Source organism: Crotalus tigris, unplaced genomic scaffold (genome assembly GCF_016545835.1).
Source record: "Crotalus tigris isolate CLP2741 ecotype Arizona unplaced genomic scaffold, ASM1654583v1 scf7180000017999.2816498, whole genome shotgun sequence".
Classification (NCBI taxonomy): Eukaryota; Metazoa; Chordata; class Lepidosauria; order Squamata; family Viperidae; genus Crotalus; species Crotalus tigris.
Window position 1 is genome coordinate 845,557 of NW_024096765.1, and position 144,179 is coordinate 989,735.

The following is a 144,179-nucleotide window of genomic DNA, read 5'->3' on the forward strand; positions in this document are numbered from 1 at the left end:
GTACTCTGAGCTTGGCTTTTTCCCTATAGAACAGAGGTCCCCAACCTTTTGGGCGCCGGGGACCGGTTCCGTGGAGAGAGGTTTTTCCGCGGACCGGAGGGGGGCGTGGTTTCATGTACTGCCTGCATCCTGCAGATGGGGCTTTGCTTGTTTGTGCGGCCCAGTTGCTGGCATGCTTCGGCCCGGTGCCGATCCATGGACCGGGGATTGGGGACCCCTGCTATAGACATTTCATTACCCAACTAGGTAACATCATCAGTGCTGGAAGCGAGGCAAACCCCACCCCCTTCTAGCACTGATGAAGCTACCTCGTTGGGTAATGAAATGTCTGCAGGGAAACAGCTACACTCAGAGAGCATCAAGGACCCCACTGAGATGGAACTCTTTAAAATCCAAGTTTTCATTGTCCTAAGAGCGTTAGGCTTTATATTCAGGAATAGAATAATCCACACCCATTATGAAAGACATCATGGCAGATCAAGTTGTGCATTTAGCTTGTGCTTTATTTATATTGAAATACTGTGCAGAAGGACCCCAGGAAACGCATAGAGCAGCAATTTTATTTTTGCCTGCTGGTGCCGGTCATTAAATGCTGTCCAAATAACAAATAATGTACTGAGCTCCCTTATTATTTCAGTTTTACGAAAGCGTACAGGTAGTCTTCTACTTACGACTGCAGTTGAGCCCAAAGTTTCTGTTGCTAAGCAGGAGAGTTGTTAATTTTGTCCCGTTTTATGAACTTTCTTACCACGGTTGTTAAGTGAATCACTGCAGTTGTTAAGTTAGTAACACGGTTGCTAAGTGAATCTGGTTTCTTGATTGACTTTGCTTGTCAGAAGATCACAAAAGGGGATCACGTGACCCCAAACACCTGAATTTTGATCACGTGACTACAGGGATGCTGCAACATTCATGTGAAAAACAGTCATAAGTTACATTTTTCAGTGCCGTTGTAACTTTGAACAGCCACTAAAACGGACTGTCAGGACCACCTGCATTTATTCTACCCAATAGTAATAAATCTCTGCTTTGTTTTGTTTTTTAATAGCAAGCCTGTTTAAACCTAGAGCAGGCATAGCATTTAGATATTAGAAGATCTTTAACATCCCTTGCTGAGCTGCTTTTGGACGTTACCAAGGTGTGGAGGGATTAACGGGCTTAATATTTATGGACCGAAAATTGAAAAGCTTAAATCCAAGTCACGTTCCAATGGGAAAACCAATCATAAACCAAATCCTGGACTGTGAATTACAAATTATGTCTCTGCAGGTACCAAGCAAGGCAATGCTGAAAGACACAGATTGCCACCTGCTTAAAGAACCCAGAGCTGTTAAAGATGCCTTCCAGTTTGGCGGATCCCCTGTCAGCCACTTGGAGTTCAACAAAATACCAAGGATGTTCAGAGAAAGGTAAATATTGAAAAGTCAAATGTATTTTTCTTCTTGCTTGGAAAGTAAGTCCACTATACTTCAGACAACAACAACAACAACAACAACAAATAGGGAAGTGAAGAGTCTCGACTTACAACCACAATTGAGCCCGACTGTTTTGCTGCTAAGCAAGCCAGTTCCTTGCCTCATTTTACGACCTGTGTTTGCCACAGTCGTTATGCAAATCACTGCAGTTTGTTTGTGGGAAGCCAGCAGGGAAAGTCGCAAAAGATGATCACGTGAGTTGGGGACGGTGCAAAAGTCATCAATGCAAGCCATCTGCCAAGTGCCTGAATTTCGATCAGGTGCAAAATAGTTCTGCCATTTTTTTTTTCAGTCCCATTATAACTTTGAATAGTCATTAAATGAATGGTAGTATTGGCCCTTCTGAACTCCAGTCCAGATTAAGAAAGCTTGAATGACAAATCGATTCTTCTTCCAACAGGTTTCATTTCTCCGTGGAGTTTAGATTGAACTCCTCCAGCGGTCTGCTTTTCTACATGGCTAATGAATCTCTGGGCTCCTTCTTCGCCCTTTTTGTCTCCAACGGACGTGTGGTGCTTTTGGCTGATACAAATGGACATAAACTGAGACTCCGGAGCAAAGAAAAGTACCATGATGGAAGGTGGCACACGGTAAGAACAGGGAAAACAGGCACATTTTGTTAACCATACAGTATTAACTTTATGAACCTTCCTTCTTCTGTTATGTGTTCAAGATGGACAGTGATTATATCTTACTTATATGTAAGGGTGTAGGTTTATACATATGCTGTTTATAGTAGGTTTAAATGTGTGTTATGTATGTGTATACTTTGAGAGCAAGCAACTAAATTTCATTTTTAATGTGTGCTGTTATGCCCACAGTAAAAAACGACAATAAAGGTTTGTCTATCTATCTATCTATCTATCTATCTATCTATCTATCTATCTATCTATCTATCTATCTATCTATCTATCTATCTCCTCTTTTCTACGTCAGATGGCTTGGTTTTCTTCTAGATTAAGACTGAGCCAAGAGTGTGTTTCTATTGGTGAACAAGCGTCAGATAGGATGTGGCATAAACTCCTTGGCTAAATACAATGGCAATTTGAAAATAAACCTTTGTTTGCTTATCAAAGATAGACACTCGTAGATACAGAACTTTTATTATATACATTACAAAACTTCAACATTACATTACTTTTCGACATAATTGCCATTGAAATTGAAGCACTTGTCCTAACGTCTTACAAAGTTTGAAATTCCTTAGTAGTCGTCGCTTAGCACCAAATCTGGGCTATAAGAGGGTGTGTGTGTGATCAAAAACATCCCAACGGAACTGCTTCAAAAGTTCTTGAGTGCATCTAGCGGGCCAGCATTATCGTGCATCAACACCACACCGGAAGACAGCAGGCCCCGACGCTTGTTATGGATGGCTTGTCTGAGTTTTCATAATGTTTCACAGTAGACTTCTGAATTGATGGTCAGATCACACTCCATGAACTTCACTGCCATTACTCCTTCGGCATCTTCATATTTGGCAGGATTTTCTATGGCACCACCTCTGGTGTGTTCACAATAATGTTCGCCCGCACACCGCTAGATGCAGCGATATCATAAAATCAGATCCAGTCATATGGGTTCCTCAACTTATGACCATAACAACTTATGTATGGATATCTGGACCCAATTGCGGTTGTCAGTTGAGAACTATCTGTAGCTTGACGTGGGAGGGTCCTTGTTTGTGAAATCAGGAACAACATCAAGGAAAGCCAATATCTCTCCTTACTTCCACCTTGCTGATCTGCAGTCGATAAAAAAAATATATCTGCGGGTTCCAGGATTGAACAAGGATTGCTTTGCTGGTGACCATGGAAGAGCGACGGAACTGAAGCATCGCATGCCTTTCTTATCATTTTCAGGTCTTCTTCAGCAGAGACAGGAACAAAGTTCAGCTGGTCATTGATGGACTGAGATCCCTGGAGAAGTTGCTGCCGACCCCTGTTGACTTCGGGATCTCTGGCCCCCTTTATGTGGGGGGAGCACCACTGGCCAAAGCTAAGGCTCATATACCAGTAAGGAACCTAATGATCTACCTTGGAACCTGCTTCTTCATATACCTAGAACCACCCCTGACATGAAGAGGGAGAAAATTTTATGAACTGCGCCCGTTCCTGGAACGGGAAGAAGCCTACTCAGTCAGTCAGTCAGTCGTGCCTTGTCACTTCCCTGTTGGACTATTGCAATGCACTCTCCACGGAGCTGCCCTTGAAGACTATCCAGAAGCTGCAAAATGCAGCTGCTTGCACGCTTCTGGGTTCTTTGTAATTTTTCCTTGTTACAATTTTGTTACATGTACCTCACGTAATACTTATTTTCAGGGTACAATTTAAAATGCAGGTTATCTCTTTTTTTTAAAAAAAAAAAAGCCAGGGCCAGGTTATTTGGGGGGAGGGGCACCATCTCTGCATCATACTAGATCAGGGAGGGTGGAGGCGCTCCAGGTCCCATGCCCCAGACATTGTCATCTGGTGGGACTTTGAAGGGGAGTCTTCACTTTAGTTACCTTGGCACTTTGGAATGTATTTATTTGTCGAATTTTAAAGCCGCCAATCTCATGAACAAGTGATTGTAATTTGAGGAGTCCCTGTCCTTTTTAGTATTCTGGAAAGCCGCCAAGACCGGCTGCTCCTCAATCATTGGACTAGGATGGGACTGAATCAGAGTCAACATGTCTGTGGAGATTCTCTTGTCATCCAGGTCATGGTTGTCCCAAAGATACTTTTTCAAAAAGGCGGCTGGACTTTTGTTTTTCCTTGAAGGCGTTTCGCTTCTCACCCAAGAAGCTTCTTCAGTGAGAACTGAAGAAGTTTCTTGGATGAGAAGCGAAACGTCTTCAAGGAAAAACAAAGTCCACTTGCCTTTTGAAAAAGCACCTTTGGATCAGAGTCAACAGTTGGGTGGCCTGGTGCCTGGTGGAAAAGATTTGTTTTGTTTTTATATTGTTTTTATTAGCAATCATGAGCCCTCCCCCCCCCCCGGTTCTCTATGGGAGATAGGCAGCCATACGTTGTTTAAATAAGCCGAGGTGGCGCAGCAGTTAGAGTGCAGTACTGCAGGCCACTTTAGCTGACTGTGTTCAACAGGTCAGCGGTTCAAATCTCACCAGCTCAAGGTTGACTCAGCCTTCCATCCTTCCGGGGTAGGTAAAATGAGGACCCAGATTGTTGGGGGCAATGTAAATATATATATATATATATATATATATATATATATATATATATATATATATATATACATTGCTTATTGGTGTACACCGCTTAGAGAGTGCTTGCACTTAAAGCGGTATATAAGTCTCATAAATAAATAATAAATAAATAAATATAAAAAAAGCATGAAATTGCAAGTTTGGGGGAACTGTAGGCAGTGGAAATGTCCAGATGCCGTTATCTGATTCAAAAAGACCACCTTTTTTTTCCCTTCAGGATGCTTCTGCTTCTAGCTTTAAGGGTTGCCTCAGGCACCTAAAACTTGACAAAAAGCCTCTAAATTCACCCTCCCGTGTGTTCGCTGTGACCCCTTGTTATGTGGGCCCTTTGGAAACTGGCATCTTTTTCTCTGTTGAAGGAGGATATATCACACTAGGTACTTTTAAGTGTTGTCTGTCCTTTTACACTTGGTCATCCTTTGCGCTTCCTTTCAGGATGGCTTAGTTTTTAACTTTCTGTTCCCTCCACTAAACTTTCTGTAAAAGATTTGCTCTTCTCTCTCCAGATAGGTCGGTCGCTCTCAGTCAAGACTTTGAGATAGCACTGGAGATCCGGCCACGGAGTTCATCTAGCCTGATATTTCACGTAGGAAAGCAGACAGACTATCTCAGGCTATCCACTGGCAGCCAAAAGGTAAAATGATTTGAGTCATTCACCTTTGATTGATTGGGTAATGAGCTCTTAGAATTTTAAAAAAGAGTAGAGACAAATACCTTGAACATCCTTAGGATGGCATGGGTCTTTATGGTATGATAAAGTTAAAGTAAATGTTGATTTTTTCCTAACATGGATAAATGGTTACAAAAGCTGATGGAATTAGCAGAGATGGCCAAATTGACTGTGCCAATAAAAGGAAAGAACACAAGTACTTTTGTTTCTACTTGGAAACCGTTTCTGGACTTTGTGCTTGAGGTGGAAAAAAATGACACCATGATTTTGGGTTTTACCAATTAGACCAGGGGTAGTCAACCTTGGCTCTTTTATGACTCGTGGATTTCAACTCCCAGAATTCCTGAGCCAGCTAAGTTGGCTCAGGAATTCTGGGAATTGAAGTCCACGAGTCATAAAAGAGCCAAGGTTGACTGCCCCTGGATTAGACTGATTTGCCGATACATAAATGGCTAGTGCATACTACTATAGAAATGTAAAAAAGCCGAGATTTGATTTTAATGTCTGATTTTACTGCAACAGAGTCAGAAGTCAATGTCTTTTGTTTCTTCCCCTCCCTTTCTTCACACCTTTTTCGTTTTCCCTTTTTCTACTGTTGTCCCCTACTGTTTGCTTTTGTATTTTCACATTTTATGTTATAAATGAATAAAACTAATAAAAAAAATACCTTGAACATCCTTGGAGGGAAACCAGAACATTTGTCACGTATGTTCCTGGGCATGGACAGTAGAAAAATGCACCATCCATCGTCAAGGAAGAGCATGTTTCTAAATGTTGGCAATTTTTAAGATCTGTGGAGTTCAACTCCCAGAATTCCTAGCCTATCATGCCAGGCATTCAGACTAAGCAATATGGCTATGGAAGTTCTTTAGAACTACTTGTTTCAAAGTGAATCTACTCTTCCTGTAAGACCTGGAGGAGAAGACCTGTGAGGGAGCCCTTTCTGAAGGAATTAAGATTGCCGGGAGAAATATCAACAACCAAAGATATGCAGATGATACCACTCTAATGGCAGAAAGTGAAGACGAACTAAAGAGCCTCTTGATGCAGGTGAAGGAGAGTGCAAAAGTTGGCTTGAAACTCAACATTAAGAAAACCAAGATCATGGCATCTGGCCTTCTCAATTCCTGGCAAATAAATGGGGAAGAAATGGAGGTAGTGACAGATTTTATCTTCCTGGGCTCCAAGATCACCGCAGATGGGGACTGCAGCCAAGAAATTAAAAGACGCTTGCTCCTGGGAAGGAAAGCTATGGCAAATCTAGACAGCATACTAAAACGCAGAGACATCACCCTGCCAACAAAAGTGCGTATAGTCCAGGCCATGGTTTTCCCAGTTGCAATGTATGGCTGTGAAAGGTGGACCATAAGAAAGGCTGAGCGCCAAAGAATTGAAGCCTTTGAACTATGGTGCTGGAGAAGACTCCTGCGAGTCCCTTGGACTGCAAGGCGATCAAACCGGTCGGTCCTAGAGGAGATCAACCCCAACCGCTCTTTAGAAGGCCAGATCCTGAAATTAAAACTCAAATACTTTGGCCACCTAATGAGAAGGAAGGACTCACTGGAGAAGAGCCTGATGCTGGGAAAGATGGAGGGCAAGAGAAGAAGGGGACGACAGAGAAGGAGGTGGCTGGATGGAGTCATTGAAGCAGTAGGAGTGAGCTTAAATGGACTCCAGAAGATGGTAGAGGACAGGAAGGCCTGGAGGAACGTTGTCCATGGGATTGCTATGGGTCGAAGATGACTTTGCAACTAACAACAATTGGCCCTTCTGTGGAACAGCTTGCCTCCACATTTCAGAATCATTTTCTCTTTACTCGGTTTCTGAAAAGAGATGAAAAATAGATTGTGGAAGATGCTTTGGGGAAGACACTAAGCTTTCTTTTATGATCCACTCTCTAAAGCAGAGTCATAGAGAAATATCAGTAATAATTTTTTTACAAAATGAAGAGGCCACATTGTACTAATAGCCATGAGGAGAGATTGTGGATCAGGTGAAAGGCTCAGTTTTACACTTGTTTGTTTATATCCCACTATTATTTTTCCAAATAAGGTGGTGAACATATCCAACTCCTCCTGTTTTCCCTATAACAACCACCCTGTGAAATAAATTGGGTTGAGAGAAAATGGCCCAAGGCCATCCAGCTGGCTTTGATGGCTAAGGTTGGACTTGAACTCACGGGTTCTTGCTTTCTGACCTGGTGCCTTAACCACTAGACCAGGGGTAGGCAACCTTGGCTCTTTTATGATTCATGGACTTCAACTCCCAGAATTCCTGAGCCATTCTGGGAGTTGAAGTCCACGAGTCATAAAAGAGCCAAGGTTGCCTACCCCTGCACTAGATCAGGCTGGTTCTTGATTATAAATTTCATCGAGTGGAAATTGAAAATATAGTAGGGTGTAGATCTGTAATGATCTGATTTTTTTTTCTTTCTGAGGACTTCCTCGCTAGCATTGTTCTTCCCATCGAAGAACCCTCTGGTAGAAGAATAAGCCAGGTCTTTCAGGGGCTTCTTCCTAGTGCCATCTAAATCAGTGGTTCTCAACCTGTGGGTCGGGACCCCATTTGGGGTCAAACGACTGTTTCACAGGGGTGGCCAAACAACGTAGTCTGCCATTTTTTCCCCCTTTTCCTTAGCTGTCCTACTCCCTTTTATTCTATTGGCTTTTGAAAGCCAATAGAATAGTCTCTCTTGAATAGAGTCTAATTCTATTGGCTTTCAAAAGCCAATAGGAATTGTCCAGGCTGTCTCTGCCCTGCTGAGCCCGCCAAAAGTCCCATTCTGCAAACGGTGCTGCACCAGTTGAGTAGTCCTCGACTTACGACCAGTTGGGGGTCGCGGCATTAAAAAGGTTGAGAACCACTGATCTAAATGAAGTTCTCCAAATCATTTCTCTGTATTAGGTTACGGTGACCGCAAATGCAGGAACAGGGGAGTTCTCCACTTCCGTGTCCCAACCTTCCCTCTGCGATGGCCAATGGCATACAATCACAGGTGAGCCACTTTCCAACCCAAGGGATATCATCCTTTTTTCTCCTTTCTCTTTCGGAGGGAATCAACTGCATCAGAGATATTCCCTGGACTCTTTTATCTTCTGTAACAGTGGCCCTCCAGCCTTTTGGGCACCAGGGACTGGTTCCACGGAGAAAGGTTTTTCCATGGACTGGAGGGGGCGTGGTTTTGCCTGCATCCCACAGATGGGGCTTCGCTTGTTTGTGCGGCCCAGTTGCCGGCATGCTGCGGACCGGTGCTGATTCCACGGACCGGGAGATGGGGGCCCGTTCCATAACATTCTCCTTCCCCCTCATCTTATGTTCGTATTTACTGACCATCACAGAACGTGACAATACGCTGTGGAGCCTAATCACAAAATGGCGTCTTCGTAGAATGCAGTTATCAGTTCAGTTAAAGATTAATAAGATTTAATGTGAACACAGCCAGTAAATCAGTGCTGTGGTCTGGGTTTCATGAAGCATTTCTCATCAAACGGTTGTTGTTGGAGACTAAAATTAAACCGCCACGCTTCTTTACGGACTTTGGAGTCAATTCAGATCCCATAGAGATGTCAGCTTCTAACTAAAACATTGTAACATTTGCAAATTTTGCATGCCCATCTATCCCTATCTTTAAATAAAGACTATTTCTTTGTTGCTGGTCCAGCCCAGTATGATTTGCTAAGAGATCTCTCTTCTTGATAATTAGGGAGGGCTGGAATCCAAGAGTTATTGGGCAGTGGGTTGGAAAGAGCTATATCAATTAGCACTAAACTGATTTTATCTTCTTCCATATTCCTCTGGCAGAAGGGAGCAAGTGGTGCTGCATCAATTATGAAATACATGCATGCTAATTTGTTTTCTTTCTTAGTCATCAAAGGTAGCAACATGATCCAACTGAATGTGGACACCAAAGGAAATTACACAGTGGGTCCAAATGAAATCCATGATACTTCTGACAAAGAAAGCATTTATCTCGGTGGAATGCCAGGTGAGTGCATTAAGGAATTGGAGCATTCAAAGGCCCATTAAATGGACATATGTACAGATTATCATAGTTTTTAGACCTTCTAGACCTACAGACAACAAACATGGGGATTGGAGGCAAAAACATATGAGGAACAGTTGCAGGAATTGGGTGTGTCTAGTGTAGTAAAAAGGACTAGGGGTGATATGATAACAATGTTCCAAAATCTGAGGGACTGCCACAAAGAGGAGGGAGTCAACTTATTTTCCAAAGCACCAGAAGGCAGGGCAAGAAGCAATGGGATGGAAAATAAGGAGAGAAGCAACACCTAGAACTAAGGCAAAATTTCCTAAGAGAACAATCAACCAGTGGAATGGCTTGCCTTCAAAAGTTGTGGGTGCTCTTATCACTGGAGGTTTTTAAGAAGAGACTGGGCGGCCATTTGTCTGGAATGGCACAAGGTCTCCTGCTTGATCAGAGGGCTGGATTAGACCTCCAAGGTCCCTCCCAACTATGACGATGATCCTTTCTGTTCTAAATAGGAACCGAATGCTGTAAAACCAGATAAATTACAATTGTCCACTCAACAATCCTCTTTTCAATTCAACCAAGCAGCCATCCTGAGCAAAAGACCTACTACCCCTCTTCGCCTGATTGCAATAAAAAGTGTCTTTGCAATTCAGTACCGTACGGATGTGTCAAAAACTTTCAAATCGAGACACAAAATTGGAAATGTGCCATTTGGGCCTGACTTCAGAAGAAAATGTAGTAATTTGAAACTTCCTTCGGCCAAAAAAATATTTTAAGTGGAGCGGAATGACGGCTATGTTGGTTGGCCACCCAATTTGAGGAAAAAAAAAATAGCCAAAGGGATGACAATTGTTTTTGAAAAGGTCTTGAGGGTTGCTTGCACAGTTTCTAGTGGCCAAAACTGTTGGCAGGTTTTAGGTTCCAGTGGAAAGTAGTCAACAATACAGTTCAAGTGAGCTGTTGTGCTTTTTAACTGGATACAAAATATTTCCCGTTTTGTACTCAGGCAAACAATAACTTCAAACGTGATTAGAAGACCTGCAAGGTCCCTTCCTATTCTGTTAAATAGAAGCAAGCAAGCAAATGGTTTCTTATGGGCAAGGTCAAAGGATGGCAGAGGGGAATGAGGCAAAGCTGGCTTTTCCTGGACAAGCCACATTAACTTGGATAATTTGGACCTGGTTTAGAAAAGTAATCCTGAATGTAATGAGCAGCACGGATAAGGCTCAACTAGCTTAACATTACTTGATGGCAAAGTGATCGTAGCAAGACTTTCTTCTGTATCAAGTCCTGCTGGTTTCTGTGCATAAAAATACTTTTTTTCTCTCTCCTTTTGCAGAACTCACTTCACAATCCCATAGGCGTCATCCTCCCTCGTTTGTGGGTTGCATGAAGAATTTGGTGATCAATCAAAACCAAATTGACATCAGGCAAGCTGGGTCAACCAGGGGCTCCGTAGGGCTGGGAGGATGCCCAGCTGGGTAACTGAAGCTTCCTGGCATGTGTAAAATCAAAGCCACAGATGGGCCTCCCAAATGTCTTCGTGATGCATCTGCTTTCTAATGAAAACACAGGGTTGAATAAAAACAGTGTATATATGGCAGAGGGAGGGCTAGAGTGGGGTTCTCAGCAGTGGTCATTAGCTAATTTGTAATATATTTGCACATTTCTTCCAGTATATTGGCAGTAGCGTATTTCAAACGGTGCACATGGTGTGTTCTTTATAAAAAAATATTTATACTGGGCGGTAGAAGGCTAAGGTGCTCTTTTGCACAAGTGAGACAAGTCACAGTGATGCCTTAAGCAACTATTTCATCAAAATACACAAGAGCCAAGATATTTAAGTCTGTCTGTATATTGTGGAGCCCTGGGTGCTCTCTTAAGCTTGATGGTTTGCTTGGAGACGTTTTTGTTAAGTAACACAATTTCTGCAAGTTTGGAGAGCACCAAGGACTCCACAGTTCAACCCTGAGCTGCACACATTCTCTTCTGTTGATAGCTGCATAGATGTTTGACCACTGCAGTTGCAGTTCCTAGAGACTGTTGTCTACATTATTATATGGGGTGGTGACAAAAATGGCTGCAAGGGGAAAAGAACACAAGATACTACTACAAAGACATGTACGTTCCCTTTTCCCCGCAGATACAAATTACATTCGAAAAGCTGTTTTTGTCTTGGCCAACTTCCCTAAATTAATCAAGGAATGTATTAGACATTGCTTAATAATTGGGTTTGCACAGTAAGTATTAACATGGATCTGGTTGTGTTGTGAGAATCTAGCCAGTCCGTGATGATCAGCCATGCTGCGGTTTGCTTAATAGCAAAAGAGTCTAGATCTAGGACTTAAGTGGATTTTGTGACTCCAGGCAAAAACAGGGATGTTTCCCTTCCTATTGGATGCTATTGCTACACCTGCCTTTCAGTGACATTAAAGGAAAAGTCACTTTATTAAGGTGATGTCCTCAGCTCCTTCCAGAAAAAAACAACCGTTCACTCTTAATCCATTGTGTTATTGTTCTTCTGTTTCAGTATCACAACTTCCCTTTCAATCAGCTAACTTCACTTACTATCAATCTAGGTTCACTTGTGCACTTAGACACATCCTTGTATGTTTATGTGTGTATATATATGTGTGTGTGTGTATATCCCATCACATTGGGTAAGACAGTTCTAAAAATAATTTTATTACTCATCAATATATTGGTTATTTTAATGCTGGGGTACATATTGAAAAGTGGATTTTAACTCACCCTGACTTCCTTTCAGCAATTTATTTGGGGGGGGGCCTGAATAATTAAAGCAATATTCCTGTACATCATTGCTACATACTTCCAATAAAATTGTTCTTTTCTTGTAAAATTTGTACAAAGTGGCTTCAATACAGGAGGAGAATATATTTGAGTGAATGCATTCATAGGAGACCACGAAAGGGGACATTAGTCTTCCCTCTTTATACAATGTGAATTACATGCTTACAACCAATTAAATTGCTTGCAAGGGTTCAATTCTATAACACCCCCCCAAAAAAAAATAATTTTGCCAGTTATTTTTCAATTTCAAAGCCATAACCCTTCTTTTATCACCTTGTGTCATGCCCACCCTTGGAGAAGCCTCTTTGCAAATGAAGGTTAAGCCAGTTAAAAGTACTTGGGACGTGTGGTTCCTGTGAAAATACAGAATCCTGCTCAAATAATTCCCCGGGCCCCACATTATCCAACACGGAGGGAGGGGGGAAGATCAGACTTTCAGGAGCCCCTCAAATCTTTAATGAAGGCATGAAGTCAAAAATATTCCACCAGATATAGACACGCCCAGATACAATTAGCTAAATATAAATATATATATATATGTATGTATACAATATGTATGTATACAAACTAACAGGTGTAGGCTAACCCTTCAAACTTAAACGCTACAGTTTTACTGGATGCAAGATTCCATTTAGTCCAATCAAATCTTTCCTAGGGACAAGTGTGTCTTAAGGCTAAACAGCTGCCTGTTTGGGAAGAAATGGGGAAAAAAAGTTTTATTTCCAGAAAGAATTTTGGGAGCGAGATCCTTTACTTGTAGATTTGATACACGGAGTTAGCTAGGGATTCTACTTAATATCTAGGAGTATCATTCAGACACTATTAAGAAACCTAATCTAAACTCATGTCTTCCTCTTCGTCCTTCTTCTCCTTTGCTTCTCCTTCTTTCTGGTCAGATTTGACGTTGTTCTGCATGGCTTTTGCAAACGCCTCCACATCTACAGAAACAAGACACATTACACTGATAATTTAGCGAAAGAAAAGTTTGGAAGATAGCAGGCTGCCTTGTACACATTTGAAGTGTATAGTTGCAACATACAACTTGCAACAGCACGGAAGCTGCAGCAGGACAGCTACAATTTGCAAGATCTGTTTTTAAATGCTAGTCCAAATCATAAATCTTTTGCATAAATAATGCTGGCCTCGTTTTATTTCTCTTCTAAACCCATTTCCAAGAGCTGGATACCACACTTTCCATGTCACTATATTTTAATAGTAGAGATTTTATTTTTAATTTAGATCTATAAGTTGCTCCTCCATTCAGCACACATTCTTGACAGCATGCAATTAAAATTTTAATATTAAACAAAAGATGAGGGAAAACAGCATACAACAGCCAGGCAAATTACCTACCAATGTGAGTCTCATCAATCTATTTCAAACCTTTGGAGGGGGGGGGGGGAGAACATCTAAACATTTGTAGTGTCAGGATGATCCAACACTGGGGTTTTCAAGACAGAGTAACATTCTTGGTTGAAACACTCCTTATCAATTCAATAGTAAAGATTCAACTAATTCTCTATACGCATCTATAGCACAGATAAGACTGCCCAGACATAGGAAGACATATAAATGACCCCACACACACAAAAAAGGTGCCGGGCTTTGAACTACCACACCAGCAATGGACAATCCTGAATAGGATTCACACCTCACATGGTGTCTGCCAGGACTGTCTCTATATAAATGGGGCATAGCATCCTCTCCTCAGTGTGACTGCGGGATCCCACATCAAACTGTAGATCACATCATGACCGGCTGGAATCTGAGAGTATATACTGGGTCAGTATCTGATTTTTAAAATATTAATGATGCTGCGCTTCCATGGTTAGATCAGAGGTCTCCAACCTCAGTCTGGAGGGAAGGAGAGCAGTTTCAAAACTGCTGCACGTGCACGCAAACAAGGCCACACACACTGGCGCGGCACTGGCGGCCCTGTTCGCGCATGCGCAAATGGCCGTGAACCCCCCACGGCAAGACACTATTTTTGGAGAGTAGCTTTCATCCATGCCCAACTCTGCCCCAAAGCTGACTTTTTTTGCTCCTTTGGGCACTGCTTTATGTAGAATCATCCACTTGAAGTCTCTCTGTGGATATCCTCTGGGATAAACATTAACATTCAAGGGATGCTATTTGTAGAACTTACCATGAACACACTTTTTTTTTTTTTTACCAAATCATTATAGCAGTGTTTCTTAATTGTATCAACTTGAAGATGTGTGGACTTCAACGCCCAGAGTTCCACCCACCAGCATTGCTAGCTGGGGAATTCTGGGAGTTGAAGTCCACACATTGTAAAGTTAGCGTGGCTGAGAAACACTGGATTAGAGTGATCCCAAATGCCTTCCAGAAAAAATAAGAGCAGAATTCAAATCTCACTTCATCCTTAGAAAGATTCCCATTAGTGATTCAGCGGCTCCTACTTCGCTGTGCAAATGAACTTACCCCCTTTATTTGCGGCGTCTATGGCCTCAGCTGGTAAGCCAAATTGGCTCATCAGGGGTCCCAGTTGCCCAGAAGCCAAGGCAGCACTGAACATGCTCAGCGCCTGCAAAGTGAAAAAAAGACCAGCTCATTTAAGCTATAAAAGCACCAGATTCTGAGAAAATTAAGCTGCTTCTATCTTCAGACAATCCTGTTCCAAGAAGATTTAGTGATAGGAGAAATAAAAAATCCAGTTCCCATTGGCTACAGACCATAAAGATAGATGAGGGATCCTTCTCATGGATTGTTCCTATGATACAATCCAATCATATTTCATTCATTACATTTTCTTTCTATCCTAGAATATTATGCTCTAATTTCAAAACATAACCTCTGCCCTATAATTTCTTGATGTGTCAACTGGAGCTAAAAAAATTAGCTAGTGCCACTAGATTTGTTGTAAACTATCACAACACGGGGGGTAGTGTAACAACTATAATTCTTAGTTGAATTATGACTAGTCCTGTGGACTCATAGCTAAGCAGTGCTGAGATAAGTCACTGTAAATCAGCAATGAGTAAGCAACAAGGCCACCAAACAGTCCATACCGGTACTATCAAAAGCTTCAGACAGAACACCAGCAATGCTCTATTGGTTAAAATAACATGTAAATGTCTGAATGAACTGTCTCTCATCCTCCACATTACCTTTTCCTAACCTGACCGTTTAGGCCAGCGGTTCTCAATCTGTGGGTCACGACCCCATTTGGGGTCGAACGACCATTTCATGGGGGGGTCGCCAAACAACGCAGTCCACCATTTTTTTCCCCCTTTTCCTTAGCTGTGCTACTCCCTTTTATTCTATTGGCTTTTGAAACCCAATAGAATAGACTCTCTTGAATAGAGTCTAATTCTATTGGCTTTCAAAAGCCAATAGGAATTGTCCAGGCCGTCTCTGCCCTGCTGAGCCCGCCAAAAGTCCCATTCTGCAAACGGTGCTGCACAAGTTGAGTAGTCCTCGACTTACGACCGGTTGAGGGTCACGGCATTAAAAAGGTTGAGAACCACTGCTTTAGGCCACTTTGGTTCATAAGTTCTTGACTTATTGACGCATCATTTAGTGACAGTTCAAAGTTACAATGGATTTCCCCAGAGCTACCGTGTTTCCCTGAAAGTAAGACCTAACTTGATTTTGGGGGATGGGCCTAGTTTGGGGGTGAGGCAGACACCTAAAAAGTCAAGCAAGGGTAGGGTTAGGGTGTGGAGCTGCCCCACCCGCCCTGTACCCACTTGCCTTGCAGCCAGGCCTCTCCTTGACATCCCACTTCTTCTGAGGTCTCTTTTGCAGCCAGGTCTGTATTTCTCAGTCACAGGGCTTTCCAGAAGGCCTGTACAGCCAAGAACCCACTATGGATTCAATCCGTAGCTCGGTTCTGCAAGACCTGAGCAGCTGAGCACTGAGATTGAATCCATAGCTTGGTACTCGGCTGCTTAGGTCTTCTGGAAAGGCCTGACTGCAAAATGCAGGCCCGAATGCAGCTGAAGAACTTCAGCCCCAGAAGAAGTGGACCGGCTGGGTGGGGCTGTCGGTGCCAGAAGTGAAGTACCCCGAAAATAAGACCTGGTGCCTCTTTTGAAGGGGGGGAAAAATCCGGTCTTATTTTTGGGGAAACACGGTACTTAGGACTCATTTTCAAACTTACAACATTTGCCTGGCCCCTTTAGCAGTCACATAATCGCATTTTCAGTACTTAGCAAACAGCTCACCTTTGCAGCACCTGGAGTTACATAAACATGATTTGCCATATTTTTTTGCCAGTTTCCAGTGTTTACTTCCAATCTTTGGCAAAAAAAAAAAAAAAGGCTTTGGGGAAAATGGATTTGCTGAATGAGTGTGGCATTTGCTTAACCACCACCAAAAAAAATCTTCAAAAAGAGGGTCCAGACATCCGATGCTTTGACTTAACATCTGTAATGACTTACAGTTTTAACTCTGGGCTCAATTATGATTGAGAACTACCTGTACAAGTTAACTTAAGACCACCTTATTCAACCTGGAATCCAGTTCTGATCTTCTACTGACATGAAATTGGTTACCTGATGGAACTGCGGAGAGGTGAGCGTGTTCTGAATCTCCTCTGCAGTTTGCGGCAGAGATTCCCCTGAAGGAAGGTAAGGCAGCAAGCGCTCTTGAACTTCTGTGTTGGCCAGAATAGGTGCCATTATTTCTGGAGTAAGCACACTGGACAGGTCAACTGTGGAAGAACACAATTAAGGTGGCCTCTTGAGGTACAAGGAATTAGCAAAGATGCTACAGGGGATCACAAATTCCAAGAATAACCTGGGAATCCCCCCAATAAGTATAAAAATCATTACTACCACATCCTAAAGGCGCTAATCGATTCTAACTCTACAGCTACCTAACACTGGTTCATACTGTTGTTTCTGAAGTCCAGAACTTTATCTAACTCCAGGCTGGGGTAATAAAGACTGAATTGTTAGGATGGACGTTCAAGGAAAGAAGCCCGTTTAGAGCAGGGGCAGGCAACCTCGGCTCTTTTATGACTCATGAACTTCAACTCCCAGAATTCCTGAGTCAGTTGAAGTCCATGAGTCATAAAAGAGCCGAGGTTGCCTACCCCTGGTTTAGAGAGACGTATCAAAGTTGCAACCCTCGTTTACCTTGCTGTCCTCCTGTTCCGGCTGGTACATTCATAGTAGCTAAGATGGTCTGAAGATCACTCAGTTGGATAGGTTGTGTAGGGCTTGTTGCTGTGCTGGTCCCATTTCCTGAGCTGGGAGCAGGACTAGGACTAGTGGCTGTGGCAGTGGCTGTGGCAGCTGCAGGAGCAGCAGGAGCGGGCGTCACCCGTGTGGAGGAGGTACTGGAGGATGGTGTGACAGCTGCTGACTGGCTGCGAGAACTGAAAGATTTGGGGGAAAATTCTGCAACTGTTATTTCTCAGCTAAAGAGTAAGGGGTTAAGAAGTGAACTTTCTAATTTAGGCCGCCATCTATTCTTCATTTGACAACTCCTTATGACTCTTCTTCTCAGCTTCAAACTCTTACCTTTTTTTTTCCCATCAAAATCACAAAACCCAGAAAGGAAAATAGATTTGATGTTACAGAAATGGCTAGTTATATACCAGTGGTGGCGAACCTATGGCACGTGTTGTTACAGAAATGGCTAGTTATACACCAGTGGTGGCACTCTGAGCCCTCTCTGTAGGCACGCGTGCTGTGCCCTGGAGATGGTGAGACTGGCCCCACCCACCCAGTCTGCCTTGACCACCACAGCCACGTCCACGTGGCACCGGGTGATAAATAAGTGGGTTTTGGGTTGCAATTTGGACACTGGGTCTCTAAAAGGTTCGCCATCACTGTTATATACTAACGTGTAAAAGTAACAGTGAGAGACAGAATAACCAAAAAAAAAAAAAAACCCAGAAAAAAGCATTCCAAAAAAGTTATAAATTGATTTGCAGTGGGCAAACGTACAAAGTCAGCAGGGGATCCCCTCACTGTACCTCTCTGATTTGTTATAATCACCCTTAGATCTCCACTGACAAACTGACAATGTCTGTTCCCATCTCAGTTTTCTAAGTGTAAAACTGGTGCTGAAAGAGCCACTGTAAGTAATCTTCAACTTACAACAGCTCACACAGTGACCGCACTGAACAGCACTTATGATCGTTTTTCACACTTGTGACTGTTGCAGCATCCCCGTGGTCATGTGATCAAAATTCAGACATACAACTGGCATATATTTATGACGGTCGCCATGTCCCGGGAGCCTGTGATCCCCTTTTGCGACCTTATGACAAGCAAAGTCAATGGGGAAGCCAGATTCACTTAACAACAGTGTTACTAAATTAACTACTGCAGCAATTTATTTAACTGTGGTAAAAAAGGTCGTAAAATGGGGCACTAACATTTCACTTAGCAACAGAATTTTTGGGCTCAATTGTGGTTGTAAGCCGAGGACTACCGGTGCTTATTCAGACTGCCCTAGAACTGTGGTGAGACGCCACAATTGCAGATGCGGCTCATTTAGCTCAGGTACAGGAGAGCTGTTTTTGTGGCATAAAATTGTCCCACTGTGTGGCTGAGAGGCCTTAAAACTTCACAACAACATATAATGAAATTAACTTCTATCCCTACATTAATATTTAAAAGGACATTTAAACTTCTTACCTTGAAGAGGAGCTGCTAGTTGGAGGCCCCCCACTGCCCAACAGACTAGCCAGGCCAGGACCTGTCAGAGCACCGAGTCCACCTATCGGCACAATTAACAATAAGAATTTAAAAAAGAGGTCATTTCTTAGAAAAAAAGTTTATCCAAGAGTATTCTTATTCCAAACCTAATTTACTTTATAGGTCTCTCGTGAGAGGCTAAATTGTGCATTCCCACATCATAAAACTGCATCAGTGAGAGGATTCTCAAAAGGTATTGCTGAAATAATAGCTGTACACCATGTCTTCCAATTTCATGTATCAAACCAGTCTTGATTCAAATATGATCAAACAAAAATCCAAAAGTTCTAGAGCAGTGGTTCTCAACCTGTGGGTGGGACCCCATTTGGGGTCGAACGACCATTTCACGGGGGTCACCAAACAACGCAGTCCGCCATTTTTCCCCCTTTTCCTTAGCTATGCTACTCCCTTTTATTCTATTGGCTTTTGACTCTTTAGACTCTTGAATAGAGTCTAATTCTATTGGCTTTCAAAAGCCAATAGGAATTGTCCAGGCTGTCTCTGCCCTGCTGAGCCCACCAAAAATCCCATTCTGCAAACGGTGCTGCACCAGTTGAGTAGTCCTCGACTTACGACCGGTTGAGTAGTCCTCGACTTACGACCGGTTTGGGGGGTCGCGGCATTAAAAAGGTTGAGAACCACAGTTCTAGACCATACATTCAGAACCACAAATGATGGGAGATCAGTTGCAGCACTTTTGGGACAAAGGCTCACAATTGTTGCCACCTTCAGGAAACTATGTCCTACTGTGGAACCCTGAACAGCAGTAAATAAAAAGAAAGCACAATGACCATGTGATTATTCTATTAAAGGAACCTCTCACTTTATTACTTAACAGTCTGGGCACCAAGTCAAGGCCTCTGCAACCAGCCAAGAGTGGAGAAAAACCAATAGGGATTATAACACCAAATGATCTACCCCTTCCTAAAGCATCTCTAGGTACGCCTGCCCCAAAGTATCAGACTATCCAAGCATGGTTACTGAGCAGCCCATTAGCATCGCATGCCACACTGAGACATAAATTTTGGAAGGGAAGGGAAGGGAAGGGAAGGAAAGGGAAGGGAAGGGAAGGAAAGGAAAGGAAAGGAAAGGAAAGGAAAGGAAAGGAAAGGAAAGGAAAGGAAAGGAAAGGAAAGGAAAAGGAGGGAGGGTAAAGTAATGTAAAGGTGTTCTTCCTTGTCTTGTTCTCTTAGTTTTGATTAACATACAGATATTTAAAAGCACCATTCTTAGGTCTCTCATATACCAGGAAGCAACAGAACAATTTTGCCTGCAGTCATGCAATAAGAGGAATTTTGCATCAATTCAATGGCTGGCAAAAGGTCTTGCTAGATGACCAACCACCGAAGAAAAACAAAAGTTTAAACTAATGCTCCTGCATCCCATACTAACATTCACAAATCAGGGCACTTTGATCTAAGTATGGGCTCCTCAGTAGCATGATAGCTATTTACTAAAACCAAAAACTAAGGTAAAATTTAAATACCCTTTTACATAAATATCACGAAAGCATTTACCAAGTCCTCCTAAGCCCGTTGGTCCAATCAACTGCATCAGCTGGTTATGACTCATGTTTCCCAGAAGACTTTGCAAGCCACCCTCACCTAAAAAAAAGAGAAAAAGAAAAAGTACAATGTTTGTAACTGTGTAACTAAATGCCAAGCAATGCAAACTACTTAACAGAAGGAAAGCTTTGGTGCTACATTTAACAGATATAGGCAAAAAAAGCATTTTCACACCTTCCTTTCAGAACATTTTTCCACAATCCATCTTGTGCAGAGTAAAAGTGCAGGGAAGAGCAACTAAGATGATTAAAGGCCTGAAGACTAAAACATATGAAAAACGGTTGCAGGAATTGGATGTGGCCAGTCTAGAGAAAGGAAGGATTTGGGGGGGGGGGGAGAGAAAGAGGAGACACACACACGATAACAGTCTTCCAATATTTGAGGGGCTGCCACAAAGAGGAGGGGGTTAACTTATTTTCCAAAGCACCAGAAGGCAAGGGAAGAAACAATGGATGGAAACTAATCAAGGAGAGAAGCAACCTGGAATTAAGGAGAGCTGTTCCACTGGGTAATTGTCCTCACTGTTAGGGAGTTTCTCCTTAATTCCAGGTTGCTTCTCCCCTTAATTAGTTTCCATCCATTGTTTCTTGTCCTGCCCTTTGGTGCTTTGGAAAATAAGTTGACCCCCTCTTCTTTGTGGCAAATATTGGAAGACTGCTATCATGTTCCACCCCCCACCCCCTTCTTTTCTCTAGACTGGCCATACCCAGTTCCTGCAACCATTCTTCATATGTTTTTGTCTCCAGGGCTTTGTCTTAGTTGCTCTTCTCTGCACTCTTTCCAAAGTCTCAACATCTTTTCTGCAATGTGGTGACCAAAACTGGATGCATTATTCCAGGTGTGGTCTTACTAAGGCTTTATAAAGCGGTACTAATACTTCACATGATTTTGATTTGGCCTCTGTTTACTGCTACTGTCAAAGCACAGTTTTTTTTTTTTTTTACCATTTTATACGTGATTTTGATTTTCAGCCAGCACCAAAGATTTTATAACTGGATTTAAAAGAAACCCTTAAAGCACCAGAACTAAATGACTAAAAGCTTGGGCAGAAAGAGCTTCCTGGAAGAGGCCCAGACCTCCAAGGGCAGAAAGTTCATGGCCCCCACTTCCACTGCCGCCGAGAGCGCCAGGCATGGGTGGGTTGTTGAGGTACTCATTCACTTTACGACAGTGCTCTTCATCTTTCTCTGTCTTCGGTTCCTGGAAAGAAAAAGAAAAGAAAGAAAAAACAGAGAAGTAACAGAACAGATAAGTCACTCTTAACATCTTAGGCTTCACCATAAAAGAGATCCTCCATTTATGGCCAATTAGCGACCATTTGAGGTTAAAACAGACCCTCCCCTAAAGGTACATATGATCTTGATCCAAAGTTAGGATGGCTGACTCGTCTCTATCGATTTCATGATTGGTTATTGCTCAAAATCTTCTCTAGACGTACTGACGTTGCACTGTACAGCATCACATTGCAATTCTGGGAGAAACGCAGGACACTGAGAGACTGAGGCACTCACAAACCTGCATCCAGAAGAAAAGTCTCTTGGATCCAGCCTTGAATTTCAATACAAAGACACGGCCAGTAGTACACTGAGGTACCCTTTTAAATTCACAGTCATCAGGAAATATAATCAGGTCCTAAAAAAAAACCAAAGGTGGGACCTAAATATTTACATATCAATCAGTGCTGATCAATAACTGATTTTTCAATCTACCATAAGGGACAAGGAAAACTTCATGTTCAATTCCTCCCTGGAAAGTACCATTCCAATTATCTGGGGGCAATCATGCAGCTCTTTCTGGAAATCAATCTTCTAGATCAGGGGTAGGCAACCTTGGCTTTTTTATGACTCGTGGACGTCAATTCCCAGAATTCCTGAGCCAGCCATGCTGAGGGGAAAGGGAGATTTCCAAGCTGAGCCATGTTGGCTCAGGAATTCTGGGAGCTGAAGTCCACGAGTCATAAAAGAGCCAAGGTTGCCTACCCCCCAGGCTAGATCAAGTGTTCTGCCATTCCCATATATTGTCTAGCCCAGAAAGTTTTGGGATTAAAAGATGCCTGGAAAACCACAAACCAATTCCCTTTCTCGAAGGTTCATTTTCAAAAAAAAGAAAAAACTATCATTGGATAGTTGAGTCAGTGTGCTTCTTGAGGAAAAAAAAAAAAGCAGGATGTCCCAGGGAAAAGCAGAACACATGATTTGTACAAAGTATGAATTAGGCGTTTATCAGCACGGTTTTCTAGGAGCAGCTGCAGACGCTGGGTGCGAAATAAAAGTAAACATACGCCTCTGTGCAGAAAGAGGTAATTTTACATAGATTCATACATTCGATATTTATTCTTTTTCTGGCAAAATAGGAGGGGAGAAAAGGAGGCTAAACTATGTCACTCCAAAGCTTGTAACTCCGTTTGTTGTTATAAATGAGAGCCAGTTTGGTCTAGTCCAGGGGTAGGCAACCTTGGCTCTTTTATGACTGGTAGACTTCAACTCCCAGAATTCCTGAGCCAGCCATGCTGAGGGGAAAGGGAGAGTTTCCAAGCTGAGCCATGTTGGCTCAGGAATTCTGGGAGTTGAAGTCCACGAGTCATAAAAGAGCCAAGGTTGCCTACCCCTGGACTAGTGGTTAAAGTGCTGGCCTCAAAACCAGGAGATTGCGAGCAATAGTCTCACCTCAGGCATGAAAAGCTGGGTAGGTTTTTTGGGCCAGGCACTTCCCCTCACATGATGTTATGTTGGGGAAAACAGGAAGAGGAAGGAATATTATTACAGATAGGAAATTTGGAGAGCTGCTCGGACATTACCCCTGAGAATTGTATCTGAAGAGGGATGAAAGGAGAGGAGAGAGAAAAGAGTAAAAGAGGGGAGAAGGAAGTAGGAAGGTTGGAGGAGAAGAGGAGAAGTGGGAAGAAAGGGGAGGAGAGTGGTGAAAGAAAGAGGAGAGGAAGAAGAGGGAAGAGAAGAAAGGGAGAAAGAAGGTAGAGAAGAAGGAGTGTGGATACAGTGAAAGGGGACATGGGCGAGCAACACCAAAAGTCATGTGTATGTATTTATTTCATTTTATTAAAAAACATCTTATATATGAATGTAAAAAGAATGTATGTTAACATCTGATAAATATCACGGTATATGTATGGGGGAGAGTTTGGAAAAATAAAAAAAATATTTTTTTAAAAAAGGAAGGAGTATTATTTTATGTTTGCTGCCTTGAATTACTTAGAGGCGGGGTCAAAAAAATATAATAAACAAACATGTGTAGAAGCCTATTTTTTTCTTGCTATCAATGGGCAAACCCGCTCTAAATCTATGCAAGTACAATCCAGTGACTGGAGTATTCCACTTACATCCTCCACGTTCCCAGATGTCCTGTCTTTCCAACAGAAGTGAATGAGGGAGTCGTCCGTCTGCTGAATGTAGACAAGGCCCTTCCTCTTGTCAGGAGTGACAGTGCTGCCTTTCAGAGACATCTTTCCGGCACGGAACTCTACCAGGTATTTGCTTGACGAGCCCCGAGAGCCGGGCACCAAGGTTGGGAATAAAGCACCAGAAGACATCCTGGAAAGAGAGGAGAGTCTGTCGTGAATGCTTCTCTTCCAGTCGTGGCAAACGAGTTTCCAGAGCGGTAAAGGTAGATCACTCAATTTTGGCAGCTGCACAGCATCCAATCTGACCCCCTTCGATACGATGCGACGGTTCTTAAACCAATTCCCAATTGGGTCGCACCAATTATAGTATTTTTATCTGAATGTGGCGTACTCTGTTGCAAAACTATGAATAAGGAACAGAGATCCAAGTGCTGAAGCAGAAACATTACTGTAGCAGGGATCTTCAAACTCGGCCCTTTTATGACTTGTGGACTTCAACTCCCAGAATTCCTCAGCCAGGCTGAGGAATTCTGGGAGTTGAAGTCCACAAGTCATAAAAGGGCCAAGTTTGAAGACTCCTGCTGTAGTGGTTCTCAACCTTTTTAATGCCGCAACCCCCAACCGGTCCTAAGTCGAGGACTACTCAACTGGTCGTAAGTCGAGGACTACTCAACTGGTGCAGCACTGTTTGCAGAACGGGACTTTTGGCAGGCTCAGCAGGGCAGAGACAGCCTGGACAATTCCTATTGGCTTTCAAAAGCCAATAGAATAAAAGGGAGTAGCACAGCTAAGGAAAAGGGGAAAAAATGGCGGACTGCATTGTTTGGCGACCCCCGTGAAATGGTCGTTCGACCCCAAATGGGGTCCCAACCCATAGGTTGAGAACCACTGCTGTAGAGGATAGAGAGCAAATCTGATCTAGTGATTAAGGCACCAGGCTAGAAACCAGACAACTGTGAGTTCTACACCTGTCTTAGGCATGAAAACTGACTGGGTTTGTTTGGGTCAATCACCATGAAACCATGAGTTCTAGTGCTCCCTAGGCATGAAAACTGGCTGAGTGGTCTCCTGCCTGAGCAGGGAGTTGGTCTAGAACAGGGGTCTTCAAACTCAGTGGGCCTGACTAAGGAATTCTGGGAGTTAAAGCCCACAAGTCACAAAAGGGCCACGTTTGAAGACCCCTGCACTACAGATAATCCACAAATGAAACCCAAAGTTTTCATTGCTAACCAAGACAGTTGAGTGAGTTTTGTCCCTATTTATGAACTTTCTTGCCACAATTGTTAAGTTAGTAACACGGTTAAGTGAATCTGGTTTCGCCATTTGCGTCTAAGTGGATGCTCCAGTGGTTAAGTGTGAAAACCGGTCATGTTGCTTTTTTCAGTGACATTGTAACTTTGAATGGTCACTAAATGAATCATTGTAAGTTGAGGACTACCTGTACCATAACTTTCATTCTGTCTTACATGCCCCAAAGAATAGGATTCTTTTTTTCTCTTTATAACTGGTAACCAACCTCTTCACTTTCAACTCTAGTACCAATCCTTCAATGCAGAAAAACAATGTAGATAAATGATAGCTAAAGGAGCACCAGAGTCAGATGCTATTTCAGAGATGTTTGATGCAGATTTCATGAAAGAATTATATATGCCATTATTAAAACAGAGCAACTGCCAAATCAAACAGCACAAAAGCCCAACAATGTGCTTTTATTTTAGAAAAGAGCATTGAAACCACTGAAAGAATGGCTATCAGTCTCCTATCAGATAATCACACACCTCTGTGGGCAAAAATGAAAACCCAATTAACATAAAAAGTGAGGCCTATCTTTGGAAAAAAGCCCAAAGTTTTTGCTTTTTAAAAAAATGTATGAATTACTTCCAGAGCTAAAATATTTTTTTAAAAAATATATTTCCATGAAATATTAGCAACAATTTAGCAACTGTATAGGGAGTCCAGCAAAATAAAAACATTATTGCTAAAAGCACATTTCTTGGAAGGTCAAATCAAAGTGAATTTGATTTGAGAGAAGCAACTAGAACTAAGGACAAATTTCCTGACAGAACAATTAATCAGTGGAACAACCTGCCTCCAACACTGGAGGTTTTTAAGAAGAGATTGGACAGCCATTTGTCTGAAATGGTATAGGGCCGTGGTGGCGAACCTATGGCACGGGTGCCAGAGGTGGCACTCAGAGCCCTATCTGTGGGCACGTGTGCCATCGCCCCAGTCCTAGGCCTTCAGCTGGGTTTTATAAAATCTTTTCACTTTAGGCTTCCGCCGCCGTGTACAAAAAAAGAAAAGGTTCAATCAATCAATTTCAACTTCTCAGGGAAAAAAAAGATCTTGCAAAGTTGGAATTGATTGATTGAACTTTTTAATCCCACCCAGTCTGCCATTACTACTGCAGCCATCCCCACCCAATTAGCCATGCCCACCAAATTGGCCACACCCAGTCAATGGGCCACACCCACCCGGCACTCTTCGATGCATAAATGGGTTTTGGGTTGCAATTTGGGCACTCGGTCTCTAGAAGGTTCGCCATCACTGGTATACGGTTTCCTGCCTGAGCAGGGGGTTGGACTAGAAGACCTCAAAAGTCCCTTCCAACTCTGTTATTCTGTTAATTCATACACATATCCATTTAGATTTCTTGCCAACCTATGATTTGCCATTTCCTTCTTTCTGGAAAGTACGAATGTCATTTAGCTTTGAACTCCAGAAAAGATCAGTCAGGTGCTTAAATAAAAAGGAGTGAAATTGTTGGAAGCAGAATAATTGCATGTAAAATTGAACATCTATGGTGGAAATATCCATATTCCAAATATACAAAGCTTTTGGCATAACAGCAAGTAGAGAAATAGCAAAAAAAAAAAAAAAGTCCCCACTTCACTCCATGAAAAGATGGACCTTTCTCCCTTCCTTGGATCATATTCATAAACGGCTGTTCTGAAGTTCTCCAAAAGAAATAAAGGGTAAGCAAAAGCTTCTGAAGGAACCAACCTGTGTCCCATACAACAGGCATATATGCTTCTTGCTTTCACGCCTTATTTTTTTAAGCCTTCATCTATTGCTACATCAAGTTCTCAAATGATATCTACTCATGCTATCCCCTTCCAACTACATTCTTCTTTAAAAGCCAAGAAAGTCACTTGGGAGCCTTAGGCCATGACATAAGCGCTTTTTACACTTTGGTGCTTATATCAAATTATCTTTGCGTAAGATTATCAGAGACGAGGAAGATGACATAGCAGAATAAAGTTTGTCAAACAAATATCAGTTTTCCAATTGCTCCCCTTTAAGCTTCATGTTCAATTATTCAAGATAGGCCTATTTAAAGGGTACATCCGGTCTATTACTAATAATCAGCTGAGTGCTACAAATCTGCTTTGTTCAGTGGCTGTAATTTTGAAGAGAAAAAATAAGAATATTCATTTTTGTTCCTTCAAAATACACACTCCTCTATTACTTGCATTAGGTGGAATGTAATAATTTTACTAAGGTCTTCTCCAAATAGCAATCTACCTAGGAAAGGAAAACTAGAAAATAAGTAAAAAAAAAATTAAAATGCAATTTTATATGTTAGGCTACAATACAAGGTCATCTATGCCATATGGATCTGACTTTATCAAAACAGTGAACAGTGAAGGGGGCAAACCTAGCATTACGGCTAAAAATACAGAAATCACAAGTCCTGAGAGGCTACAGTACCAACTGCATCAAAATGCATAAATTTTTGCATCAACATATTCTGGTTTTGGTCCCAGCTGATGTGGTCCCTCATATAAACAAGTCTATTAATGTATATATGTCTTTCCAACAGAAGTGATAAATCTGTTAAGTTTCAACCAAACCAATGTACTTGGCCTATTTCTCGTTAGTTATTACTGTTTGATATTTAATTTTATGACAGTACAGCAGCACAATATGCTGCTACACTGAACTCAAATATCACCTCTGCTATAGTATTTTATATCCCTTTATTATTTTTTGCAAATAACTCAAGGCAGCAAACATACCTAATGATCCTTCCTTCTGTTTTTCCCACAATCCTAGGTTGAGAGAAGGTGATTGGCCTAAGGTCATCCAGCTGACTTTCATGGCTAAGGCAGGATTTAATCTAAATCTCCTGGTTTCTAGCCTGATACCTTAACCACTAGACCAGGGGGAGGCAACCTTGGCTTTTATGACTCGTGGACTTCAACTCCCAGAATTCCTGAGCCAGCACAGCTGGCTCAGGAATTCTGGGAGTTGAAGTCCACGAGTCATAAAAGAGCCAAGGTTGCCTACCCCTGCACTAGGCCAAACTGGCTTTCTGTATACAAGTCTGCCCCATCCACAATTTGGGGAAAATTGTAGTAAACCAATTATTCCATGAACTTTAATTAGCTGGCCTAGAAACCAGGAGACAGTGAGTTCCAGCCCTGCCTTAGTCATGAAAGCCAACAGAGTCAGCCACTCAGCTCAACCCATCTTACAGGGTTTGCTGTTGTGGGGAAAATAGAAGGCAAGAGTATTACGTATGTTTGCCACCTCAAGTTGAACATATATTCTCTATATTATACATTCACACAGGCTGGATAATAAACTAGTATATAATAAACTAGATAATAAAATAGCAACTAGCATTCCATATTTTAAATATTTCAAGAACATAGTATACAAATATTATTACATGCATATTAGTCTTATTTTCTTGAAAGACTTAACTGAATGAAAAAGATCCAGCATGTACAAGTAATCCTTGATTTGTAACAGTTCATTTAATGACTGTTCAAAATAACAGTTCTTAAAAAAAAGGTAACTTATGACCATTTTTCTCATTTGTGACCACTGCGGCACCTCCAGTCATGTGATCCAAATTCAGACACTTGGCAACTGACTCATATTTACAACGGTTGCAGTGTCCCAGAGTCATGTGATCAACTTTTGAGACCTGATGAGCAAAGTCAATGGGGAAGCCAGATTTACTTTTGAGACCTGATGAGCAAAGTCAATGGGGAAGCCAGATTTACTTAACAACCATGTTACTAACAACTTCAGCGATTCGCTTAACAAACGTGACCACAAAGATAGTAAAAATGGGGCAAAACTCAGTTAAATGTCACACCTAGCAATAGAAATTTTAGGCTGTTGTGGTTGTAAGTGGAGGACTACCTGTAGTGGGCTTTACAAAACAGAAGCAATTAAAATAAACTCAGATACAACAAGATGGCCAAAGCAACTGTGTCCTTCTCAACTACCACACTCCCTCAAGCCACAGACAGAAGCAGGCTCGGGAGAATAAAAGACTCTGGAAAAGCAAACAAATAAGGATTCCCAGTTCGGAGACAGTCCCAGGAGGACGAGTCCTGGCATTATTTGGGCCCTATGGAAAAGGGTAGGCTTGGTCGACATCCTAAGTAAGCATGAATCTCCCCACTGCAAGCCCCTTTCTTCAGTTGCACCCAAATAGGCAACTCTCTGCAATCAGAAAGTTAGCAAGCCAAGGAAGTTCTAGCTCCACACTCTTTCTGGGTAGGAGACCACGATGCCCCTTCCCCTTTGGTTTCCACCCGGGACCTTTTTTCAATCAGCCAATCAGAATAGAGCTGGAAGGGACCTTGGAGGCCTTCTAGTCCAACCCCCTGCTCAGGCAGGAGACCCTATACCAGGGGTAGGCAACCTTGGCCCTTTTATGACTTGCGGACTTCAACTCCCAGAATTCCTCAGCCAGGCACGCTTGGCTGAGGCATTCTGGGAGTTGAAGTCCGCAAGTCATAAAAGGGCCACGTTTGAAGACCCCCTGGTCTAGTCCAACCCCCTGCTCAAGCAGGAGACCCTGAATCCAGACAAACGACTGTCCAGTCTCTCCTTAAAAGCCTCCAGCGTTGGAGCACCCACAACTTCTGAAGGCAAGTCGTTCCACGGATGGTTTTCACTTAGTTTCTCCCTAGTTCTAGGTTGCTTCTCTCCTTGTTCGTTTCCATCCGTTGCTTCTGAGTGCTTTGGAGAATAGGTTGACACCCCCCCCCTCTTTGGCAGCCCCTCAAATACTGTAATACTTTTTCAGCTCAACCTTTATAAAATCGCCCCTCTGAGCCTCACCTGGGCGCATCCACCCCGCGCACGTTCTCAACATGGTGGTGATGGTGGGAGGGGGGGGGGGTTCTTTGACTACAGTTCCCATCCTGCCCAACCCCCGTTGGGACTTGAAGGATGCGACTGAGTCCCACTCACGTGGTTGAGAAAGGCTCCCCTCACCTACAATCTTTCCCAGGTTACCTGTCGCCTCAACTGGCTCTCCCGCCGCTCGCTTCTCTTCCCCTCAAAAGCTTCGACGGTCTCTTCCGGCTCCCCTCAGCTCCCCTTCCAGTCACGCCGGAAGACCGTCCTCCTTCTTGCCTTCTTCCCTCTTTAATTGGCTGGCCGTTTCCCCGCCCCTAGACGTCGCCTTGGCCGGAAGCCACGCCACTCAAAATACGTAGGCCCAGGCGCTCATTCTTCCCCTGTAACGAGCCTACAAGGGCCAGCATGCACCACGCCCAGAGTCGCTCCTGCCCCGCTTCCGCCTGCCTTCGGCTATTGTGCTGTGTCACGTCGGCCGGGCGGAAAGGAAAGGGAGGGGGAGGAGGGAGGAGCTGCGGAAACGTTGCGCTCTTAGAGAATCGCGCCCTACGACGGAAGCGTACTGTGTAGCCCGGAAGTTTGCAGAGATGCGTGCTTCGCTCCGGTAGATCTCTTCCTCTATATTGCAATTACACTAGATAGCCACTAATTAGCATACACGCTAATTATCCATTTTTAAAAAAGATTATTTCAATCCGCTTCGTCCTCAGCTTATTAGGGCGGCCAGTTGCCTCCTCCGATGAATTCGAGTCTCATTTTTGTGCAGGGAACGTGAGAACACGTGTTGCCCCCGCTTCGGGTCTCAGCCTGGTGCTGAGGCGGATGAAGGTTTTGTTGTCTTTTATTGACAACAAATCTCCAAGAAAAGGGATCCTGGCCAAAATGCCAAGGAGCCTCAAACCACAGAATTAATAAAGCTTTATATATTTTCTCTAAAGCAGAAGGCGGGATCAGGTGGGACATATAAGAAATGTCATCTAATAAACATTTCAACAATAACCTAACAATTATTGTATTGGTCTCTAGCCGTCCCTGTTCCTAAGCCTTGGCTAATGAATGCTGCAGGAGTTACCTAATACACATCCTACTTGCTCCAGGCCATCTCTATTCCTAACTTTTAGCTGAGTCTGCAAAATGCCTAACTCTTCATTACTTTTATCAACTCTCTTAACCACCCAGCATTGTTACAAGCTTTACACGTGCATATTTCTTGTGAATAAGCATTCTTTGTTTTTGCCAGACAAACTCCCCAATTACAGACTTCCTGGACTCTTTTGAAGTGTATGCCTAATCTTGGCTTTGTTTTGCCATCCAGCCCATCACACGTATACTGGGGTTGTGTGAATCAAGGTGGGATTTCCTCGCTGAGGAGTTTTGCAAGCTTGATTTCACTCCTAGGGCAGCTAGAGAGGGAAAGCTCGAACAATGCACCCCCGGATTAAGAGACTCAAAGTACTTGAAACTCGCCATAGCCTTTAATCCTAAATTGAAAAGCCAGAGTTTGCTATCAAGAGGGGAATGCAAAAAACCAAGGGAGCTGAATATGTTGAGAAAAAGATGTTTTGGTTGACAAGAATTTTTTTATTGGGGGGGGGGCAGGAGAGAGTATTATTTTTCCGGTCTGTTTGCTGGAAAAGGTAACAATGTAGGTGGCCCTTGACTTACAATCACAACTGAGCCAAAAATTTCCGTTGCTAAGTGAGACAAGTGAATTTTGCCCAGTTCACTATCATTCTTGCCACAGTTGTTAAGTGAATCACCGCAGTTGTTCAGTTAGTAACACGGTTGTAAAGTGACACTGGCTTCCCCATTGACTTTGCTTGTCAGAAAGTCACAAAAGGGGATCACATGACCCCAGGACACTGCAACCGTCATGAGTCAGTTAACAAGCAGCTAAATTTTGATCATGGGGATGCTGCAAGAGTAATAAGTGTGGAAAATAGCCATGTTCCTTTTTTTCAGTGCTGTTGTAACTTCTGCCACTAAACAAACTGTTGTTGAGGACTACTTGCAGATCTGTGTTCACACATGCTTAAACCCAGGCTGAAGAAAACTCCCTCCTTAACTGTTCATACAATCTGAGACATGTTGCAAAACATCCTTATTTGGTTGCCTAAGTTGCCTCCTTCCTTAAAATTCTTGACTTGCAAGGATTTGGGTTTCTCCCTCGATGGAGTATCCTGGGATAGGATTTCATGGTTACCGCTTATTGTGTTAGTTGTTACTCTCAAGGGGAAACCAGACAGAATCGAAGCGGGTATAATAAACCCGGGTCAGCGGATTCGAGGATGACCCGCTAGGAGAGCAGCTGATGCACCCATTTGCTGCAAGCGACAAAGCAAGGACCAAAACCTCGGGGTCTTCTCCAAAACAGCCTTTATTTGCATTGACACTTTTTTTTAACATTTATGTCCACAAACCTGTACAGACTTCTCTAAAAAGGTAAATATGAATTTATAATAGTTAATATAGATGAGTATTGACAGTCGTTAAATATTATAAAAATAAATCCATTTCACGAAAGCCTTTGATTTTTAATATCCTCCGACATATTCATGTAACATGGATAAGGCAAAAAACCACAGCCAGGAAGCGCTCATGTCTGGGACAAGCCCCATGGGAACTTACCTAAAAATGCAGAAGAGCACCACAGGATGCTTCTCCGCAAGCCCACAGATCCCAAACAGGGCTTAGCCCAAGAAATTCCAGGTGGATTGTGCCATGTACTTTTCTTATTATTATTAACAGGGATTATTAAGGGCAAAATAAAGAACACAAAACAGGACAGCAGTAGCAGCAACAACAGTGGAGAATAGAACGGGGAAATTAGAGCTGGTAACTGAGGCGTGTGCTTCCCCCCCCACATGCTATAAAGATCATAAAAATTATTTTTGTTAGAACCTTTTGCTTTATAGGTATTTAAATATTGCTTTACTTTACAATTAAACCCAAACCACTTAAGAATTTTAAAGAGGCAACATTACAGTAGATCATTAAGTGAGGAATTAAAAACACGACATAAAGAGAACGGCCACATTTGCAACATTAAAATACACGGAATACAACAAACATAGAAAAACTGAAGAACCACACAGGCACCTGAACTATTGGGATTATTACAATAATGTCTTTTTCAGGATTACAGGCTACCTGAGTGTCAACAGTTAGTAATCCGAAGCTTCTAAATTTTGGGTAAGCACTCTTGAGAATCAAAGAAAAACTTTCAGAAACTAATTCTAGATGGTACTGATTCACATATTTGTATACAGTATTAATTTGCTAAAATAGATCTCTTATGCTTTAAAATTTATATTTATGAAGCTTTTTGTCTAAGATCCTACTTTGAGGACCTAGGATTTTTAATGATGCCGAAGAGAAAGCGCTCATGTATTGTTCCACCCAAAACTATGCAAGGTGCAGTAGTAATAAACTTAAATTATGTTTATCAAACTCCTCAAAAAGGGCTGTTTCCACCCTTTTCTCTTTACATGTAAAGGCTAACAGTGTAAATCAAATCATTATTAAGCAGGAATTTATACCTTTCGTTCTTTTTTTTTGGAAAAAAAAAACACCCTATACCAGTGGTGGCAAACCTTTTAGAGACCGAGTGCCCAAACTGCAACCCAAAACCCACTTATGCATCGCCGGGTGCCGGGTGGGCGTGGCCACCGAGCTGTCGGCTCGTGCTCACTCAGTGTCCGCTCCGACTTGTGCTCGCTCTCTCACTATCTGCAGCAAATGCTGCTTCCGCTGAAAGTTGCTCCTTTTATAGCCTCTTGCTTATTCCCAGACTGTGCGTGTGCGGAGAGCTGCGCATGCGCGGAGAGAACAGCTCGGCCCAGCAATGGCTCGTGTGCCACCAGAGACGGCTCCGTGTGCCGCCTGTGGCACGCGTGCCATAGATTCGCCACCATGGCCCTATACTGTCCAGTTAACGTCCTCTTGTCAGAGAATTTAATGAATTAGTAGTGTTCCATTGATCAAGCATCTTGTTGAAGTGATCGAAAAATAATGCTCATCTGCAGGTTGCGTTGAGGACGAGAGCGAAGACTAGCAAAGTGGACATGTTAACGTTTCCGGTGGGATTTATTTCGGAATAGGAAGTTTCATCTTCATTTCCATAGCCTGCTGCTGTCTTGCTATTTTAGAAATGGACTAGTGTGAGTCTTTGTGGTTACTTCTTGTTACGATAAGACTGCTTTTATTGTGAAGTCAACCTAATAGCACAGCAAGAAAAGCTATTAATCCACCGTGTTTTATTTACTCCAGTGTCGCAATATAGCATAAGGCATGTGGGTATGGAATTCTTCCCGATGCTGTAGAGTAAGGGGAAAACACGACTATCTGCAAATTAAAAGTTTTGGGTGTCGACCCATAGTCCTGGAGTCAAGCTAATGTATGCACGAGCCTTAATTCAAAACAAGGTACCAAGGTAAACACAATGGAAATAAGCAGCCAATAACTATTTTTTCCACATAAAAAAATATCTGCTTTAAGTTAATACCTATCTTAATATTTAACATGATTATTTCTTTATTTTAAAAGTGCTTCCCCCCCCCCCATGGAATTGTCAAATGTAAGGCAGTGCTTAGGTTGTGAAGCTGGTGCTTATAATAAGTGCAGGTAAAAATGTAAACAAACTAAATGACTATCTTTTTCATAAGGAAAGAAACCCAATAATATAATTAAAGCTTTTAAGATCATCAAACTTTAGTGTGCGCTTTAATTCTAATCTGTTCTGAAGCATTATATTTAGTATAGTACCCTGGTTAGAAAGGAAATATACATATACAGTATGTGGGAGAATGGACTTGCAGCTTAAGAATTATTTTCCAGTACAATTAATCATATTCAGAGAAACAAATTAGCTAAGTTAATAGCCTCCCACTAATTTCTACTGGACAGCAGAGTTTCTGCAGTCTTAATTTCACACTATTTTTGAAATGCAAGGCTCAGCCGGTCACCAAATCATGAACATATAGTACAGTATATGCCTCAGTTGGTATAAAAGATAAGTCATGAAGCCTTAATGTAAATGTATTTTCAATAGAGAGTGATTATACAAAAGATGAAATGAAAAATATTCACCCTTCCTTTAAAACCAGTTTTAGTTTCAATTTAAAAGATTGCATTTTCCTCCAGCAGCAAATTGGAATTTAGAAAAATCCCTTGCCATTTCTTAAAAAAAAGTCCAACTGTTTAAAAAAAATTAATGTGATTCCTTCAAAATATTAATGCAACCCACCTGTATTTGACTCCCTGCTTAAATTAAGCATACAGACACCTGGCTTAACCCTTTCCAAAACTTTTACTAATAAAAAGAGATAGCAACTTAACCAAGGGAGAAAAAGTGAGTTTCTATTGTCCCCTATTTTCACGTTTCTGGGGTTAGAACTTGAAATACTATATCATAACAGCTGATCTTTGTATAGCCTTACTGTTCAGATGCTAAATTCAGTGGATTATAAGAGCAATATAAACAGCCAATTCTGTAGTGGATGTATAGTGTAAAAACTACCGCTGGAACTAATATTCACTGTTCCTACCAAAAAACAGAAGGACCCAAGAATTTTTGGACTGGGATACATAATAGATAAATCAATCTATTAACAATAAAATACACACTGATCTGTGGGTAATGTATTACGAAGGAAAGGACATTATACAGCGAGACTACTATGATGCAAGTCATTTCAAGAGAGGGAGCACTGAAGCATTTTGAGGCCCTAATGCAGTAAATGAACATGAAGCTGCAATATGTAGCAAATTTAGATAACCAACAACGTAAAATTTATAGTTAACTAGTGCTTGTCCAAATCAATTCTCTTAAAAGAGTATTTTATTGCCTCAAGTATTTTCATGGTTTTTTTTTTTGCTTGAAATGTAATGAAAAATACTCAAATATTCCTGTATCATAGGCAAATCTTCATGGGACAATAATCCAATCTTTTAATCTTTTCATTGTCCCTTTTAGATTATTATGCTCTTGCTGGTTTACCATTTAAAACAGCAAGGTACGTTATCTCCAATTTGGCAGATAATAATCTAGTAAATATTAACTTATCTATAACACCCACACATATTGTCAATAACTTGTGTTAGAAATAAAAAAACACTCTTTTCCCTCTCAATTCAACAGCTCCAGAGTGACACAGTTTTGACATGTTTAAAACTGCAAAGCCTACACTTATTCTCAAGGAAATTCTACCAAGTGGAGATTCATTAAAAGCTTCCATTGTATCATTCAGCATTGGACAGATTAAGAAATTGCTGTTCAAAAACCTGTTATCAGTTGTGATGCAAGCAAGTGATTCAGAAAAAAAGCCCAAAATAAATATGAACTTTTGCAGATGTATTCGAGGCAAATTGAAAGGGGAAGAAGGATGCTCATGTTATGAAATCAATGGGAAAATCAGTCTCCTAAAGCAGAGCTGCAAACAAACACATTTCTGAACAAAGCAAGAAGTATGATTTCTTACATGATATTTACATGACATCCAAGTTCCTATAAATATCTCCAAAGCCATCTCGGTTTTTTTAAAACAAAATATTTTCAAAACTTCAAACACACAAAAATTGGCTGTTATCCACACTTACAAACCAGCCCAACCTACGATGGAGTAGTTCCTTTTTTAAAAATAAAATCACAGATGCCTCATTGAATCAATAAACCACAGTGCCCGAAGACTGAGGCAAAATGGAGAAACTGATCCTGAAAAATTAAGTCTACCTCTACTGTACGTTGTCAAATTTTTAAAAGTTAAGAGCGTTCAAAGATTCCTGTGAATTTTAGTCATGCTGGATTCTTGCTAGAAACTTTTTCAATAGGGCCAGCTGCATATCTCTTATGCTTAATGTATTTCTGTGGCCTCCAAGTTATGAATACTTCAAAGATATCTTTTATTGTACAATTTTATTTTCAAAAAAAAAGTACCTATCTTTTTTTTTTAAGAAAGGAGCTATTTTCCCACCGGTTTTAGTGCGTTAATCCTGGACAAAAAAAATAAAATGAAATAAAATATGAAATGATAAATTGAAGGAAGCTAACAAAAACATGCAAGCATCTTTCCCCATTACATAATTTCATATTGCAGCTTCAGGAAAATGAGTAACAGCACTTCAGTATTTTGGCAAATGTACATGACAAAATCTTGATCAGTGATTGATGATTTTCATTGCTTTAGGAAAAATATATTATTTTCTTGTCATGACATAGCCCAAGAGCCGCTGGACTCACTTAAGTCTACCAATTCTGGGCAAAAGAGCAACTGCATTCAAGGCTTTCAATAGATATCCGGACAATCGAAGAAATTTCTATCAAAATATCCTCCCGAGTATAACCAGTCAGCAGTCCCAGTATATGGATTAGTGCCTTGGTAAAACCATCTGTTTGGGGGGGGGGGAAACAAAGGTAAAAGAAAGGTAGTTAAATTCAGGAAAATTCAGTCCTCAACTTATGAAGACAATTGACCCCAACATTTCTATTGCTAAGCAAGACAGTTAAGTGAGTTTTGCCTCTTTTTTTGCCACAATTAAGTGAATCACTGCAGTTGTTAAATGAATCATGTGGCCATTAAACAAATCTGGCTTTCCTCATTGACTTTGCTTGTCGGACGTCAGCGGGGAAGGTTACAAAACATGATAATATCCAACATACCTTCCTCCTCCAATTTTCCCCACAACAACCTGTGAGGTAGGCTGGGCTGAGAGTGTCACCCAGCCAGCTTTCATGTCTAAGGCGGGATTAGAACTCACAGTCTGCTGGTGATTGGCCCAAAGGCACTCAGCCAGCTTTCCTGCCTAAGGCGGGATTAGAACTCAGTCTGCTGGTGATTGGCCCAAAGGCACCCAGCTGGCTTTCCTGCCTAAGGCAGGATTAGAACTCACAGTCTGCTGGTGATTGGCCCAAAGGCACCCAGCCGGCTTTCCTGCCTAAGGCGGGATTAGAACTCACAGTCTGCTGGTGATTGGCCCAAAGGCACCCAGCCGGCTTTCCTGCCTAAGGTGGGATTAGAACTCACAGTCTCCTGACGATTAGCCCACAGTCACCCAGCTGGCTTTCAGGGCTGAGGCGGGATTTGAACTTGAATGGTTTTTAATGTTTATTTACTTTAAAGTTTAGTTTTAACTTTTCTGCATTTTCTTTAATAACTCCCTGAAGAATGGCCAAAATGCCAGAGGAGAATAACCATCCTCCTCGACAGGTAAATGAGATCCAGGGAACTATAGACTGTCAGATTGATAACAATATTAAGGAAGATTCTAAAGCATGAAGTACTCAGCCTGAAAGCAACTTAGAAGCAGTTATGAATTCAAGGCTGTAGGGACAAGATTCAGTCCTTCACATTTTTTTAATGAGCCCCTCCGAGGAAGGTATGAAGAGAATGCTTTCCAAATTTGAATACAAAACAAAATTGGGTAGGACAGGGATCCTGAGAGACCGAAATCCAAAGTGGTCCTGAAAGGTTAAAAAATTGGGCTGAAAATACGGAACGATATTTAGCAGCGCAGATGTGAAATTCTTCGGTGGGAAATTAAATTAAATGCAGGATGTGGGAGACTTTAGCTTGGCAACGGTAGTGGCAAAAAGCTTTATCTTGGTAATTGATTGCAAAATGTGTTCAGGCTAGCCATGCGATGTGGCTGTAAAAAGACAAATGCAATTTCCCTCAAACATAGTTTATAAATTATGGGAAGTAACTGTTCTGTTTTACACTTCTATCGATCACATCTCAACTCAAGTACTATGTTCAGCTCCAAGGCTTTTGGGGAAAATCCAGAGAGGAAGATTTAGGAAGGGCAATGAGAATTATTAAGGGACTAGAAATTTCACCTTACCAAAAGAAGACTGGGTTGAGTGAGGAGAGAAATGATTGCTTTTTTTTTTTTTAAGTATTTAAAAAGTGTCAAAGAAATGACCAGAGGCACAGGCGAGAAGAAGGAATAATAATTGGAATAATTAACAATAAAAGAAGGAATAAGCAGTCTGTGTTGCCTATTTGCCTCTTTAATCTTTAGAAGGGAAGATTTCTAGCTCCGGGTTGAACTGCTCCTGGTGCTCTCCGAGCTTGGTTGTTTTCTTGCAGATATTTCAGTACCCAACTAGTATATAAACAGAAAGGAAATCCCACTCTCTTCTAGCACTGAAAATGTTATCTAGTTGGGTAATGAAACGTATACAGAAAACAGCCAAATTTAGAGAGCACCAAGGACCCCATTCTTTAATCTTCATTTTGCACATTCTTCCTATTGTAAAACAAAAATTTAAGTTCACACACACAGAGAGAGGGGGGGGGAAGAGAGAGGGAGAGGAAAGAGAGGTAGGGAGAAAGAAAAAGAGAGAGAGGGAGAGGAGAGAGAAAGAAAGAGGGAGGAAAGAGAGAGAGAGAGGAAAGAGAGAAAGGGGAGAAAGGGAGAGGGAAGAGAGGGAGGGAGGGAGAGAGAGAAAGGGAGAGGGAGAGAGGAAAGAAAGAGAGAGAGGAAAGAGAAAGAGGGGGAGAAAGAAGAGGAATGAGGGAGGGAGGGAGAGGGAGAGGAGGAGAGAGAGAGGTAGGGAGAAAGAAAAAGAGAGAGGGAGAGGAAAGAGAGAGGGAGGAAAGAAAGAGGAAAGAGAGAAAGAGGGAGAGAGGGAGAGGGGAGGGAGGGAGAGAGAAAGAGAGGGAGAGGAGAGAAAGGGAGAGGGAGAGAGGAAAGAGAAAGCGAGAGAGAGAGAGAGGAAAGAGAAAGAGAGGGGGAGAGAGAAGAGGAAAGAGAGGAAGGGAGGGAGAGGGGGAGAGAGAGGGGGGGGGGAGAGAGAGATGCAAAACAATCGAGGAAATCAAATTTTACTTTATACAGCACATCATTCCTGACTGGGTCCAAAAAAAGGCTGCCTATCTCCTAATGGAAACGCGTGAACTTTAAAACTGAAAACATAATTTTTTTTAAAAAAAAAAAACCACTTATGTAAGATGAGGAAGAAGATTGCCATGTGACGAGATTCTATATAGTTCCTGGATCCAATCTGGGTCGGTCACCCAGGACCAAAAGGTTCTGGTCAGAGAGAAGTTCCCCGAGGATGGACTCCAGAACGAGTCCGAAAGCCTTGGAAGACTAAACCTCTGGTCCTGGTGACTGACCCAGATTGGATCCTGCAACGTTATCCTGACCTGGGGTATTTCCCTGCATTCATATATATATATATATATATATATATATATATATATATTATCTACTGCAGGCACCGAAAGTGATCAGCACCCTTCCCTATTTCCAGGGCAGTGAATTACCTTGTCCTCCAGTCAATTTCCTCTTTTGCACGATCCTTTCGAGCATCTCTTTGCTTTTCTTCTAGCCTCTCTTTTTCTTTGCTTGCCAGATCTAACAGATATTTCAAGATATTTTTTTTTTAACGAAAAAGGCAAAAAAAAAAAAAAAAAGGTAGAGGAAGACATTAAAAAGTACAAAAAAAAAGTATATTTGTATACTCTTTCTAATCATTATCCTGAACCTTCAGCTGTCCACTGATATTCAAGCCCGAGTTCTGACAAAATACTCAAGAGAAATAAAATCTGCAATTACGGTATATAAATTATATATAAAGAACGGTTGCTGGAATTAGTTACGTCTAGTTTAGTTGGAAAGAAGGACCAGGGGGGGACATGATAGCAGTGTTCCAATATCTCAGAGACTGCCCCAAAGAAGAGGGAGTCAAGCTATTCTCCAAAGTGCCTGAAGGCAGGACAAGAAGCAACGGATGAAAACTAATCAAGGAGAGAAGCAACCTAGAACCAAGGAGAAACTTCCTGACAGTGAGAACAATTAATCAGTGGAACGACTTGCCTCCAGAAGTTGTGGATGCTCCATTTGTCTGAAATGGCACAGGGCTTCCTGCTTGAGCAGGGATTGGACTAGAAGACCTCCAAGGTATGTGCAAAAGATCCATTTAACTTGAGGTATCTGAGAAGCTGTCTCTTCCCAATGGGACTAGCCCAGGGGTGGGCAACCTTGGCTCTTTTATGACTCGTGGACTTCAACTCCCAGATTTCCTGAGCCAGCCACGCTGAGGAGAAAGGGAGAGGTTCCAAGCTGAGCCATGCTGGCTCAGGAATTCTGGGAGTTGAAGTCCACGAGTCATAAAAGAGCCAAGGTTGCCTACCCCTGGACTAGCCCATCCCACGGAAGAGGTCTGCTACGGATCCTGTTTGCTAAGGAATTCAAATGGGCGGAGCCAAGGAGAAGAGTCCTTTTTGCTGTGGCTCCATCCCTGTGGAACACTCTACCACTGAAGGTGAGAACTTGGCCTTGGGGAAGGATATTAAAACTTGGTTGGCTTGAGGCCTTGGGGATGGGTATATACTGCTGGAGGTAGCTGACAGGGTAAGAAGACCTCATCCCTGTGCCATCTCTCTCTTAGTCTTCATGTTTTGTATAGTTTAAAAATGTTTTATTTACATAGTTTTAATGTTTTATTGTTTTATAATCTGTTAGCCACCCAGAGTCACATTATAGGGGGGATGGTTGGCATAAAAATATAATAAATAAATAATAGCCATTAAACCAGTGGTTCTCAACCTGTGGGTTGGGACCCCATTTGGGGTCGAACGACCATTTCATGGGGGTCACCAAACAAGGCTGTCCACCATTTTTTCCCCCTTTTCTTTGGCCACGCCCCTGGCACCCAGTGATGTATAAGTGGTTGGGAGTCACCGCAACATGGGGAACTGTATTATGGGGTCGCGGCATTAGAAAGGTTGAGAACCACTGCATTAAACTTTCCCATTTATGAAAACATCCCCACAAAGATAAGCTTCAAAACCATTAAAGAAGGAATTTGTTAGAGCAGATTAAAACAGAACACTCTGCACTCAATTGACAGATAACACTGGCAGAAAAAGGCTGACCTCAAGATAGGCAAGGCTTTGGTCTATCTCTATCCCGTTATTTTTATCAATGAGAGTTTTAATTATTAAGAGTTCGTACCTGGAACCTTAAAAAGGATTATACAATTTGTATATGAGAATTATAACAGAATAACAGAGTTGGAAGGGACCTTGGAGGTCTTCTAGTCCAACCCCCTGGTCAGGCAGGAGACCCTATACCATTCCACACAAATGGTTGTCCAATCTCCTCTTGAAAGCCTCTGGTGTTAAGAGCATCCACAACTTCTGAAGGCAAAGCCATTCCACTGATTAATTGTTCTCACTGTCAAGAAATTTCTCATTATTTCTAGTCTGGTTTTCTCCTTGATTAGCTCCCATCCACTGCTTCTTGTCCTGCCTTCAGGTGCTTTGCAATTTATACTGTTTTTCTAAATATCTAGAACATGTTTCTACCATTTACCCTTCAGTAAATTCCCTTGTCCTAAAATAGGTTCACAACTTCTACCAGACTCAGTGCATGCCAGGACTGCCCTTCAAACAGTAGTATCTTCAAACAGTACTGTGTTTCCCTAAAAATAAAACCCAACTGGAAAATAAGCCCTAGCATGATTTTTCAGTACGCTCATAATAGAAGCCCCACCCCCAAAATAAGCCTCAGTTAAGACGGGTGTATTTAGTATCGCATTTCCCTGAAAATAAGACCTAACAGGAAAATAAACCCCAATGTGTCTTTTGGAGCAAAAATTAATATAAGACCCGGTCTTATTTTTGGGCAAACTGGTAAATACTATGGCCATGACACCAACTACATTTGATGTGATTAGCCTCAAGTACAGTTCATATGATTCTCCTCCATCCATAAATGCATTTTTTTTTCATCTGTCACATTAAAAATTGTAATTTTATAACAAGGTCTACTGGTTTAGAGAGTGTACTCAACACTACGGGGGCATCAGGATGGACCCTTCAAATTCAAAGGGTCAAACCACCCTTGGAATACACAGAAGAGAATAAGATATAAGGGCATCAACTCGGTAAGAAAAACATAGCTTTGCTTGAGGTTTCTAATCTGTGAGGGCAATGCCCGCCTGCATATTACACGTACCTATCTCTCCATTTTCCATATGCCTTATGTCTGGTCTTAACCGACAGTCAGTAGGAGCCAATATATCTTCCATGCCCTTCTCCAATTCATTAAGAGTGACAGCAAAACTGGTGAAATTGTACATCTGAAAGCAGAAACAGGAATGTAAACACACAGCATGTAGTATATGTCATCTTCCTCTCTAAGAGCCCTGAGGGAGTTGGATGGCCATATACAGTTTCTTAATAAATAAATATTAACTATGCACATTTATTATTTGTTAATACATAGGATAAAAATATTGCGCTCACTGAATTTATGACATGTATTTTACGAGGATCTGGGATTGCATCATTTTTGTTTACTGGATTACAATCTGGTATCCCTACTGGGTGGTTAGACTTAATTACAAATACATGAATTTATCAACCTGTCAGCTTAACCTATCAACCTACTAACAACGTGGCAGTTAATAAAGATAGTCCCTTGTCTCCCTCAATCTTTAAATTGGTTTCTTCTGTTACATCATCTTTAAATTAATAAAGGCATAGCGGCCCTCAGCACTGCATATAAATTGTTCTAATATGCCAATGTTGTTATTATGGCTTTTCTTGATAACTATATAATTGTATGTTCAAACGACACAGCAATATTTTACATTCTGATTGTGCTATGAATTGCAGGAAGTTTAATTTGTTGCCTTTTCCATCTACTACAGGCATGTCAAACTGCCGGCCCGTGGGCCGGATGCATCATGACGAAACCGCGCCCACCCCATTGCCGGCAATGGGGAAAAAGTCGTGATACGTCGTGCGACGTCACATGACGTCATGAGTTTGACATGCCTGATCTACTATATCCATATATTTGGAAGGAAGGACCATATTAGCGACAGATTGCCGTGGAGCAATTCACATATCTTGGTGAATGCTGAAAAGTGACCCTAACCCGATGACACAAAATCGAAATATCTATAGATTACTATGGAAGAGATTCAACTTAATATCAATTCCATCCGAGTTGCAAGACAACCCATGGCTACTAAGCAATTTTACAGTATCAGAATTAACACTTTTTCAAGTATTTTACAACTTCCGATCCTTTATTTTATTCACAGAATTTTAACATTCTAAAAGGAAACACATAAAAGATTTTTTTCTAATCTACTGATATGCTTTCGGTCAAGTACATAATATGTAAAAATCCACTTCCAATATTCAGAGCAGCTCACCTGTGATGAATTTGATGGCCTTGAGCTTATCCTCCAAAGTAGCTTACTACCAGGTATAACTTGCACAGTTTCTTGAATCTCTGGCATATCATCGGCTTCATCATTTTCAGGGTCCTCTCTCTTAAAATGAAATAATTAGGCATATTCAATCAAAAGAGCATCAAGGAACTTCTGAACTACTGTCAAGCCATACATGGCTTCCATTTAGGCACACTGCTTCCTGGTTTCTTAAACCAAAGGTTCTGGAGACCTTAAACAGCAAGCTATGATTTAAGGCAGAATGTTTCCAAACTTGGCAACTTTAAGACTTGTGGACTTCAACTCCCAGAATTCCTCAGCCAGCCATGTTGGCTGGGAAATTCTGAGAATTGAAGTCCACAAGTCTTAAAGTTGCTAAGTTTGGAGACCTCTGATTTAAGGGCTCCCAACTCTTTCCAACATTATCCAATATGGATATCCTTGGGGGAGGATTTTAAAAACCACAAAGCCAATTTAGAAAAGGACATGGGAAGAAGAATGGGGAAAGATGGAGCATCCAAGTTCATTTATGGTGCAATGAACTGTTGAAGCAACAACATGTAGGCTCAATCTCCTTCTTGTTCCCTGCAGCACGAAAACTTCATTAAATACTTCCATACCTCCATACGCCTTACATTAATCTTCTCAGGCTAAGCTATGTTATTCAAAACAGAAAAAAAAACCAGTAACTAATATTAACCATAGTTAAAGGGAGGAAAGTAAAAAGAAGCAAAGGATAGCTGGTTCACATCATTTTACTTCTCCGTATTTTTCTATCCTTAAAATCCATCTTTGCTTCAGCCATGCCATAGACCATGTCATTCATTGCCTCTTATTCATTAAAATTCCCTCTCTCCTCCTTGCCAATGTCTGCTCCTACTTTACTCTCACTCTCGTACTATTTATTACAATCCCCCACACTCACAAGGGTCAAAATTATCTCTTCTTTCAATTTCATCCCTTTGCCTGCTCATTTTATCAACAACTGTTCTAAAAGCCTCCCATTGCAATGAATTGCAGAAGGGAGAACAATGTATATCATTTCTTGCCTTTGGTAACATGGGCAGCATATAAGGTTAATAAATAAATAAGGATTTCCATATACAGGCAAACCTCAACTTACAACCAGTCACTTAGCAACCATTCAAAGTTACAATGGACCTCCCAGAGCTAATTACGACCCCCATTCGAAGTTGCAAGGTCAGCCCCCTTGCCCTGCAGTCAACATATTAGGTGCTTAGCAACCACCTGCATTTATGGCCATTTGTAGCGCCCCAAGTCACATGACCACAATTTATGACCGGGGTTTACTTCTGATTTCTGGCAAAGGAAAACCCATTGTGGACAATGGATTTGTTTAATGACTGCAACACTGGCTTTGTGACTGCTGCAAAAATAGTTGTAAAATTGGTACAGTCAATGACAACTTGCTTAATGTTTGGCATATTAACGACAATAATTCTGGGCTCCAATCGGGCCATAAATTAAGGACTAACTGTAATCCCTGATTGCCTTGAACACCACATTGAATAATCCCAGAACTTATCAAGGTAAAGATGATACCCTTATCGCAGGGTTAGACAATCTTGGCTCTTTTATGACTCATGGACTTCATGCTGGCTCAGGAATTCTAGGAATTGAAGTCCACAAGTCATAAAAGAGTCAAGGTTGCCTACCCCTGCCTTATCGTAACCTAAGCAACAATCATCCCATTTGCACTGTATCCTGTTTAGAAAACAATTTTCTTAAAAAGAAGTGCAAGCTCCTTTATTTTCATAAAACTTACCGGCTTTGGTTTCTTCTGATCGCCTCCTTTTCTCTCGTTCTTCTTGTAGTTTTCGTAAGAGTAAGGATCAACGCACCACAAGCATTCTGTCCATTTCCCATAGATCACTGAGAGTTTTTTCTTACTGTTTTTAAAAGATATTTTAGCTTACTCAGATTCTGTAAATTTCCAGCCTAATTAACTTCTGATAGAATCTAATTCAGCCCTAACAGCACAAATGAAATATGTATGAGTCTGAACATGGGCTTATGAGATTAACCTTTCTAATATGAAGGAATGTCACTCTAACTACCGATACTGTAATGTTATTTTTCTTTCCCACAATCAGATGATCTGGAATAGGAGTGGCAAAAAAAAAAAAACCCAAACCCAAGGTGACATGAAAAGTTATCATATCTGCCATTTGCTGGAAAGAACCTCAAAACATAGAACACAACTTCTAGCAGCTTTCAACATACTCTCACCTTAAGTTCACACTTTCCACAAATTACTTTTTTTTTTTTTTTTTTGCAAAACTATAGTTAATTATAAATGAGAAAAAGTAGTCAACTTATTTCCAAGGCAATAGAAATCTACAAATTAAATTAGGTGAGGAAAAGAATAGTTATAGAAAAATGGATGGGATGGGTGGGATTGACAAATTATAAGGCAATCATATTTACTTCATATTCCAGACTGCAAGAACCGCTAATAAAATTCACGGCTGAGATTCTGTTTTTTCTTATTATGCGTTGAGGTAGTCCTCAACATAAGACCACAACTGAGCCCCAAAATTTCCACTGCTAAGCAAGACAGCTGTTAAGTGAGTGTGGCCCCATTTTGTGACCTGTCTTGCCACAGCTGTTAAGTGAATCACTGCAGTTGTTAAGTTAGCACCGAGGCTGCTAAATGAATCCTGCTTCCCCCATTGACTTTGTCAGAAGGTCGCATAAAAAAAATAAAAATTAATCACATGACCCTGAGACACTGCAGCTGTCATAAATACGAGCCAGTTGCCAAGTATCTAAATTTGATCACCTGACCATGGGGATGGTGCAATGGTCGTAAGTGTGAAAAACGGTCGTAATTTTTTCAGACCACGGAAACTGACTGTTTTAGAAAAAAAATTCCTGGAAGCTCTGATCAAGAGGGGTGGGATTTCTGAATGTTGGATGACAAGCTCAGCACTTTTCCCCCGAGTGACCAAGAATGAAAGAATTCTCCAGTTCAGTCCCTTATGGAAAGCGCTTTTTCCCTATTAGTACTGCAGAGCTCATGCAAGTCTTCATGGCACCCAGTTTGAAAAACCCCAAACTCTAGAATAGTATAGATAGACCTCAACTTATGACTGGGCTTTCCTTCGGGCTATTTATGACCCAGATTCAAAGTTCCAACAGTCAGGGACCCTCTGGGGTCACATGACCGCACTTCAATTCTTCTGTAGGTTCTGAGGTTTTTGCTTGATTAAAAAATACAGGAAACCAGAAGTTGCCTTTAAGCTTTATGTTTTTATTCAGCTGAACAAAGACGGGCTCCTCTAAATGAGAGAAGCCCCGAATGACAAGAAATCCTTGTATTTATTCTTTCTGATTACATAAGCAATCCACCCAGCAAAGCTGACACACATAAGATAAAGATTTCGCCCAGTTAAGTCTGGCACACTGTAAATAAGAAGAGAGAAAGCCAAAGTAGCTAAAAATGTTCCCTTTTGGGTGTTTCCCTAAAGACATCGTACGTTCCTGAGTGGGTTAGGACAATGAGTGTTTTCCTTGCTGTCCTTCCATGACCCTACATCCATGACTCTGCAAGGGCCCAAAGACAACAGGGCCAACTGCACATATTCACAATTGATACTTCCTATGCTGTCCCCTAATTCCAGGTCAACACAATCACTCAGCAGCACAGTCCCATTTATGACTCTTGGCAGCGTCCCACGGTCATGTCACCACATTTTACGAGTTTTGCCGAAATCTGGCACAACTGCCCCATCGCAAACAAACGGGTCACTTAATGACTGAAGCATTCACTTAACAAACATTAAGCGTTTGCTTAATGACCACAAGAAAAGTTGCAGTATCATGTCAGTCACAGGACTGACCTGTTTTACTACCCGTCGTGATTTATAACTTTAATGGGCAGGCTTCTTTACAGTCGTATGTCAAGGACTACCTGTCACGAAACTCAGCTATTGGAGAAATATGAAAGATTTTATACACTGCTATTTCCTCAGAAATCGGTACAGACTTCTGTATGTTTCTTTTCTGTAGAGCAAATTGGAAAGTTTTTCCATATGGGAAGATAGTGTATAACCACTTAGATCAGGGGTGTCAGACTCAATTTCATTGAGGGCCGCATCAGCATTGCGGTTGCCCTTGGGGGGCTGGGTGGGTGTGGCCAGCTCTATATCGTTCACATCAAGGGTGCCTGTGGGGGCCTGGGCAGGAGTGGGACAGATCTGAGGGTCTCTGGCAGAAGGGGGTGGGACCAGGACAAGCGCCAAGGCATGGTCCATTTCTTCATTCCTCATAAAGGGTGACACTTCCCCAGCATGCACCCAGGGGGCGGGCCCGACGCAGTAGGGGCTGGTTTCTCGCTGTTTCTAGATGGCCTTCTGGAGCTAAGACTGAATGCATTTCAGCATAGATGGCCACCACAAAATTATACATTGGCTCCTATCCGGCCTGGGCCAGGGCCAAGGCAGCGGGGGCCGTTCCCTCACTGTTTCCAGGATGGCTTCGCGGGCCACATGAAACCATTTTGTGGGCCACATCCGGGCCCCGGGCCTTGTCTTTGACATGTCTGACTTAGATCAAGGGTCTTCAAACATGGCCCTTTTATGACTTGTGGACTTCAACTCCCAGAATTCCACAGCCAGTGTGCCTGGCTAAGGAATTCTGGGAGTTGAAGTCCACAAGTCATAAAAGGGCCAAGTTTGAAGACCCCTGACTTAGATCCATTCACCCCTCCAAGGTCCTTTCCAGCCCTATGATTCTATGATTCAGAGAGATCACTTACTTTTTGTCCTGAATGTAGCCCTCTATTCTGTGAAGCTCTTTACCAAACAGCCCACATGGTTTAAAGTTAAGAATACATTTATCTCCAGTACTATAAAAAGAAAAGAAAAGAAGTTGCAAAGCGCTAAGATCTCATAGCAAAAAAAAGCTTCTCCCCAGTCAGTATCTGCATCATATTACTTATTTATTTATTTATTTATTTATTTATTTATTTATTTTTGTATCCCGCTTTATTATTTTTACAAATAAACTCCAGGCAGCGAACATATCGAAACCCAGCTTATTTTCCCCACCACAACCAACCCTGTGAGACAGATCTGGGATGAGAGAGAACGTCTGGACCAAAATCACCCAGCTGGCTTTTGTGGTTAAGGCAGGACTAGAACTCCCAGTCTCCCAGTCTCTAGCCTGATGCCTCAACCATTAGACCAGGGGTAAGCAACCTTGGCTCTTTTATGACTCGTGGACTTCAACTCCCAGAATTCCTCAGCCTGGCTGAGGAATTCTGGGAGTTGAAGTCCACGAGTCATGAAAGAGCCAAGGTTGCCTACCCTTCCATTAGACCAAACTGGCTCTCTGTCTGTCTCTCTCACAATGTTGCTAATCACTGTGCTCTTGATTATCGCAACCACTCATGGGCAGTTTTACCACAGTTTGGGAGAAAGGGCCAGTTCTTCCAGGGAAGGGGGAGGGAGAAGACAAAAATATAACAACAGACATGTAGAAGTCCATCTTCACACCTAGATGGATGCTCAACGCTGTGCTCACTGAGAAAGGACAGAACTTAAATTGGTTTCTTTTTTAACATGATTTCGAACCCCATTGAATTTAAAAATCAATATTGTAGCCTGCACTAGAAACACTTTTTTATTGTAAAGTGTTTGCACTCAACTCCTAAACAATTTATTGGAGTTGAGAAGCTTAAAAATTTCTATAGGAAGGTTGCAGAAAAACTTCAGCAGTAAAAGAGATTTCTTACATATTCTGCCCCTGCGTTAGAGAGAAATATAATAATTCTTTAACGCAGGCTCATCTCTTCCCACGCAAACAGAAGAGAGATATTAAAATTCCACAGAAACAAATCTTTATCCTTCAAGCTGCTTCTGCCAACAGGCAGAACCAGATAGACACAACTTCACAGTGATATATATTACATTTGACAGAACACGAAATGTCACATAAATGAAAATGTACCTGTGATTTATAATTTCTACTGTTCCGTACTGTTCTATCCAAAGCTTGCCAATAATTACATTATGTACACAACAGGTAGGGTTACTCCAAGTGTAAGCTTCACGGTGTCTGTAAATGAAGAAAAGGTTGATCAGATGCTTAGAAAATAATAAAATAAAATAAAATAAAATAAATAAGAAAATAAGAGACAGAAAACCTGATTACAGGCAGTCCTTGACTTATAGCCATTGAATAATTTAGTGATCATTCAAAGTTACAACGGATAGAAAAAAGTGATTTATGACAATGTTTCACACTTATGACCATCCCCACGGTCACATGATCAAAATTCCAGTGCTTGGCAACTGGCATGTATTTACGATACTTGTGGTTTCCTGAGGCGATATGACCACCATTTCTAACCTTCCCAGCTGGCTTCTGACAAACAAAGTCAACGGGGGAAGCCAGATTAATTTAACAACCACATGATTCACTGAACAACTGCAGTATTTCGCTTAACAACTATGGCAGAAAAGGTCTCAAAAATGGGGCAAAACTCACTTAACAACTGCCTTGCTTAGCAACAGAAATTTGGGGCTCAACTGTAGTCATAAGTTGAGGACAACCTGTACTGTCCCAGATCTTGAAGTAATATAGTGATAAACTATAAGATTCACTTATAGACAAGAATCACTTGTTGAGAGGGATGGCTATACAAACTGATCAAATAAATATATAAGATTTCATTCTGTTTGGCATTTTGCTTTCTGGATGCAAATTTCTGTGGGTATTTTTTTTTGTTTACTTTATTAATCACAATTTTACTAGTGTAAAGTGCCTAGACTAACCAGACTGTCTCTAAATTTATGTAAATATGTTTATTAAATAAAACTGAAAACAAACTAGTTTTTAAAACCATAATACAAACATTAACCACAAAGCAACAATGAAGAAGATGAAACTAATAAATGTCACTTTAAAAATTTATTTTGTAGCTGATTGGAGGGAAGGGTACCATGTCAAAAGTTTTTGTTTTGTTGCTTAATAACCTGAAAAGATTGGTAGTAATTTGTAACAGTTTCACACAGTAGGCAGGTTGGGCTAAAGCAATAGTTAGAAAAAGGAGATTTCACTGTAGCTTCTAAACCAAACTCCTTACATTCCTAACAGCACCAACACCTTGAAATTTTTGAAACTTACTCAAGGTATGAACTCAGCAAACATAAAATCCTAGAACTGACAACATCCACTTAATGTTTGGCAAAATATTTTCTTGTTCTACCACAGATCAGCAGCTACATGAAACAAAGCCTAAATTGCATATTAAAATGTTTCATTCTTTCCTCATCCATCATTTATAACCCATATAAACCTTCAATCACAAATGTTCCTTCACTGGAGGAAAAAAACATATAAACAAATTAACAAAGAAAATGCCACTTTAAGAAGACAGGGCATTTTTTAAAAAAAAAAACAGTCAAATATTCTTTTACTATTATGAAGAGGGCCAATTCATTGAAATATGGTACTTTTTTCTGTCTCTTTTATTGTGCAATAATGGACGATACGCAGAATTAATATTGTCTTCCAAATTCACAATTGATGAACAAAACAGTAAATGGCTTAGATTGTATGCCTGCTAATATTTATAATATGACCAGCAACATATTTTTTATTTTTCCCCACTGGAATAAGTGCAATCTGGATCAGAAAATCTTTCCTCTCCGTGTAAATACCGTGTTTCCCCAAAAGTAAGGCCTACACCAAAAATAAGCCCTAGCTTGATTTTTGGGGTGGGCCTAATATAAGCCCTACCCCAAAAATAAGCCCTAGTTTTGGGGTGAGACACATAGCTGAAAATCAAGCTAGGGCAGGGGTGTGGAGTGGAGCTGCCCCATCCGCCCTGCACCCACTTACCTTGCAGCCAGGCCTCTCCTCGCCAGCCCACTTCTTCTTCTGAGGCCTCTTCTGCAGCCAGGCCTGCATTTCTCAGTCACAGGGCTTTCTGGAAGGCCTGTGCAGCCAAGAACCAAACTATGGATTGAATCCTTAACTCGGTTCTGCAAGAACTCAGCAGCCGAGCACCAAGCTAGGGATTGAATCCATAGCTCGGTACTCGGCTATTTAGGCCTTTTGGAAAGGCTTGACTGCAAAATGCAGGCCTGAATGCAGCTGCAGAAATTTAGCCACAGAAGAAGTGGACCGACTGGGTGGGGCTGTCGGTGCCGGAGGTGAGGTAAGGCCTACCCTGAAAATAAGATCTCATGTAAATTTTTACAGATCACATTTAATCTCTGTAAATTCTAGGATAACTATGTGTTTCATGAAGAGATGAATTTCCATTGGCTATGAATCTCATTGCTTTTAATTTGAAAGGATAATCCTGACTTTCTTTGGCATTAAAGAAAAATGCACGCATTGGAACAGCTTCACTGCTGTTTATACAGATTATACTTGCTTGCTGATGAACTTACTGACTAACACATTACTTTGCATGATCAGTAATCACTTTCATTCCTGTTCTCACTGATCATGCAAAGTAATCTGTTAGTCAGCAAGTTTATCAGTAAGCTCTATGAATTTATGCTCTATGACAGAGGTGAGGAATGATGGCCCCTTTATGACTTGTGGACCTCAACTCCCAGAATTCCTGAGCCAGCCATGCTGGCTCAGGAATTCTGGGAATTGAGATCCACAAGTCATAAAAGGGCCATCATTCCCCACCCCGTTCTATGACATGTTAAAGCAAGCATGACTACTAATATAGTTTCTCTCTCCCCCCCTTTCTCTCTCTCTCTCTCTCTCTCTCACACACACACACACACACACACACACAAACATACAGAGTTACAGCAGAACAAAGCCACCAAGTAAAACATTAGGTCAGGGGTCTTCAGACCTGGCCTTTTTATGACTTGTGGACTTCAACTCCCAGAATTCCTCAGCCAGGCAGTTTGAAGACCCCTGCATTAGGTACAGATACTCCTTGACTTATGACAGTAATGGGACCCACACATCCCAATCGTAAATTGTGATGGGAGCATAAACATCAGAAATTCAAATCCAGGTTGGAAATAGCCCCTCCAGTAGCTATATTGTAACTTTGAATTGTGGCTAAGTGACTGGTTCATAAATTGAGGATTACTTGTATTGATGACAGTGATGCAACTACAGAGTAAATAATTTAAACTTTCCTAAAAAAAATTATGCAAAGCCACAGAGCAGGTGTAATTATTACTATGTGGCTCTCACCCAGTCTTACAGCAATAATTAGATTTCATTTTAAATAGACTGGCATTTATCAGCTAAAAATTAATTGATTAGTACATATAAACTAATAGCAGCTATATAAAGCGTCATTCATCAACAGGATGCAGTGCACTGATAATGTTGTCTAGTATGGTAATGAAAAATTGGTAAGAGAACCACCAGCTTTAGAGAATACCAAAGAACCCACAGTTTATCCCTGAGCTACAAATATTCTCTTCTATCAATATTGATATTTTTGCACTATAATTTGTATTTGTGCTTAATACCATATTTTGGGCATCTGAGTTATAGAAACTTTGAGTTATAGAAACTTAAGACCTCATATGCAAACACAATCCAGAAAAAGATCAATACATGAAAATTCCTTGGTAGAGATAGCTATTAAAAGGAAATACCCAGACAAGAAAGAAGAGATATACTTACTTTATCAATTCCAATGTTATGATTCCCCGGGGTTCTGCTTCTACGCTCTTCCCCCAAAACTTCAATTTAGGATAAATTGAGCCATGAAAAACGAAGTCCTGGTTTAAGCCTTCAGAGTAAAATGCGCTGATAGGTGGATGATGACTGACTTGTTCAGAAATCAATCTAAAACCTAAATCATCCCTAGAAACAAGAAAAAGTGATCAACAGTATAAATCAGTTACTGAAAAGAAAAACTTCAAATTACTGTAATCAAACATTTGTCTATCTCTTGTAACAGCTTCCTTAACCTTCTTATTTGTTTCATTACTATATTGCCAAACTCAATTATAATTACTGCCTTTGCTGCACTGATGATGCTACCTAGTTTGGTAATGAAAAGTCTGCAAGAAAACAACCAAACTCAGAGAGCAAAAAGGACCCCACAGTTCAATCTTGAGCTACAAATATTCTAACAATAGAAATATTGTTGCACTGGGCAACTTCAATGCTCAAAAACAGAACAAGTGCTTCTTGGCTGTTGACATCCAGTTTGAGAATCCCAAAAAAACTCCAGGTTCATTCCGTTTCTGAAAATCTTGTTGTTGTTAATTGCGAAGTCGTGTCTGACTCATCACAACCCCATGGACAATGTTCCTCCAGGTCTTCCTGTTCTCTACCATCTTCTGGAGTCCATTTAAGTTCACGCCTACTGCTTCAGTGACTCCATCCAGTCACCTCATTCTCTGTCGTCCCCTTCTTCTATTGTCCTCAATCTTTCTCAGCATTAGGCTCTTCTCCAGGGAGTCCTTCCTTCTCATTAGGTGGTCAAAGTCCTTGCGTTTCAACTTTAGGATCTGGCTTTCTAAAGAGCAGTCAGGGTTGATCTCTTCTAGGACTGACCGGTTTGAACGCTTTGCAGTCCAAGGGACTCGCAGGAGTCTTCTCCAGCACCATAGTTAAAGGCCTCAATTCTTTGGTGCTCAGCCTTTCCTAAAAAAACTTTCACATCCATACATTGCAACTGGGAAAAACATGGCCTTGACTATACGTACTTTTGTTGGCACGGTAGTATTATTAAATACTACTGCATGGAAACGCTGAAGCAAAAATAACTCTGAAGTTCCAGATACCAGTTCATCGAATTAAACAATAATTTCCCCAGCCAACCCCCCCGCACTCTCACGTAGTCCAGGTAAGCAATTTCACGTTGTTATGGGAACCATCTGCTTCCTCTCCACACCTGCTGCAGTGTCCTTGAAAATGTTTCAGGCTCTCACGGTCTTCAGCAAAATCATAGAGGTTTCGTTTCTCCATCTAACCCATTCTAAAGCAACACCTCCCCCCCCTTAGGCTAATGGCAAGTTGAAATGAAGAGGCACATAGCTGCCAAAGTTTCATTCTTGACATTGGCTTTATGAAAGGCCGCTTGTTACCAGTCAAAGCTTGGAGGTAGGTTACTCTATCAAGTGGGGACCACCCTAGACAACACTTCCAATCCTCCCTGGTTTTCATCCTTTGTAGGTCATTTCCCTTTTGCTTCTTCAGGTTCAAAACTTTTTATTTCTAACCTGGTCTGCCATAGAAGCAGCAGAGTGAAATTTACACAATATTTACCTTCCATGATGTGGCCATTCCCAGCTAGAAATTCTACAAGGGACGATCTCGAAAGATCTGGAAGGCATTATGTTGCATAGGCATTAGCCTATGCCAGGGGTAGGCAACCTTGGCTCTTTTATGACTCGTGGACTTCAAGTCCCAGAATTCCTGAGCCAGCATGGCTCAGCTTGGAAACCTCTCCCTTTCCCCTCAGCATGGCTGGCTCAGGCATTCTGGGAGTTGAAGTCCACGAGTCATAAAAGAGCCAAGGTTCCCTACCCCTGGCCTATGCCATTTTAAAACAGTCAGGCATCTGGCTAGTACCTTTATTCACAAAATCCAAACTGAAAACATTCTTTTGGACCAGGAACCGGGGACATATAAGGCACATTCCCAAATGAAATTAAGACTGTAGCCTCACCTGATTAATTCGTATGTTTCTCCAAGGAGAGGGTTAAACGGTTTGCCTGTTCTCTCCCACTGAGCGGCGACAGCAGACACGGCGAAAGCAGCAACAGCCTGCAAGATGCATGATGGGTAAGAGTTTCTCCCACAAAACAGAAAATAACCCAACTTGCATTCTTAATTATTAATGAAAAACATAATGAAACAGTACTGTTGACTTTCAAATGCTGCTATCCAGATTCCCCCCACAATTTGGGAGTGACCGGCACACACTGAAAATATTAATAAACACACTGTGGGCACACTTAGTGCTAAGTGATGAGCGCATTCACAAAATGATTGCTGGGGGAAGAGCTCCTCCATTCATAAAAAGGCCGATTTAGGCAGATTCCAACTGTCACTTCCTCTAGAATAATGATCATGTCGCTTTTTTCAGTGCCACTGTAACTTCAGTCACTAAACAAATGGTTGTAAGTTGAGAACTACCTATATAGGCATTTCCCCCATTCAGATCCATAAACAGGACCCTGCGGGTTTTTTTCCAAATTCCCTATCCCAGCCTTAATGTGCCTCCATCATTTTTTTTTCTTTCCTTCTATATCAAAAATCCAAAGCAGTTATTTCGTTCAGAGAAACCCTGACCGCGTATAATTTAATTGCCCTTTCTGATACTTTTTCCCAGCTCTTAAATATTTAGTTCATGAGAAGCATTCTCATTACTGTTCCAAGTGTGGCTGCATGATCAATTAATTCTCTTCTAATGATCTCCAACATGGACTTTGCATTTTTGATAACAGCATCTCAGTGGGTCAACGGTTTTCTTGTGAGTGATACCACAGTGTGGGAGAATGACCTAGGGCAGTGGTTCTCAACCTTTTTAATGCCGCGACCCCCAACCGGTCGTAAGTCGAGGACTAAACCGGTCGTAAGTTGAGGACTAAACCGGTCGTAAGTCAAGGACTTTCCCTGCCCAGGAGCGCCACGCATGCGTGGTGCCGCCCCCTGCACCAGCTGAGGCGTAGCTGGCAAGCGGCAGAGACGGAGCAGGCCAACCAGCGGCTGGGCCACCAGCTGGCCCAGCCCAAGGGAGGTAAGGCACCCGCCGGAAAAGGGGGAAAAAATGGCGGACAGCCTTGCTTGGCGACCCCCGTGAAATGGTCGATCGACCCCAAATGGGGTCACGACCTATAGGTTGAGAACCGCTGACCTAGGGAATGATCAGATAAGAGGAGAGCCCACAGTTGCTTAACGGTCAGAGGAAAAAACTTGGGAAGGGCCCACCCGAAATGATCAAGCTATAAAGTCAGGAGCTTTGTACTTTCAGACTTCCAAGATTCTGTTAATGTAGCCTTACAGTAAAGTAGAATTAGCTTATCTGGTTGTGTTACCTCTGATTTACCTGGGAGCTGACATCACAGAATATAATCCTACAGTTTTCTAGATTTATTGCCTCTGTAGGACATAAGAGTGGCTATCACAAATACATAAGATAAATCTGTTAAACCAATGGTGGGATTCAGCCAGTTGCACCACTTCGGCAGAACCGGTAGCTAATTTTTTTGTTGCCCAGGCCCAGAAATGGACTTCTGGAAGCGGCATCCACACAGAGAACCGGTTGTTCACATATTTGAATCCCACCACTGCGTTAAACCCCTTCTTTGGATCTCCATCTTCCCATTCCCTCTAACTGAGTTGCAAGTATCTGGATAGAAATACAGGTAGTCGTTGACTTAACAACAGTTCATTTAGTGATCTTTCAAAGTTACAACAGCACTGGAAAAAATGACTTCGGACCATTTTTTTACACTTACGACTGTTGCAGCAGCCCCATGGTCGCATGATCAAAATTCAGACACTTGACTAATATTTATGATGGTTGCCGTGTCCCGGGGTCACGTAATCACCTTTTGCCACCTTCTGGCAAGCAAAGTCAATGAGGAAGCCAGATTCACTTAACAACAATGTTACTAACAACTTGTAACAATTGTGGCAAGAAAGATCGTAAAATGGATGCAAAACTCACTTAAAAATTCTCTCACTTAGCAACAGAAATTTTAGGTTCAATCGCGGTTGTAAGTCAAAGACTACCTGTATCTCCCCCCCAGTGAAAGAATTCTCATCCAGGACAGATAGTTAAGCTATTATCTATTTTTGAGTGCACATTTCTCTGCAGGGGAGAGATCACCCCCCCTTCCCCTGATCTAAACTGTGACAAAATGGCTCCAGTTTCTCCACTGTAAGCAGGGTGACTAAACCTTAGTGGTTTTGGAATACGTGATGCCAGTAGAAATCCAACATTGCACTAAGAACAAGTACATGGTTTGTATTTTCATACATACAACAGTGTGGCCACATGGGAATTAAGCTAATTGAAGTAAGCTGTAGAGACCCACATCTATGTCCAAGAGGTAGGAATAATTAATCAATTCTCACAGGAACAGCAACGGTAAGGTTGCATGACTGAGCAAAACAGCACTGAAAACAAAGAAACAAATGGACACGTTCTGCTTCGTTTCATATGGTCTATCGCACTTATCATCTTTTAATGTTCTATTGATTGTATTGCAATTTCTTGGTTTGAGTGTTGGGAGTTGCCCAGAGGTATTGAGAGTCAGATGATATACAGGCTTTCAACAAATAACAAAGAACACCAATCTTGCCAGGCACGTTCAGCCTATTAGTGCCTGGGCTCTCTGAGGTCAGAGGATTTTAGTATCAAACCAGTCAGGAAATCTGTCCTATAGTCTTTGGTATTCTGAGGACCTGGAGCCAGGTACTGATTGCAGATAAGGAAACTTCTAACTGCCTCTCCTAACCTGAACCCTTCCTTTACACTGGAAGAGGCTTTATAGAGCTACAAAATAACTAGAGTCACCAGCTAGCCTGCAGTCTTGGTTGTGAGCTTTCCATGACCTAGCGCTCTCTCTCTCTCTCTCTCTCTCTCCCTCTCCCCCCTCTTTCTCTCCTCCCTTTCTCCTTCTCTCCCCCCTCCCTCTCCCTTTCTCGCCTTCCTTTACATGCACCCCTATCTTTACAAGATTCTTATTATATCAGTGGTTCTCAACTTTTCTAATGCCACAACCCCATAATACAGTTCCCCATGTTGTGGTGGCCCCCAACCACTTATACATCACCGGGTGCCAGGGGCATGGCCAAAGAAAAGGGGAAAAAAATGGCGGACAGCCTTGTTTGGCGACCCCCGTGAAATGGTCATTCGACCCAAAATGGGGTCCCGACCCACAGGTTGAGAACCACTGTATTATATGATATTAAGTATCCAGTATAAAGGAGGAGAAAGCCTTAGTGCAGCCATAAAAACACGAAAAATTTTACCTGCATTCTTTCTAGAGGGTTAGAATGACAGTTTGCTTTTTTAATGAGGTATGTGTGCTCCATATATTCTGTTATTCGCTGAAGGAAGCTCAGGGGTTCATTGAAGGCAATGGGCATGGTAATTTTTGACAGCTCCTAAATAGTAGGAAGGGGGAAAAAAAATACAAAACCGTGATTTCACAAGCAAATGTTAAACAACTGTCAATTAACAGACATCAGCTCTAGAGATCTGCCTTATGGCTTGCTGCTACTTAAAACATCAGACAAACAAAACATAATGCAAAGGGATGCTATTTCAGCTGCCACAACACATTATGCTGCCTTTTTTGTTGTTGTTGTTCAATATCAGTCTCTGAACAGTTAGCTATATTGCTGTTTGGTTATTTTTACTTCTTAATTTATCCATTCTGCTCAACGTATGCACCTATCCGCCTTACACACACTATATTTCAAATGTATTGTAGCCTGTTTCTCAACCTCAGCCAATTTTAAGATGGACTTCAATGCCCAGAAATCCTCAGCCAGCTATGCCATTCTAGAAGCTGAAATATATCCTTCTTAAAGTTGCTGAGGTTGAGAAACTCGGTAACAGATCATCAGCCAGCCATCAGGAAACAAAGGATTTGTCTTCTGTATGTATTCACCAGTATTTACATTACTCCGTCCACACTACATTTATCAAACATGCCAAGCAAACCATACTAGTATACCATAGTAACTTACCAATCCAATGCATTTTTTCAAGATACTCCAGACACTGAAATCACTCCTAGTAAACATTGGGGCAGGTAAGGATGTTCTGCGGGAAGAATAAATCAATATATTAATACTAGAGTCCCTTACCTTTCCATAAAATATTATTCTGCAAAGCCGTTTTCTGGATTTCTTCAATCATACAGGTGAACAGCTTTAAAATGAGTGGCATCACTATAAAGCCACCTGTAGCAATATTTTCGGTAATTTTTCCAAGATTCTTGCCTTGATCTTTGCAATATTATGAATGTATATGAGCATTATTCTGCCTCAATGAATGTGGCATGTGCAAACCTATGTGTATTTTTACACACAATATCTAAAATTTGAAAACATAAATATTGTTTGGTACAAACCTTATTCAGAACAATGAGATTCATCCCAACGAAAGGATGTGTAAGGTTTTTTTTTTTTTTTAAACAAAGTAAACCTTAAACAATAAGGTAAAATCACCTAGTGAACTGAACTGGCTCACTTTTTGAATAAAAACTAAATGGGAGAAAATCTAACATGACTCCTCCTACAAGGACCAAATAAAGTTAAACATTATTTTTAGATCAATGTTTTTCGACCTTGCCAAGTTTAAGATGGCTGGACTCCAGCCCCCTGAATCCCACAGTCAACATGGCTAGCTGGAGAATTCTGGGAATTGGAGGCAGTCATCTTAAAATTGCCAAAGTTGACAAACACTGTTCTAGATAATTCTGGAATGAAAAACTCCCTCATACAAGTAAGCAATTAAAATCAATACTTTATTTAACCCTAACCCTAGCCCTAAAGATGAAGGACTTACAGTCATACCTCGGTACTTGACTGCTTCAAAACTCATTGAATTCAGTGACCTGTAACTCGCTATTTCTTCCAGCTGAAATAGTGGGTCACGTGGAAAGTCTCATGATTTTCTAGGTACTGGTTGGTTTTAGAATTCATAACGTCTTCCAGAATGAATTACCAATGGGTACTGAGGTACCATTGTATTTTTCAGTTTGCTTGTGGAACATGATTGTCCAAGTGTAGCATTCCCTCTTCCCATTTTGACAATGAACTTCAAAATCAACAACTGCCGTTGGAAAAGCCTCTGAATTTCCCCCCACCCCCCGTTTCACTCACTGTAGTTTATATATCATTCTGATGATTTTTAAGGATTAAAAGAATTAAAAAGCAAAAAAAAAATAGTTCTTCGTACACAGGTACGGAATCTACATACTGCTCATTCTCAAAACAAATTCTTCTTAGTAAAAATCCCAACCGAAGCAATTGTTTTACTAGTGTGAGTACCACTTGATCAGTTCCAGAGAAAATACCTGTGTTTCTTGATTCCATTCTCTTGTACTGGCCCATCGCCATTGTGCTTTCCAGTCCTGTGACTCTGGTGATCATCCACATCAACTTTGTGAACTGCTTCTGAAAATTCTCCTGAAGAATTATCGGAATCAAAGCCTGTATAAATAAAGTGAGACCTACTGAAACATATTACAGGAACCTGGGGTTTCTCCTGTAATCAGTGCAATAATGGAAAGCATCAAGTACCTCTGTGCATATAGAATAGAATAGAATAGAATAGAATAGAATAGAATAGAATAGAATATAGAATAGAATATAGAATAGAATATAGAATAGAATAGGAATAGAATAGAATAGAATAGAATAGAATAGAATAGAATAGAATAGAATAGAATAGAATAGAATAGAATAGAATAGAATAGAATAGAATAAGAATAGAATCTGGAGGAGATCTTGGAGGTCTTCTAGTCCAGCCCCCTGCTCAAGCAGGAGAACCTAAACCATTTCAGATACATGACTGTCTAGCCTCTTCTTGAAAACCTCCAGTGATGGAGCGCCCACGATTTCTGAAGGCAAGCTGTTCCACTAGTTATTGGAACAGCTTGTGTTCAGAAATCATGGCATGTGTAAATGCCATAAACTGATTTTTTTGTGCCACTTCAATATGGAGAAAACTTACATCCCATTTTTTGTGTGTCCAATTACTCTTATTCCTTTATGCGACTGCTTACATACACCATCTAAAACAGATAAGTTATGTTCCTAGAGTAAGTAAGGACAATTTATATCGGGGTTTTCCACACTTGTCAACTTTTAAAATGTGTGGGTTTGAACTCTCGGAATTCCCCAGCCTGCACACAGCCTGTGCTATTCTCCAAATAGCGTGCACCCTTCCCTAAATAGCATGCTGTTCTTGCAAAGCTGTGCCAGGCTTCTCAGGCCTTTTAAAGACTCACCAGAAAGGCCCTGCCAGGGCAAAGCAATCTAGAGAACAGCGCATGCTATTTCAACAGTGCAAGAAGCCTTGGGAAGATGTGTAGGAAGTTAGCAAAAGTCAGTTGTGGGAGGGAGGGGGGTTTGGCAGGCCAGAGGGCCAGAAAGCAGAGTGTGGCAGGCTGGCAGGGCAGTAGAGCACAGGGTGGCAAGACCAGCAGGTTGTTAGTAGTAGTAGTAGTAGTACTAGTAGTAGTAGTAGTAGTAGTAGTAATAATAATAATAATAATAATAATAATAATAATAATAATAATGTTGGAAGGGACCTTGGAGGTCATCAACCCCTGCTCAGGCAGGTAATCCTATACCATCTCGGACAAATGGCTGTCCAGTTTCTTCTTAAAAACTTCCAGTGTTGGAGCATTCACCGCTTCTGGAGGCAGGTTGTTCCACTGGTTAATTGTGGAAGCAACCTAGAACTAAGGAGAAATTCTCTGACAGTTAGAACAATTAATCAGTGGAACAACCTGCCTCCAGAAGCGGTGAATGCTCCAACACTGGAAGTTTTTAAGAAGAGACTGGACAGCCATTTGTCCGAAATGGTATAGGGTTTCTTGCCTGAACAGGGGGTTGGACTAGATGACCTCCAAGGTCCCTTCCAACTACTACTACTACTACTACTACTACTACTACTACTACTACTATTATTATGATGATGATGATGATCATCGCACAGTCAGCCAGATGTTCAGACTGGATTTGGCATTTTGTCTACCTATCGAGTCCTTACCCAGGACCTGGGATAGGCAGATGTGGATGTTTGATGGTATTATTATTATTATTATTATTATTATTATTATTATTATTATTACTACTACCACCACCACCACCACCACCACCACCACCACCACCACCACCTCTTTCCTGGGAAACTGACTGATTCTTCCCATGGATCCTGACCTGATGTAACCTCTCCATCACAAGCCTCTCATTGATGACTCATACCTGGCCCATCACAAGAGCCTCACTTGACATACCCACACCTGAAGCCCTTATGAACAGAAGAACACTGACATTGACATCCCCTAAACTACGCTGAAGATGTTACCTAGCCTGGTAATGAAACGTTTGGAAATCAACCCATAAGCTCGGAGAACGGACCTCCACGCTTATCCTACACCCGAGCTGCAGATATTTGCCACTATTGCAAATTGACTCTTCACGATCATACCACTTTCCCCTTCAGAGACACAATCCGTCACCTTACTCTGGAGGAACCCGTGAAATAATATTCAGGAACTCAGGGATCCCAGGCATAAAAATTATAAAAATAAGAACATTTCACAACATTTCTGATCTTGCTTTACAACACTGACCACGACAGCAAAACAGTAGGTTTGGCAGCTGAGTTGTTGCTCATAAGAAGTCCCACCACAATGAGCACGAGGTTCAAAAAATGATGTGTTGTGAGTTTTTTTCCCAGTCACAATCTCTTATGTAACCTCTAGTGACCCCTACATGGAACCACAGCTGAGAAAGGCAGATCTGCAGAGCATGGGGTCAGGAAGAGCTGCCCTGAATCATGCTTTAAAAATCATCAAAAACACATAAAATTATTTGTGTTATGAAAGGCTTTCACTTTCTTCCCTATCTGCAGTAAGAGGTTCAGAGCACATTAGGCATATGGGTAAATATATACAATCAGCTGGTACTGTGTGTTTTCCTAAGAACTATTAGATCTTATCAGTGCAGCCTATGAACAAAAGTACATTTCAAGGCATAACCAGGAGTCTTCTAAGACTTAATGCAACAGGCAAAGATTTTAAAGAAATAATAAAATTCTCTTTTAGGGAAGCCTTCTCGTTGCGTCGAACCTTTTCATGGTAGATTCTAGCAGTCCAATTATGCCCCTATTCAGTTCTGATCCATGACCAAATATGAATATCACCCAGGTTTATCACATATATAGATCTCCTGACACAACCTACGCACAAAACTAGTGAGTATCTTGGGTTTAGATAATTTCTGATGCAATACAGGAGAAATATTAGCACATTTACTGTATAATAGCTGGATTTAATAAGGCTATGATCAGCTCCTACTATAGAAATATCACAACTGGTGTTCATGACATGTATGACCACACACATTTTCCTCTACAATAGGCTCAAACCAGAAAATCAGTTTCCGCTTCAGACTGCTTAGTTTTCAATAGTGAATAATATCAGTTTTTCACAATTTGAAGTTCTCCAGATTTATTGAATTATACTATGCAGTGTAAATCAGATGGGGGCATGTACAAATTCTTGTAAAATGTGTGATACACATGTAATTGTCTTTATTTTAAATAAAGACCATTACATGTGTGTATCACACATTTTACAAGTTTAAATATTTCTAATGTTAAAAAACAAAGCAGGCTATATAATATAGGGGTTTTCAAACTTGGCCCTTTTACGACTTGTGGACTTCAACTCCCAGAATTCCTCAGCCAGGCATGCTGGCTGAGGAAGTCTGGGAGTTGAAATCCACAAGTCGTAAAAGGGCCAAGTTTGAAGACTCCCTGCTATAATAAAATAGCAATAGCACTCTTTATACTGCTCCATAGTGCTTTATAGCACTCTCTAAGCAGTTTATAATGTTAGCCTATTGCCCCCAACAATCTGGGTCCTCATTTTACCAACCTCAAAAGAATGGAAGGTGGAGTCAACTCTGAACTGGTGAGAATCAAACTGCTGGCTGTGGGCAGAGTCAGGCTGCAATACTGCATTCTGACCACTGCACCATGACAGCCAGAACAAAACCTGCTAGAAATATCTGAACTAGAAAATTTTGGTCTATTGCAGTGGTTCTCAACCTGTGGGTCGGGACCCCATTTGGGGTCGAATGACCATTTCACGGGGGTCGCCAAACAAGGCTGTCCGCCATTTTTCCCCCTTTTCTTTGGCCACGTCCCTGGCACCCGGTGATGTATAAGTGGTTGGGGAGTCACCACAACATGGGGAACTGTGTTATGGGGTTGCGGCATTAGAAAGGTTGAGAACCACTGGTCTATTGTCTCTTGAAGACTCATGAGCTACCTGGCCTCATTTGTGAGACAGGGAGAGCAAGAAACAGAGTAATCTTCTGTTGAAACAAAATATGAACAAATCTCCGTGGTGCAATTCAACTACATTAGGATATATCCAGCATGTTTTCCTCATACCTGATGTCTATTCATCAATGGCCAACTGATCAATCAATTAATCAAACTGTAGGAAGAAAAGAATCAAGGTTTTTTTTGACTGAAGCACCAGCTCTGAAAAAGAGTTACAGGTTGCAAAATCCTGTTTTACTATTATTCCCCTTGGTAGTTTAAAGGATGATGTCACTCATTAATTTGTGCTCGCCACATCAGAGACATTCCTGCAACTGTAATTATCTGATGATAATCAGATCCCAAGGTATCATGATACCTAATTTTTGTACTGTAATGATAATGGCATTCATGGGAGGCAGTACAGGGGTTAAAAGCGCTGCTTCTAACCCAGTGTTTCTCAACCTTGACAATTTTAAGGCATGTGGACTTCAACTCCCAGAATTCCACAGCCAGCTGGCTGTGGAATTCTGGGAGTTGAAGTCCACATGCCTTAAAATTGTCAAGGTTGAGAAACACTGTTCTAACCTATGTATGGAACACATGGAAGGCATTTGAGAATGTTGCTATTATGCCATACACCATATGGGTACACAATTCAAACAAAACATTATTCAAAAGTTTAAGAATTATACAAATAGTTTATGTCTTTGGGGGTATGGAAATGCAACCTGGTGCTGTACTGGTATGTAGGAAAAACATCTCTCCAGCACATTGACAGATGAGAATGCTTGTAGCTCAGGGTTGAACTATGGCAGTGATGGCGAACCTATGGCACACGTGCCAGAGGCGACACTCGGAGCCCTCTCTGTGGAGACATGTGCCATTGCCCCAGCCCCACCTCCCCCCACAGCCCCCTCCTCACCAGCAGCCCCCCTGGAGGAGAGTCGCCCCTGAGTGTGGCCCACGCGGAGCAGCGCAATCAAGGACATGGCAGCCAGGCAGTGTAGACAAGACTCTGCCCTAACACCCCATCGCGCACAGTTGATGCTGCGGAGTGCGGGCAGAGGGCATGGCCGCCATGGCACTGCTGGGCTGCCTGGGCGATCTGTGGTGGGTCCTGGTGGCGGTGAGTGGCCCTGAGGGTAAGCGGGGTGGGGGTGGGGCAGGGGGTGGAGCAGGGGCAGGTTTGCCATCACTGAACTATGTGGTCTTTGGTGCTCTCTGAGTTTGGTGGTTTTATCATAGACATTTCATTATCAATGAAATGTCTGCATTAAAACCACTATGCTCAGAGACCACCAAAGACCCTACAGCACACTCTATATTGCAGACGTGGAGTCACATACCAGGAAAGGATCTGAAGGACTGGAAGACTTTCTACTACTAAACTTGAGAAAGTTCCCTATCATGGACAGCCTAAAGGTGTATGGCCCTATTTTCAGCAACTGTTTCAGTAAAAAAACTGAAAGGGGCTGTCCCCATCAGCCCTCTGCAAGTCTTGTTCAACCTTGAAAACTAAATAAATGAAGTCACTTCATTACTTATTTAATTATCATTATTTATATAATACAGACTTCAGGGGTGGGCGATTTATCAATATCCTGAGGCAAAGGGACCCAATGAGTAGGGCATCATGCAAACAAAACAGAGCTGGTATTTTCCAGATACGTGGGAGGACGTTTTTAGAATTGCGTCCATAGTAGGGCCTGCAATATATCGCTTATCCTCAAAACTATAGGAAACTATCACACCAATTTTCAGCAAACATCTCATTAAAATTCAGAAGGAGAGTTGAAAAGGACCTCAAAGCACTCAAAAAGGAGTTATATCTTGTTCTTCATATCAAATATTTAGGCCAAGTGTGGGGACTTTAAAACCTAAGTACTTTGGCAAGTGTTTTTATTAGCCTCTCTTTTAAACAACGCAAACTTAAGTTACCCCAAACTTCCATACAGCCAATAATAATAATACTATTTTTTTTCAGTTAATAGTCAGAGAGATAAATTTCCCAAGGTTTAATTTGCATATAAAATTGGTAGAAGTAATCTTCCGTATTATGGATATTTGTATTCCTAAAGTTAATCACAGAGCTTAATAAGGAAGAAACCCAATTAAAGTTCACAAATAAACAAAAAACACTGTTCCCCTCAAAAAACAACCAACTTCCTTTCACTTACATATGTCCCTTGCGCAGACCAAAACAGAGATAATGCTGGAGAGCCCATGACGGGATACTCTATTCTGTTTCTTATCATTTTAAAAGTAAAGACGATGTACGACATCTCAAGGAGCTGAGTCAAAAGATTACAGTTCCCTGTTCACACATCTCAGACTTCAAACAAAAAAGGGAAGACCTAAAGCAAAGTTTGCAGAAGAGACAGAAAATCTAACTGTAAACAACAAAAAAAAAAAGTACAATCAAGATTGGATTTTGCTTTCATGGACACCCAAGGATGGAATGACCACAGGCAAGAACTCATACTATTTCTTGAGATGTTTATCATCCATAGCAACAACAGCATTCCTTTTAACTCCTTAAACAGCAGCATAATCCCACTCAGAATTGAGTTGAATGTGCTTCGGTAGACTGTAAGGATGGTACCTTTGGTATTAAAAACGTGAGAAATGGTGACTTACGAGCAAGCTTGTTTTTAGAAGTCTTCTTCTTCTTCCACATCCTGAAAAGTAATAGCAGTCCTCATTGACTTAACTCCACCTCCAAGTGATTCAGGCAGGCGAGCAAGCCTGAGTCATCCTAGTATATTATAAAAGGAATGGGGCTGCTCTTTGAAATGAAGCAAACTTATATTTAAATGCCACCCAAAAGTCAATGGGCAAGGTGAGGACTTTAAAAAGAAAAATCCCAAATTTTTAGAGGAAGGGAACTACAGTAAGAAGTTCTGCTACACAGAACTAGGGGAGGAAAGATTTTTTCCTCCACGGGCTATGTATGTCTTTCATGGCTTTTATCCAAATTATATGTACTATGTACTGTAACAATAAGCGGTTAAAGATAATGTTAATCATAAACCAAACCAATAGCCCGTACTCTCCCCAAAGTAACAAGGCAGATGAGAATAGACTCCTGAAGATTTATAGTGCCGTATCTGTAACATTAAAATTTAATCAAAAATCATAGCCCAAGTGTATTTACAGACTCGTCTTTAATTTAAATGTTTTGTCAAACTTGACCCTCACCGTTGAACATACTTAAGGCAAATAATATATACCTTACCCACAAAGAGTACACTAATAATAATACTTTGCAATTACCTAAACTTTTAGTAAGTTTTGGTCCACAGCTAAATAAATAAAAGAAGTGAATACATTGTTTACAAATTAATCACAAATTCTCACAGTACGGTTATAGTTATTATAAACTGGGGTCCATAAAAAAGCAAAAGAAATGCTGAAATGATCAGAATAACAGAATTACAGAGCTGGAAGGGACCTTGAAGGTCTTCTAGTAGTCCAGCCCTTTGCTCAAGCAGGAAATGATCAAATGGAGCAGAGCAAGAAAAACAACCCTTCGTGTCGCTTCCAAAAAGCCGCTACTGGTAGTCCTCGAATTACAACAGTTCATTTAGTGACCATTCAAAGTTGCAACGGCACTGAAAAAAGTGACTTATCACCAGTTTTCACACTTATGACCATTGTACCATCCCGAGGGTCACGTGTACCAAAATTCAGATGCTTGGCAATTGGTTCACATTTATGACAGTTGCAATATCCCACAGTCATGTGTTCACTTTCTGTGACCTTCTGACAAGCAAAGTCAATGCGGAAGCCAGATTTACTTATCAATTTTGACACTAATTTAACAACTGTGGTGATTCACTTAACAATTGTGACAAGAAAAGCTGCAAACTGGGGCAAAACTCACCTAATTAATGTCTCACTTAGCAGCAGAAATTTTGGGCTCCATTAGTCGCTAAGTCGAGGACTATATGTATTACACTTGGAACTGCATCACCACACTAATTATCACAAAAACTGTACATAATACACACGCACACACACATGCACACACATCTTTAGATATGTGTTTTTATGGTGCATAAGGGGGGGGGGGAACACACTGTCAAAGCTGCAAATAGAAAATAAAGCCACTATCTTGCTTTCCCCACCAAAAGGATTTTCAACCTGAATGTCAATTGTCCATCAAGAATTCCTGAGCGAAAGGTCCAACCTCTTAGCAAAGCAAAGCTCACAGTTTGAGATCAACAATATGGGAGGAAAAAAAAAATCTCCACCTGGAAACTCAAGCACAGGAATTGTTCTCTAAGCAAGCAACCCTCCCTGGCCGTGTTTACACCGCCCCGTCAATTATTAGAGATGCAATGCAGCAAGGAAGGATTCCTTCATTAGTGCCTCTGAGTTAAATATGTCATTTTGAAAGCAGCCTTGACACATCATCACAAGGCGTTTCCACAAAGAGGCCTTGGCATGAAGGATGTTACAATGCCAACAGAGAGTCAAGACCTAGAAATCCTGACACACTGTACAGTTTCTTTCAGAGTCCAGAACGCCACAAACACATTCGTTTTTAGGTGACATTCAGTAAATATTATTATTATTATGTCTGGCTATTTCAGTAGTGTAAATTTGTTTTATTTTCAGTCAATGCAATCTCTACAGAAAGGGAGATACAATCAGCAACAAGCCAGAAAAAATTAAACCGAGGCGCTCCATCCTAAAAGCCAACTCTTTACCAATTTATCAGGGTGGCGAAACCTATCCCTAGGTTTTAAACCACTTCACACGGCAGATGCCAATTTCATTCCTTTCATGCTCTTCTGTAATTAAAACAAGATCTTCTCTATTTATAAAGACGCTAACACAACAAGTTTAATTCCAGATTTTTCCGGAATACGTTTTTTTTTTAAAATGTGTTGGAACTTAATGGTATTTTCTCCTATGTTTGTAATGGCATAGCCTCAATAAGGATGAAAACATGTTTTGAGAAACAAAGAAAAAAAAAAAAAACAGGATAAACCAGTGTGCTGATTCTCCCAAACTGGTCTTAACCCTTCAGAGGGATGGGGTCAATCTACTGGGTTTAAAAAAAAAAACCAAAACACCCAAGACACTCAAACTTATCATTCCAAAGGCTGCATAAATAATTGTTACCTATTTCATCTGTTCAGTTCTGTATATAAATAAATATGGTATCAGCTTAGGAACATCTGTTAATTCTTCCAAGACTTTAACAAATAAGGCGTTTTAGAAGCATCAGAGGAAGCCAAATAAGATAAATTGCTAAAAAAATACTCTCATAAAGTACTATGATAATTTTCTACTGCTTCAACAGAACTAAACTTTTGCAAAATAATAAGACTTGCAGTTTACTCTCAGAATATTTATCAGTAATTCTTCAGTCATATTACAACTTTCACATAGGTAAAATCATCCTACAATTTAAGAATCTCCATATGTAATGTAAATTATTGATGACTGTTCTCACCAATCATTCAAATAAACAGAATTTCAGTTCTGTCGAGATTTCAATTGGGTATAAATCTTAAACTGAGCACAAAGAGAAAACAAATACTTTTCCCAAACAGCAAATTATAATTCCTAGAATGAAAACTTTCCTAGAATGAAGGATGATCCTGCCAAAACAAAATCAACAGAAAGGGTTGTGGACTTACAAGGTAAAAAAATATATAATTTACTTTAAAAAATGAAGTTTTTATACAAAGCATACATAGAAAAAATTTGAATAACAGAATTGGAAGGGACCTTGAAGGCCTTCTGATCAAACAGGAGACCCTGTACTATTCTGGACAAATGGCTGTTCAATCTCTTCTTAAAAACCTCCAGTGTTGGAGCACCCACAACTTCTGGAAGCAAGCTGTTCCACTGGTTAATTGTTCTCACTGTCAGGAAATTCCTCCTTAGTTCTAGACTGAGCACAAGACTTTCCTTAGTAAATTTCCATCTGTTACTTCTTGTCCTGCCCCCAGGTGATTTGGAGAATAAATCGACCCTCTCTTCTCTGTGACAACCCCTCAAATATTGGAAGAGAGCTATCATTTCACCCCTAGTCCTTATCTTCATTAGACTAGACATACCCAGTTTCTGAAACAGTCAACGTATGTTTAGCCTTTAGCCCAGTGATGGCAAACCTATGGCACGCATGCCAGAGGCGGCACTCAGAGCCCTCTCTGTGGGCACGCGCACCATGTCCCGGAGATGGCAACTGTCCCTCTTCAACTTAATTTAGTGTGCCAATTGTAGCCTTACTCAGAACAGAAGAAAGTGATGGCGGTTGGGGAATTCTGAGAGTTTAGGCATACTAAAGTTGCCCAAATTTGAAAAACATTGATATAATTGTTGAAAGTCTTTTTTTTTTCATCATGGGAGGTAGGAGTCTAATACAGTGGTTCTCAACCTTTTTAATGCTGCGACCCCCAACCGGTCGTAAGTCGAGGACTAAACCGGTCATAAGTCAAGGACTTTCTCTGCCCGGGAGCATCGCGCATGCGTGGTGCCACCCCCTGCGCCAGCCGAGGCGTAGCTGGCAAGTGACAGAGACGGAGCAGGCTGACCACTGGCTGGGCGCACCAGCTGGCCCAGCCCAAGGGAGGTAAGGCACCCGCCGGAAAAGGAGAAAAAGATGGCGGACAGCCTTGCTTGGCGACCCCCGTGAAATGGTCCATCGACCCCAAATGGGGTCGCAACCCATAGGTTGAGAATCGCTGGTCTAATAAATGATGGCAAATGTTTAAAATTGTTCTGACATTTATATGGAACTGTTAATAGCTAGAATGCATTTTATGTATATACCATATATTCCGGCATATAAGACGACTTTCTAAACACTTAAAATCTTCGCAAAAGTCAGGGGTCGTCTTATACGCCGGAAAAAATATTACTCAGCAAGTTTTCTCTCCCCCCCCCCTCTTGCTCAAAAAGAGTCCTAGGGTTATTATTAAAACCAGCCGATCAACTAAAGATATCTCTTTCCAGCCTCTATACTGGGAATGTCGTGACGGTAAGATTTCCTGGAGGTTTATTCCCCATTCTATAATGCTACATTGCAAACCATCTCCTCTCTTCTTCCCTCCCTTTTGCATCCCAATTCCTTGCCCACCCCTCCAGAACTGCGGATTGGTAGTGGCCGTCCCATGATTAATTCATTCAAAGGAAGTAGAAAGGGATGGCCCATGTAATGGGGAAGGGAGGAAAAGAGTTGTAGGGTGTTTTTTTTATATATAATGAAAACAAACCTAAGCATCTGTGTCCATTCGAGGCACTTCTCAGTGCTTCTTCATGCAGGCTTTTCAGCGTTTACTTCTCACTGCCGGTGAGAGTAGCTTGGGGGAGGCGGAGCTTATGGGTCTGGAAGGGGAGGGGTGTCAGCTAAATTGCTCTCGGATTTACGAAGCAGGAATGGAGTGAGGACAGAAAACAGCTACACAATCCTTTCGCCTGTCGACTTCCACCAAGCTTGTGCAAGCAGTTTCCCCCCGCCCGCCTAAATAAACTTGCTTGGTGCATTTGTGGTGTTATTTATGACAGATCCTGGCTGGTCAATCTGGCTCCCATCTATAAGTACTGTAGTGCACTGAGTTTTAATAACAAATTAAAAGGAAAGCCTTTACTCCCCCCCCATTACTTGAAAAGGGGGCAACTTATCACATTTGTGGAAATGCAAGTTTTCGAAGGGCGATTGCCTTTCTTACTCGGTTTATTAACTGCTTCCTTTTCTTCTTCCCTAAACATTCTGGCTGTTGCCAATTTCATTCTTGGTAGTGTTGCTTTAAAAAAACTGCTGAGAAGTCCTTTTGCAGGCAGGGCAATTTTCATCAAGGTGTGTGTGCGATTGACAAGGCAGAGCCTTTGACAAACAGGCAGGCTTTCTGCTCACTCGGCTCTGGGAGGCTGTGGAGGATTCGCAGGGTGGAAGACTGAGAGGAGGAGATCCCTATGTGCAGCCTGCTTGCTCCAAGCCAAAGCTTGCTACTGGGGGGGGGGGCAATGGAAGGGACCCAGGGAGTCACACGCATGCCTACATGTTATCTTCCTCCTATCATCATCAGTTCCATGGTTGACAGCTTAGAAAACAAACAGCATGGCAGCTCCAATGGGTTTATTGTCTTATCCTTCCTTTCAGCTTTAGAGTGAATTAGGAAAAGTTTAATCACTTGCACTGTTTTATGTTTACATGTTTGATGACAAGCAGCCTTATGTTTATAAGTGACAGTTTTCCTGCTAAGTTCCTGTATGTCATAAGCATTTGAATTAAAATTACCGTATTGAAATCAAATCTGATGTTTTTTAATTTTTATTTGGTGTGCGTTGGAAGAGGGGTAGTCTTATACGGCGAGTATAGCCCAAACTCTATATTTTAACTGGAAAAGTTGGGGGTCGTCTTATACGCCCAGTCGTCTTATACGCCGGAATATACGGTACTTTGTTATTCACAGAACTAGTTTTATAGAGCTCAGAGAAAAAGCAGTGTAGCACACTTATTCTGTGGATGGTAATTCCCAATGTTTCCGGATATATATAATGTAATTATTTGCAATTAAGAGAGCATCCTCTGCTATATTTCCAAGACAATCAATTTGATAATTTTTTTCCTCTGAAGAAATCATCTGGCAAGCTGGAGTAATTGCTAAACAGCACCGTTTCTTTTGCTCAATTCTTGGCCTTCCCGGCCTCCCCTGTTAGTTTTGAAAACAGCAGTCACCTGTTTTTCTAATTTTTGTTTTCATCTCTACTCTCACAAAGCTCCGAGTCCACTTATCTCAAACCAAAATATGCCTTTTGCCTTTTCCCCTTAAGGAATAGCTACCATCATAGCTACTTAACTATCATTAGAATCTAGTTTTCAAGGTGGTAATAAGAAAAGGGCCATCTGGTTATGCCTTCCTGTAAGTTGTAAGTTTTAAGAAGTCAAATGAGCCAATTAATTCCTTATGTTTGCTTGTTGCTTTTCTAAAACAATATGGCAAGGCTCTGGATCAGTGGTTCTCAACCTTTTTAATACCACGACCCCCAACCGGTCGTAAGTCAAGGACTACTCAACTGGTGCAGCACCGTTTGCAGAATGGGACTTTTGGCGGGCTCAGCAGGGCAGAGACAGCCTGGACAATTCCTATTGGCTTTTGAAAGCCAATAGAATTGACTCTATTCAAGAGAGTCTATTCTATTGGCTTTCAAAAGCCAATAGAATAAAAGGGAGTAGCACAGCTAAGGAAAAGGGGGAAAAAATGGCGGACTGCGTTGTTTGGCGACCTCTGTGAAATGGTCGTTCGACCCGAAATGGGGTCCCAACCCACAGGTTGAGAACCACTGTTCTGGATGACTGTCAGATATGCTGGGCTGTGGGTCTTACTAAGTATGCATGACCATGTGTTCAAGAGTGCTAGTTTTTCTCTTTTGTTTTTCATAGCTCTTTTCTGGTTTATTTTTGTCAGCACAGGGGCATTTAACTCTGTTATTAGAGCATGTGAGAACGGAACAGTCATCTTCCTAATCTCACATGCAAGAGATTTCAATACACATACAGCAAGTGCGGAGCGTAGAGTGAACTGTATTATAATCAAACCTCATTTACAAAATAATAATGTTCCTCTGCATAGAAAATAATGCTGTGTGAAGTAGCCTGGGAGGACAAGGTTAGGAAGTTAACATACGATTAGAGCAGTGGTTCTCAACCTGTGGGTCGGGACCCCATTTGGGGTCAAATGACCATTTCACGGGGGTTGCCAAACCATGCTGTCCGCCATTTTTTTCCCTTTTCCCTAGCTGTCCTACTCCCTCTTATTGGTGGCCACACCCACTTGGGGGTCACCACAACATGGGGAACTGTATTATGGGGTCACGGCATTAGAAAGGTTGAGAATCACTGGATTAGAGTTTAGGGTACTAAGTTAAGGTACTTAAGAATAAGTGCCATGAGGTTCAGCGATCTTGCTTTTATCTCTCATTTGCCCAATTCAAGGAAGGAAGGAAGGAAGGAAGGAAGGAAGGAAGGAAGGAAGGAAGGAAGGAAGGAAGGAAGGAAGGAAGGAAATTTCCCAAGAAAAAATAATTGTCTAACAATCTGAGAAACAAACAGAATAAGAGTTGGGAGGGACCCAACTAGTCCAAACCCCTACTCATACCATTTCAGAACATGGAAATAACTGAAGGTCTATAAGAAAAGGAGTGGCAGAGTTAAAGTGGGGGTGGGGTTAAAAGAGGAATCAGCCTAGAAGGGGCGTTGTCTTACCTGAACGCCTTTTCTCAGCACGGAGATGGAGAATCCACCAATGGGTTTTCTCTGTCTGCCTGCTCTTGAGACCAAGTTAGCCAAATATGACATGCCCCCTGTTGCTAGGAGATCCCAGTCTTGACGAGGGCGATAGCGGCTGATGACAGTACGAGGTGTTGGCTCTCAGACCCCTAATTCCAGCCTGACCTTAAGGGTAGGTGTGGATTCTCCATCCCCGTGCTGAGAAAAGGTGTTCAGGTAAGACAACACCCCTTCTCCAGCACAGGAGATGGAGAATCCACCAATGGAACATACCAAATCCTCACTGTCCCAATGGGTGAGAAACAGACAAGGCCGGCTCCACGTCCCCGGAAACCACCTGCTGAAGGACCCTCCGACCAAAGGAGGCGTCCGCGGAAGCAAAGCGGTCAATCTTATAATGGCGCACAAACGGGGAGGGCGAAGACCATGTTGCAGCCCTGCAAATCTCCTTGATGGACGCCTGAGTGGTCCATGCTGCAGAGGTTGCAGCGCTGCGAGTGGAGTGGGCTGTGATATGACTTGGAGCTGGCAATGCAGAAGACTGGTACACTTCCGCGATACAAGACCTGACCCACCTACCTATGGTGGAAGCGGACACCTTCTGCCCCAGAGAAGCCAGGAGGAAGGAGACGAAGAGGGCCTCCAACTTGCGAGAAGACGCTATGCGCTTGATGTATCGTCGTAGCGCCCTGCGGACATCCAGTGTGTGCCACTGCCGCTCCAAGTCATGGGAAAGATTGGGACACAAATCTGGCAAAATAACTTCCTGGGCCCTATGGAAGAGCGAATTGACCTTGGGAATGAATGTGGGATCCAGCTGAAGGACCACCCGGTCCCGGTGGAAAATACAAAGATTATCCCTGATCAATAGAGCCGCCAGCTCGGAAATGCGCCTGGCTGACGTGATAGCGATCAGGAAGGCAAGCTTGTGGGATAAGGACCTCAAAGCTATAATATGACCAGCTCAAAAGGCGATCTAGTGAGTGCAAGTAGAACTCGGAGCAACTCCCAAGAGGGATACCTGTGTACCACAGGTGTCTTGGTGTTGCTGGCGCCCTTGAGAAAGGCGTGTATTCTGGGATGGTGAGCCAGAGGCATAGGTAAGTAGGGTTGATAGGGCCACCACCTGTCTACGGATGGTCGCAGGGGCTAGGCCTCTATCTAGACCATCAAGAATGTAGTCAATGATCTGAGGGATTGTCAATTCCGAGATGTCTAGCTGCCGCCTTCTGCACCAATGGCAAAAATTCCTCCATGTGGAGTCATAGATGCGATTGATCACTGGCCTGCGAGAGGCCTGAATCATGGAAATCGCTCTGGCTGAGAATGATTCCTGGGTCATGATTCTGCGCTCAAGTGCCAGACAGCTAACTGTAGCCACTGAGGTTCCGGGTGCCGGAGAACCCCCTGGTGAAGAGACACGTGATCTGAGGGAATCTTCCATGAGGGTGAATGGGAGAGATTCACCAGGTCGGCGAATCAGGGTCTCTGAGGCCAGTATGGAGCCACGAAGATTACCTCCGCTCGCTCCTGCAGCAGCTTGTGAATGATTGCCGGGATCAGTGGGAGAGGAGGGAAGGCATAGAGTAGCCCCTCTGGCTATGGTGTCTGCAGGGCATCCATCCCCTCCGCCCCTGGGGAGAGACAGCGGGAAAAGTACCTCGGGAGCTGAGCATTCTTTGGCAAAGCAAACAAATCGAGGACTGGTTGACCGAACCTGTATGACATCTCGGCAAAGAGATCCGGATGGAGACTCCATTCCGAGTGATCCATGGTGGATCAGCTCAGGAAGTCTGCTTGCCGGTTCTTCTCCCCCGAAATGTGTTCGGCCCTGAGAGAGGACAGGTTGGACTCTGCCCAGGAACCCAGTAACTGGGCCTTGGACATGAGGGACTTGGACCGGGTACCCCCTTGCCAGTTCACGTGGGCCTTTGCCGCCACGTTGTCCGTAAGGACTAATATGTGCCATCTCGCAACCTGGTTGTGGAAGTGGCAGAGAGCCAGGTGGATGGCTCTGAGTTCCAACCAGTTGATGCTGTGTCTCAAATCTGCACGAGACCAACAGCCCTGTGCAAATTGAGACCGGAGGTGAGCTCCCCAACTGAACAGACTGACGTCCGTCATAATTGTAAGACAGTCAGGCTCCCTGAACAGTGACCCCCTAGCTACCGCTGACGAGAACCACCAACGAAGGGAACTCAGGTTTTGGACAGGAAGCCTTACCTGTTGGTTGGATGAGCTGACGCCCAACCTCTGGAAGGGGAGTAGGAACCATTGAAGGCTTCGTAGATGGAGCCTGGCCCAGGGGACTATGGCTATGCAAGAGACCATTTTCCCCAGGAGCTGGGAAAGTAGGGCCAGTGAGACAGTGCAGTCTGTACACTCGGCCAGTCAGGTCTCTGATGATGTCTAGATGCTCCTGTGAGAGATAGACCATGCAATCTACTGTGTCTATGATGGCTTCCAGGTGTTAGGATTCGGGTCGAGGGAACCGTCTGGCTCTTTTGGAAGTTCACCGAGAACCCGTGCTGTTGGAGGACCTGGATCATTAAGTTCAGGTCCAACTGAGCCGTCCAGAGGGAGGACGATTGAATAAGGATGTCGTCCAGGTAGCACTGAACACGTACCGGTACCTTCCGTAAGTGTGCGGCCAGCACAGCCAGGATCTTGGTGAACACCCTGGGAGCAGATGAAAGACCGAACAGGAGGGCCCTGTACTGGAAGTGATGGCCCATGTAGCAGAACCTGAGGAACCGCCGGTGTTTGGGAAGGATGGGGATGTGGAGATACGCTTCCGTGAGGTCTATAGACTTCAGGAAGTCTCCTTTTTCTGACGCTTCCTAAGATGGACTGGAGCGTTTGCATTTTGAATCTTTTGTATGCAATGTGGTAATTCAGATACTTGAGGTCTAGAATTGCCCTCCATCCCCCTGAGGCTTTGGGGACCACGAAGAGGATGGAATAGAATCCCCTTCCCTTCTAATCCGGCGGCAATGGTTCTATGGCCTGTATGTCCAGAAGATGACAAATGGCCTCTTGCAGAAGACTCCATTTGATTGAGTCCCGAGAAAGGGGACAGGAGATGAAATGGCCCGGAGGGCTGGAGACAAATTCGAGGGACAGGCTGAATTGAAATGGTTTGTAAGACCCAGGTGTCTGTGGTGGTGAGTTTCCACTGGTGGAAGAAAAGGGATAGTCTGCTGTCTATGGGAGGGATGGTCCGAGAGTCACTTGGACCTTCTGAAGGGGCGACCTCCCCCTTGAAATGGCCGTTTGCTCTGATTTTATTTTTTGGGCATAAAGCCTGGTCGTATGGACAGTCTTGTTTGGGTGTGAAGGGGTGGGAGGGTTGGGCAGCTCTCGAGCCCAATGCTGGCCGAAAGGACTGCCTACGGCCATAAGGAATGGAGCGTCTATCAGATCTTTTGTTGAGATGGGCCATGACCTTCCGCTTGTCCTTATTCTCCACTAAATACGGATTCAGGGCCTCCCCAAATAGATGGCCTCCTTGGTTGGGAGCCGTTGCTAGACACCATTTGGACTTGGCATTGGCCTGCCATTGCTTGAGCCATAGCATCCGTCTTGCTGTGACACTGGCGGCTAAGGACCTGGAAGCAAAGTTGGCCAACTGCAGGGTTGCATCCGACACATATTCTGTTGCTGCAACCAGTTTGGTTAAACCTTGATGGGTCCGTACGTCTTCTGGAGGGAGCCTAGCCTGAAGCTGATGAAGCCATAGGAGGGAGATCCTGACAAAAAAGGAAGCGCACGTGGCCGTTTTAATCACCCACATGGCCACCTGATGAGTTTTGCGGAAGGTCAAGTCCCATTTCCTATCATCTGACTTAAGTGCCTCGGCCATGTCCCCAGAGACTGCGGACGAGGACACAAGAGGAGTCCAGGCTTCGTCCACCTTTGGTACTTCAAGAGTATCAGAAAGATCTGGTGAAGTACTAAACAGTTTTTTTATCTGTTCCTCCCATGGAGGGACCGGTGAAGCCCATTGTTTCTGAACACCGTTCAGGAAAATTGAAGGGCAAGGGATATGGTGTGGGGCCACCAGTCTCGAAGAACACCGGGTTCGGGTTCGAATTGGATGGAGTTTGTGGCTGAGGGAACTGATGGGACCCTATATTTGCCATGGTGGTGGCCTTGCATAGCAAAGGAAGAAAAAGGGCTGGATTGAAGAGGCCTCCAGGTGGAGAAGGGTCCGGGGGGGGGGGGGAGATCCTCCTCCTCCGACCAAGGAAAGTCCGGTGGTCATAATCAGTAGGAGAAGAGACGCCACTATGTGAGGAATTGGTGGGAGACGGGGGGGGGGTCATGATATGCTGTTGGAGGAACATAGGACAGAAGTACAGGTGGAAGAGCTTCCTGTCCAGATAAGTGGTATGACCGTGCCGCGAGTGCTCGATCTACAACCCTTGAGATCAGGGCTTCGAGGCGACCCTCTGAAAGAATATCTTCGGGTTCAGCCCCCCTGAGCCAGGCGGCTGTTAGGGTAAAGGTGGCCTCTGGGCCCGAATGTGACGCCTGCAAGGAAAATATTGATGGTTGGACAGCTGTGTCGTGAGTTGTGATGGAAGGGCAACCATGTGTGGTTGGGGCCTCCGCCATGGACCACACACCCTGAGCAGAAGTCGACGGCCCTAAAGGTAGGTCGAAGTCTGGGGCCACTGACTGATCCACCTCTACTCTGGCCTGTCTCTGCGCTCTGGAGAACTCCCTCTCCAGAGCCTGGTGCCTACGGCTGGCTTGTTTCTCTGCCAATTTGGAAGGCTTTTTGAGGATTTTATTAATTTATTTATTTATTAATAAAATTTATATGGCCTTCGCCTTGTCCTTGAGGATGGCCTTCGCCTTGTCCTTGAGCTTGCCTGCTGCCTCCTGTTTGGAGGTTTTGTGCCGTTCGTGGCTTGAGGATGAGGAGACGGTGCCGGTAGGCTGGGAAACTGTGGGATTCTCCATCCTGGGATGAGCTATCTCAGGGAAACTGAGGGGGAGCTCTGGCAGGCAAGCAATTGGCGGGAACAATGGTTAGAGTAGGGAATATGGGCTGCTTCCCTGACCACCTGACCGGGGAATCAGTTCTCTCTGAGATTCCAGTCAAGGCTTTGTTGTGGTTGTAGCCGAAGGCACGGTTGGGGCCTGCTATGAGACGCCACGCGGTGGTCTTAGGTGGCCAGGCCAAACTGCACCAGAATGCCCAAGGCTGGGCGCAGAGGGTCTAGAAAGAGAGCCTGGTAGTTGAGAAGATGGCCTTGGGAGACCTCACGTGTTCAAAATGGCAGCCTGGGTGAGCTACAGGCCGGGCCTGGTATCAGGCAGCTAATCTGCGGTTAGTGAGGCCTAAGCAGCACCCGCCCCGACGCAGGACAGAAGAAACCCCCTGATTGAGGCTGGTAGCCCTGAAAAGGTAGTCGTGCTGTAAAAGGACGATGTGGGGAAGCCTGAAGGCCTAATGATCCCCTCAGGCAGGCTGGCAGTGAGAGAAGGCCAAAGCCTAACGATCCTGTCAGAAAGGCCTGCGCGGCGCGGCCAAAATGGCGGCTGCTCCAAACGCTGCAAGGGAGAAGGAATTCGATCCCTGGAAGGAGTCCAAAGGCTTCGCGATGGGCGCGGGAGCTCTTCCCCCATGCTCAAATGAGCTAAGGCAGTGATTGGGACAGCAGGCTTGGGAAGGTTCCCCTTTCCTCTAAATGCTTCTGTTGGGACCGCGGTGTTTTCGGCGGCAGCCAAAATGGCGGCTGCGACTTTCTGGCAGTTAGAAATGCTGCCTGAGGCCTCATGGAGCTGTTCTGAGCAGCTTAGTGAGATCTGAACTGTAGCGCTGAGCGCTGCGCTGAGAAGGCTAATGAGGGGTGAGAGAAGATCAAAGGAAAAGTTCCCCAGAGCCCTGTGAAAGGAGAATGGGGGAATTTACACCCCCTCAGCCTCAAATCAGCCGATCTGAGGCAGCGCTGATCCCAGCGCTGCTGAGAGGCTGTGTAGGTGAGAGGAAAAAATCCACTATTATGAATGAGAAGGTGGATGAGGAAAGGAAAATTCACCAATGGAATAATCTAAACCTGTGAAACTAGAGAGTCAAACCTGACACGTCTTCTACAGCTGGAGACCAAGTCAAGACTGGGATCTCCTAGCAACAGGGGGTGTGTCAAATTTGGCTAACTTGGTCTCAAGAGCAGGCAGACAGAGAAAACCCATTGGTGGATTCTCCATCTCCTGTGCTGGAGAATCTCTACGTAGCCACACGCCCCCCTTGAATTCTGTGGACTCTTATCTGACTCCAAGTATGCAGTAACCATTAGCTGAGAAGATTCTTTTTAGCAAAAAATCAGTTTAATTGGACCTTCACATACGATCCTGGTCTTTTGCACTTGATAAGCTGGTTACCTCTTTCCCTGAGAATCTTGTTCATTCTGGTTCCTTCGCTAGCAGGAAGGAGGACAATTAAAAAGAGGAAGAGAGAGGACAGCAGACTACTAGGACCTCCAAGGGCTCTGCTTCCACTAAGGCTGCTGCTAAAGCAGTGGTTGACTCAGAAGCAGGAGGTATCGTGATGAGATCATGGTGGTTCTGCTCCTTTGCTAGGCTCCTATGGAGGCTTGATGTGATCACAGTTTTGTTGAAAGAAAAAGTCTGAAGGCTAAAGCATAGGGAAGGGGGTGTTATGGGCCCTAAGACAGCTGCCTCTCCCAGCAATATTATGTGTGTGCCACAAGACAGAAACACAGTATCCTGGTTTCTTACAAATTTAGACTTTATACTGTGCTAACTTACCTGTGACAGCATCATAGAATTCCTCTTCACTATTCATTCTTTTAGTTGGTTTTTCTCTCCCTTCAGTGTCTCATTAATGCATAGTTGTTACTGATGTGATCACGTTTTTTATAAAAGCAAAATAGTTCCAAGTGTCCTGTATAGAGAGGAGGAGAAATAAGAACAAATGATGTTCTTTATTTATGTGGGTTATCTCAAAGACCCGGCCCTAATTTGTATTATGCAGTTACCCAATGTAATTAGTATATATTAAATTTCTAAATTACATTGGGCAACTTCATAAAATAAATTGAGTAATTACAGTGCACAGACTACTTTAATTTGCAATATCTCTTGTCAGGTTTTGTTTAAACCAGCCTTCTCAAACCAAGGAATCTACCAAGAAACAATGAGCACAAAATTGAGAAATTAAAACTTAGCAAATTCTGTTCTACCGCCTGAGTCATGAAGGGAGATATGGGTTTTTAGATGACTGTTCTGAGAATTTAATAAAGTTAAAACATAAGGAAGTGATGTATTGAAAGATAAAATACAGCTAGGGTATTTTTAAAATCAACCTTGAGCAGAATCAGGTTGTAAACAAAATGGAACTTGTGATCATAATGTTATTTTAGCTGTCAAATCTTACTTTTTCTTATATCGGGAAAAAAGTGAGATTTCTAATGATTCTATTTACAGAATAATAGAATAAATCAACCACATGCAGTAAAACCCTAGTAAAACCACACCTGGAACACTGCAGCCAATTTTGGTCACCATATCACAAAAAAGATATTGAGAGTTTGAAAAAAAACTCAGAGAAGAACAACTCAGATGACCAAAGGCCTGGAGACTAAAACATACGAAGAACGGCTGCAGGACTTGGGTTTAGCTAGTCTAAAGAAAAGAAGAAATAGGGGAGACACGATAGCAATATTCCAGTATTTGAAGGGCTGCCACAAGGCCGAGGGGGTCAGGTTGTTCACCAGAGCACCAGAGGGAAGGACAAGAAACAATGGTTGGAAACTGATCAAAGAGAGAAGCAACCTGGAATTAAGGAGAAACTTCCTGACAGTGAGGACAATCAACCAGTGCAACAGCTTGCCTCCAGAAAACATGGGCGCTCCATTACTGGAGATTTTTAAGAAGAGGCTAGACAGTCACCTGTCTGAAAGGGTATAGGTCAGTGATGGCGAACCTTTTAGAGACCAAAAACTGGCCCTGCCCCCGCTCCAACCCCCTGCCCCGCCCTGCCTGCCCACAGGACCACTCATCGCCTCCACAGCCCACCGATCGCCCAGGCAGCCCATGGTGGCCACACCCTCTGCCCATGCCCTGCAAAATCAACTGGCAGAGTCTTGTCTATGCTGCCTGGTTGCCATGTCCTTGGCTGCGCTGCTCCGTGTGGGCCACGCTCGAGAGCGACTCTCCTTCAGGGGGGCTGCTGGAGAGGAGGGGGTCATAGGCAGAGGCAAAGCTGGGGCAATGGCATGTGTACCCACAGAGAGGGCTCCGAGTGCCGCCTCTGGCACCCGTGCCATAGGTTCTCCTGCTTGAGCAGGGGGCTGGACTAGAAGACCACCAAGGTCCCTTCCAGATTCTATTCTATTCTATTCTATTCTATTCTATTCTATTCTATTCTATTCTATAATCTGTTTATTCTATTCTATTCTATTCTATTCTATTCTATTCTATTCTATTCTATTCTATTCTATTCTATTCTATTCGGAATGCTTCAATACATCCATGTGACCCCAGTGTTGTGCAAACTCCAATGCTTGCACTTCATCCCTTATAATGGATGGAATAGGCTGGCTATTTGAGGGACCACCAGTCTCCAATTGTTTCTGCCCATATGGTAAGTTTGAGCAGCGGGTATGCGTTTCAGGTCCTCTCAATTAAACGATGCTATCTGTTGGGACTTAAGAAATATAGGTTGCCCTTGACTTACAACTTAAGTCTGCTCCGTAACTGATCGCAATTTACAACCTTTTCTTGTGACATTGATGCCAATAATCAAATCACCCTGATAGTTAAGCAAATAAAGTGGCTGACAAGCAAAGTCGCTCTTCGCTATGAGGCACTTTTGCTGAAAAACAGACTCAGATCTAGGAAAAGCTTTATGGCAAGAACAAACATTCTTGAGGGTACGCAAGAACAAAATTGAATTAAAAGATGGAGGAAGGAGACCATTGAGTAAAGAATAACATTAAAGGAGGCTATGGCTGAAGGATCTGACTTCCCTTGTACTATTTGGAGGGCCGTGAATAGGTTAAGGGTTGGAGAACCAATATGGTCAAGTGGAGACTCTTAGCGGAAAACCATTTTTTTTTCTTTTAATGACCCTGTAATCTCTTGCATTGGGATGGAGTTGGGGTGACTGAACGGAGCTCAAGCATTTACTGGCCGATGCCCTTCCTGATACCTACGCAGAGTTCGCAGCAGACATTGCGCCCAGAGAGAGAAATATCTGCTACTACCTAGGATCGAACTGACAGCCTCCTGATTGTGAGGTGAGACTCCACCTCTAGGCCACGTGTCGCTCTCTTAGCGGATAATGATACGCTATGTGAATGTGGAGAGACACAGAGCCTGGCCCATCTGCTGGTATGTCAGCTACTATCAGAAACATGTACCAAAAATAACTTATTTTTAGCGAATGATAAGGCCAAGAAGGTGGCTTTATTATGGCTATCTAAAGTTTGATCTAAACACAGAAGAAGAAGAAGTCGAAAAGTGGAAGTAAATGCTGGCTTTCTGCAAAAATGTCACAAATCAGTCACATAACCACAGGTTGTTGCAAACGGCCATAAATGCAGGTCACGTTGCCATAAGGGGCCATCACAATTTCAGAATTGGATCTTAAGTACCTTTGGGGGGGGTTCATGTGCTGCCCCACTCACACACACACACACACACCTCAGTCTTTATTAAGGCTTCTAAGATTGTAGTGATATTCCCTAGCACAGTGATGATGAACCTTTTAGAGACCGAGTGCCCAAAAACTGGCCCCGCCCCTGCTCCACCCCCCTGCCCCGCCCCGACTCTGCCCTCATCCCCCGCCTGCCCACAGGACCACTCACCGCCTCCAGGGCCAGCCACAGAACACCGAGGCAGCCCACCAGCGCTATGGCGGCCACACCCTTTGCCCGCGCCCTGCAGCATCAACTGCATGATGGGGTGTGAGGGCAGAGTCTTGTCTACACTGCCTGGCTGCCATGTCCTTGGCTGCGCTGCTCTGTGTGGGCCACGCTTGAGGGCGACTCTCCTTCAGAGGGGCTGCTGGAGAGGAGAGGGTCACAGGGGGAGGCAAGGCTGGGGCAATAGCACGTGTGCCCACAGAGAGGGCTCCGAGTGCCGCCTCTGGCACCTGTGCCATAGGTTCGCCACCACTGCCCTAGCAATTCCCTGTGCCGGCACCAGCTCAATCCCAATGACTTCCACAGGCTATTCAAATGAAGCCAACCCTAGTCCTCAAGGCAAAGGCAAGTCCAGTCCACTAGGCAAAAGCAACTTCCCAAGGCAAAGGCAAGTTCCAAGACAAGGGCAAATCCATAGGCAAAGGCAAGCAAAGGCAACAGCTGAAGAGATACGATCAAGGCGAGAACACACAGCAAGAAAACAAACACACTGTTCCCAACATAATCTCCATCTGTCTACTGTGCTAAATAGCCAACTTCTGGTGCAGCCCATCAAGAAAGGCGAGGCTGTCTCCTCATGAGTAATCTGGCTGACCTTCTCTGCTCCTGCTTTTTCTCTGCCCTGCATGTTCTTGGATCAGGTGCAGAAGGCAGTTCCTTTTCCTCATCGCTGACCGGCTGCAGCTGCGTGCTTTCCCCACCTGAAGCCTCAGGGCTGTCCTGCTGTAGCTGTGTTCTGGCCAAATCACTCAGCCGGTTGCACGGAGCCATTGACCAACTCCCCTTCTGTTGTGCCCAGTACTGGTTCATCTTTCTCTGAGCTGACATCTGGAGAAGTATCTGGGGAAGCAGCAGTCCATTGTAGCTTTGAATGGTCACTAAGGGATTAGGTCAGGGGAAGGCAACCATGGCTCTTTTATAACTCGTGGACTTCAACTCCCAGAATTCCTGAGCCAGCATAGCTGGCTCAGGAATTCTGGGAGTTGAAGTCCACAAGTCATAAAAGAGCCAAGGTTGCCTACCCCTGGACTAGGTGTAACTTGAGGATTGCCTGTATGCCTTTTCTGGATTTGCTCACAGATATAACATCTCCCCAGTGATCTATATGGCTCCCACCTTGATTTTCAGAAAAACTTTGAAAGGCACAAGACTAGAAAGCAAAAGACCATGAGTTCAACTCCCTCTTGATTCGTGAAATAAAGTGACTTTGGGCAAATTACTTTCTCTCAGCCCAACCCACGGTTGTGGGAAAATGAGGAGGCAAGTGAGTTGTTTGTAAAAATAAATAAATAAATATGGGATACAAAGAAATAAATATATAAATAAATAAATTTCTCCCAGACCCCGGTATAGGATGGGTTGTCAAGCTTCTGTCAGTTTTTTTTTGCTTTCTTTATGGTTCTTCTCCCCAGTGATGATCTGTTCCTTTATGTTTCTTGCTTTTAAAAAGTCTAAGTGGCCCAGAGTCTTTGGAAATGGGTGGCTTCTAAATTGTAGGAAACAACCCATAAAAACCTCTATAATGGGCTTTCTGCATTCTCATACGTGCAAGCTGTTAATAACAATCCAAAATACTAATTGCACAAATTGGTTTACTAGTAGGAATGTTTCTACTAGTAACTTAAAGCATTTATATAGCTGACGTCTTATAACAAACTCTCGGAGGCTCCTAATCAAAAATTAAAACAACATAAAAGCCCTATTAAAACTAAACTCATAAAAACAAAACCCTGGCACCAAGTCAAGCTTCTGATGTACAGTCATCGATCTTATCCTACCTAGGCACTTGGGAGAAAAGCCGGGTCCTCATGGCTTTATGGAAGACTAGGAAGGTAGAGGCCAGCCAAACTTTAGGGGACAGAGTGTTCCACAGGGCAGGGGCTGCCACAGAAAAGGCACTGCTTCCTAGTTCCCATCAGATGGCAATATTTAGGGGAAGGGACTCAGAGCATGCCCACCCCCATCTGACCTGGTAGGAGGGGAAGATGTCCTTAACGAAAAGTGGTCTGCAGATAAACCGACCCTGTACTTTAAGGATGATTGTTTATTAAGAAGCATTATGTAAATGTTTTGAAATCGTGGGCTGTGATAACTTTGGTCACTAAATGAACTGTGGTAAGTTGAGGACTACCTGTAAATTGTATACAATCAATATCAAAATAAATATATTGATTGAAATAATTATTATTGTTTGTGTTATAGGCCAACCATAGAGCTGGCATACAATATCTATTAATGCTAGCCCTCTCAATGACAGAAAAATTACAGAATTACAACATTTTCAGAAATTGGGTACAGCTAAGTTGCAAGTCGAAAGTTGACCAACCCATGAGACTCTAGAAAGAGTACAGAGAAGAGCAACAAAGATGATTAGGGGACTGGAGGTTAAAACATATAAGAAACAGTTGCTGGAATTGGGTGTGTCTAGTTTAATGAAGAGAAGGACGAGGGGGACATGATAGCAGTCTTCTAGTATCTCAGGGGCTGCTACAAAGAAGAGGGAGTCAAGCTATTCTCCAAAGCGCCTGAAGGCAGGACAAGAAGCAACAGGTGGAAACTAATCAAGGAGAGAAGGAGCCTAGAACTAAGGAGAAACTTCCTGACAGAACAATTAACCAGTGGAACAACCTGTCTCCAGAAGCAGTGAATGCTCCAACACTGGAAGTTTTTAAGAAGAAACTGGACAGCCATTTGTCCAAAATGGCATAGGGTTACCTGCCTGCACAGGGGGTTGGACTTGATGACCTCCAAGGTCCCTTCCAACTTTATATAATAATAATAATAATAATAATAATAATAATAATAATAATAATAATAATAATAATAATAATAATAATAATAGGAGGCAGCAGAATAGAAGAGAAAGAACTGGAGAAGATAACAAAATACAAAGACCTACAAATAGAAATAGAAAGACTGTGGCAAAAGCAAGCAAGGGTAGTACCAATAGTCATAGGCTCCTTGGGCGCAATCCCAAAACAACTGGAGCACCACTTGAACACCATTGGCATTGACAAATTTGCTATTAGTCAATTGCAAAAGGCGGCCTTATTAGGAACTGCTTCCATCCTGCGACGATACCTATAATACCATCAAACATCTACTTCTGCCTATCCCAGGTCCTGGGTAAGGACTCGATAGGTAGACAAAATGCCAAATCCAGTCTGAACATCTGGCTGACTGTGCGATGATTGATAATAATAATAATAATAATAATAAACTCCTAATAGACAAAATGATCTTGGAAAACTGCAAGAAAAGGAAGACCAAAAAGGCATTTGACTCTCTGTCACATGACTGGATAATCAAGTGCCTAGAAATAACAGGAGTCAGTAGAAACATTAGAAAATTTGTGCAAAGATCGATGGCACAATGGAAGACACAGTTGCAGATCAATGGTGAGAGGCTGGGAGAGGTTAATATCAAGAGAGGAATATTTCAAGGAGATTCATTATCACCATTACTATTTGTTATTGCACTGTTTCCTCTGTCAACAATACTGAATAACTCAGGACATGGCTATCAAACATCAAAAACATCTACCAGACTATCCCATCTCCTTTACATGGATGATCTGAAGCTGTATGGAAAAACATCATCTGAAATAGAATCACTGCTCAACACTGTCCGTATATATAGCCAAGATATTGTAATGGAGTTTGGCTTGGACAAATGTGCCACACTTACTATCAAACAAGGAAAAATAGTGAAAACTGAAGGAATCAAGATGCCCCACGAAAATAACATTAAGAGTCTGGATGAGGAAGAGTACTACAAATACTTGGGTATCCTTCAAGCTGACAACATCAAGCACACTGAAGTCAAGAAAAAGATTAGAGGTGAATACATCAAGAGAGTGAAGAAGATCTTAAAGTCCAAACTCAATGGAGGAAATACCATAAAGGCAATCAACACCTGGGCAATCCCAGTCATTAGGTACACAGCTGGAATAGTGGACTGGACTCAAGCAGAACTAAAAGCAATGGATAGGCAGACCAGAAAAATAATGACAATGAATCATGCCCTTCATCCACGCAGTGACATTGATAGACTTTATCTACCAAGGCAAATAGGTGGGCGTGGAATGCTACAAGTACATCAGATGGTTGAAGAAGAAAAAATGGCTTTGGAAGAATATCTGAAGAACAATGATGAAGATGCACTGAAATTAGTATATCAGGAAGGCTTACTAACTACTGGAGAGACCAAACTGGCCTTCAAGAAAGACCAAATGAAGAACAGAATAGAGGCATGGGAAGACAAAGCACTACATGGCCAATACATGAAAAAAAATAGCTGGGAAAGCAGATAACAATAAAACCTGGCGATGGCTAAGAGCAGGAAAATTGAAGAAAGAGACCGAGAGACTAATTCTGGCTGCACAAGACCAAATGCATACAAATGCATACAAAGTTAAAATTGAGAAGACAGCAACAGACAGTAAGTGCCGCCTATGCAAAGAAGCTGAAGAAACAGTGGACCATCTGTAAGCTGCTGCAAGAAGATTGCACAGACTGACTACAAGCAGCGGCATGACAAAGTAGCAACAATGGTGCATTGGAAGATCTGCAAAAAATATCATTTTCCTGTAAACAAAAACTGGTGGGATCATAAAATAGAGAAAGTCATAGAAAATGATAAAATTAAACTGCTCTGGGACTTCAGAATTCAAACAGACAAGCACCTGCAACATAACACCCCAGACTTAACAATTGTCGATAAGAAAGACAAAAAAGTCTGGATAGTGGACGTGGCAGTGCCTGGAGATAGCAGAATAGAAGAGAAAGAACTGGAGAAGATAACAAAATACAAAGACCTACAAATAGAAATAGAAAGACTGTGGCAAAAGCAAGCAAGGGTAGTACCAATAGTCATAGGCTCCTTGGGTGCAATCCCAAAACAACTGGAGCACCACTTGAACACCATTGGCATTGACAAATTCGCTATTAGTCAATTGCAAAAGGCGGCCTTACTAGGAACTGCTTCCATCCTGCGACGATATCTGTAATACCATCAAACATCCACATCTTCCTATCCCAGGTCCTGGGTAAGGACTCGATAGGTAGACAAAATGCCAAATCCAGTCTGAACATCTGGCTGACTGTGCGATGATCCGTAATAATAATAATATTTGTAGTATCATCTGCACCTTTCAGCGTGATTATTACCCATCTTCTTTTAATTTCTTCATGCCCATCTCTACCCTTACCTAACCCTATGCCTTATAAAAAGTTTCAAAATAGGTCCGTGGTTCTCCTACCCATAAGCACACCCATATTTTTTTAAAGAAGGCCACAGCTAAGGGTTCCATGGAGACTAAATCCTTTCCCAACAATAGATCATGAGGCAATCAGAGGCCTCACCCAAAAGATAACAGGCTGAGGTACATAAGTACAGCTAAAAAAGGGATAACCAGAGCATATGCCAGAAGGAGAGGCCAGAAGAACATTGGTTAGGAGCAGGAGAAATATTCAGCCTGTCATAGAGAAGAGGGGATCAACCAGAGGGCAGTAGAAGAAGTAATGGGTGCAAGCTGGTTAAAGAGATCTCCAACCTACAAATAAGGAGATATTTTCTGACAGGAAGAACAGTTGAGCAGTGGAATAGCTTGTCTCCCAGGATTTATGGGTGCTCCATCACCGGAAGTTTTCAAAAATAGACTGGATGATCATTTGACTGATTGCTGGGAAAGGATGGTATATGGACTCCTGCCTTAAGCAGAGGCTGGACTAGAAGACCTCTGAGGTTCCTCCCAGCCTTATGATTGTATATGCATCATGTCAGCCCTCTGAAGTCAGGTCAGGAAACAGATTCCACAAAGACTACTAGAACTCAACTTCAGTGCTGTAGTCTGTGGTCTGCGGGTGCTGATGGCGAAACCTTTTGGGCTCACTGTGTGAAAAATTTAGAAAGTGCCTCATTTTGACTCTGCGGGAGGATCTCTCACACACACAAACTCCCAGACAAAACAGAAGCAATTCATAACAAGAGCAAGGGATTAAATTATTTTAAATTTATTATTAAGTAAACAGAAACTTACAAACTAAGTCGTGTCTGGGAAACACAAGACCCAGCAGGAAGCATGGCTACTTTGTCAGACTTAGTCTAATTGGGAAGGAAGACAGTCTAAACCCATTCGTGGATTCTCCATCCATCATGCTGGAGAAACTTACATAATTGTAAATATTTTTCAATTTGTCTTTTTCTCCCAGAAAAAAAATATGCGTTATGTGAGGCAGCTTTGGGTCATACAAGGCCTGGAAACTTTGAAAGGAAGCTTTTGCGTGGCCTCGCAGCCTCTGAAAAGAGCAGGAATGCTTGCCCCATTCTCACATGCTTTCTGGAGGCTCCAGAGGCTGCATGAGAGCAGAGTCCTCCCTCTGGCACAAATATCCAGAGGGTCCTGAGGCCTGTTGTGTTACCAAAAATGTTGTATGTTCACCTTCACTCACATTCAATGGGCCATTTACACATTAGCTTCTCCCACCGGAGAGTCCTATTCATCACTTTTTAAAAAGCAATAGTTTTCGTGAAGTTCCAAATTTGCATTTGACAATGCTCCCTTTTAATGCCTCTTCGTATTTTAAGAATTCCAGCATTACATGGTCACATTTTCCCTAATGTTTCTAGTACAGGTAGTCCTTTACTTATGACCACAACTGAGCTCCAAATTTCTGTTGCTAAGCAAGACAGCTGTTAAGTGAATTTTGCCCCATTTTACAACCTTTCTTGACACAGTTGCTAAGTGAACCATTGCAGTTGTTGAGCTAGTAATGATTCAGTTTAACTGAATCTGGCTTCCCCGTTTGACATTGCTTGTCAGATGGTTGCAAAAGGGGATCACATGACCACGGGACAACCTGCAACCGTCATTAAATATGAGCCAGTTGCCAAGGGTCCGAATTCTCATCACTTGACCACGGGGCTGCTACAACAGTCATAAGTGTGAAAAACTATCATAAGTTACTTTTTTGGGGGTTGTAACTTTGAGGTGGCCTTCTGTCAGAGACCAACTTTCTATCCTGCTCTATGGAGTAGAGAGTTGGTCTCTGACAGAAGGCCACCTGAAGAGACTAGAAGCATTTGAAATGTGGATTTATAGGCGGCTGTTATGTATAAGCTGGGTTGACAAGATCAGAAATGAGGAGGTGATAAGCCGCCTGGGAAAGCCAAGGGAAATCATCAAAACAATTAAAAAACGAAAGTTAGAATATTTTGGACACGTGATGCGACACCCAGAAAAATACGGCATACTCCATTTAATCCTCGAGGGAAAGATTGAAGGCAAACGAGGTCCAGGCAGAAGAACATCGTGGCTTCAAAATCTAAGGGACTGGTTTGGACAAAAGTCAGCAGCTGATAAAAACAGGATCGCCAACATGATCATCAACATCCGATAACGGATATGGCACAAGAAGAACTTTGAATGATCACTAAACTAATGGTTGCAAACCAAGGACTACATATAGTTTAAGTCAAGGACAGCCGATCCTCTTCTAGGCACTTTGGTCATATTTGCTTTCAGAAAATTTCAGGATCCTGATTTTTATTTGAAACAAATGAATTCTGCAAAGCACCCGACACCACAAAGCCTAACCTCATGCATTTTTATTGGAGCAAACTACCATACAGGGTTATCTCCTTCAGCTCTACAGAATTTTTTAAAGTTTCCTTCATCCTGACTTGGGTTTACTGTGATTTGTGAAAGCAGACAAACGTTGCTGTGATTATCAGGTTTATGTGTGTCTCATTCTCCCTTTTAGGGCCATAAAGAGAAACTAAGAAGTGTCTGCATTGGGTTAACTATATGAGTGACATAATATTGATTGCAATTGATTTAAATAAGCCATTTCAAAACATGGCTTCGTAATTTACTGAATTTATTTTAAGCACAGTTCCAAAGTCTTAGTGAGTTATGCAATGGTTAACAAAAAGAAACAACTCTGGAACAATTCTTCCTGACCATTCAGAATGCTTAGTCTGGTGTGCAAAATAACGCCATTGACTTTGCCTGCACATGTAAAACTAGAATTCAGCGTCATGCAAATAATCCTCAAGCAGAGACAAGCCACCAAAATCTTTTGCTCCGTTTTTAACTAAGGTATATCATTAGTTTAATTACAGCTTATTGCCATAACTGATTTTTATGACTATGACAACATATTTCTGTAAACCACAATTAATCAACTACAATTTACATCTTGGATATAAAGCTCAACAGTGATAACTGAAGGAAGACTAAAAGAACTGGAGGTGACTTGATCCAAAGACTGGACGAGATTTATTCATTCAACATTAAATCCGTTTTAACATGCAGTATGTCAGACCACACTGACAAGTAATCATTATATTTAGTACTTCAGACAAGGCTTCTTAACCAAAATTTAAAAATTAAAACAGAACATCTTTCATATGGCAAAATAGTAAAAAAATGTTTTTAACTGATCTGCAGATATTAAATTGTTTCACTGCTTAGTTTTTTTTAACCTGTATCTGAAAGCAATGGGGATTGAAGGACCCAACCGCTACTTGTCATGCAGTTCACACCAACTACTGTACATCTTCCTAACTTCCAACTTGCACTCACTTCGCGCATTATAGTGCAGGTATTCTACCTAAAAACATAAAAGCTTGCTGGATCAGCTGAAAGACCATCTAATCCAGGGGTGTCAAACTGCCGGCCCACGGGCCGGATGCATCATACCAAAACCGCACCCACCCCATTGCCGGCAATGGGGAAAAAAGTCACGATACGTCACAACATGTCATGTGACATTGCGAGTCTGACACCCCTGATCTAATCCATGTTTTGATTATCATACTGTCCCTAAAGATTTAGTGAATGTCTTCACATAAGTGTGATATTTCCCCCTACATTAAAAGCACCTGTGTTTATAGACATTTTGATTTAGTTCAATTTCCTATCAATACATCTAGTCCCTAATTTCTAAATCACTATCCACCATCAAAGTGGATTATACTGAATTCAAAAGTTAGACCAGCAGCTCTTAACCTTTTCTATACCCACACCCTTAGAACGCTTTCGATATATTCTCACGCCCCTTACAAAAATTCGAAATAACGGCAACTAATTATGCATATATATACACTATAATTTTGAAAACCCAAGTTTTTGCACCCTCTGGAATATTGTCTCTTACCCCCAGGGGGTGTGAGCACCTTTGGTTGGGAACCCCGAGTTAAACGATATCAGAAGAATCAGCTAATTATAACATGCTCTTTCCTCACTTGTAAATTGCAGAGTAATAGAACTAATTTTTCTCACTGATAAGCTTTTGCTACTAATTGCAACAAGTTTTGCTTTTCTGTTGGGAAATATTTGCAAAGCAAAAAGCAAATCCTCTTTCTGGACAAGGTCATACAGGCCACATTTCAAGAGCAAAATATGAATATTTTTAATTTAAATTTGAAGTACTGTACCCTTTAAATTTGTGCAGCAATATAATGCATCCATTTTGAAGTAAGCATCAATGGACTCAAATGTTATGCAAGTGTACAAACATTACATGTATTGCATTCTAAATTGTATTGCCAGATGCCATATCCACATTCAGTGAAACATTTCAATAAACCATCCTTCTCAACAATGCACTTTTAGCTGTTATCCAACAAGTCAAAATCAAAGTCAGACTTATACTGTAGCTCCCACAACTTGCAGGCCAAACCAAGAATAAAATTGGGACTTCTAATTCAAATTTAATATATGCATAATCCAACTATTCATCTACTATACTGAAATAGGTTTTTTATATTTACATTTGGCCAACACTACATTTTGTAGAAGCTGTGGTGAACCAAGGAGCTCCAAAAGTCAGTAAATAATGAAGTTTCTAAACATACGAGGATGACAGAAAGATGAATACTTTGAAAGGAAATAAAATCTGTATTTTTCCAAACTGGTTTTAGTGTAACCCAAACCGAGAGGCAAGCACATGAAGTTTTTATTCACTTGTATCCAACCATGGCACACTTTGCAGGCACGCCTTGCAGCATTTTTTTTTTTTTTTGCTGTGACTCTATAAGGCTGCCTTCAATTTATCAAAAGCCATTATTCTATCTAGTGACACTGGCTTAAGCTGTCTTACCTGTACTCATCTTTTCCCTCTTAAATCACAACAGCAATGAGAGCTTCAAGGTGTATAAAATCTCTATTGTTATAAGCAAATTTCATGGAAGAGTATTTATGATCAGCTCATGGATATGGCTTCTGAGAATCACAACTTCAGGGAATACAAGCATTAGTCTCCCTAGGATGGGGAGGGGGGGGCATATTATGCAGGTTATACAGCTATAAAGTTATACAGGTAGTCCTTGACTTATTATCACAATTGAGCCCAAAATTTCCACAGTACAGTTGTTAAGTGAGTTTTGTCCCATTTTACCATCTTTCTTGCCACAGTGGTTAACTTAGTAACACGGTTGTTAAGTGAATCTGGCTTCCCCATTGACTTTGCTTGTTAGAAGGTTGCAAAAGTGATCACATGACCCCAGACCACTGCAACGATAATAAATACATGCTAGTTGCCAAGCATCCAAATTTTGATCACGTAACCATGGGAATGCTGCAACGGTCATTAAATGTGAAAACTTTGTTCAGTGCCCTTGTAACTTTGAACAGTCACGAAATGAATGATTGTAAGTCAAGGTCTACCTGTATTCTGACTGAATATTCTGGGTCAAATGGAGGGGCATGGACCTGGTATTTGAATCTCAGTGCGTTTCTATAGGATGGACTGCAATGCATAGTTAAATCTTTGTTGTTGCTGTTGGTTGTTGCGAAGTCGTGTCCGACCCATCGCAACCCCATGGACAACATTCCTCCAGGTCTTCCTGTCCTCTACCATCTTCTGGAGTCCATTTAAGCTCATGTCTACTGCTTCAGTGACTCCATCCAGCCACCTCATTCTCTGTCGTCCCCTTCTTCTCTTGCCCTCAATCTTTCCCAGCATCAGGCTCTTCTCCAGGGAGTCCTTCCTTCTCATTAGGTGGCCAAAGTATTTGAATTTCAACTTCAGGATCTGGCCTCCTAAAGAGCAGTCAGGGTTGATCTCCTCTAGGACTGACCGGTTTGATCGCCTTGCAGTCCAGGGGACTCGCAGGAGTCTTCTCCAGAACCATAGTTCAAGCTAGACATAGTTCTCCTATAAGCACTCCTTGATGGACCTCAGAGTATCCATCTGAAACTTGTCGTACTTGATATGGCAACGTATGGATTCAGGTCCACAATGATATGCTAAGGAAGAACATTGACCCAAGAAACTTCTCACCTTGTTGGACTTGCTTAATGACCTGTGCTTTTCAAAGATGGTTTATGCCTTACAGAGATAGGTGATCAACATAAGGCCGTGGTGGCAAACCTGTGGCACGCAGAGCCCTCTTTGTGAGCACACATGCCGTTGCCCCAGTCCTAGGCCTTCAGCTGGGTTTTATAAAACCTTTTCGCTTTAGGCCTACGCCACTGTGTGCAAAAAAAAAGGTTCAATCAATCAATCAATTTCAACTTCTCGCAGGCAAAAAAAAAGATCTCGCAAAGTTGGAATTGATTGATTGAACTTTTTAATTCCCACCCAGTCTGCCGTTACCACCACAGCCATGCCCACCCAATGGGCCACGCCCACCCAATGGGCCAGCCCACCCGGCACCTGAGGATACATAAGTGGGTTTTGAGTTGCAGTTTGGGCTCTCGGTCTCTAAAAGGTACGCCATCATTGACCTATGGCCTAATTCAACATCAGACGGTCTTTCCTCCCTAGAGGATTCTGGGGAAAAGGAGAATTATCTAGTAAAGCCAGTTTGGGAAATCAAAGCCTGCTGTTCTTTGGTGAAGTTGTGGAGCAATCAGGCATCCCGAGCCACCAGTTTCTATCACTTCCAGTGCTTGGGCTGTCCAGTACTCCAGTGGAGTGGCCATGGACCCTCCAGTTACCCTGAGGGTCACATAGCTTTCAGCCCGAGTTCCCTGGGAAAACCATGACAAAGAAAGAAAAGGGCATCTGGGTAGTGTCTGGCTTCACCTTAGCTGTTGGAGAAGGTGGCTGAATTAGGTACAGACAAAGAACTGTGAGCTGGCCGGCTGTGTCAGATTCGCTAGCTTCCACAAGAGTTCAAATAAAACATTCAAATAAAAAAAGGAAAGAAATATAAAAAGAGCAGAGATCTTCCAAGACTGGAGGTTGCCCTCTTGACCAAAGCTGGATCAGAGTGAGAAAGAAGGTATGTCCTCCTACTATAGGAAGCTACATCAGAACTTTTTCTAGACCGGCCTCCAGAAAAAGTGGAAAGGAGATATTCCCCTGTAAAATGCTCTGTGTCTGCCGTAGAAAATCAACAGAATGACAGGAACAATCACCACACACTGATCCCTAAACAAAGCATGAAAGAATCTGAAAGTCAGCAGAAAACAGAAAATCTAGGCCAGTGATGGCGAACCTTTTAGAGACCGAGTGCCCAAACTGCCACCCAAAACCCACTTATGTATCGTCGGGTGACAGGTGGGCATGGCCCGTTGGGTGGGCGCAGCCCATTGGGTGAGCATGGCTTCGGTGGTAACAGCAGACTGGGCGGGACAAAAAAATTAAATCAATCATTTCCAACTTTGCGAGATCTTTTTTTTCCCCATGAGAAGTTGAAATTGATTGATTGATTGAACCTTTTTTTTTTTTGCACATGGCGACGGAGGCTTAAAGCGAAAAGGTTTTATAAAACCCAGCTGAAGGCCTATGACTGAGGAAATGGTGCATGTGCTCACAGAAAGGGCTCAGCGTGCCACCTGTGGCACCTATGCCATAGGTTCGCCACCACGGATCTAGGCAAAAGAGTATTTCCTACCAGCTCATAAGCTTATTATTCAGTAATAAGAGCAGCAAATTTAGAAGAGTTTCTTGCCAAGTCAAGGTAAAAGGCGATATAGAAGAAGTTAGCAATAGAACAGAATAATAGCTTTATCGTCACTTTGAATGTACATTAATCGGCATACATTATCACAAAATAATTTGGACGGCCCAGCAACCCAAACGGTCTCATCTCTTAGACCAGTGTTTCCCAAACTTGACAATTTTAAGGCATGTGGGCTTCAACTCCCAGAATTCCACAGCCAGCGTTGCTGGCTGTGGAATTCTGGGAGTTGAAGTCCACATGCCTTAAAATTGTCAAGTTTGTGAAACACTGTCTTAGACAACCCTCCGCCCAGGAATATGAGCATCTTCCCTTTCTAACGACAAGAAACATCCCTCCATAGTATCCATATTAGGTTTCTATTTCCATATCACAAGAAAAAAATATTTTGATATTGTAGATCTTTCCATAGTATTATACTTTAAAAAAGCCCAACAAGTTGAACAAGACTGTTCAAAGTTACAACAGCACTGAAATAAATAATTTGTGACCGGCTTCCACTCTCAGAACCATTTCAGCATCCCCAAGGTTATATGAGCAAAATTTGGAAGCTCGACAAATTCGCCCTGAGATCATGTGATCACCTTAACAGCTGGCTTCCAACACAGAAAGTCAACAGAGGAAGCCAGATATGCTGAACGACTGCACGATTCACTTAACCAGCAATTTGCTTAATAACTGTTGCAAAAAAAAAAAAAAATCGTAAAATGGGGCGCAGCTCATTTAACAACTGCCTTGCTTAGCAATGGAAATTTTGGGGCTAAATTGATGACCTGTACTCAGCTAGGAAAGCAGCATTCTTTCTCTAGGAAACAATAAAATTTTCAGTTTAGTGCGATCATGGGGGCTTCCCCAAAAGAAAATAATTTTGTTTACAGTTCTGCTTCACAATCTCTATAAATGCTTTCACAGTGACTTGCTTCAACTGTTTTCAAATCCTTAATTATTCAGAGGCATAGGAAAAAAAATAAAAAATCCAATCTGATCAAAGTAGTCTAATGCCTTGCCACACTTGACTGCTATGAGGAAAAAGCAGGAGAAGTAGCTAATTACAGAATCCTTCCTGTTAGATGAAACAGTCCAAGAGAAAGAATAGCAAATGCTGCATTATGAAAGGAATTAGGGGGTACACTATCCCTGTTTTTTATCCAAGCAAAGACCTTGTGGTACAGGTTGTCCTTGACTTACAACCATTCATTTACTAGCTCTTCAAAGTTACAACAGCACTGAAAAATGTGACTTATGACACCTTTTCACACGTACGATCATCACAGCACCATGTGATCAAACTTCAGACGCTTGGCAGCTAGTTCATATTTATGACAATTGCAACGTTCCGGGCAGGTCATGTGGTCCCCTTTTGTAGCCTTCTGACAAGCAAAGTCAGATTCACTTCACAACCGTATTACTAACTTAACAACTTCAGTGATTCACTTATCAACTGCAGCAAGAAAGGTCATAAAATGGGCCAAAACTCACTTAACAACTGTCCCACTTAGCAATAGAAATTTTGAGCTCAATTGTGGTTGTAAGTCAAGGACTACTTGTACACGTTTCAGAAGACTAGGGTATGAGATGAACCCACCTTAAAATGTGACTCATTCCTTCACCAAATAGGAGAGCTCAGTTGCATTGGGACAGTAGCTCATCAAACCCTGCATTTTATGTCACATTATGGTCAACCAACTGCACCAACAAAAAAGAAGAGTTGTCCTCAACTGTTGTTTCTCAACTGTTGTTAATCAACTCACACCATCTTTGGAAGAGAGAGACAACAAGGCTATAACTATCAATGGCCATGGTTCCTTTCAAGCCTTCTAACCTAATGGCCTTCAGCAAGTCAAATTCAGTGTTAATCAGAATAATGAAAAACAAAGGCATCGTATACACAGGAAAACCGCCATTTTGTTCAACCCAGAATGAATTATCCCATTCTCGAGGCAGCTTCACACTAGTAAAATGTCATCTTCCTTGAACTGGACACGGTGCATGACCTTCTTCTAAAGAGGACAGCTTATGAATTCAAATACCAGCACTGAAGTGTCAGAGGGGGAGGGGGACAACTACAATCTATTGTAACTTACTACCAAGAAGGAACGGCTGCACAATCATGAAAAACTGTTCCAATCCAGGAACAGAGAATAAGAGGGAGTAGCATTTCAGCCTATCCCGGAGTACTTCATCTATTTTCAAAAATCACCAATTTGGTTCTCTTCACCTAAGGTTTTTTTTTAAAGACATAACTATGAGTAAAAAAATGAACAGAATTGCTATTTCTCTAATACAGGTCCCCGACTTACAACAGTTCATTTTGTGACCATTCAAAATTACAACAGCATTGAAAAATGTGCCTTATGACCATTTTTCGCACTTATGACCTTTGCCGCCTCCCCATGGTCACGGGATCAAAATTCAGACACTTCGCAAGTGTCTCGTATTTGTGATAGTTACAGTGTCCCAAGATCTTGTGAACCCCTTTTGCGACCTTCTGATAAGCAAAGTCAATGGGGAAGCCAGATTCACTTAACAGCCAGGTTATTAATTTTATCAACTGCAGTGATTCGCTTAACAACTGTGGCAAGAAAGGTCGTAAAATGGGGCAAAATTCGACCCATTTCTCACTGAGCAACATAAATTTTGGGCCCAATTGTGGTCGTTAAGTTGAGGACTACCTGTAGAAGGAACAGCGGACAAGGCCCAAAGAGGCTCTCTCTCATTGCCTCTTTAACCATGTACGGAACTGAGATCATCAGGCTGAAAGCGAAACCAGAATAATCTTATGATATAAACAGGCCGAACCGCAGCCATTCATTCTCACGTGAAGCTTGCCAGCCTGCAGCAATCAGCACTGCCAGCCAAGCTGCTCCATCAACCCCTAGAAGCAAGCAAGGTCGCTAAGAAAGTAAGTTGGGGACCTGACAGGCTTCTTCAGCTCAGAAGCAAGATGCCCCCCCCAACTACCACCCTCGGGTCAGGGACCCCAAAAGGAAGAGCAACCCAGTACAGGTAGCCCTCAACTTACAACCACCACTGAGCTTCAAGTTTATGTTGTTAAGCGAAGCATTTGTTAAGTGCATTTTGCCCTATTTTACATCACTCCTTGCCACACAGTTGTGAAGTGGATCTGTCTTCCCCACCGAGTTTGCTTCTTAAAAGGTCACAAAAGAGGATCACATGAGCAACTGTCATAAAGATGAGTCAGTTGACAAGCATCTGAATTTTGATCACGTGACCAGAAGGATGCTGCAACGGTCCTAAGTGTGAAAAGCCATCATAAGTCACTTAGTTCAGTGCTCTCGTAGCTTTGGACGGTCACTAAATGAACCGTTGTAAGTCGAGGACTAACTGTACTTTCCCAGAGCTCTTCCCAGAAACCGACTTAGGGAAGAACTCCCTAAAAATCTCTGCAGAGGCCAAGCCGCCCAGTCTGCTCTTTTCCTCCGGCAGGAAGATCCCCAAATGAGCCTAGAGGGGAAGAGACCACGGAAAAGGCAGATTCACGATCTCCGGCTTGGATCACCGCGGGGTCTCCCGTCCCCATGCCTCGACGTTCCCCAACGAGGGCAACGACAACTCCCATTTCCCCATCACCGGGGGGGGGGATTCTTCCCCTCTAGGAAACCCTCAGCCCGGCCTGTTCCGGCTCCCTAACCCCGGGAGATGGGTCGGGCAGCATCCCCAGCCAGCGCGGCCTTCTCTCCTCCGCTCCCCTCTCCCTCACTCAGCCAGGACGGCGAGACCATAGAGCTCCCTCGGCCAGACTGCCGGGCTCGAGCTGTGGAGCCCGGAGGGTTCGCGAGGGCCGGCCGCAGCTTCCATCCCCGCCGGCGGTGGATTACCTGTCGCCCGGCGCGTCCCCCGTCCTGCGGTGCGGACGTGCGCACGCGCACACGCCTCTCCGGCCGCAAGCCCCCTGGCGAGACTCGTTGACACTCCCCGAGGCGGAAGTGCGACCCACCGCCACCCCCTCCTCGCTCAACGTCCCCCGCTTGACAGACACGCCAGGCCGTCCAATCGTCAGCGACGGAGCGCCGTGACGTTCGAAGGACCCCACCCTCCGCTCCCCCGGGCGGGCCGTCTCGCTCTCCTCCCGCAAGCGGGCCAATGGACCGCGAGGGAAGGGAAAGGGCGGGGACTATGCTAATCAGAAGCCTGGGGCACCGGAGTTCCTCCCGGGCTTTCGCGCATTCTCGTTGGACTCGACCTCATGCAGGGCTGCTCGACCAATGGCGTTCTTCGAAAGGGGCGAGGCCATGCAAATGAGATGGAGAAAGTAATCCTGTCGAGCCACTCTTGGCGCGTCACAGCCTTCGGGCGTCCGATGGCAGAAACGGGTAGCCGGAATGCGGTTGTACAGCTTGCGATCCCCGAAGGCTTTTGGTGAAGAAAGCAGGCGCTGTGCTCCCTTGCAGGCGTTCACTTGATTGTTGATGTTCGATCTCCATGATCAGATAGGCATCTTGTGGTTTACAGAAGCGCTTCCTCCATCAGGAATGCGCCAAGTGTGTTAGTTAGGACCACAACTCCCAGAATCCCTTGCTGATATGTCTCAGTCATCCAGGTTATGGTTGTCCCAAAGGTGCGTTTTCAGGAGGCAACTGGACCTTCTTGGTTTTTCTTTCAAAACGTTTAACTCAGTGGTTCTCAACCTTTTTAATGCCGTGACCCCCAACTGGTTGTAAGTCGAGGACTACTTAACTGGTGCAGCACCATTTGCAGAATGGGACTTTTGGCGGGCTCAGCAGGGCAGAGACAGCCTGGACAATTCCTATTGGCTTTTGAAAGCCAATAGAATTAGACTCTATTCAAGAGAGTCTATTCTATTGGCTTTCAAAAGCCAATAGAATAAAAGGGAGTAGCACAGCTAAGGAAAAGGGGGAAAAAAATGGCAGACTGCGTTGGTTGGCGACCCTCGTGAAATGGTCGTTCAACCCCAAATGAGGTCCCGACCCACAGGTTGAGAACCACTGGTTTAGCTTGTCATTCAAGAAACTTCTTCAGTTCTGACTGGATTTGGGGGGGGGGGGAATAGAAGGATTTATATTCCTTTGCTAAGGTGACCAACTTTTTTACAATGAAAAGGAGGACACAAATAAATTGAAGAAAAAAAATATCGTAAATAAAAGAAACATTTTATTCATTACAACAATAATACAGAATACACTATAATATGATAAATGCATAATAAAAAACATTTCTAACAATAACATTTTATATTGTAATTATGCTTACATGCTGCGCCCCCGTCCGCATCCGTCGTGCCAGCACTGCTACCCTGCTGTGTAGAGTGGCCCTGTGGCTCCCAAAGCACCAGCTGCGCTGGCTCTGGCCCCGGGGGACAGCCTGCCGTTGACAGACCCCACCTGCAGCCACCCTGCCAGCACCACCACCCACCCTGCGCAGCCCCTTGTAGAGCAGGCACCATGGCTCCACAGCACGGGGGGGGGGCAGCCAGCCACCGCCACCCCTCACACCCCTGCCCGCAGCAGTCTCGCTGCCCCTGCCTCTTGCGCCCGTAGCCATTATTGCCCTAGCAGGGCTGAAGATCAAGAGAACGGTTACTGTGGCATCGCTGCTCCAGTCTCCTCCAGGTATCTTCAGGACTAACTAGGAAATGGTGTAGTTGGGTAGCAGGGAGGGGTGCAAAGTTCCTGCCAATTCGCCTTCGCTGCAGACAACTTACATGTGCAAAGTTTGCCAGATGGGTGTTTTGGCGCGCTCAGCAACAATTCCTATTGGCTTTCAAAAGCCAATAGGGGGAATAGCACAGCTCATGCAAAAGTTGAAAAAAAAACATCAAAAAAAGTTGCCGGAATGCCGTTCTGAGCGTTCTATGAGAAAAAAAACACTCTGCAGATTAGTCTTCAAATATCGAAAAGGAGGACATGTAAGAGGACACTTTTCAAGGGAGGACAGAACTCACAAAAGGAGGACTGTCCTCCCTAAAGGAGGACGGTTGGTCACCTTATCTTTGCAGTCATCTGCTCATTAGCACTCTCTCTGAGAGCCCTTGAGGGTGCTAATGACCCGATATCTGCAAAGGAATATAATCCCTTTCTCACCTACCCCCCCCCTCATCCAGTCAGAACTGAAGAAGCTTCTTGGATGAGAAGCAAAATGTCTTCAAAGAAAAGCAAGAAAGTCCAGTGGCCTCCTGAAAAAACACCTTTAGGACCTTGCTAGCATGGCTGTTGATTGTGAGAGCTATATTTCTGACACATTTGAAAGGTATCACATTGGAGGGGGGGAACTGAAAAGGACTGGGAAGCTGTCCTTGCTCCTTTGAATTTGCAGAAAGAAATACAATTCTCCAACTGTAGTTCATTGCCCTAGTGCAGTGGTGGCGAACCTTTTAGAGACCGAGGGCCTGAACTGCAACCCCAAATCCACTTATGTATCGCCAAGTGCCAGGTGGGCGTGGCCCACTGGGTGGGCGTGGCTGTGGTAGTCATGACAGACTGGGTAGGTGTGGCCAAGGTAGGCGTGGTCACCTCGATGTTGCTCGTGGGGAAGGATGCCTGTGGGGACCGGGCAGGATTGGGGGAGATCCAGGGGGTCTCTGGCAGGTGGGGCAGTGGGCAGGAGGCTCGTCCTGCGGGGTGAGGCGAGGCAAGCAAGGCAGGGTGGGGGTGCCATTGTTGCAAGGCAAGGCGAGGCAGAGGCCAGGGCAGCTGCTGCCTGACACCATCGGCCCCCACACACAGAGGCCAGCCAGCTCATGGGGGCTGACAGTGTCTGTCAGCAGTCACAGCCTGCCAGCCCCTCAACTGGCACACTCTGGGGCTCCACAGCCCACCACCAGCAATTCAGAGAAGCCGCTTCTGAGCTGGACGGCCAGCCGACAACAGAGGGGGTGATGCAGTGGGTCGTGCCCAGGAAAAGGAGAGCATGCAAGGCCAGGAGGGATGGGATGGGGGGGAGGGAAACCAGCCATGCTGGGATGCATCTGGCTACGTGGGACCTCGGTGAGTTAGTGGGCAGCGGATTGAAAAGGGATGGTTGCCATCTCCGGGGCATGGTGCATGTGCCCACAGAGAGGGCTCTGAGTGCCACCTCTAGCACGTGTGCCATAGGTTCGCCACCATTGCCCTAGTGAGTTTAGATTGAGCTACACAGCACTGTTTTGCAAATGTAACATTTGATTGCAAGAAAATTCTTATATATCCATAAAGGAGAATATTTGTAGGTCAGCGTTGAATTGTGGGGTCCTCAGTGCTCTCTGAGCCTGGTTATTTTCTTGCAGCTGGGTGCATACATAGTCCTCGATTTATGTCCACAATTGAGCCCAAAATTTATGTTGCTAAGTGAGACATCTGTTAAGTGAGTTTTTTCCTCTTTTTTCGACTTCTCTTGCCACAGTTGTTAAGTGAATCACTGCAATAAGTTAAGTTAGTAACACAGTTATTAAGCGAATCTGACTTCCCCACTGAGTTCACTTGTCAGAAGGTCGCAAAAGGAGATCACATGACCTGAAGGCACTGCAACCGTCATAAATCTGAACAAGTTGCCAAGCATCCAAATTTGGATCACGTGACTATGGGCATGCTGCAACAGAACGACTGTGTGAAAACAGTCATAAGTCACTTTTTCAGGGTAACTTTGAATGGTCACTAAATGAATGTCGAGGGCTACCTGTAATATGATCAATGCTTGTAAGGGAGTAGGATTTGCTCTCATTTTATGTACTGTATATATTGTTGCAGTCCTCAGTCACCAAATGGGACTTTGCATCGTGTGTAGGCCCAGCCATTCCACCTTACGTTTTAAATGATGATTGAAGATGTCCTTGGCTTACCGCAGTGTTTCAATGCAGCCATTGAGAAGCCTAGATGGGATTCCCTTCAGAGCAATTCCAGAGAATTGGTGCTTTTACTTACACTCACCTATTAACTCTGTCCAATGATAGGAGAAAAACAGCAGGTTTGATTGTTTGCTTGCAGACATTTTATTACCCAGCTAGGTAACATCAGCAGTGCATTTATTGAAAATTTTTAAATTTTACAAAACAATACAGTTCCCTTCCCCAAGCCCCCGCAACCCCCCCCCATACCCTCCCCCGACCCTCCCAGAGTTGAATACAGGCTTAATTAAATTTTTTCCAAAAAATCTTAAAAGATATAAACCATTAACAAGTCTAAATACATTAATTAAACCAATTTATGAAATAGTTAACAATAATATATATATAAAAAGACAAAAATACAAGAAAATACAAAAAAATAGGAAGAAAGGAAAAAGAAAAAAGAAAAGGAAAGTCTATAAAATCTATAAAATATCTTAAATTTTAAATATAAGTTATTGAAAAGCTAAATAATATTTTTTTATGTCCAACTTATGTTGTATAAAGTCTATCCATTTTTTCCATACCAAAAAATACTTCTCTTGCGGTTGGTGTTTTAAGAAAGCCGAAATCTTTGCCATTTCCGCCAAATAAGAAACTTTAAAAAACCACTCTTGCAAGGTAGGCAAAGATTCCTTCTTCCAACATTGCCCTACTAACAACCTTGCCGCTGTAAACATCAGCAGTGCATTTATCATCATTAGCACTGATAATATTATGTAGTTGGGTAATGAAATGTCTGCAAACAAACAGCCAAGTTCAGGGGTAGGCAACCTTGGCTCTTTTATGACTCGTGGACTTCAATTCCCAGAATTCCTGAGCCAGCTGGCTCAGGAATTCTGGGATTTGAAGTCCACGAGTCATAAAAGAGCCAAAGTTGCCTACCCCTGGCCAACTTCAAAGAGCACTGAAGACTCCATAGTTCAACCCTACAGATACTCACTTCTATTGGTAATCTTTAAAGAAAATATGTTTAGACTTTTAAAGGATTGCTATCATAATTTGGAAATAAAACATGCTATGGCTGCAGACAGCAGAAAAATACAGAAACTACAGTGATTTAACGATGGCCAAAACTTTTACAGCCCCATTTAAAGGTTGTTACCAGCATTTTTGTCTCACAATTAGAACTGTGAACAAATAACAAACTGGGACTCTTTATGATGTATCCAGCTCAAGTCAAAACACAGTCTGCAAATAGCATTTTAGAATAATTAGAATGTCTATCTAGACCACAGGTCGGCAACCTGCGGCTCCGGAGCCGCATGCGGCTCTTTGAGCCTCCCCCTGTGGCTCCCAGCCTCCTCTGCCTTTGCAGAGAGAGAGACAGAGACAGAGAGAGGCAATTGCACTTCCCTGCTTCTCTCTCTCTCTCTCTCTCTCTCTCTCTCTCTCTGTATGTGTTTGTTGTGTGTGTGTGTGTATGTGTGTATGTGTAAAAGAGAGTGCACTCACAGTGTTCCCCGCAGAGCTGAAAAGCTTACTGGGCAGAGCCCCTCCCTTTGCTGCATCTCTGCAGGAAGCAGGAAGGGCAGGAGAGAGCTAGCTAGCCCAGCTAGGCTGACTCAGGAATTCTGGGAGTTGAAGTCCATGAGTCATAAAAGAGACGAGGTTGCCTACCCCTGATCTTGCTGGACAACAGCTTGAAGCTTGCCAGGTGAGCAGCAGATAGGAGGGGGGGGAGAGAGAGGGAGGGAGAGAGAGAGAGAGAGAGAGAGAGAGAGAGAGAGAGAGAGAGAGAGAGAGAAAGAAAGAGAGTGGGGGAAGAGGAGTGGCAGACCAAGGGCAGATAGGGAGGGAGGGAGGGAGAGAGACAGAGAGAGAGAGGAGAGAGACCCTTTTGACATGTAAAATGAAGATAACACTGCATATATCCTTTTTTTAACCTGTGTGTGTATGTAATTTTATTCTCTTAAAGCATTCTCTTGGTGATCATTGTTTTAATAGTATGGATATTCCCAAGAGTGATATTTTTACTTTTATTTTTTATGTGTGTGTGTGTGTGTGTGTGTGTGTGTGTGTGTGTGTGTGTGTGTGTATACACACACACACATACATACACAAACACACACACCTATAATAAAGGTAAAAAAGGATATATGCAGTGTTATCTTCATTTTAGATATCAAAACGGTTTTGCGGCTCCCGGTGTTTTGTTTTTGGTGAGAAATGGGTCCAAGTGGCTCTTTGAGTGTTTTGGGTTGCCTACCCCTGATCTAGACACATTCAAGGACTATTTCAATGGGAATCCACTATGCTGAATTCAGGTGCCATTCTATGTTTGCATGAAGAAATTATCTGGGTTCTCTATGGAGCAGTGAAAATTTATCAGTCATTTTTCACAGGATGAACAAACCACATCTCTAACAGCTATTATTCTATGTTCTAAGCATCTGCCATTTTCCCTTGCTTTGGAGGTTATTCCCTTAAGTTGCTAGAAGATATCAGTATGCAAAATCAGTTGCATTCCTGAGCACAACGGAGATATTTTGACATTTCTCACTTATGCACATAAAATCCTTGCATTCTTTTTGTGAATGGTAAGGACATGACAAACTTGATTCATCTCAGTCCCAACTTTGGTCATTTGCTGGTGTTTCATCTCTGAGAAGACCAAATTATGTTGTTTGCCATCTTTGGGGTAGCCGAGAATAAATTTTAGGTTCTTATAAACCAGGGCTATCCCCCAAGTTTCTAGCATTGTTTGTATTTGGCTTCTAATTTGCCTAAAAAAATTGGTCTTCTTTTTTTCCTACATCCTAATTGTTGCCTCTCCCTGTTTTATATGGGAGGCATTAGATGTTCTTTGTATCTCATTTACTTTTTACTTGCCAGACTTTTTGATATGTTGCCAGTAAGAACGCTTTAACTTCGTCTTGAGAATATTAATGGTTCTAGAAATTGGCCCTGGATTTTTGGGAAGACATTAAAAAAAACCCAACCAGAGCAACTGAATTAAAGATGGTTGTAAGATCAATCATCCATCCAGATTTTTCTCTATATCTCTGAAGACAGAAATCCAAGGAGGTAGCTAATCCAGCACATAACCCAGCAAACTACTTTGAATGAATGTATTCTAAACAAGTATATAACAGACTTTATCCTATTAGGATTTCCTGATGACAAATAACCAGTAGTGGGATTCAGCCAGTTGCACCACTTCAGCAGAACCAGTAGCTAATTTTTTGTTGCCCAGGCCCAGAATGGACTTCCGGAAGTGGCATCCACACAAAGAACCGGTTGTTCACATATTTGAATCCCATCACTGCAAATAACCAATTATGTCATGAGGCAATCAGAGATAATACTCTGTTGAGTTCTACAGCATTTGTGAATGTATGTGTTGTAAACTTCCAAACAAAAGATAATGAACATAGGGTATAAAAGAACATAGGGTAATGTATGAGACAACATATCAGCTTGGGGTGTCTTATACAAGGACAAAAAGATATGAAGAACTGTAGTGAATGAAATAAGTATGTTTATGAATGGTTGTTTGGACAGAAAGAAGAACGATGGAATTTCAAAGCAAAGGAAAAGAGAGTATGTTTGAGTAAGGGGAAGAATGAGAATGTTATGAAAGTAGTCCTTGATTTACGATCACAACTGAGGCCCAAATATTCTTTGCTAAGCAAGACAGTTGTTACATGAGTTTTGTCCTGTGTAGGTTGGAGGCCCCCAGCTAGAAGATTAAGAAGACAAAGACACCTAAAATCTACATACCCTACTCAAACTCTTAAGACAGGACATAATAGGATTAACCCGCAGATGCCAAAGGGCACACTCAGACTCAGGTCAAAATACACGACACAGGAAATACAAAGCCTCAAACAGGAACAGGAAACAACTCCAAACAAAAGCCCCAGAGGGTATAAAAGCCCACTCCCTACATGTGCTCTCTCTCCTCTTTTCTTCCAGAGCCATCTTCCTGTCTGGCTCTCCTCTTCAATAAACTGCAACCTTCTTTCTAAAGCAGTCGCCATGTTGTTTATTCCCGGCTTAGACTGAACAATGATGAAGACTTTTCCTTCAACAGTCCCATTTTACAAACGTTCTTGTCATAGTTGTGAAGTTAATCATTGCAGTTGTTAAGTTAGTAACACGCTTGTTAAGTGAATCTGGCGTCCCCTGACTCTGCTTGTCAGAAAGTCACAAAAGGGGATCACATGACCCCAGGACACTGCAACCGTCATAAATATGAGTCAGTTGACAAGTGTCTGAATTTTGTTTACGTAACTGTGGGGATGCTGCAACAGTTGTAAGTGTGAAAAACAGTCATAAGTCACTTTTTTCAGTGCTGTTGTAACTTTGAATGGTCACTTTTCCTGTTATAAGTCAAGGGCTACCTATAGTTGGATGAAGCTGATAAAACTTTAAAAATAGGAAAGTGGGAAATTTAAAGAGCAGAAGACAATATATTGTATATTGTATATGAATATGACAGGAGCAACGATCCATCACTAGCAAGCAGAGGAATGTTGGAGAAATACTGAGATTATTTAATATTTAACAGAACAACAGAGTTGGAAGGGATCTTGGAGGTCTTCTAGTTCAACCCCTTGCTCAGGCAAGAAACCCTATACCACTTTGAACAAATGATTCTTCTTTAAAACCTCCTGTGCTTTAACTCTATGCTTTTTTTTCTAGTGTTCTTGCTTCCTGTCGTATGTTCCTTTGGCTTATTATTTCTCACTCTCTCTTTTCTTCCTATTTTTGCTTTGAATTTTATTCCTTCACAGTTTTGAAAAGAGACCTGTAGCACTCCCAGCTTTGGTTAGATTCTATGTTAGCCTCATTTAATTTCCTCTCCTTTGTTAATCAGTTACGATAAAGAAATTTGAAGCAAGGAAAGAAGTAAGGGCAGGGGAGGAGGCCTTTCATTAATATTCACGGGACCGTCTCACAGGGTCAGCCTTAGTTTTGTCTGTGTGAGTTACTTCTCCAACATGGGAGGAGAAAAAAAAAAGCTTTGAAACAGCACGATGGTTGTCAAGCGCAAAGGAGAATTTCTAGGAAGAAGAGGGGGCGTTAGCAGCATTAATTAAGCTGTTAAAAGCCAGGTCAGGTACCATGATCAAAAAAATAAAACTAAATTCAGCCAGCTCATCCATGGGGCTCGGAAAAGGAAACTTGATAGCTAGCATACAGCATTGGGAAACATTGGAATCTTCTTTGAATTTGCCCTCTTGGAATGAAGAGAGAGTCAAATGTGATTACACTTAATAAAGCCGGAATCAGGAGTCCAATTGCAGACTTGTTTGGCAGCACGTTCTGTAGCTGGAAATTTTAGCCTCATTTAAAAAAAAAAAAAATATGAAGCCCTGATCAACCAGAGTACAGCAGGATCTGAAAATACATGTGCAAACGCCACCTCGCCTCATCCCTTGTGCAAAATTGTGGATACCCTTTGAGGAATACAAGGAAATTGCTTTAAGAATGTTGTTTTCTGCCCCTCCTTTCCAAATCACAATGCAAATAGGTGTTCTTACCTGTAAAAGGTCAAGATATATCGATGAGAAGAAGTAAAAAAAAAAAAATCAGAATTTTAACACTTTTGCTCCAGGGCATGCTGAAATCTTGACAAAGAAGATAACGGGCAGTAAAGCAGAGGTTGCAACTCATTCATGGTGTAGGACAGGGGTAGGCAACCTTGGCTCTTTTATGACTCGTGGACTTCAACTCCCAGAATTCCTGAGCCAGCCATGCTGAGGGGAAAGGGAAAGGTTTCCATGCTGAGCCATGTTGGCTCAGAAATTCTGGGAGTTGAAGTCCACAAGTGATAAAAGAGTCAAGGTTGCCTATCCCTAGTGTAGGAGGTAACATCTAGCTTTTCAATCTTCTCAAGATGTAAGGAACGCCATCATAGTGATATCATTAAAAGGATCATGAGCTAATATTTCTCAATCTGTTTTATAAGTAGTCCTTGACTTACGACCACAATTGAACCCAAAATTTCTATTGCTAAGGGAGACAGTTGTTAAGTGAGTTTTGTTCCATTTTACGACCTATCTTGCCATAGTTGTTAAGTGGATTGCTACAGTTGTTAAATTAGCAACATGGTTGTTAAATGAATCTGACTTCTTATTGACTTTGCTTGTCAGAAGATTGCAAAAAGTGATCACATGACCCCTGCACATTGCAACCATCATTAACAGTGTGGAAAACATCCATAAGTCAGTTTTTTAGTGCTGTTGTAACTTTGAACAGTCACTAAACGAAATGTTGTAATTTGAGGACTACCTGTATTGGCATTTGGCACTATTTTAAAGGTCACAGTAGTAGCAAAGGGCCCCCAGAAGGCAAAGCATTCCTTTTCCCAACTTTAAAATTGCTCTAATTTTTTGTTTTTTAACTTGGCCTAAAAACAGCTGGGGAAGGCATCATTTTGATGGTTAAAGGTCTTAAAGGTATGAACTTAGAGCAGCTTGAAGAAGACATTAAGTTCAAAACATGGAGAACCAAGAATTTTTCACAAAGAAATACGATTTTTGGAAAAATGCCATTAGATCAGATTTCATCATGGTTTTGGCATTAGACTGTAGGTCAGTGTTTCTCAACCTTGACAATTTTAAGGCATGTGGACTTCAACTCCCAGAATTCCACAGCCAGCAATGCTGGCTGTGGAATTCTGGGAGTTGAAGTCCACATGCCTTAAAATTGTCAAGGTTGAGAAACACTGCTGTAGGTTAAAGAATGATGTGTTACTTTTAGAGTGGTGAGGCTGGTGTTGAAGGATCCTTGTTGCACTCAACAAAGCGCCTTGCGTTTTCTTTTTATGGTGGAATCCAGAAAACTGGTTCTGCTGCAGTTTTCAGATAGCTAGATCAATAGGATTAAAGCTTGGCTCTGAATATATCTCGGCTATCCAGTCCCTGGAGCAGGTTTTGTCACTGTTCAAAAAACAAACTGTATTTGCATCAACCTCATCGTCATGACCATAAATATTTCAAAAACAAAAAGAATATGCAATTCTACTTCAGAGATCATTAGGAATCGTAAGGTAGGCAGGCATCTATGCAAAAGATGGCTGGAAAGTTGTCTTCACACTGCGCTGAAGACCCTGCTGTGAATACTTTATAAATATTGCAAGTATTTTCATCTGGAATTTTCACTGGTAAGTTCTGAAATCATGAAGTTCTCAGCAGCTGGTGAATTTAACAAACTGAGTGGAGACAGGAAATTAAATCCTACATGATGATAACACAAGTTGAAAATCTAACTTGGTAGAAAAACGCAGTCAGTGCCAATTCCTCTGAATAACAGACTCTTTCTGATACAGTACAGGTGGTCCTCGATTTACAACTTACTTCATTTGGTGACTGTTCAAAGTTACAATGCCATGGAAAAAAGCGACTTGTGATTATTGTTCACACCTATGACCTTAGCTGCATCCCCGTAGTCACGTGATCCAAATTCAGACGCTTGGCAGCTGATTCATGTTTATGACCACTGCGGTGTCCTAAGGCCATTTTCTTGCGACCTTCGGACAAGCAAAGTCACTGGGGAAGCCAGATTCACTTCACAGCCATGTTGCTAACTTAACAACTCAGTGATTCACTTCACAGCTGTGGCAAGAAAGGTCGTAAAATGGGGCAAAGCTCACTTTACAAATGTCTCACTTAACAACAGAAATTATGGGCTCAGTAGTGTGGTTGTAAGCTGAGAACTACCTGTAATTTCTAACTCTGGTGGAACTGTTGATCTCACTTGGATTGATCATAGGAGGTCAATCTGCATATTTTCCTAAGCCCAAATGAGTGATTCATCCTATTTTTAAAGCAATGCTTGGGGAGGATGGAAACAAGTCCCACTTTAGACATGAAAGCTGGTAGGATGACTTCGGGCCAATTGTGAGGAGTGTCAGACCCCCTCAAATGTATTGTGCCTACATATTATTGCTTTGCTTGTGTAGTCCTTTTCAGGGCCTGCCATTCTGGGGAGAGAGGGGATGATTCTGGACCCAGTGCTCTTCAATATCTTCATCAACGATTTGGATGAGGGGATAGATGGGGAACTCATCAAATTTGCAGACGACACCAAGCTGGCAGGAATAGCCAACACTCCAGAAGACAGGCTTAAGATACAGGAGGATCTGGACAGAGTTGAACACTGGGCACTATCTAACAAAATGAAATTCAATGGTGAAAAAAATAAGGTTCTACATTTAGGCAAGAAAAATCAAATGTTATATAGTATAGGGGGTACCTTGCTCAATAGTAGTAACTGTGAGAGGGACCTTGGAGTCCTAGTGGACAATCATTTAAATATGAGCCAGCAGTATGCTGCAGCTGCCAAAAAGGCCAACAGTGCTAGGCTGCATTAACAGAGGGATAGAATCAAGATCATGTGAAGTGTTAATATCACTCTTCAATGCCTTGGTAAGGCCACACTTGGAATACTGCATCCAGTTTTGGTTACCACGATGTAAAAAAGATGCTGAGACTCTAGAAAGAGTACAGAGAAGAGCAACAAAGATGATTAGGGACTGGAGGCTAAAACATAAGGAACGGTTGGTGGAATTGGGTACCAGTATGTCTAGTTTAATGAAGAGAAGGACGAGGGGGGACATGATAGCAGGGTTCCAATATCTCAGGGGCTGCCCCAAAGAAGAGGGAGTCAAGCTATTCTCCAAAGCACCTGAAGGCAGGACAAGAAGCAACAGATGGAAACTAATCAAGGAGAGAAGCAACCTAGAACTAAGGAGAAACGTCCTGACAGTTAGAACAATTAACTAATGGAACAACCTGTTTCCAGAAACGGTGAATGCTCCAACACTGGAAGTTTTTAAGAAAAGACTGGACAGCCATTTGTCCGAAATGGTATAGGGTTTCCTGCCTGAGCAGGGGGTTGGATAAGATGACCTCCAAGGTCCCTTCCAACTTTATTATTATTATTATTATTATTATTATTATTATTATTATTATTATTATTATTATTATTATTGCTTGGGGACTGTTTTTGCCTCTGTCTGCTCTGAAGATCCCTCTGTCCCTGAGAAAGGAATGTGGCCTGCAGATCTCTCCAGACACCAGAGCCTGGGACAGTTGGGGATTGAAACTGAGAGAGACCTTGAGAAGGGCGCTAAATCACGAGGTTCTTAAAACAACCTAGCACCTATGGATTGGCTGGATTTCAACTGAACGGACTCTGGGGGGAGGAGACCTGAATGGGCAATATGATGTTACTTTTCGCATGCAATTCCTCAGACCTTGCTTTGCTTTCCTGCTATCATTAAGTCTCAGTAAAAGTTCCTTTTGAGACAATGCCTATTTCAAGAGTTCTGCTTTCTTGGGAGACCTAATTGAGGCAGGTCTTTTACATAGAGACAGTGTGTTCTAGTCCTGCTCCAGACATAAAAGCCAGCTGGGTGACTTTGGGCCAGTCCCCCACCCCTTTCTGTCTTAGCCCAACCCATCTCATTGGGCTGTTGCTATGGGGAAATTAGGAGGAGGAAGGAGTAGTAAGTATGTTCACCACCTTGAGCTATTTATAAAAGCAAATTAAGGTGGGATAAAAAAATAACTACAATAAAATAAAAAATAAAAATGGGATCTCTGGGGAATGTGACAGTCAAGGTGAAGTATTATCACCCTGCAGGAACTCTGCCTTGGTGTCTAGAGGTTGGACAGGTATGGGTGGGAAGAAGTTTGATGGTGGTAAAACGAGGACAACCTGTATGAGACAGTAGCCTAATTTCAAAGGCTTTCTGACTTCTCCAAACAGAATAACCTAAGTGAATGAAAGCAAATATAAGTCCCAGAATTATGTTGCAGGATACAATCTGGGTTGATCACCGGGACCAGAGGTTTAGGGTTTTGGACTCATTCTGGAGCCCAGCCTTAGGGAACTTCTCTCTCACCAGAACGTCATGTCCCTGAGGACGGGATCTAGCACCAGTCTGAAAGCTTGGAAGACTAAACCTCTGGTCCCAGTAACTGACCTAGATTGGATCAGAGACCTCGGGGGGGGGGGGGGTCATACCTGGACCAGGCTGAGACAGCCAGTCGATATTGAGTTGATCCTACTTTCTACGGTTACCTGACTGCCCTGTTGAAAGCAAATCAGATTTTGAACACTTTAAAACAACCCAACTGTAGATTTATATCTGCAGAAAGGATGGATGACTCAAAGCTGCCTGAGGCAAGGGTTAGATACAAGATGAAAGCAACAGCATGGGAACAATGAGATGACCAAGACATGCTTGTCCCGTGCTTAGGTGTAAGGAAGGATCCTGGCTGGGATTTCCATTCCTTATTTGAGTAGCACAGTCTCCATTTCATGCAATACATGAAAGAAAATTCGAAAAGACAGCTATATTATTATATTACGCCTTCTTAGGTAATTTATACCAATCCAGAGCTTCAATTATTCAGAGGGATACTCTGCAAGCCTGTTATTGTTAATGCTGCACCAGTTTAGTTCCATTTAGCAGAATCTATTTTTAACCATCTAAAATACAGCCTTTGAATATTGAGTGCTTCTGAGTTATTGCCAAGGTATTTTGACTTTAAAATTCATTAAGGTAACAGCATCCAAGGCTTGACTAGTAAAGGGAGAGGCAGTTGCCAAGCTGTGCTATCTAACCCTCCCACACAGATCAGAGGTAAGAGAAAAATCAAAGCCCTGGGCCCTAATTGGCAGTTGGGGAGGGAGGCAATAGGAATGTGGCAGTTCTTACATGTTCAAGAATCCCTTGCTCTGAAATTGAAGAAGAGGAACAATCGTGTGTCAGAATCCAGTTAATGGCACATGACTCCAGAATGGACACCCTTCCTCAGAGAAATAACCTAGATTAAATTAAGTATTGCCCACTTGTCTAAACACCAAGATGGATGGAAGGAAGGAAGGAAGGAAGGAAGGAAGGAAGGAAGGAAGGGAGGGAGGGAGGGAGGGAGGGAGGGAGGGAGGGAGGGAGGGAAGGAGAAAAAGAAAGAAAGAAAGAAAGAAGAAAGGAAAGAAAGAAAGAAAGAAAAAGGAAGAGGAAGGAAGGAAGGAAGGACAAGAAAGAAGGAAAATGAAAGACAGAAAGAAAACAAAAAAGACAAAAAAAGAAAAAAGTGAGAAAGAAAAAATTAAACAGAATGAAAGAAAAAGGGAGAAAGAAAAATTATAAAGTCTAAAAAACAGTGTATAACTGTATCATAGAAATAGAGCTATATTTTGTTTCTTTTTTTATAGTCCTACACTTACGCTATCAAAAAAAAAAAAAAAAGCCCAACCCTGCACAGAAATATCTATAAAGTTGCTAGAAGTTGATTTTGGTTAAAAAGAGATGTTATCCCAGGGCATGTGTAGACTAGGGATGAATGGATGTCAGAAACAAGATCATGGTTGTGACTGCTGAACCTCCAGCCATTTTTAAAATGTTGATGCCTGTGCAATTGTAGGATTGTGGTTATTATCTTGACTTATTTAACACCCCCTGAAGACATCCTTTATAGCTTGTGCTATTAAAAGCAGCAATATGTAGACATTGTGTATCCATCAGTTTTTAGGTTACCCGACTCAAGAATGGCTCTGAATGGTTTACATTTGAAAAAAAGTAAAACAAAAACAAAGCAGACAAAAATGTTCAGTGCTGTGCAAAAGTGTAAATTAAGGATGCTTTCAGAAACAGAAGTGTTAATAGTTTATTTTTATCAATTAATAAAATGCACACAACAGGAAAACAAACAATAAACCAGGAAAAAGGCAAACACAGCCAGTCCTCGAGTAAATAAAGCTTGAGTCAATAGCAATAGCGCTTGGACTTATATACCGCTTCATAGTGTTTTACAGCTCTCTCTAAGCGGTTTACAGAGTCAGTCTATTTCCCTCAACAATCTGGGTCCTCATTTTACTGATCTTGAAAGGATGGAAAGCTGAGTCAACCTTGAGCCGGTCAGGATCGAACTGCTGAACTGCTGGCAGCTGGCAGTCAGCAGAAATAGCCTGCAGTACTGCATTCTAACCACTGCACCACCCTCTCTGGGGGCATGCTTTACCACCTCTACTCGAGCTCGCTAGCTGGCCGCTTTGCCTCCTTTGTGCTGGGTGTGGCTGCCGCCCTGGGTGGTAGCAGCAGCCTAATGGACCTGAACAAGCTGCTGGCAGTGGCGGCATGCATGCCCACAGAGAGGGCTCCGAGTGCCGCCTCTGGCACGCGTGCCATAGATTCGCCACCAATGAAGTAAGGGGTAGAAGCTTGTTAAGGAGAGATCCAACCTAGAACTAAGGAGAAATTTCCTGACAGTGAGAACAATTAACCAATGGAACGGCTTGCCACCAGAAATTGTGGTGCCCCATCATTGGAGGTTTTCAAAAATAGACTGGACAACTATTTGACCAGGATAGTATAAGGCTCCTGTCTTGAGCAGAGGGGTTGGACTAGAAGATCTCCAAAATCCCATCTAGCCCTAGGATTCTATGTTCTAACTGCAGTACTTTGGGTTCAATTTTCCAGTAATTTTGCCTGTTTCTACTAAGGCTCTGAAGGGATGAAGAATGATGGGGTACAGAAGATGAACCAGAATTAAAATGCAATTAAAGAAGAAGAAAAAAAAAGAGGAGCCGAATTTCCATCCAGGAACAATATCAAACATGCCATACTTTAAAGAAGATCAAAGGCAAAGCAAAATTGATTTGGGGACAGTAATGCAAAGATAAAGGGAGAGCTTGAGTAATTTTCCAATAAATATAATGTCTATATTTTACTATAACTTCCTCCCATATCAACCTGGAACAACTATAATGATACACGGCATTACCCTGGTTTAATACTCTTATGAAACTTGATCTAAGGCCATGGCAAAAAAAAAAAAAAAGCTTTTCAAAGCCTGCTCTTCATCTTACATCTAATGCACTTATTGGGGTACAGGGGAACCAGAAGCTTTTAAAGCGTATCTATTTAGAGCAGAGGCCCCTAGCCTTTTGGACACCAGGGAATGGGCATGTAAATCAATGCATGATTCAGTAGGCAAGGAATCTTGGATATAATGTCATGCTTGAACAATGGGAGAATATGTGGATGAAAGGTTTAAAATGTACATTAAATTGTAACTGAAAAGAAAATTTTTATAAGATGATGTATCATTGGTATTTAACACGAGATAAATTGTCAAGAATGTATAAAGCAATGGTGGTGAACCTACGGCACAGGTGTCAGAGGCGGCACTCAGAGCCCTCTCTGTGGGCACGCACGCCGTTGCCCCAGCCCCACCACCCCCCTTGGCCCCGTCCTCACCAGCAATTCCCCCCCCCCCAGAGAGTTGCCCCAGCTGCAGCCTGTGCAGAGCAGTGCAGCTAAGGACATGGCAGCCAGGCAGCGGGGATAAGACTCCGCCCTTGTGCCCCATTGCGTGCAGTTAATGTTGCTGGGTGCAGACAGAGGGCGTGGCCACCATGACGCTGTTGGGCCACCTGGGCAATCTGCTGTAGCAGGCCGTGGAGGTGGTGGGTGACCCTGCTGGGAGGAGACACAGGGACGGAGCAGGGGCGAGGCAGTTTTTGGGCACTCAGTCTCTAAAAGGTTTGCCATCAGTGGTATAAAGGTATTTCAAACGAATGTTGGAAATGTAAAAGTAAAGAAGGGACCTTTTATAACTTATGGTGGGCATGCGACAAAGCAAAGAAATATTGGAGTAGGATTCATGTCTTAATACATGATTCTCAAAGTGAATATAAAATAAAAACAGAAACTTTTCTTCGGGGTTTAACGGAAAAAGACGTGGGGGAAAAAACTGGAACTTTGATACTATACATGTTGACGGCAGCAAGATTACTTTATGCCCAAAAATGGAAGGACACTTTGATTCCAACAATGGATGAAGGGCTGCAGAAATTGGTGGAGTTAGTAGCAGAGATGGCTAAACGGATTGTTTTGATTAAAGACAAAAAGACAGCTACTTTTATTTCTACTTGAAAAACCACTTGCTCGAGGTGGGAGAAAAAATGAAACTTTGATTTGGGTTTTACCAATTAAATAGGCTTGTTGTTATAGAAATGGCTAGTTTATACTATTACGTAAAAAGTTGAGGTTGATGTTATTATGTTATTTTACTGCACCAAAGGGAGTCAGAAGTCAACGCCTTTTCTTTCTTTTTCCTTTTTTCCCCCACACTTTTTCCTTCCCTTTTCCCTCCCCCATCTTTCCTTGATCAACCAAAGTCAGAGTGCACCAAGGAGCCCACATTCAACACTGAGCTACATATATTCTCCTTTATTGGTACATGTATGATGACACTTTTTCTCAGTTGTCCTATACTAGTAGTCCTTGTCTTACAATCAATAATTTAGTGACCAACATTAGAATGGAATTGAAAAAAAACTGACTTGCGACTGGTTTTTACACTTAACAACCATTGCAGCAGCCTCCTGGGCATGTGATCAGAATTCAAGCACTTGGCAATGGGCATGTATTTATGACACTTGTACTGTCCCAAGGACATGGGATCACCATTTGTATCATTCCCAGCTGGCTTCTGACAAGCAAAGTCAATGAGATTCACTTAACAACCGCATGATTCCCTTAACTGCAGTGATTTGCTTAGCAACTGTAGCAAAAAATGTCATAAAATAGGGCACGGCTCACTTAACATCTGTCCTGCTTAGCCATGGAAATGTTGGGTTCAGTCGTGGCCATAAGCCAAGGACTACTTGTATATTTAATTTTGTACTCTTTTGTAACTGAATACAGAATAACAGAGTTGGAAGGGATCTTGGAGGCCTTCTAGTACAACCCCCCACTCAGGCAGGGAACTCTACACCAGGGCTTTTCAACCAGTGGTACGGGTACCACCTGTGGTACATTGGCACCTGGCAGGTGGTACGCGACCATCCTAGAAAAGTGGTAGCGGGGGAGGGGAATGAGCTGAACCAGTGGCAGCACCGCACAAGCCTGAGCGAGAGATTGTTGGAGCTACAGGGCTGTCAGGGCTCAGCAGAAGTGCCAAGATCAGTGCCAGGCTCCAGTTGGAGCTCAGCGCTGATCCTGGTGCTTCTGCTGAGCCCAGAAGAAGCGCCGATCAGCTGGAATGTTGCAGCATCTCCAGGATCTTGTGATTTACATTCAGATGCTTGGCAACTGATTCATATTTATGACGGTCACAGTGTCCCAGGGTCATGTGAAGTGACCAAAACCTGCTGCAACCACCCAGCAGATGGGGGGAATAAAAACTAAACACCCCCCACCCCATCCCCGCTGCCAATCCTCAACAGAAATGCTCACAACAATGAAAACCTCAGACAGGAGGAAGAGCACCGCTGGGTGGGCAGGCAGGTGTCTTGCTTGGCTGTGGCTTGGGGGGCACTTTTTTCAGTGCCATTGTAACTTTGAACAGTCACTAAGTGAACTGTTGTAAGTTGAGGACTACCTGTACTTCATCACTTTTTTCCTTTTGGGGGGGGGGTTATCAAGTTTTTTACACCTTGCTAGGCAACTGGTGGTACTCGGATGTTGCCATATCCTAGAAGTGGTACAATGGGTGAAAAGGTTGAAAAGCCCTGCTTTATGCCATTTCAGACAAATAGTTGTCCAATCTCTTCTTAAAAACCTCCAGTGATGGAGCACCCACGACTTCTGGAGGCAAGTTGTTCCACTGGTTAATTGTTCTAACTGTCAGGAAATTTCTTCTTATATCTAGGTTGCTTCTCTCCCTGATTAGTTTCCATCCATTGCTTCTTGTTCTGCCTTCAGGTGCTTTGGAGAATAGGTTGACCCCCTCTTGTTTATGGTAGCCCCTCAAATATTGGAACACTGTTATCATGTTGCCCCTGGTCCTTCTTTCCATTAAACTAGACATACCCAATTCCTGCAGCCATTCTTCATCTGTTTTAGCCTCCAGTCCCCCAATCATCTTTGTTGCGTTTCTCTGCACTCTTTCTAAAATCTTACTCTAGAACTGCTTTTAATTGCTTCCTGATTGTTCACTGCCCAGAGTCACTTGTTGCAGATGGGCAGCTATGGAAATTGAATAAATAAACCAATAGTTTTGTTTGTTTTCTGATGGTTGATGGCTGGTTGTCTTCCAGCTTTCCAGATGTCATGCTTCCAATTAGACATGCAAAAAATGTTTTCGTCTGTTCAGCAGGAGGGGAAGATGCACACATCCATGGAGAACTTCTGTATCAAGATTTTGCTGCTTTCACAATGATTGCAACCACTTGCAGGTCACCTGGGAATCCAAGAGTCGGTTGGCGAGACAAGCGTAACTTGGTATTGGGATAATCCATTTTTCCCGAGAGAATCAGTCATGTCTGTTGACAATCTTTTATGTCTTTTGTATTTCCTGGAGACAAAGGTATTCTGTTTCGACACACCGTCGAGAGACAGTGGGGAAAAATAGATGCGTCTGATGTGTCTCACAAAGCTGTAAAATCCAATTTGCAAGGTCGATAAATTCCTCCAATATGAAATTGATCCAAACTTAATTCATTGTGTGGAGTGTTTTGTTTCCAAACACAAGTGATCTTTTGAGATGTCAATCAGTTAATAATATGTTTATTTAGATATTTCTGCTTCATTTTTTATAGCCAGGGTAAAGGTACTCCTCGATTTACAACCGTTGGTTTACTGACTGTTCAGAATTACAATGACACTGAAAAAAAAATGACTCATGACCATTTTTTATACTCACGACCGTTGCAGCATCTCCGTGGTCACGTAATCAAAATTCAGACATTTGGCAACTGGCATGTACTTATGACGGTTGCAGTGTCCCAGAATCATGTGATCACCTTTTGTGACCTTCCGACAAGCAAAGTCAACGGAGAAGCCAGATTCACTTAACAACCGTGTTCCTAACTTAACCACTGCAGTTATTCACTTAACAACTGTGGCAAGAAAGATCATAAAATGGCACAAAACTCATTTAATAATTGTCTTGCTTAGCAACAGAAATCTGGGGCTCAGTTGTAGTTCATAAGTGAGGTCCTGGCTGGGGCCTAGCTCTATGTAAAATTTGATTCTTTGCTTGAAAAAAAATCTCCTGTATGAAGTATTGTCCCATCTAGTCTAGGGTAAGAAGGGAAAGCCCAGAAATTTTAAAGTTAGCATCAACAAATAAGCACCTGTCTTGTGGAAAACGAAAGGACTCTTATGAATGCCAGAGGGTTTTTAGCAGAGAGATTTATTGCACAGTTTCAGAAGCTATAGCAACAAGCAATTCTGAACCCCGAGGGCAGGTTCAGACTTCAGTTTTATACTTTCCTTTTTTCTCAGGAACAAAGGAATACACATTGTAATACATTAGGTTCGTTTCTCACGGGCATACAATGGAGAGTTTGCTACATACATTGTATCCAAGTGCAATGCGCATTAGATTAGTCACATACTACTAACACAGCATTATTCCAGTAATTATGCAGACACATCATTATTCTAGTGATTGTTCATCATTCCACATTACCTGGACAATGTCTTCTTTACAGTGTAGTGAGCGAGACAATTGTTAAAGCAAATTTGCTGACTGACAATTACAATAAAAAGCCAATAGTGGTAAGAAGATAAGGCAAGGATTATAATTACATTCAAAGAAATGGAAGTCTCCAAAACAAAATCCAGGATCAGTCCAAGAATCAAGAACCAATTTTCCAGGGAACAGAAAACCAGGACCATAATGAAGATTGATGTAGGAGGTGACCAGGCTGAGCTCTCTGTAAGAAACCTAAGGTTAGCCTCACTGAAGTCCATTGATTCTTGTCGGTCACCTATTGTCCTTGACCGTTCGTAGTGCAGATTCTTGTGTGTAAGTAGCATGAAACTTGTAGTACTTTTGAACTCTGTCCTGGTTCCTGACTTCTTGCACCTGGCAGTTCTTTTCAGAACTGGTTGTTTAAGGCTGAGTTGCCAGTTTTTAAGCTATTTAAACAAAACATCTCTGTATGAAGAAGCCATTATTCCACTTAAGTTCTTTTTGTTGAGGATGCCAGTTCTTCAGAAATGTATAGAATCGTTGATCAAGGCCAAACCTATCTCTTGTTCCAATGCCAATATCCTAGGACAGGTACAACCCCAACAAGATCAATCACTGGTGTAGAAAAACAAGGTGAGGATCTTCAAGAAACTGCTCAACTCCCAAACTCTTCCAGGATCACAGTATTGGGCATTAATCTTGCAATTAATCATTCTATCTTGCCACTTCCAAGATAAACAGAGTCTCTGGATTGTTGTTGAAGTGGAATTAATGTGGAATAATAAACAATCACTAGAATAGCAGTTCTCAACCTATGGGTCGCGATCCCATTTGGGGTCGATCGACCATTTCATGGGGGTTGCCAAGCAAGGCTGTCCGCCATTTTTTCCCCCTTTTCCAGTGGGTGCCTTACCTCCCTTGGGCTGGGCCAGCTGGTGGCTCAGTCGGTGGTCGGCCTGCTCCGTCTCTGCCGCTTGCCAGCTACGCCTCGGCTGGCGCAGGGGGCGGCACCACACATGTGCGGCGCTCCCGGGCAGGGAAAGTCCTCGACTTACAACCGGTTGGGTAGTCCTCGACTTACAACTGGTTTAGTCCTCGACTTATGACCGGTTTAGTCCTCGACTTATGACCAGTTAGGGGTCGTGGCATTAAAAAGGTTGAGAACCACTGCACTAGAATAATGATGTGTCTGCATAATTACTGGAATAATGCTGTGTTAGTAGTATGTGACTAACCTAATGCGCATTGCACTTGGATACAATGTATGTAGCAAACTCTCTCCATTGTATACTCTTGAGAAACGAACTTAATGTATTACAATGTGTATTTCAATGTGTATTCCTTTGTTCCTGAGAAAAGGAAAGTATAAAACTGAAGTCTGAACCCACCCACAGGGTTCAGAATTGCTAGTTGCTATTGCTTCTGAACCTGCGCAATAAATCTCTCTGCTAAAACCCTCTGGAATTCGTAAGAGTCCTTTCGTTTTCCACAAGAGAATGGCCTCATCTGTTCAGAGCTGTATCTTCTTCTGAATTACCTTCATAACTTTGAAGTACGGGTAGCCCTTGACTTTCCACAGTTCATCAGAGTTACAAGGACAATGAAAATGAAAAAAAGTGACTTTTGACCATTTTTCACACTTACAACCATCTCAGCATCTCCTTGGTTATGCGATCAAAATTCAGACACATACAAATGATTTATATTTGTGACGGTTGCAATGTCCAGGATTATGTGATCATCTTTTGCTATCTTCTGACAAGCAAAGTCAGACTAACAACTGTGGCAAGAAAGGTTGCAAAATGGGGCAAAATTCACCTAACATCTGTCTCACTTAACAACAGAAATGTTAGGCTCAATTGTGGTCGTATGTTGAAGATTACCTATAGAGCTTGCTTGAGGAATCCCTAAGTAAATTGTTAGCTAGTATGGAATGTAGTTAGGCTGGGAAAGTATCAAGAGATATTTAAGGTTGGCTGGAAACTTCCACTTTATTTCCCCACAATGTTCTACCTACTTTGCTGTCTTTCTCTTTCCTTTTAAGTCAGCGGTTCTCAATCTTTGTGTGACAGCGACCCCCGTCACACGGACGCGCCGTGCATGCGCGGTGCCACCCCATGTGCGGCCCCCATGCACGGCGGCGCCCCCATGTGTGGCGGCGCCCCCATGTGTGGCGGCACCCCCATGCGCGGCGGCGGCCCATGCGTGGGGCCGCCCCATGCGGGGGGGCCATGCGTGGGGCTGCCCCATGCGGGGGGGCCATGCGCGGGGCCGCTCCATGCGCAGGGCGCATGCGCGGGGCCACCCCCTGAGGGGGAAAAATGGCAGATCGCGTTGTTTGGCGACCCCCGTAAAATGGTCGTTCGACCCCAAATGGGGTCGCGACCGATAGGTTGAGAACCGCTATTTTAAGTTGACCTAGTAAGGGTTTAATTCCTGATTCTGCTGCTATATAATTATTTTAATCATGAGTGGTTTAACATATATCCATGGTATTTAGACTTTGGTATATTCATTTTTTCTCCTCTTTTTGTTAAGCGTTATTCTACGTATTTGCTGGTGGACAAGATATAAATAATAATACACATAGATAATAGTTACATAACACCACTAATTGCCTATTGGGATAGAACATCTGGCCTCTGGCCTTGGTGTAATGGTGAATAAGATTCATTGCTTATGTCCTTGAAACAATAATTCACATGTGTCCTTGTGATGAAGCAATACAGTTTTTCCCAAGAGAAATTTCAGAGGAAAAGAGATAAATCACTTGCACAAACAGTTCTCAGATATTTGGAGAGATATCACCGATGATAAAACAAATTTGTTTTCTGCTTCAGAAGGCTATGACCAAATTACAGGGAATTCCAAGAAATATTGTTTCTATCAAATGTCAAGAAGAATGACTGAAATACATAGGCTGGCTTATTAGCTGTTCAGTAGCAAAACAAAGTGATGAACAATAATTTGCTTAATCCTGATTATTGAACAAGTCACAGTATGGGTCCCAAATCATGCTAAGCCACAAACCATGTTTTATAAATCACAATGGTTAAGTTTGTACAATGCTTTTGTCAAACCAAAGAAACCATGTTGTTAATGAATTCTATGAACTCTGTGAACTAGGCTATATTTTAAGCCATGATTTCTTTGTTTGGGTTTAATTATCAGTTGGTTGAGCTCTTCCTTTCTATAAGCCATAGTTTATGGTCTAAAATGTAGGCACTGAATTTCTTGTGATTTAGTAAAAAATAATGGCTGATGTTTAAAAATACAATCCCATACAATATAACTTGAAATATGAGGGAATTTAATTCTGATTGGAAGTCTGCCTGTCAATCAGGGGTGGGGGAGTATGGCCCCTTTATGACCTGTGGACTTCAATTCCTAGAATTCCTGAGCCAGCATGGCTGGCTCAGAAATTCTGGGAATTGAAGTCCACAGGTCATAAAGGGGCCATATTTCCCTACCCATGCTCTAATGCTTAGCCTAATGATACAAATATGTTAAATGGATTCCAATTCCCATTTTCTTTTTCATTTTAAAATATTAAACATTGCACAAAGCCAAGCATTTTACTTACCAAAGCTGGATGTTAGTTCATTATCAAAGGACTACAGTGTTATTTTTTTTTACTTATATGGAGATGAGATATGATATCAAACAGACTTCACTTTATCTCCAGATGGCGCTGTATGTATCTATACCTCTCCTATGTAGAAAGATAAAATAAAGTCCAGTTGAATGACACATTTGCAATTTCAGTTTGACAAGGCATCTTCTGTGATGCAAAATATTAATACTCTGGTTTAGATGTAGACATAGCTTCCTTTTAACCTGTATGCTAATTCTTAGTGTAATAGAATATGTTATTCTAAATAAAATTATACCTGACAGTAGGGAAAACAGGAACCTGATATATATTTGCAAATGAAGATTTCACATGTCGCAAGATATCTATCGTCCGTCCATCCGTCTGTCCGTGTCTGTCTGCCTGTCTCTCTCTCTCTCTCTCTCTCTCTCTCTCTCTCTCTCTCTCTTTCTCTCTCTCTCTCTCTCTCTCTGTGTGTGTGTGTGTGTGTGTGTCAAATACATTGTAAAGATCACTTGGAGGTGGGAGATATTTCTAATGTAATCTACTGAATCCCCTGCATGGATTGTCCCTGTGACTATGTAGGGCAGATGGGGAGGAAGCTAACCACCAGGTTTCAAGAAGACAAGCGAGCAGTCAGGCAAGGAGACCCAAATTCATTGATAGTCTCACACTGCAATGAACAAGGACACATATTCAATTTTGCAAGCTACTAAGATTGTTGGACGAGCAGGCACAAAAACAGCCAGGCAAAGTGACTGAAGCCTGGGAAACACCCTCATCATTCAATAGGAGTGCTGATTTGCCCCCAGCCTAACAAGTACTTGGAAGGCAAGGGCTGGGCAGCACAAGCAAACAACAGCTAATGACTTAAAAGCCAACCATCGACACAGCCAATCAACACTAAAAAGCCACTTACAACAGGCACTATAAATACCACACATAGAACAGCACAAATTCAAAAGTTCGGAAAACAAAACCTTTGGTCCCGGTGACCAGCCTAGATTGGATCCTGCAACTACTGTCTTTGATACTAGTCTCAAGAAAAAACAACTATAAAAATTCTCAGCTGTTCATGAAAAAGCATTTTTTTTCCCCAAAATGTCTGTTTTCTTAATGATTTTTCTACTATTTTGCTTTGGGATGTGATGTGCTGACCTAAAACTAAAACAATGAAATGAAAATGGAACCAGAAACATCTCATTCTAAGTTAATTTATCACATTCTTTGCAAATGATTAAACTAAGGAATTTATCTAGTTTGTAGGGAAAGCAGTGGCATAATCTGGGGGTGGAGTTAAAAAAGGGATCAATCTAGAATCCTTACTAAACTAAGTCCAAAGTCCCTTGAATTCCATTAACCCTTATCTAATTCAAAGCAGATGCTAACCATTAGTTGAGAATATTCTTGTATATCGGTATAACTATAGGTGCAAAGAATCAGGACCATAAGTTAAATTCCAGTTAAAAGAATTTACTGTCCTTGATTTACAACAGTTCATTTAAAACCGTTCAAAGTTACAATGGCATTGAAAAAAAAATGATTTATGATCATTTTTCACACTTACAACCGTTGAAGTATCCCCATGATCGCATGATCAAAATTCAGATGTTTGGCAACTGACTCATATTTATGATGGTTACCGTGTCCTTGGGTCATCGATCCCCTTTTGTGACCTTCTGACAAGCAAAATCAACGGCGAAGCCAGAGTCACTTAACATCCGTGCTACTAACTTGACAGCAGCAGTGATTCACTTAACAACTGTGAAATAAATATTGATCGTAAGTCGAGGACTAGCTGTAAACGAAGATTCTACTCAACTAATGGTCAGTACTAAATTATTGCTAGATAAAAGTCAAAGGAATTCAAAGGATGCTGGATTTGGATTGTTTGTGGACACATAACGATTCTAGACTACGTCCTCTCTTAACTCTACCCCCAGACTCTGCCTTTTTTTTCTCCTACAGAGTAGGAATAAATCAGTTTAATAGGACCTTGACATGTGGACCTGATCTTAAGCACCTGACAAGTTTGATATTTCTGTGGCTTCCATTTGGAGCTGGCAGATGAATACACTGAACACACCACACAAGTTCAGGTGTTCTTTTTGTAAATTCTAAAGATATGCTTCATGTTCAGACTAAGAAAAGAGAACAGAAGAGGGAAGAAGAAATTTTAACCGATGGCACTGTCCATCTTACATTCTGCAATGCTGATTGATAGGACAATGAATAGAAGTAAAGTGACAAAATGAATGAGATTTTTATTAAGGAATTTTGCCTGCAGTTTCAGACCATTACTGGTTATGCTTAACACTGTGCTATAGCACATATTTTCCCATGTGGATGAATACAAAGGAAAGCATAAAAGTGTGTAATTTGAAAACAATTTGGGGAGGAAAATAGTGACACAATCAGGGTTTATGGCATATCTAACTTAGGGAGCTTTAGATGGTGCTTCAATTTGTGACATGGTCACGAAGTCTGACTTGATCCAAGGCAGCTTCTCAAATACAGCAATAGCAATAGCACTTAGACTTATATACCGCTTCATAGCGTTGTCTCCAGTTCGGGTCTGAGCCTGGTGCTGAAGCTAATGAAGAACACCAGACACAAAGTGTGGGTTTTGTTTCCTTTTATTGAAGCGCTTCAGCAAAAGGGGTCCCAGCCAGCAAAATGCCAGGATCCAGAACAAAGGGTTCTAAAAGCATTTATAGAGTTTTTCAAGGCAGGATAAAGAAACATTGTCTGGTGGGCAATTCTGAAAGAGAGGGCCCTCTATTGTCTCCATGTCATCTCTATTTCTAAGTCTTAACTAATAAACACTTCAAAAGTTATCTAACAAGTTATTCTATTGGCTCTATTTCAACCCTATTCCTAAAAGTTAACTAATAGGCAACCTAGAAGACTTTTAGCAGGTCTTCTATTGACTCTGTCTTAGTCCTATTCCTTATCTTAGCAATATGTCTTGTATGATACAATATGTAAAATTGCAAAACTGCATCTCAGTTATTTTGGCCATGTCACGCAGGGCAATTCACTGCAGAAAGTAATTATGCTGGGAAGAGTTAGTGGTAAAAGGAAACCAGGCCATCAAAGAACGTGGTGGCTGGACACCATCAAAGTGACACCAGCCAGAGCATGGAACAATTCAAAGAAGTAGTGCAACATTGGAAGAGGTGAAGAGACCTGGCCCATACAATTGCCAAAAGTCGGACATGACTGAATGGATAACATCATCATTGTTGTCATCAAACAAGATGAATGTGAATTTTATCAGAGTCTCAGTATTGTTTATTGTTTAGAATAGAATAGAATAGAATAGAATAGAATAGAATAGAATAGAATAGAATAGAATAGAATAGAATAGAATAGAATAACAGAGTTGGAAGGGACCTTGAGGGTCTTCTAGTCCAATCCCCTGCTCAGGCAGGAAATCCTATACCAGTGATGGCGAACCTTTTAGAGACCGAGTGCCCAAAAACTGCCCCTGCTCTGCCTGCCCTGCCCTGCCCTTCCCCATCCCTGCCTCCGCCTGCCCGCAGGGCCACCCACTGCCTCCACAGCCCACTGCAGCACCATGGCGGCCACACTCTCCACCCATGGCCCGCATCATCTGCATGCGACAGGGAGGGCAGAGACTTGTCCCCCCTGCCTGGCTGCTATGTTCTTGGCTGCGCTGCTCCGCGTGGACTGTGCCCAGAGCAATTTTCCTCTGGGGGGCTGCTGGTGAGGAAGGGGCCGTGGGTGAAGCCGGGACTGGGGAGACAGCAGGTGTGCCCACCGAGAGGGCTCTGAGTGCCACCTCTGGCACATATGCCATAGGTTCAGCACTACTGCCCTATACCATTTCAGAGAAATGGTTGTCCAATCTCTTTTTTAAAACTTCCAGTGCTGGAGCATTCACAGCTTCTGGAGACAAATTATTCCATTGATTAATTGTTCTAACTATCAGGAAATTTCTCCTTAGTTCTCGGTTGCTTCTCTCCTCGATTAATTTCCATCAGTTACTTCTTGTCCTGCTCTCAGGTGCTTTGGAGAATAACTTTTTTAGTGCATTATGTTTTAATTTTGTTGGCCACCCAGAGTTCCTTCTAGTACAGGGGTCCCCAATCTGCGGGCCATAGACCATTACCAGTCTACAGCGTGCCAGGAACCATTCTGTGCAAGCAAGTAAAGCCCCATCTATGCACATGTGGGATCCAGGCAATGTGTGAAACCATGCACTCCGGTCCATGGGAAAACCACCCTTCACACATCTGGGGCCCAAACTTTTAGGGGCTGTTCTTCTAGGATGGACAGCTATATGTTTAATCATAATCCTAATCACTGGGAGACAGCAGAATAATTTACATTTCTCTTCCTGCCTGGACAGACCAGAATGTTTTTCAATATACCTCTAAAGGTTTCCATATGAAATTCTTCTCCCTTCTTTAAATGTTCATCTATGCCAGACATGTCAAACACAAAGCCCGGGGGCTGGATGCGGCCCGCGAAGTGGTTTCATGTGGCCCATGAAGCCATCCTGGAAAGAGTGAAGGAACGGCCCCCTCTGCCTTGGCAATGGCCAGGCCAGCTGGGAGCCAATGTACAATTTTGTGGTGGCCATCTATGCTGAAACGCATTCAGTCTTCGCTCCATAAGCCCCCGCCCCCCCGCATGTCCTGAGAGGAACAGTGAGGCTCCTCCAGTGGACCATGCCTTGGCACTTGCCCTGGTCCCACTCCCTTCTGCCAGAGACCCTTAGATCTGTCCCACTCCTGCCCAGGCCCCCACGAACGATGTAGAGCTTGACACGAACGATGTAGAGCTGGCCACACCCTTGACACAAACGATGTAGAGCTGGCCACACCCACCCAGTAGGCCACACCCACTCCATCCACGCCCACCCACCCTGGCCACATCCACCCTGGCCACAGCCACCTAGCCCCCTGAGGGCAACTGCAATGCTGATGCGGCCCTCAATGAAATTGAGTTTGACACCTCTGGTCTATACCCTATCAACTGCTAACTTTTCTGCTCTCTCCATTCCTCCCCCCAGCTTTGACCCGGCATATTTACAGTACGCTTTCTTCCCTGTCTCCCCTTCAGACTTAGCCCTTAGTCTTACTTTAAGGGCTTAATTTTTCCCCTCCTTTGATGTGTGTCAAACATCAAAAGAGAACCTGAATAGATGAGGAATCAAAGATAGCAATCAAAAAAAAAAAAAAAAAAGCCAGAGCTTTTGTGTAGGTAGGGAGTGGATGAGACCTTTGCATTAACAAAAAATACCAAGGACCTCATTCCAAATAATTATGGCCTCCTGCCTCATTGGATAGACAGATCCGAAGCTGGACATCTTGATCATTAGCTGTCAGACAAGTGGCTTCAGCTAAGAATTTGTTAGGGAAATCAGGGTGAGGAATAGCAAAATCCTCGCCTACTAAAAATGTTTGCTCTGTTCCTCCAGTTGCCCCGATTCTATCCTGAATAAAGGGATTATAGGGTCATAAAAGGGGAAGGTTTTTGTGTGTGGGGGGGATTAAAGATGCTGAGCTTTTTAGCTGGAAAACTGATAGCCCAGGTTCAAGACCTGAGCACCATGCAACAGGGTATGTTCCCTTTACAGGTCCCAGCTCCTGCCCACCTCGCAGTTCTATCTATCTATCTATCTATCTATCTATCTATCTATCTATCTATCTATCTATCTATCTATCTATCTATCTATCTATCTTTATTTCTCTGTATATCTATCTATCTTATCTATCTATCTATCTTTATTTCTCTGTATATCTATCTATCTATCTATCTATCTATCTATCTATCTATCTATCTATCTATCTATCTATCTTTTTGAGAATAATTATCTAAGGAGAACCCTTGGGATGTTTGTTTGTTTGTTATCTAACATCCCAACATTTTAATAACTGACTCAAGGATGTGAGCATACCTCTTTCCCCCTCCTAGTTTCCTCACAACAACAACCCTGTGAGGTGGGCTGGGCTGAGAGTGATTGGCCCAAAGTCACCCAACTGGCTTTCATACCTAAAGCCCCGTGAGACTTGAATTCAATCACTTGGTGATTGGCTCAAAGTCACCTGCTGGGTCTCCTGCCTAAGACGGGACTACAACTCATGCTCTCCTGGTGATTGGCCCAAAGTTAGTCTGCCAGTTTTCTTGCCTAAGGCGGGGCTAGAACTCACGATCTCCTGGTGATTGGCCCAAAGTTAGTCTGCCAGTTTTCTTGCCTAAGGTGGGGCTAGAACTCACGGTCTCCTGGTGATTGGCCCAAAGTTACCCAATCGGCTTATAACTCCCTTTTGTAAACTACTTTGAAGGTCTGCAAACACTGATGTTTAAGACAACCATCTACTATTAAAATATAAAATTAAAGGGGACATGATTCCCGAGCCTTAATAAGTATAAATGCTGAAATGAAATATTCTAATACTATGTTATAAAAAAAATACTTTACTGCCATATTTATTGTTCTGCATCCATACCATGCTTACTGCAAGCAATAAGAGTGTAAAAAGTGTGTCTTACACATTGCACTCATCCTGGTCCTGAAGGCTGAGAGACAAAAGGATGGGGGAAGAATATAAAGTAAGAAAAAAGTAAGTTCCTTGTGGGGGCAGAGATTTGTTCTCTGAAAACCCACATGCCCTCTGTGCTGGAGTCACTATCTAAATATAAATTCATCAGCAACAGCAAATGGACTTTGATCATCATTTCCTGCTTTGTTTATGGAGTCTTTTTACCCAGATATCTCTTATCATTGATTATGTATAATAATTTATGGAAGCTCTGCCTTTGTTCAGTTCTCTCAAGGAGTTTCACTTAAGGACAGATCACCTGCTCTATCTGCAGCAAAACCACCAATTCTGAGGCCATTAAAACATGATCTTCTTAGCATGATGAAAGAGGCAGCTGAACTTTCTATATCAGTGGTTCTCAACCTTTTTAATGCCGCGACCCCCAACTGGTTGTAAGTCGAGGACTACTCAACCGGTCGTAAGTCGAGGACTACTCAACTGGTGCAGCACCGTTTGCAGAATGGGACTTTTGGTGGGCTCAGCAGGGAAGAGACAGCCTGGACAATTCCTATTGGCTTTTGAAAGCCAATAGAATTAGACTCTATTCAAGAGAGTCTATTCTATTGGCTTTCAAAAGCCAACAGAATAAAAGAAAGTAGCACAGCTAAGGAAAAGAGGAAAAAAATGGCGGACTGCGTTGTTTGGCGACTCCCATGAAATGATCGTTTGACCCCAAATGGGGTCCCAACCCACAGGTTGAGAACCACTGTTCTATATTCCTAAACACCTCAACAGCTGCTGACATGAATTGAGTGACTTTTGCTTCATAAATAGAGCACAAGCCAAACCTAAAAGAATATTCTCTTATTTTCAGATGAGAGAAAAAAAAATAACACTCTCTTTTTATTATTGAAAATAACTAAATCTGTTCGGTAACAGTCTGGACAATGGGAGGTGAGATTCTTCCTGAGCGAGATCTTGCCTAGCACTTTTTCTGGAAGAGCAGGATTTGTATTCATGTCCCCAAAAAGTCACAATGCCTTGCAAGATGTCTTCAACAAATTTGCCAGATAAATTTTGTATAAAACGAGAGCCACTTTGGTCTAGCGCAGTGGTTCTCAACCTGTGGGTCGGGACCCCATTTGGGGTCGAACGACCATTTCACGGGGGTCCCCAAACAAGGCTGTCCGCTATTTTTTCCCCCTTTTATTTGGCTACGCCCCTGGCACCTGGTGATGTATAAGTGGTTGGGGGTCATCACAACATGGGGAATTGTATTATGGGGTCGCGGCATTAGAAAGGTTGAGAACCACTGGTCTAGCGCTTAAAGCGCCAAGCTAGAAGCCAGGAGACTGGGAATTCTTGTCCTGTTTTAGGCGTGAAAGCCAGTTGGGTGACTTTGGGCCAGTCAGTTTCTTTCTCAGTCCAATCCACCTCACAGTTTTGTTGTTGTGAGGAAAAATAGGAGGAGGAAGGAATATTGTGTTTGTTCACTGTCCTGAGTTATTTATAAAAATAATAAAGGATGGACATACATACATATATACATACACACACACACACACACACACACACACACTCACACACACACACACAAATAAATAAATAATATATAGAGAAGAAATAATTAGACTTGATTCATACATCACTCCAAGCCATGGTTTGCATAAACATTTTTAATAAGACACGATTGGGTGGATTCACACAATAGGCAAACCATGGTTTGTATAAACATATTTTAATAAGCCATGATTGGGTGGATTCACACAACAGGCAAACCATGGGTTGCAAACCCAATGGTGGGTTGGAAGAATACGATAAGAAAGCCAAGGTGGGGAAATGACAGCGGGTAATTTCCAGTTTAGTTTGTACCCGGCAATCTTCAAACCCCTCCCAATATCCAGATCAAAGCAAGTGCACCCGCCTCTCAGTTCAGTCAGCAAAAAGATAGTCTGATATTTATTCAGCATTAGCAAACATCAAAAAAAAACCCAGTTAATTGTCACAAACAAGACCAAAGACATGCAAAAGCAATATGTCTGAGGGAGACGTGAACAACGAGTGAGAGATAAAAGAGAGAAGATTTAATGTCAACAGTCCAGGTTATCTATATTTTATGTACATTAGAAAAATGCAGAACTTTCCAGAGTCACTGGAAACACCTCTCTGCAAATGTAGAATGGATGTTTTCATAAGGAGTGGCCTTTGTTTATTCCATATTTAAGCCTTTTATATTTACAAAGATGATAGGGAGTCTGGAGGCCAAAATGTAACATGAACAATTGAGACAACTAAATATATCCAGTCTAACAAAGAGAAGGAGGTATGATAACAGTTTTCCAGGACAAGTAGTCCTTGACTTACAACCATTCATTTAGTGGCCATTTGAAGTTAGAGCAACACTGAATAAAGTCAAATATAGTTATTTTTCACATTTACGACCATTGCAGCATCCCCATGGTTACCTGATCAAAATTCGGATGCTTGGCAAGTGGTTCATATTTATGACGACTGCAGTGTCCCAGGGGGTCATGTGTTCCCCTTTTATGATCTTCTGATAACAAAGTCAATGGTGAACCAGATTCATTTAACAATCATGTCATTAGTTTAACAGTTGCTTAACAACTGTGACAAGAAAGATCGTAAAAGGTAGCAAAAGTCACTTAACTGCCTTGCTTTTGTTGTTAGTCATGTCTATACATCGCAACCCCATGGACAACGTTCCTCCAGGCTTTCCTGTCCTCTACCATCTTTTGGAGTCCATTTAAGCTCACGCCCACTGCTCCAGTGACTCCATCCAGCCACCTCCTTCTCTGTCGTCCCCTTCTTCTATTGCCCTCAATCTTTCCCAGCATCAGGCTCTTCTCCAGTGAATCCTTCCTTCTCCTTAGGTGGCCAAAGTACTTGAGTTTCAACTTCAGGATCTGGCCTTCTAAAGAGCAGTCGGGGTTGATCTCCTCTAGGACTGACCAGTTTGAACGCCTTGCAGTCCAAGGGACTCGCAGGAGTCTTCTCCAGCACCATAGTTCAAAGGCCTCATTTCCTTGGTGCTCCGCCTTTCTTATGGTCCAACTTTCACAGCCTTACATTGCAACTGGGAAAACCATGGCCTTGACTATACATACTTTTGTTGTCAGGGTGATGTCTCTGCTTTTTAGTATGCTGTCTAGATTTACCATAGCTTTCCTCTCCAGGAGCAAGCGTCTTTTAATTTCTTGGCTGCAGTCCCCATCTGTGGTGATCTTTCTATTGCTTAGCAATAGAAATTTGGGACTCCTATATGGTCACATGTCAAGGACTACCTGTACTTGAAGGGCTGCCACAGAGAAGAGGGGTCTACTCATTCTCCAAAGCACTTGAGGGCAGAACAAGTGGAAACACATTAAGGAGAGAACCAACCTAGAACTAAGGAGAAATTTCCTCACAGTGAGAACAATTAATCAGTGGAACTGTTTGCCTCCAGAACATGTGAATGCTGCAACATTTTTTCAAGAAGAGACTGGGCAACCATTTGTCCAGAATGATACAAGGTCTCCTGCCTGAGCAGGGGGTTAGACTAGAAGACCTCCAAGTCCCTTCCAATTCTATTAGTCTATATGTTCTATATACATAGCATTAGCACAGTTTTTCTCAACCTTGACAATTTTAAGGCGTGTGGACTCCAACTCCCAGAATTCCACAGCCAGCATTGCTGGCTGTGGAATTCTGGGAGTTGAAGTCCACACGCCTTAAAATTGTCAAGGTTGAGAAACACTGCAGATTAGCAGAATAGAGATGGAAAGTAGGCTATCCTTCTCCTCTTCTGCATTATGAAGAAAAGCACTTGGTGTCCACGTTGTGGTCTCCCTCCACAATAAAAATCATATGGAGGATTAGCAGAACTGGGAATCCTGCCAACAAGATACTTGGTAGCTATAAATTAAGATTCAATGTGAGTTAAGCTTTTGTGAACTACAGCCTCTAAAATATCTGCTTATTGTCACAATGCATCTTTTTTTTAAGGTGCTATAAAACTGTGCAGACATATGCAATGTTTTACAGCAACAGACTTACCTACAGTAGTTAGCTCTTCTAGAATGTATTAAACAAGGTTAGATTTGGCACTGGTTTCTTTTTGGTGCGTAATTTAGTGAGTTTTCAAACTGGAATATAAAAAGGAAGACTCAGTTCCTTGGGCAACAGCCAGGCTTTGATTTTGGACAGTTCGTGCTGCTGATGTGAAGGTAAAATTGGAAATAACAGAATAACAAGAGTTGGAAGGGACCTTCTAATCCAACCCTCTGCTAAGGCAGGAAACCCTACACCATTTCAGAGAAATAGCTGACCAGTCTCTTCTTAAAAACCTCCAGTGATGGAGCATCCACAACTTCTGGAGGCAAGTCATTCTACTGGTTGATTTTTCTTACTGTCAGGAAATTTCTCCTTAGTTCTAGGTTGGTTTTCTCCTTGATTAGTTTCCATCCATTACTTTTTGTCCTGTCCTCAGGTGCTTTGGAGAATGGTTGACCCCATCTTCTTTGTGGCAACTCCTGAGATATTGGAATGCTGCTATCATGTACCCCCTCGTCCTTCTCTTCATTAAACTAGACATAGCCAATTCCAGCAGCCATTCTTTATATATTTTAGCCTCCAGTCCCCTAATCACCTTTGTTGCTCTTCTCTGCACTCTTTCTAGAGTCTTAACATCTTTTTTACATTGTGGTGATCAAAACTGGATGCAGTGTTCCAAGGTATTATCAAGTGGTACTAGCACTTCACGTGATCTTGATCTTGTTAATACAGCCTCGAATTGCGTTGGCTTTTTTGGCAGCTGCAGCACACTGCTGGCTCATATTTAAATGATTGTCCACTAGGACTCCAAGATCCCTCTCACAATTACTATTATTGATCCTGGTACCACCTATACTATACTCGTGTGCATTTGGTTTTCCTTGCCTAAATGTAGAACCTTGCTTTTTTCACCACTGAATTTCATTTTGCTAGATAGGGCCCAGTGTTCAAGTCTGTCAAGATCCTTCTGTATCTTAAGCCTGTCTTCTGGAGTGTTGCCATTGCACGTTCACTCTACAGTATGTAAAATTGCATATTCACTCCACATCCTTCTCCATCAGTCCTAGCAGAGGCTGAATCAATGTTTCCAAACCGTGGCAACTTTAAGATATGTAGACTTCAACTCCCAAAATGCTAGCTGGAGAATTCTGGGAATTGAAGTCCATTTACTGAAAAGTTGCCAAGGTTGAGAAAGATTGGTTCAAATAAACCTAGATGACTGCTACTTTCACTCCAGCAAAAATAAATTCCTCCTTGGATATCCAGAGAGCAGGCTGAGCAGCAGGATTTACGTGGATCTGGCTAGCTGTTTTGAGTGACAACAGGAAATGATCCACTGGTCCATTTTTTTTAATGCAGAAGAAATACATGAGAGGCTGTACAATCTCATTTGCTTAATTGTTTCAGGAAGTCTATTAAATATTTTATCGTGGCGATGGGGATGTGGTTTGTGTTGTTAAAGATTCTGGTTGTAATAGACCTCAGGAGGAAAACAGGCAGATGATCTTAGCATACTTTCTCTTCTTGTTATTGTCTGCTGAGAACATAAACTGGATTTAGAAGGTAAGAAGTCAGATTCCCCAATTCTGGTTTTACAACTTAGGGATGAATTTGAAGAGACAATGAAAACAAAGTTTAAGAGACAGATTGTTTTTTTTTTTTTAAGGGTTGATCTAAATGTATGTTTTTCCTATATGGGATAATACAAGGCTTAAGTGTCCCATCTAGCCCACAAAGGAAATCCCACCTGTAATCTACGCATGGTTCAGCTCACTGCTCCAAATTATATCTAAAGAGCCAGGCTGGTATAGTGGTTAAGGTGCTGGCTGTGAGTTCTAGTCCCACCTTAAGCATGAGAACTGGCTGGGTAACTTTCAGCCAATCACTAGGAGACTGTGAGTTCTAGTCCCGCCTTAGCTATGAAAGCCAGTGGGGTGACTTTGGGCCAATCAACAGGAGACTGTAAGTTCTAGTACTGCCTTAGACCTAAAAGCTGGCTGAGTAACTTTGGGCTGATCACCAGGAGACTGGGAGTTCTAGTTCCCCTCTTAGGGATGAGAGCTGGCTGGGTGACTTTCAGCCAATCACCAGAAGACTGAATTGTAATCCCTCCTTAGCCAGGAAAACTAGCAAGGTGACTTTGGGGCAGTCTCTTAACCCAACTGACCTCACAGGGTTGTTGTGGTGCTGAAAATAAGAAGACCAAAGTGGTATTACGTATGTTCACTGCCTTGAGTTACTTATAAAGCAATAAAGGCAGGATAAAAAAACCTAATAAATAAATATCTAAAGAAATACTTTTGCTTCACTTTATATTATTTGGAGGGAATATGCAAACGGTCACTTTTCTTCCATATTGATTTTCCTCTAAAGCAGTGGTTCTCAACCTTTTTAATGCCGCGACCCCCAAGCGGTCGTAAGTCAAGGACTACTCAACCAGTCGTAAGTCAAGGACTAAACCGGTCGTAAGTCAAGGACTACCTAACCGGTCGTAAGTCAAGGACTTTCCCTGCCCAGGAGCACTGCGTATGCATGGTGCCGCCCCCTGCGCCGGCCAAGGCGTAGCTGGCAAGCGGCAGAGACAGAGCAGGCCGACCACTGGCTGGGCCGCCGGCCTCCCACTTCCCACCCTTGGCCCTCTTCTACTTACATTTTTAGTAGTTGCTCAGCAGGGAGGGGTGAAAACTTCCAGACAGCTCACCTTCGCTGCAGACAACTTGTAGCACCGTTTGCAGAATGAGACTTTTGGCGGGCTCAGCAGGGCAGAGACAGCCTGGACAATTCCTATTGGCTTTTGAAAGCCAATAGAATTAGACTCTATTCAAGAGAGTCTATTCTATTGGCTTTCAAAAGCCAATAGAATAAAAGGGAGTAGCACAGCTAAGGAAAAGGGGGGAAAAATGGCGGACTGTGTTGTTTGGTGACCCCCGTGAAATGGTCATTCGACCCCAAATGGGGTCGCGATCCACAGGTTGAGAACCACTGCTCTAAACAGCCTGAGATTCCCGACCATTGGGGGGAAAAAAAGACCCTTGCTGGACATTTTTGAATTGCAGCCAATGTATTACAGCAGTGTTTCTCAACCTCGGCCATTTTAAGACATGTGGACTTCAACTTCCAGAATGGCTGTCTGGGAATTCTGGGAGTTGAAGTCCACACATCTTAAAATGGTCAATGTTGAGAAACACTGTATTAGAGCAGGGGTCTTCAAACTTGGCCCTTTTATGACTTGTGGATTTCAACTCCCAGAATTCCTCAGCCAGGCACAGGTCAAGGATATTTGATTTTCCTAGCTCCACTAGACGATTTTGTGAAGGGCAAACAGTTGTGATGTTGATCTGTGTCCTTGGTAGATGGAGTTCTTATCAGGAACTCAATATCATCCCTTCTCTTTTGAGCATGACAGATGGCATGCCTCTTTCCTGAAAACAAAACTACAGGGATTTAAATCTCAAGTCTACCTTCAAATTGAGTAGCTTTTTTAAAAAATCCATTTTTTTAGCCTTAAATTAAAGAGTTAATATATTTAAAAATTAAGGAAGTTAAGAAAACTCCTTAATTTCATCACACATGGACAAACATAACCATAGTTTTTTTTAAAAAAAAATATTTTATTTTTAACTAACAAGACAAAACAAAACAAAGCAAAACAAAACACACATACACGCAAAATATATACGTACTCCTTTTTTTACAACAATTGCATAACGGTAATCTATTATTTACATTTCCCCCCTTATTCTTCTTTAGAATATTTGTCCTTATTGCCCCGTTATTTCTTATTTACATTTTTCTTCCTTCGTGTTCTACTTCTTACTAAGAATAATTCATATTATTATTATTATACATTATTATACACAAATTTTCACTTTTGACCTTTCCATATTTATTCTCCTCTATTATTTCTAGTCTCCAACCAGATATACAACTTGTTCCACATAACCATAGTTTCAGCTGGGAAACTATGAGCATCCTAGATCCAGTCCAATCCAAAAACCCTAGAAAATTTCTGGAAGCCTGGCACTAATTGGTCATCATCAGGCACACACAGATACACAACATCTATATGCTATTCAAAAGAGACAATTAAAAAAAACTGAAAATGAAACAGATCAAATCACCTTCACCAACAATCAACACCAGATAAACAAAGGTTAACAGCAGGATTGATAAAACCAACAATCAAGAAACAAACAATACTCTAATCAAGGAACTACCAACTCAGAGAAACAGCTAACAGTAAAGAATTTGGATTCTGACATGGATTGAGGCCAGCGTCACTAGAGAAAGTCCAGTGCTAGTGATATTTTCCAGCTTCTTTCTGATGTAATGTTACAGCTAAGAACGCTATAAGAAAAAAGATAAAATGAGCAATTGTAGGAATGCCAGCTGCCCCTAAAATGTTAAGATTACAAATTGGCAGTAAAGTCCTTGTCTCGTCCCCTCTTTTCAGTTTGTTTCCATGGACAAACATTCAACTGAAGCACCATATCCTGCAGGTTAAGCAATTTGTTACACAATGTGGCCTAGTGTTTGAGGTGCTGGCTTAGAAACTAGGAAACTGTGAGTTCTAGTCTTGCCTTAGGCATAACGCCAACTGGGTGACTTTGTGCCAGTCACAACAACAACAACAACAATAATACATTCGGAAGGGACCTTGGAGGTCATCTAGTCCAACCCCCTGCTCAGGCAGGAAACCCTATATCATTTTGGACAAATGGCTGTCCAGTCTCTTCTTGAAAACTTCCAGTGTTGGAGCATTCACCGCTTCTGGAGACAGGTTGTTCCACTGGTTAATTGTCCTAACTGTCAGGAAGTTTCTCCTTAGTTCTAGGTTGATTCTCTCCTTGATTAGTTTCCACCCGTTGCTTCTTGTCCTGCCTTCAGGCACTTTGGAGAATAGTTTGACCCCCTCTTCTTTGGGGCAGCCCCTGAGATATTGGAACACTGCTATCATCTCCCCCCTCGTCTTTCTCTTCATTAAACTAGAGACATACCCAGTTCCAGCAACCGTTCCTTATATGTTTTAGCCTCCAGTCCCCTACAGTGAGTTCTTGTCCCGCCTTAGACATGAAAGCCGGCTGGTAATTTTGAGCCAATCCCCAGGAGACTGTCAGTTCTAGTCCCACTTTGGGCATAAAAACTGGCTGAGTAACTTGGGCCAATCCCCAGGAGACTGTGAGTTCTAGTCCCACTTTAGGCATGAAAGCTGGCTAGGTCATTTTGGGCTAATCGCTAGGAGACTGTGAATTCTAGTCCTGCTTTCGACATAAAAGCCAGCTGGGTAACCTTGGACCAATCCCTCTCTTAGCCCAACCCACCTCACAGGTTTGTTGTTCTGTGGAGAATAGGAGGAAGAAGAAGCATTAAGGAACATTGAGTGTGCTTGCAACCATCAGTTATATATAAAAGACAATGAAGGTGGGATAAGTAAGTAAGTTAAATTAAATAAATAAATAAATAAATAAATAAATAATATTACTAGTTACTAAATACTTTCTCTCTAGTATTTGAATCCACTCTGCAAAGAATAACAGTAAAAGTTAAGAACTGGGACAATTTTTCGATTGTTTGTGTTCTTTATGTAGTTTGCAAGTGGCAGAAATTATTCTGGTCACACATTCAGTTTGTTTTCATCACATTGATATCATCTCCTCAAAGGCGATGATCCGGATAAACCCCACAACATGGAGAAGATAGTTCAAACAATGAAAAACAGCCATGGCTAGAGGCACTTAGCGGTTTTCTTTGCAAACGCTGTAGCCTACTTGGCTCCTATAGATCTGACTTCAGATGTGAGTCATTCTTTTGACAGGACGATAAATTGCATTGGGACTTTACAGCATCTCTGTGCTAGGATTTACAAAAACATATTGCAGATGCTTGTGTAACAATAAACATATTGGTAAAATTAAGTATTGTTCTAACCTTGTTCTTCATTCTGGTTTGGTTTTTTTTTTTAGCCAGTCTGTGGTGCATATCTAGGCTTCCTTGTGGCAACCATTTGGTGCCTTCAAAATAACATCCTTTAAAATATGCCTGTCCCGTTTAAGCTATATATAAAGTGTGTGGAGACAGCCTCCTTGATGAAAAATAATGTTCAAATTATAAAGGGTAATACAGGATACTTTACTGAGAAAAAGATAAGCCGCCCAGAATCACCTTGTAGGGGAGATAGTGATAGCAACAGCACTTAGACTTATATACCGCTCCACAGTGCTTTATAGCATGCTCTAATAAGCGGTTTACAAAGTCAGCCCATTGCCCCCCACAATCTGGGTCCTCATTTACCAACCTCAGAAGGATAGAAGGCTGAGTCAACCTTGAGCCCCGTCAGGATCGAACTCCTGGCTGTGGACAGAGTTAGCCTGCAATGCTGCATTCTAACCAAAGGTTAGGGATGGGCGGTGTAGAAATTAGATAGATAGATAGATAGATAGATAGATAGATAGATAGATAGATAGATAGATAGATAGATAGGTGAAAAAGAGATTTTATTTTGATCAAAGGCCAGTACAAGAGCAAGACACTACTACAATTTCTAATATAGCTTCTCGCCTTTGATACCTGCTTCCCAAGTTTTATTCATCATAAAATGGTGTTTTGCAAACCCTTTGCTTCCCCCCCACAACTATTAATTGACTGTTTTCCCTCCCTGTCTTTTA

The 144,179-nt window shown here is 42.4% G+C and overlaps 3 protein-coding genes across 8 annotated transcripts in view; 1 reads left to right on the forward strand and 2 right to left on the reverse strand.

Moving 5' to 3' along the window:
• Positions 1 to 12,201, forward strand: part of LAMA5 (laminin subunit alpha 5) — a 328,307-nt gene extending 316,106 nt beyond the window's left edge. For both annotated transcript variants that reach the window (XM_039346487.1, XM_039346486.1), the window contains exons 73-80: positions 1,270 to 1,409; positions 1,876 to 2,065; positions 3,335 to 3,487; positions 4,898 to 5,057; positions 5,187 to 5,314; positions 8,255 to 8,345; positions 9,216 to 9,335; positions 10,681 to 12,201. In XM_039346487.1, coding sequence (XP_039202421.1) covers positions 1,270 to 1,409; positions 1,876 to 2,065; positions 3,335 to 3,487; positions 4,898 to 5,057; positions 5,187 to 5,314; positions 8,255 to 8,345; positions 9,216 to 9,335; positions 10,681 to 10,826 — 1,128 coding nt within the window. In that variant the 3' untranslated portion in view covers positions 10,827 to 12,201. The remainder of the gene's footprint in view (positions 1 to 1,269; positions 1,410 to 1,875; positions 2,066 to 3,334; positions 3,488 to 4,897; positions 5,058 to 5,186; positions 5,315 to 8,254; positions 8,346 to 9,215; positions 9,336 to 10,680) is intronic.
• Positions 12,011 to 30,172, reverse strand: ADRM1 (adhesion regulating molecule 1). 2 transcript variants are annotated; one of them, XM_039346489.1, is made up of 10 exons: positions 30,017 to 30,172; positions 23,732 to 23,942; positions 21,910 to 22,026; positions 21,471 to 21,594; positions 20,347 to 20,433; positions 18,770 to 18,851; positions 17,258 to 17,499; positions 16,673 to 16,830; positions 14,598 to 14,700; positions 12,011 to 13,090 (listed from the first exon to the last, which is right to left on the reverse strand). In XM_039346489.1, exons 2-10 carry the CDS (start codon positions 23,939 to 23,941, stop codon positions 12,984 to 12,986), a joined length of 1,230 nt encoding a protein of 409 aa, XP_039202423.1. In that variant the 5' UTR covers position 23,942; positions 30,017 to 30,172; the 3' UTR covers positions 12,011 to 12,983. The 2 variants fall into 2 exon arrangements, with proteins under 2 accessions (XP_039202423.1, XP_039202424.1); XM_039346490.1 differs by having other exon boundaries at positions 29,996 to 30,151.
• A 2,047-nt stretch (positions 30,173 to 32,219) lies between these two features.
• Positions 32,220 to 102,122, reverse strand: OSBPL2 (oxysterol binding protein like 2). Of its 4 annotated transcripts, none has more exons than XM_039346493.1 (14): positions 101,967 to 102,122; positions 82,094 to 82,229; positions 61,073 to 61,208; positions 59,739 to 59,814; positions 59,016 to 59,150; positions 55,699 to 55,796; positions 53,700 to 53,882; positions 50,028 to 50,135; positions 48,835 to 48,924; positions 45,841 to 45,964; positions 44,037 to 44,156; positions 42,827 to 42,950; positions 40,129 to 40,219; positions 32,220 to 37,246 (listed from the first exon to the last, which is right to left on the reverse strand). In XM_039346493.1, exons 2-14 carry the CDS (start codon positions 82,128 to 82,130, stop codon positions 37,144 to 37,146), a joined length of 1,425 nt encoding a protein of 474 aa, XP_039202427.1. In that variant the 5' UTR covers positions 82,131 to 82,229; positions 101,967 to 102,122; the 3' UTR covers positions 32,220 to 37,143. The 4 variants fall into 4 exon arrangements, with proteins under 4 accessions (XP_039202427.1, XP_039202428.1, XP_039202426.1 ...); XM_039346494.1 differs by lacking the exon at positions 101,967 to 102,122 and adding an exon at positions 101,780 to 101,802; XM_039346492.1 differs by lacking the exons at positions 82,094 to 82,229; positions 101,967 to 102,122 and adding an exon at positions 67,702 to 67,950 and having other exon boundaries at positions 32,220 to 34,077; positions 37,098 to 37,246.
• Between the last annotated feature and the right edge of the window lie 42,057 nt (positions 102,123 to 144,179).

Bases quoted from the DNA above. Each gene is read 5' to 3' on its own strand.
- ADRM1 (XM_039346489.1), bottom strand. From the start codon at position 23,941: ATGTCTTCTGGTGCTTTATTCCCAACCTTGGTGCCCGGCTCTCGGGGC. The intron at 21,595-21,909 runs GTTTGTGAGTGC...TTTTCTTTCCAG, and splicing joins GACTTTTCTTCTGGATGCAG to GAACCGAAGACAGAGAAAGA. The intron at 17,500-18,769 runs GTAAGAAGTTTA...CAAATCTTTCAG, and splicing joins ACTAGCAGCTCCTCTTCAAG to TTCTCGCAGCCAGTCAGCAG.
- OSBPL2 (XM_039346492.1), bottom strand. From the start codon at position 67,741: ATGTGGAAGAAGAAGAAGACTTCTAAAAACAAGCTTGCTC. The intron at 45,965-48,834 runs GTAAGTGATCTC...TTTTAAAAACAG, and splicing joins GGCTACATTCAGGACAAAAA to TAAGAAAAAACTCTCAGTGA. The intron at 42,951-44,036 runs GTGAGCTGCTCT...TTCTGCTTTCAG, and splicing joins GGCCATCAAATTCATCACAG to ATGTACAATTTCACCAGTTT.